Source organism: Zootoca vivipara, chromosome 13, assembly GCF_965207765.1.
Source record: "Zootoca vivipara chromosome 13, rZooViv2.hap1.1, whole genome shotgun sequence".
Taxonomy (NCBI): Eukaryota; Metazoa; Chordata; class Lepidosauria; order Squamata; family Lacertidae; genus Zootoca; species Zootoca vivipara.
The window spans coordinates 11005370-11149548 of NC_142596.1; the positions used below are offsets into that span (position 1 = coordinate 11005370).

Below are 144179 nucleotides of genomic sequence, written 5' to 3' on the forward strand. Positions count from 1 at the left end.
ACACAAAACACTGTTGCTGTATGATTTTCGTTTTTTATCTTATATTTTGGAAATGTACATCCAGTTCCCTCCCTTTAAATTGTTTTTTGGGGGGGCTAAAGTGGGGCGCTAAGCTATAGCTTGTTTAGCTTATATGTAAATCCGGCAATATAAATGATAATAATATTAATAATAAATAATAACAATAACAGCAGAAGCTGAGGGGGAACCTCAAGTCTCAGCCCTCCCTTAAGCGGAAAAGGCCGCCCGGCGGCGGGCAAGCCAACATAGCTGCCAAGTCATCCCTTTTTTAAAGGGATTTTCCCTTATGCTGAATAGGCTTCCTCGTGAGAAAAGGGAAAACTTGGCAGCTATGCAAGCCAACAAACGTGGCGCTCCTGCCGTGAGAGGCACCGGCACTTCCTCGCCCTCGGGCTCCACCTCTGCCCAGAGGCGCCGCCAGCGAGAGGAGCTGGGCTGAGGCAGCTCCGCCGCCCGCCTCCAGGCCTCGTTCCTTCGGCGGGACGGGCGGGAGCCCCTTCTCTTTCCTTCCCCTCAGCCTTCCGCCCGCGGGGCCACAAGCGACAAGCCAAATGGCGCTCAGCGACCTCTACACGCAGGTAAACGGGGGCGAGGGGGGGGGAGAAAAGCGGGAGGAATCGCGGCCGAGGCAGGTGCCGTTCCAAGCCCGCCCTCCACTGGGGGGCGCGAAGGGCAGCAGCAGCAGCGGGAGGGGATTTCTTTTAATGGCCGCGGAGCTTTGCGGGTTGGTTGGTTGCAAAGCCCCCGAGCGCCCCGCAGGAAGTATCCACCTGGGAACTGTAGTTTGCCCCTTCGAGGGAGCTACGGTTTCCACGAGACCCATAGCAAACGGCAGTTCTCTCCCCCAGCCCCCTCTTTCCCCGTCGCCATATGGAGGGGAGGGAAAGGCAGAAGAAGAAGCCCAGCCGCCGCCTCTGCCCGTATTGTGTGGGAAGGGAATGCGGGTCACGGGTCAGCCGGGGACGAGGGAATCCTGTTGTCTCGGTTTTCCCCGATGGGGGATCTGGTGCAGGTGAAGGGAGGGAGGCGGGAAAGCTGGAAGTAATCGTTGGTTGAAGAAGTCGGGCGGAAGGAGGAAGGGCTTCTCTCTCTCACACACGCGCGCACCGCGATCCTAAAGGCCATCCAAAAATATGGAACTACGAGGCGGTGCCGCAGCAGAAGCAAACCCCAAACGGAAGGGCCCCTGACGTGGTTGGATGGTTGCAATCCTGCGTGCGGTTTACTTGGGACTCTGCGCGCAGTTGTACTTGACAGCGCTGTATCTGCGCGAGTACTTGCGCGGATGCGGGGGAAGGGCCACTGAACTTAAGGGGATTAACTGCTAAGTAGCATGGATGTAGCCGGAGGGGGGCAGGAGGCAGCCCCCCCAAATCAATACAAATCTGAGGTCGCCCCCCCAACTAACAAAATTCCTAGGGGTAGTGAATGAAGAAGGCTGCAAACTCAAGTCAGCTGGCAAGGAGGGATGGATTATGGATCGGTTGGCTGGATTGGTTTTACTTTTATGCCGCTTTCACTGACCTGTGCCCTAAGCGGCATATTGCAAGCTTCGAAAATGTTAAAGCAGTGAACATCGGGAATACAAATATGCAAAATACAGAGCATGCCCAGTAAATTAAAAATGGGACTGTGAATGAGAGAGTGTTGGGAGTAATTAAGGTGTCTATAATATATTTGCTTGACTTGTGCACTGAGTGACTGAAGACTTCCTTGGTTTGATGGTAAACCATAATTTAGTTTAGAGACAGAAGCTTCTAATCTCTTGGTGTGTGTGGAGTACATGAGCTCAAAGAGCTTCATGCTTGTAAGATTAACCGTGGTGTCTAAAATGTAGCCAGTCCAAGATGTTTTGCTGCCTGACACAGAACATCAAATGCCCCCCCCCCATTCATCAGATCCATAGTACCCAAAACTAGTCACTGCATTTTGGTGCCTGAGGCAGAAAATACCACACACACATCTCCCTATGAGTAAAAAATGCAAAAATAAAAGACTTAACAATGTGCTACTCTTTCATGTTGCTCCTGAACATCATGAAATCCCTAATACGGTAGTATGGCGAGCCCTGGGAAGAGTAGGTAGAATAGAAGAAACCTAACCCTTTCTGCGGCCACTGATAAAACTAAGCAAATCCTGCCCTTCCCAGCCTGTTTTCTGTCAGCTGGGTGTTCCTTCAGTTTCAGAGACTTAACTGGTGGGGGAAAAAAAAAGATAGATGGCTCTCTCTTCTATTCCACATGGTTGCGGGTGGAGAGACACTTCTTATGGGCACTGGACCTGTTTGTTTACTTTCTCATAGGTATGTGGTGTTCTCTGGTTTCTCTTGCAACCATGCTTTTATGTGCCAGTGCAGGTCCAAATCTTGGGGGTTTTTTTATTCATTTGTTTTCCTGAGTGGCTCAAGAAAATTCTCCAGCATAGGAAGGAGGAGGTTGGGTGTAACTCAACAGGAAAGTAAACTCCATGTTTACTTGTAAGGCAGGGTTCACTGGCATGTAGATAGATGGCTCATTACATTTACCTATGGAGGTACCTGGAATAGACTTTCTAATGATTAGATCCAGTTAGAATATTTAGATATAAGAATCAGGTACAAAATGTGTATGTGTATGCGTACATATTTAACATGCAGGGAACACAAACACACACTCTCAGGTTGATTGCCCCACTCCAGAGGCTCCTGTGGACGGGGGGGGGGAGAATTCTTGCTTATTTCAGTGTTGGCCACAGGTAGGCAGCAACATTTTTGGCTGGCATAGCGCTGAGATGCTTGAGGAATTTGATCTTAGCAAATTCCAATACAGAATGCCTTGCTCTGTACCTCTTAAACCTCTAATTGGGCCTGCCAGACCAACGCTTTTGGCTTGTGAGACCATTTTGGCCAAGTCACACCCACCTGCCCTACACCTGATGGCTCAGCCAAAAGCGTGGCTAAACATACCCCAACTCCCTCAACTGTTTCTCATAAAACTTGGTTTCCAGATCCTTGATCATCTTGGTAGCCCTCCTCTGCACCTGTTCCAGTTTGTCAATATCCTTTTAAAATTGTGGCATCCAGAACTGGACACAATATTTTAGGTGTGGTCTGACCAAGGCAGAATAGAGCGGTACTATTACTTCCCTTGAATTCCCCGTATAAGAAGTCATGTTTCCCAAAACAATGAATTTGAGTCTGCACAGTTTTCCGGTTTTAGCAGCTGAATAAGTAGGGATATTTGAACTTAACAGGGCTATTTCTTGCACTGGAAATTGCAGCAACTGCATCCACAGATTTAGAAATAAACTGTTGTAAGTTTCTGTGTGCCTGGTCCAAGCAAGCTACATCTTCCAGTGACTTTAACAGAAGACCAGAAGACGTGTAACTCTCTTCTGTCTAAATAAATTGGACTAGAAGTGCTAAACTTTGACTAGATCATGCCCACAGTTAGTACTAGAAAAACAGCATTCTCTGAACTCCTTGCAAAAGGGCCATACCATTTTTGCACCTTTCTAACCTTTGCAGCTTTGGAGGATATTATCCTTTAGAACAGTGATGGGCAACCTTTTGAGCTTGGTGTGTCAAAATTCGCCAAAAAACCGAGCATAACTCGGGTGGTGTGTCACTTCAAGAAAAAACCCATAATTGTGCGATATTTATAGTTTAAATAACAAAAATGTATAATTGTAATATATAACTGTATTTAATAAACCCAAAACTAATTATTTAACCAAACCAAACCAAAAAACCCTTATTTATCACAAAGTGCCCAGAGTTGTTGAGCTTTTTATGGGGAGCTGCTAACCAAAGTTCTGGAGGATTTTTTGGTGCAAAAGTTGCTTTGCTTTTTGGGGGGAAAGAGAACAGAAATAAATGACGAATAATACATTCGCTGCAACTAACATGCAGCACCGACATAGTCTGCCAAAGCACCAAAAAACCCCAGCACAGAACGGGTTAAAAAACGAACGCTGTTACATCCAATCATAGTCTGCCAAAGCGCCAGAAAAACAGCACAGAAAGGGTTAAAAAACCAATCTCTGGCTACCAGCAACAACGGAGACAAGCTGTAGCGGAGACAAGCTGTAGGAGGAGTGGGAGAACAAATGGGGGGGATAACAACAACAGCATGAATGGGCCGATGGGGCACGTGCCAGCAGTGAGGGCTCTGCGTGTCATGTCTGACACGCGTGTCATAGGTTCACCATCACTGCTTTAGAAGCAAGGTTATTGATGTATTGACGTTTGAGTTTGGCTTTTTATGGGGACGGAGATATGCTATATCTGAATTGCTTGCTTGCATATTTTATTATATAGTGATGACAATATAAAGAAAAACTCAATAAAACTTGCTAGCCAAAAGAAAGAAAAAGAAAGAAAGAAGAAGTGCTACTTAATAAAGTGCATTGTTTTTGTTTTATTATTACAGTATAACAGAGTTTGGATTCCTGATCCCGAAGAAGTCTGGCAATCTGCTGAAATCACAAGAAACTATAGAAATGGAGAAGACCTACTTCATCTGCAGCTAGAAGATGGCACGGTGAGCGAAATATGCCATGTTACTAGCAGCACTATGGTGTACAATACTTGCATGCATGTTGACACATAAACGTTGACCTGCTGGATTTTCCATCTGGTCTCGCTTTGTGTCTGATAGACTCATCCTGGTTTTCACTCACATGCTAAGCTGGTGTCTGGGCTATATTACCTTCTACAGGTGGGACTTGAAAAGAGAAACGGGAGTGGGAATTGCTTATTTTTCCCATGTCCAGGACAGAAATCAATCCAGCAAATGTGACTAGCATATTCCGCTGTTACTTTCAGCCTGTAAATAGACCATGTTTTCCCCAACCCCAACCCCATTAAAATGAATGGAACAGCTTAATGGCCACTCAACCCTTCCCATGTGGGTAGCAGTTGCAGACCTTGCCTCTGTCCACCATCCACAGCAGCAAAGGCCCATGTGTTCTGCTGGCCATTAGGGAAATTCCCCAGCCGGCAGAATCAAGGCACGGGGATTCCCACCCAGGCACTGGCTTCAATCAGCGGGCCAATCAGAGGCCTTCCCGGCTGCGCAGTGCCTTGCCAGCTGGCAGGGCATTGGCTGCAGTCCATGTCTGGTCAGCTGGCAGCGCATAAAAGAGCAAATTAACTACATAATTAACTACATAAATTATGTAAGTTCCAACATTTCACCACAGTGCAAGACAAATAACATAGGTTTTGGCAGAAGATGAACTTCAGTGGACAATAAGCATTGCTGCATGTGAGGAAGACAGGGCAGAACAGAGAATGATGCCTGTGTACAGTACATCCTTAGGCTCATGTAACATGCTAGCTTTCTCTGTCTTCACCTCTCCCATTTACCATCAGGAATTGAAATATCCAGTTGATCCCAGAGCTTTACCTCCTTTGCGAAATCCAGACATACTTGTCGGTGAAAATGACCTCACAGCACTTAGCTATCTTCATGAGCCTGCCGTCCTACACAATCTGAAAGTTCGCTTTGTCGAGTCCAAGCTGATTTATACCTACAGCGGTAAGCGAACGTTCACACTTTCTCAGATACGAAGCATGTGTGGTCAACTCTTATTTCGATCTGGTGTTTTCTCCCCCCCCCCTTGCAGGGATCATTTTGGTTGCAATGAACCCCTACAAGCAGCTGCCGATATATGGAGAGGCCATTATCCATGCCTATAGTGGTCAGAATATGGGGGATATGGATCCACATATATTTGCTGTGGCAGAAGAAGCTTACAAACAAATGGCAAGGTAGAGTCTGGAGAGTTTGTAGTATGTTAACCTGTGGCCCTCCAGATGTTGTTGGACTCCAGCTCTCATCTTCCTAACCATTGACCATGCTAGCCAGGGCTGATGGAATCCAATAACATCTGGAGGACCTCAGGCCAGCCCCCCCCCTGCTTTAAAACCTCTGATTATAAACCTGTGGCTTCCGTTTGTAAAATGTTGCTACATGCCTGTCCCTTTCAAAAACTTTGGACCCATGTAGGTAAGTTTCTTAGAAATAAAATAATAATAATCAAACAAGGGGCTTCATTGATCCTGAAAAACTGTTCAGAGATTGCTGGGAATACTCTCTAAGCACCTACAAAGCTCCTGGAGGAATCAGGTGCCAACAGCGGGAAATGGCTTCATGCACCAGATCTTTGGAAATTAAAAATAATAATTTTATTTGATAATGCATTTTCTCCTCGCTTTAGGAACAACAAGAATCAATCTGTTATAGTCAGTGGAGAATCAGGAGCTGGGAAAACAGTTTCAGCTAAATATGCTATGCGATACTTTGCTACTGTAAGTAGATCTAGCAGCAACACGCAAGTAGAGGATAAAGTCCTGGCATCAAATCCAATAACAGAGGTAAATTATGTATGGCTCTGTAAGGGGATGAAATCACATATTTATTGAATCATCTCATTCTAACATACTGAGCACCTGCAGCAGAAATGATCGTATTTGACCTTCTTATTTTGAAAACCTATGGAATATCTAAAATAGTTATAGATAACACTTCTTTGGTATCCCAGATCTGGTTTGGTTGACTGAACTGCGCATGTTTGCTGTTTAATATGCACAGGTTATTCTCCTGTTGTCACACTTGATTTTCTTAAATGCCAAATGTTCACAAAGTTTATTTCCTATCTTAGTTGTTGCAGTAAAGCTTCCTCTTTGTAGGCGTGGATAAATAACAGTAGGCTACTGTGGAAAATGGAAAAAAAACCCAACCAGGACTGGGTGTAATGATTGCTGCACCAAAGCAGCAATCGTAAGAACACAAGAAGAGCCTGCTGGCTCAGGCCAACCAAATGAGTCAGTGTGGTGTAGTGGTTAGAGTGTTGGAATAGGGGCCTGGGAGACCAGGGTTCAAATCCCCACTCAGCTATGAAGCTCACTGGGAGGTCTTGGGCCAGTCATTTCCTCTTTGCGTAACCTACCTCACAGGGTTGTTGTGGGGATTAAGCTTGATCTCCTTGGTGAAAAAGGCAGGAGAGGAATGTTGCTGTATTGGCATTGCAAGCTAGCAAAATGGCGCTGGTGGTTGTAGACTCTAACCCAGTAGGTGAGGCACTTACCTGGCAAATATATAGGGTCCATAGGAAGTGGTTCTTCAGCTCATGCTTGCTCACATGCTTTCCTCCTATCTCCCACCTTTTACTGCTGGGAGAAGTGAACAGGAAGGTTTAATCTTGCAGGGACTGGAACTTATTCAAAACAGATTGAAAAAATTAAATCACTTCTGCCAAACATCTGAAATTAATCCATTTTTAAATGGATCTCCTTTGACTTTGATTCTCCATTTCATAGGCTGTTGGTAATGCTAAAACCACACGCAACGACAATAGTAGCCGCTTTGGAAAATACACAGAAATCAGTTTTGATAGGAGGTACCAGATCATTGGTGCAAATATGAGAACATACCTGCTTGAGAAATCCAGAGTTGTCTTCCAGGTTAGTAAGATTCGCCAGTGGAATTGCATTATATCTTTGCTAACAGATTGCCATCAAGGCAAGATGGATTCTGTTGTGGGCTAAGAAAGATGAATTCTGTTGTGGACTAAGAAAGATCCAGCTGCTCAGCCCCCCCCCCCTTTTTTTTAAATCTCTGAGGGTCTTGGTGGGAGCTGTTGCCTGGAATGACACCAGGGAAAGTACAAGGATGAGGGCTGGACATGCTGCGTAAATAATCCTGATTCTATATGGACATAATGTGCAGTTCCTGTTCCTGCAATAGTTTTAGGTGTCATTTTATTTTGTAAGCCGCTTGGAGAGCCACTTGCAGCTATAAAGCAAGATATAAGTACTCTAAATAAATAATGAATAAAATACAGATAATGGGTTGTATCCAATGCTAGATCTACTAAGAGAAAACTTGAAATTAATGAACCTAAAGATAGTCATGTTCATTAACGTTAATGGGTCTTCTTTGAACAGGACTGACATTGAATGCAGGCCAATGCTCCACATATTAATCTTCTCATTAGTATGTCCTGCCCCTTAGATCTTTGGGCTGGTATCCCCAAACTGTCCCAAATTCTGGAGCAGTGAATTCTTGTGCTCCTTAATTGCAGGGTTGTTTCAGATACAGGGTAAAAGTAAAGCTAACTTTTCAGGTAATTAAATAAGCTATTTCTGCAAGCTGATTTCCCAAAAAGGAGGTTAGAGGAAACTACTTCTGGGTTTCTGTGAGCAATTTTTCAATTACGGTAGTACTTCCTGGAGACATCATTATTATTACTTGCCAGCTCTTGTCAGTTTTTAACTTGAGGCAATTATGAGAGCAACAGTTTTGGCAAGCGGCATTCAGCACTGTCTGGTTTGGAGATGTGCACTCAGTAATAGGCTAAAACTGCTGCATTGAAATTTACAAGTTGCCACCATCTTTGGGATTTAATTTTCCTAGAGCTGTGATCTAGGTTCTGCAATCAGTCACGAGGGCTGGTGAGCTGTGCCCACTGAGGTGTGGCTTTCCTGATTCCCAGAATGAGAGGAAAAATCTTTCTCTGATATGACTCACAGAATCATAGAATTGTAGAGTTGGAAGGGACCACAATGGTCATCTAGTCCAACCCCCTGCAATGTAGGAATCTTTTGCCCAACATGGGGTAATGAACCCATGACCCGGAGATTAAGAGTCACTATTGTCATGTTAGTCAAGTGGCCAAGCAGGCCAGAAGCTGTGGCAGGTACGTCTCCTCCTACAAAATGAAGCATTTTTCTTTGTTTCTCGTTTTATCATCTTGTTTACTTTCATTGACAGTCGGAGAATGAAAGAAATTACCATATATTTTATCAGTTATGTGCATCTGCTCTGAGACCAGAATTTGAGCACCTTAAACTGGGTATGTCTTATTTCATATTTACATTGTTGTAGTTCACCACAGTTGTGTGTTTTTTTAAACAACCAAGCGGTATATACATTTTATTAAATAATTAAATAAATTAATCTTACTAAAGGGCTTTTGTTGCATGATTTGGTCACTGGTGGCCTATTCATAGAAGTCTCTCAACTTAATATCCAATATATAAGGTCAGTATGTTTTGCTTTTCGCCTGCAGCAAGCGCCGAAGAATTTAATTATACTAACATGGGTGGAAACGCTGTGATTGAGGGAGTGAATGACTATGCCAGCATGATGGAGACTCAGAAGACATTCACCCTGCTAGGTAGATAAACTTTGCCTTTAATAAAGTAGCAAAATTATAATGCTGGAAAATTCAATGGGATTGCCGTTCTGAAAATAGCTACTGATTAGATGTTATGACCATGTTCCTAATTTACTTCTTGAAATATGGCAACTGTATCATAGAGCAGAAGTACTTGTATTAACGTAGAGAGGGGGACATTTGCATGGGAAAGCGGCGCATCCCACTCCAAACAATTCACTCTTGAAAATCAAGAGTGCTAGCTTTTCTCCTGGCCCTCAAAACTAGGTAAACCTCCCTCTCCTGCTTGCTAGCTTCTTCCCTGGAAATGTTCTTCTATGTCCCTGCATTCACACTGAGAAACACAACTTGCAAAAGGATTCCAATTGATGCTGCCACTCCCTGCTTGACTTGGCAGTTGAGCTGACACTCCGCTGAGGAGTGGGAGCCAGAACTGGTGGTTTGAGAAGGATATTGAGAGTGTCCTTTGAGAGATAAAAAGGCAGCACCTGAGAGTGCTTTTTTCTGGACTCCGGTAGGCAGAGGAGGAGGGGTCAGGAGCCACAGCAGAGATATGCAGGCAATGAAATGAGTACTGTTTGGAAGCCAGGTAGAGAGATTTGGCAGAAAAGAAAAAGGAGGGAGAGGGAAATGAGGCAAGTTGCAATATGAATTTGGGCTGCCTCAGCAAGGGCGATGAGGAGGGGAAACAGGAAGAGTAATCGGACAGAAGGGTCTGGAGTTGTTATCTCTAGTGATAAGCCAGAGAGAGAGAAGGATGCCAAAGAAAGGAGAGGACACTGTACAAGGCAAGTCAGAGGCGTCAGAGGCAGAGATAGAGCTGACTCTTAGTTTGGGTTGTATAATAAACGTATGATTTCACCCTGATACTGTATAACTAGTTCTGAATTATACAGGACTTCAGCATAGCCCTATGCTAAAATGCAATGCCTGAAAGGGAGAGTTACTTCTAATTTATGTACTTTACCTTGCAACACCTAATGCCTCCATTTCTTCCTGTTCTTGGCTGTGTAATGTTGAATCGAGATTTATTTGTTTTCCTTTTAGGTTTGAAGGAAGATTTCCAGATGGACGTTTTTAAAATATTGGCAGCCATTCTGCACTTAGGCAATGTGCAAATAGCTCCTGTTGGTGATGAAAGATCTTCTGTTAGTGTAAGAATTGCCAGCAAAATATTTTGTGACTTATTTTCCCTTGGTGAACAATGGAAGAAGCCCTTGCCATGTTTTCCCATTTAGCTAGGGCACATGTGTTGGTTTTTTTAAAAGTAGTTTTTATTAAGTTTTACATTTTTATATTTAACACAATCATTTTTTATCACAAAAAGTATATATGAATCCCTATACCCCCACCCCCATGACTTCCCTCAACTTCCTCTTCTGGTTCTTTAAATATTTACTTCTCCTGCCTGGTTTATTCTACCTTAATTTTATAATCTTATCACTTTTGTACCATACTTTTTCATATTACATCTTGCCCTTGATTACTTCCCCATTATTACATCTTAACTTTCATGCTTGTTTTCTTAACTTTACTCAAACCCTGCTAGTGAGTCCACTTCTTTACAATATTTCTGTATATGCAACATATACGGTGGGGGACTCCCTGGTCCTGAATGAGATAACTGTGCCCTTGAAGGACCAGGTGCGCAGCCTGGGAGTCATTTTGGACTCACAGCTGTCCATGGAGGCACCGGTTAATTCTGTGTCCAGGGCGGCTGTCTACCAGCTCCATCTGGTACGCAGGCTGAGACCCTACCTGCCCGCAGACTGTCCTACCAGAGTGGTACATGCTCTAGTTATCTCCTGGAAACTGCAATTAATCCAGAATGCGGCAGCTAGACTGGTGACTGGGAGCGGCCGCTGAGACCACATAACACCGGTCCTAAGAGACCTACATTGGCTCCCAGTGCATTTCCGAGCACAATTCAAAGTGTTGGTGCTGACCTTTAAAGCCCTAAACGGCCTCGGTCCTGTATACCTGAAGGAGCGTCTCCACCCCCATTGTTCAGCCCGGACACTGAGATCCAGCGCCGACAGCCTTCTGGCGGTTCCCTCACTGCGAGAAGCAAAGCTACAGGGAACTAGGCAGAGGGCCTTTTTGGTAGTGGTGCCTGCCCTGTGGAAAGCCCTTCCATCGGAGGTCAGGGAGATGAACAACTACCTGACATTTAGAAAACACCTAAAGGCAGTCCTGTTTAGGGACGTTTTTTATCTGTGATATTTTAATGTATTTTGGTGTTTGTTGGAAGCCGCCCAGAGTGGCTGGGGAAACCCACCCAGATGGGCGGGGTAAAAATTATTATTATTATTAATAATAATAATAATAATAATACGGCAGGCATCCTCAAACTGCGGCCTGACCACTGGTCCTGTGAGCTAGGGATGATGGGAATTGTAGTCCCAAACATCTTGAGGGCCGGAGCTTGCCTATGCCTGATTTAGGCAGTGGAGGCTGGTCCATTAGGGCAAATGGGGCACTGACCCACAAACCTCAGCCAGTCCCCAGCTGCCTGTCTTCTTACCTTCAACCAGCCCAGGGTGTAGCACTGCTTGTCCACTTCTTCCACCTTAGTCTCAGTGCTGCCTTTATAGTATTTAGCAGGAAGGAGTATGGGGACTGTACTAGAATTAGATGACTCTGCCTGTTATTGGCTCTGGCTCCACCTAGTGGTGGCTTCCCTGTCTTCTGCCTTACCAAATCTCATTGTTGTTTAGTCGTTTAGTCGTGTCCGACTCTTCGTGACCCCATGAACCAAATCTCATTAGGCACCGGCAACCCCTGGGTTTAGATCTCTGATGTGGAAATTTCATTGCTAGCCTGTCCTCCTCCTCCCTGCCCCCCCCCCCCAGCTTGGATGTTGTCATATTCCTATTATTAAAGTACACAGCATTCTGAAGCTGACTACCTTATTATTGTAACCCTGGTTATTGATTATTGATTCCTTTCTTCTTTTTCAAAGCTGGATGACAAACATCTCCACATATTCTGTGACCTGCTGGATTTAGAAAGCGACAAAGTGGCACGGTGGCTGTGCCACAGAAAAATTGTCACCACCTCTGAAACTGTAGTGAAACCCATGACAAAACTCCAAGCCCTTAATGCCCGTGATGCTTTGGCAAAAAAGATTTATTCCCACCTTTTTGATTTCATTGTGGAACGAATTAACAAGGCATTGCAGTTTTCTGGCAAACAGCACACTTTTATTGGTGTTTTGGACATCTATGGGTAAGATGGTTATTTCTGAGAGAGAGAGAGAAACCACATTTATTTAATATTTTGCCTTATTTCAGCAATACAATCTTTTGTATAATGGAGGAATGAGATGCTAGAATACTTTGCTGGGAGGACCTATTGCTAACTGAAGTTATTGAGGCAGTATATAATTAAAATAGGCAATGGTGCACGATTTGCTAGCAAAAGCTCAGAAAAGTTTCTCCCCTAGTTCTCCAATGCTCAAACTGCCAGCTGAATCTCCTGGCATAGAAGCAGCAGATATTAGTCCCTCACAGGCCAAGGCTTCATCAAATAAAGATTAATAATTACATTTCCAACCATTTATTTCAGATTTGAAACTTTTGATATCAACAGCTTTGAACAGTTTTGCATCAATTATGCCAACGAAAAACTGCAGCAGCAATTTAACCTGGTATGATATATCTTATGGATATTAATAATTTGGATTCTTGAAAAACAACCTGTTTACTTTGTGAGTAACTTCTAGGAACTTGAAAATTTTGAAATTCTATTTCAGTTGTGCGTTACCTTCTTATAGCCAAGATGCAACATCTCAAATAAACGCATAGCATGTTTTCTGTTTCTGAACAGCTGTCATTATAGCGCAAGGTGGCCCAGCATGGTGCTCTTGAACTAACAGGAAGTTTCTACCTATATAATTCTCAGTGCATCTTTTCTAAGGGTTATTGTCTGCAATAAAGACACTTCCAACCAGTATGTGCGAGATTGGCTCATGCTGCCATGGTTATTGATTTCTTATTTGCATACTGTATTAACCTTATGAAGTATTTTTGTTCATTTGTTTTACTTCTAAAAAAACTATTATCTTTCTGAAGATAGCTTGGTAGCTCCTTCAACACAGGTATTATATGTTGTCAATAGCCAATGCTTGATAGCAACCTGTCTGCAGAGTTGTCTCCAGCTCCTGAACCAAACATGTTACATAGAGTCTATCCTCAAGTTTGCCTTTACTTGAACCAAGCTACCCTGATTTTGTTGTGACCGTATTTGGCAATGTCATTATTAGCATGTCTTTAAACTTGAACAAGAAGAATATATGAAAGAAAATATCCCATGGACGCTCATTGACTTTTATGACAACCAACCAGTCATTGATCTTATTGAAGCTAAAATGGGCATTTTAGAGCTTCTGGATGAAGAGTGCCTGGTAGGTTTTTATTCTGTTTTTATTTTTAATTTACTATACTCGGTATAGTTGCTGTAGACCTACATCTTTGCTTTATTTTCTTCTTTTCTCCTCTTTACGCTACATTTATGCAGCCATGTCGGCAAGACGTCTCATTAATGTAAGAAAGAGCTCAAATATTTCTTTTTAATAAGCCTTTTTATACTTGTGCTGGCATACTCTCAAGTAAAAGGCATACCCTCCAACATTTCTCTGATGAAAATACGGGTGTCCTATTCCATAATAATAATAATAATAATAATAATAATAATAATAATAATAATATTATTATTTATACCCTGCCTGGGTTGCCCCAGCCACTCTGGGTGGCATCCAACATATATAAAAACATAATTAAACATTAAAAAAAACTTCCCTATACAGTCGTAGCTTGAAAGTCGAACGGAATCCATTCCGGAAGTCCATTCGACTTCCAAAACGTTCGAAAACCAAAGCATGGCTTCTGATTGGCTGCAGGAAGATTCTGCAGCCAATCGGAAGCTGCGGAAGCCCCCATCGGACGTTTGGCTTCCAAAATAGTTTGCACACTGGAACAGTTACTTCTGAGTTGGCAACGTTCGGGAGCCAAAACGTTCGGGAACTAAGCTGTTCGACTTCCAAGGTACGACTGTACGGTGCTGCCTTCTGATGTCTTCTAAGCATTGTGTATTTATTTATCTCCTTGGCCCAGGGGTCGCATAACTCCATACCCTCCAACATTTCTCTGATGAAAATATAGATGTCCTAAGAAAAAGCAGGACATTCTGGGATCAAATTAGAAACCAGGATGGCTTCTGTAAATCCAGGACTGCCCTTGGAAAATAGGGGCACTTGGAGGGTCTATATAAGGCCATGTCAGGGCCAGAAGTTTTGAAGTGAATCGAGAAAATGGCAGGCAACTCAGGAAGTGTGCAGGGGTGGGTAGTCTCAGGGTTCAGTCTGTACCTGAGGTTGCTTACATTGAGAAGCCAAGCCAGCCAACTGTCACAGGTTTTGTAGGACAATGCGAAATCCTCCGACCCCTGCTGAGCTGATAAGCTGACCATTTGCAGCAGTGGAGCTTAGCGCCCTCCTCTGGGAAACTACCACAGTAGTTCAGAGAGTAAGATGCTTGGGTGCTGCTGCTACTGGGGCACCCAGTTTGAAACCACTTTTGCCTTGCCAAACAGCAGCCCCGGTAATTGAATAATTGGCTAAAGTTATTTCGCACATCGCGTTTCAATTTTTTTTACAGTTACCTCAAGGAACTGATGAAAATTGGCTCCTTAAGTTATATAACAATTTTGGAAACAAGAATCCACTCTTTGAAGAGCCAAGAATGTCAAACTCTTCTTTTATAATCCAGCACTTTGCTGATAAGGTAAGGCATTCCTCTTGCCAAGGTGTTGTTGCAACCTTCTCATATATGGATATAATGTTTGTTTGTTTTTGTTTTTATAAAAAGATCTTTATTTCAATTCTTTAAAACATTACAAAATATAACAAAACATAACAAAAACGAAGAATTTGCAAAATATAAAGAAATTGAAAAGACATATATGGATATAATGTTTATAGTGTAAAATATCCTCTATAATCTAATGAATGTGTTTGCCTATTTGACATTAAGTATATAGCAAACATTCTGGAAAATGAAGCTGTTTGCTTCAGTTACCTCCTGATTTACAAAGACAAAACAGTTGACAAAATGAATTATAGATGAAAATGTGGATTCAGTGCTCCCCAGCCTGTAACCATGTTTAAGATAACAGGAATGTGCTATTATGGGATTATGTTCAGACTCCCTCCTCCCTTCACCTGGAAGCAGGTTTTGATGTTATTTCTGCAAATTCTAACCCTGGTTAATGCTAATCAGGGCCTGCTTCTAACCCAGGATTTTAAACCTGTGTTTGAAGCAACATTAATGAATATGTAAACGATGATGATACAGATGAAAATATATCTTGCTATTTTGCTTTGCATATAGCTGGCTCAAAAACAGTTTAGTATTGATTTCTCAGCTATGTAATGCCTCCTGATTATATCAAATAGGTTTGAATTCACTTCCCTATACTGTAAACTGGCGTGTGAACTTCAGATGAAGGGTAGTATATAAAAATAATAAAATAAAATAAAATAAAAAACAGATCCAAGTACAGTGGTACCTCGGTTTATGAACACAATTGGTTCCGGAAGTCTGTTCATAAACTGAAGTGTTCATAAACTGAAGCAAACTTTCCCATTGAAAGTAATGGAAAGTGGATTAATCCGTCCCAGACAGTCCGCGGAGTACTTAAACTGAAGCGTTCATAAACTGAAGCAAACTTTCCCATTGAAAGTAATGGAAAGTGGATTAATCCGTTCCAGACGGGTCCGCGGAGTACTTAAACTGAAATGTTCATAAACTGAAGCATGGGTGTAATTGGTTCCGGAAGTCTGTTCATAAACTGAAGCGTTCATAAACTGAAGCGAACTTTCCCATTGAAAGTAATGGAAAATGAATTAATCCGTTCCAGATGGGTCCGCGGCATTCATAAACCGAAAATTCATAAACCGAGGTGTTCATAAACCGAGGTTCCACTGTATTCATAGTGGGTGAATGCGCTGCTATGTCAGGAACTTGGAATTGCTGGATCTGGCGATATTGCAACTTTCGTGGATGAAAATGGTCGGCAGCCAGAGGCAACTTCCTAAGTCTTAGTTTCTGTTAATGAAGCTATGGATGTGGCCTTTTATCAGCTTGGGAACTGAAAAAAGTATGTTGTTTGACTTTGTATAGCTTTACATGTTTCTTAGCAATTGTTGATTTCACCTTTCTCACACAGGTGGAGTATAAAAGTGATGGATTTTTGGAAAAAAATAGAGACACGGTATATGAAGTATTAATTGAAATCTTACGAAGCAGCAAGGTTTGTAAATAACCTATTATATTCCTTCATACTAATGAAACTTGTACCTCTGCTGTCATATAGTATTTAAAAAGATGCTCTCATCTATTATTACATTCTTGAACTAGATAAAATGGCAGCCTAGATGCTAGTTCTTGTTTCTGTTTAGATATTCTTTCTAAACATGTTTTCTATTTATAGTCACCTTTCCTGTTAGTAACAAATGAATATATTATAACCATCACATGTAACTGTTGTTTCTTTTTAGTTTCGACTATGTGCAAACTTTTTTCAAGACAGTCCAGCACCTGTTTCCCCATTCAGCTCGGTGATCAAAGTTAAGTCTGCAAAAACAGTGATCAAGCCACCTAATAAGCAGTTCCGTACAACAGTTGGCAATAAGGTATTTTTAGATTCCTCTTAATGGATGATGAGCTTTTAGTACTTTTATACAGGCAGCAACCCTTTTGCGCGGGGGTTCCGTTCCTGGTCCCTGTATGTGTTGGCAGAACACGCATGAGCCCACTCTGCCCTGTTACACCCCTGTTCCCTCAGCCCCCCCCCCGTTCTGCTCTCTTCCAGGTCCAAAAGGTGGTTGCACATCAATGGGACATGCCTGTGCAGTGGTACCTTGGTTCTCAAACTTAATCTGTTCCGGAAGTCTGTTCCAAAACCAAAGAGTTCCAAAACCAAGGCGTGCTTTCCCATAGAAAGTAATGCAAAACGGATTAATTGGTTCCAGACTTTTAAAAACAACCCCTAAAACAGCAATTTAACATGAATTTTACTATCTAATGAGACCATTGAGCCATAAAATGAAAGCAATAATCAATGTACTGCACTAGAAAATAAATAATACAGTATAGTAGATGATAATTAAAATTAATTTTTTTTTCTTACCTGCACTGATGATAGTCATTGTTTGGATGGGGGGCTTTTATCCATTTCCGCAGTCACACAATCAATCAGTAGCTGTAAAGCCTCAAAAACAAAAACACAAAATAAAAAGCAAAAACAAAAGTGCCAAACTTAATCCATTCCGGAAGTCTGTTTGACTTCCAAAATGTTCAAAAACCAAGGCGCAGCTTCCGATTAGTGCAGGCACCCCGGAAACAACAGCCGACATCCACATCAGATGTTCAGCTTCCGAAAAACGTTCAAAAACCGGAACACTTACTTTTGGGTTTTCAGCATTTGGGAATCAAGGCGTTTGGGAACCAAGGTACCACTGTATTCCATCTTTCTTTCAAGAAGCTGAAGGCAGTATACATGGCACTGGGATAGGCTTAAGCAAGAGGGAGAGATCAAGGGGATGGTAGAAAGAATACAACAATGTGTCCCCCCCCCCCACCTTTTCAATCAAGTTTACCAATTCTTTCTTGGTTTGTAAATATTCAGTGGTGGCATGCTCTCAGAGTTGTGTGTTATATATTTTTGTCTGTCAGAATGCCCCTTCACAAGTTAGTACAGTGTTACCTTGGTCTAATAACAGTCCGGTTTAAGAACGATTCGGTTTACAAACTCCGCAAAACCGGAAGTAGTGTTCCAGTTTGCAAACTTTACCTTGGTCTACAAACGGAAGCTGAACGGTGGAAGGGCACTGGCAGCAGGAGGCCTCATTAGGGAAAGCACGCTTCGGTTTAAGGACGGTTTTGGTTTAAGAACAGACTTCCGGAGTGGATTAAGTTTGTAAACTGAGGTACCACTGTATTGCTTTGTTGTTTCGTTCTGAAGGTTAAAGCAGTCAATGTGTTGTTTTAATATTTTCTAGTTTCGTACTTCCTTATATTTACTAATGGAGACACTTAATGCAACCACACCTCACTATGTGCGATGCATCAAGCCAAATGATCAGAAGCTAGCGTTTGAGTGAGTATATTTATTCAATTGAAATGTACTCTTTCCTTTAACAGAGAAGCGTTTCATTGTTACACTGAAGATGGACAGTGTTCTGCATGCCAGTTGTTTATTAGGCAAAATCCCTCCTTTTTTAATTGTTGCAAGTGGTATGGATAGGAAATCTACCGTACTTTACTTTCCATAAAATTTCAGGTTTACTTTTCATAACTTACCCCTTGCTGGAATGGGGCTTTAAAAAATAATTATTACCACATTATGACATAGAAACTTCACTTTAAAATAACCCACCATGATATATATAGAAATAAAGGACTTAATCATTCATAAAAATGGCAGAAAATAACTGTTTTATTTGACTCCCATAGGTTTGATTCTAAAAGAGTGGTTCAGCAATTGCGAGCTTGTGGTGTTTTAGAAACAATTCGGATTAGTGCCCAAAGTTACCCATCTAGGTATGTAACAATCGCTGCGGGTTTCAGTGATTTTGATTTATATCAGTTTAATTCACTAGTCCACCTGCTATTTTTATTTTATAGGTGGACTTACATTGAGTTTTACAGCCGGTACAGAATTCTCATTACTCAGCACGAACTCTCTCTAACTGACAAGAAACAAATTTGCAAGATAGTTTTACAGCGGCTCATTCAGGTCAGAGATTTTGTAACAATCAGTTATCCAAGGTGACAGGCTTCCATTCATATTTAATCACACAGAATTCATTTGTCATCTGTAAATGAAAACACATTCTTGATCTCAATATTGTATTGTTCCTACATGACGGCTAGAATTAAACATTTGTCTCATGTTGCAATAGATTTGAAATATGTTTTAACAAAGCCTTTTTTTGTTTCTCCCAGGATCCAACCCAATACCAGTTTGGTAGAACAAAAATTTTCTTCAGAGCAGGGCAAGTTGCTTATCTGGAAAAATTACGGTCAGATAAGTTGAGGCAAGCATGTATTGTGATTCAGAAGAATACCCGAGGTTGGCTGCAGCGGAAGAAATTCCTCCATATCAGACAAGCAGCAGTTATAATACAGCAGTACTTCCGAGGACAGCGAACTGTACGGTAATTTCAGGGACTAACCTAGTCAGGGGTTTAAAGACCAACTAAGTTTTTATTTTTTATTTTATTTTTTGTATGAGCTTTCGTGTGCATGCACACTTCGTCAGATACACTGAAAAAGAAGTCACCAGACCCTTATATATATATACAGAGGGTGGTGGGTGTGGGTGGGAATGGGTGATGGGCTGATGGGAGTGGTAAACCTGGAGATGGCTGTTAACGACTGCTGATGACTGCAATTAGTCCTGGGGGGGGAGCAAGGGCTGAGGCGCTAAAGACAGCTTGATCATGCATAATGAGATAAGAATCCGATGTCTTTATTCATCCCAGGTGGCTCCATGGTTTTAAGCTTGTAGGTGCTACTGAAGGAATTTTTTTATTTTTATTTTGCTTCGACTCAGACCAACACGGCTACCTACCTGTAACTAGTCAGGGGTTTGTTTAATTTTTTTGCTGAAGAATGTAAATATGTGGAAGGACTGGGATAATGCCTGGGATTCATGTCCATCTATTTGTAGGAGAAGTCCTCATTTTCATATCTACAGATATGAAATCTAACAGAATGCTTCTAGAATACCGTAGGTTTCAGATGCATTCAGCTAGCTCAAAAAGGGTGCCTTGGCATCTTCTACATGGGAAGTGGGAACCGCTGTCCTGTTGGTGTGCTGAAGCAATAAGAATAATTTATTATTTATACCCCGCCCATCTGGCTGGGTTTCCCCAGCTACTCTGGGCGGTGCCCAACAGAATGTAAATAATAATAATAATAATAATAATAATAATAATAATAATAATAAAGTGATAAAACATCAAATATTAAAAATTCCCTAAACAGGGCTGCCTTCAGATATCTTCTAAAAGTCAGATAGTTGTTTATTTCCTTTCCATCTGATGGGCGGGTGTTCCACAGGGTGGGCACTACTACTGAGAAGGCCCTCTGCCTGGTTCCATGTAGCTTCACTTCTCACATTGAAGGAACCGCCAGGAGGCCCTCAGAGCTGGACCTCATTGTCCCGGCTGGATGATGGGGGTGGAGACGCTCCTTCAGGTATACTGGGCCAAGGCTGTTTAGGGCTTTAAAGGTCAGCACCAACACTTTGAATTGTGCTCAGAAACGTACTGGGGGCCAATGTAGGTCTTTCAGGACCAGTGTTATATGGTCTTGGTGGCCACTCCCAGTCACCAGTCTAGCTGCTGCATTCTGGGTTAGTTGTAGTTTCCGGGTCACCTTCAAAGGTAGCCCCACATAGAGGACATTGCAGTAGTCCAAGTGGGAGATAACTAGAGCATGCACCACTCTGGCGAGACAGTCTGCAGGCAGGTAGGGTCTCAGCCGGTGTACCAGATGGAGCTGGTAGACAGTTGCCCTAGACACAGAATTGACCCGTGCCTCCATGGACAGCTGTGAGTCCCAATGTTTGGTACTAGCAATGTTTCTCTAGGCCCACATGATCAACTGGTATAGTCATGGGGGCCAGTGTGTTTTCCAGACAGTAATTTGGGAGCCAGCCGTGTGTTTCATTGCAGAATCTGGCTCTGCAGTGAACTTGCTGCTATCCAGTAGCACCTTACTCCACCTAGTTGTGGAGCAGATTGAAGGAGTGCCCATCCTCAGGCCGGAGGGTTGGTCCTGAGGTTCTTTCAAGGGGGTGGAGCCTGGATGAAGCAGTCTGGAGACAGAGGAGTAAATGTCCTCAGTCTGCTCCCAACCTTGTTGCTCAGCTATCCATGGCCTTGCCGCTTTCCCCATGGTTTCCATCATTGACCCTAATGGTCTGACTCCATATAACACAGCTTCCTCTGTTCCTATGAAATCCTCCTGCAAAAGACTTTTCCTTTGCTACCAGGCTTGAGTTCAAGCCTGAGATACAACAGTACAATCTCCTTTAGCAGGTACAGATCAGGATGCGAAAGAGGAATCGGGAACACACTATGTGTGCTTTACAGACAATATTTGTCACCATAGGCTGCAAAGAAAAGGGCCCTAAACTTTTGGCTGCAAAGGAAGATTCAGTAGCACATTCCAGTGAGTTTCCAGTTCTTCTTCCTGTAAGCTGTGGCTTGAAGTTTTGACCAAAATGACCTGACAAGCCTGATTAAGCCCCCAAGCTGGATATCCCTCATTTCTGGTCTAGAACCATGAGGGCCAATTGGTGGTAAGTGGGTTGGATTCTGTCCCTGAAGGAGTTTTTATGTGGCCTCCTGTGACTCTACCATACATCTCATGCTGTGGTAAAAGGTTTGTCAACTGTTTCAGTCCAAAAAATTCTTTTTAAAGTGTTTTCAGGTAGTGAGAAATTGAGATATTCTACACTTTAAAGGAAGATCACCTTTGGGTTTTGCAGCTACATTTGCGCAATTCCATAGGCTCTCTCTGTGTGCACTGCCAAACTGGGGACGTGTGTGGTGCTTTTTCAGGCTCAGGGGAAGGTGTCTGTGAAGGCCCAAGATCCTAGGAGGTTCTGGGAGGTTCCTTTGGGAGTTCTTAGCCAACTGCCTCAGGCTTAATGGTCTCCCCATCTTCCACTGACGCAGCTCCAGCTCCTCATCTGGTGTCCCCACAGCCTCAGTCCCTGTGTCCAGATCACTGCTGAATACAGGGGTCATGACAATTGGTCCCTGAACTGTAGCTCGGTGTTGGCCACACTGATTGACAGTGGCTCATCAAGATTTTAGAAAGGAGGCATCGGGGATTGAACCTGTGACCTTCTTGTATGCTCTTACCAGTGTGTAGCTCCTACCACCAAGCAATGACACAAATACTAAGGGTGATTTAATTTCTCTTCAGACAAGCTATAACTGCAAGAGCCTTGAAAGAAGCATGGGCAGCTATCATCATCCAGAAGTACTGCCGGGGATATCTAGTACGTAGGCTTTGCCATCTTATCCGTGTGGCTGTTTTGACAATCCAAGCTTTTACTCGAGGCTTTCTGGCAAGGAGGAAATACAGAAAGGTACAAATAATTCACCAAATAATCTGAATATTAGTTTCCTGTTCAGTGAAGAAATAAATATCTATGTCTGATAGGGCTGCGTCTTTTATAACATGTATATTTCTTGAATTATTGGTGCAGAATTGCAGTATGAAGCCTTTCCTCAGCTTCACCGCCGTGAATTCTCAGTACTTTTATGTGTTGGTCAGAGAAACTCCAACACAAGTAACCAAATTAGCATGCTATACCGTGATGGCTAAGAGCGTTAGCTGTGAACCAGGAAGTCCCCAGTTCAAATTGCACCTCCCATAGAAAACAATGGTCTCCCCAACTCAGCCTCCCAGTTAGCATATGGGAATAATAGTAAATAATAGTAATATTGACCTACATTCTAATTATAGAGCTTTTGTAAGAATTACCAAGATAATGTATGTCGAAGCACTTTGAACCTCATGGAACCCTGTATAACAGTGCCATAATTAATATGCATAGCCTTCTTTATGGGGTGTGTGTGTGATGAACTAGTGAGCCAGAGTTCTACTACAGTGACACATGGTCTGTGCTTTTACACCACCATGTGCCATGTGAGAAGCAGGTGAGGAAGTAGCAGTTTGGAATTCTAAGCTGTGTTTGGCCAGTAGGGTTGTGGCATCTTCGTTGTTCACCGTACAGAGGCTGCTTGAGGATTTCGTACATTCGTACATTCTGGTTATACAGTGGTACTGTGGTAGTCGAACGCCTTAGTTGTCTAACAAATTGGCTCCCGAATGTCACAAACCCAGAAGTGAGTGTTCCGGTTTGCAAACGTTTTTGGAAGTCGAACGTCCAATGCGGCTTCCGAAGCTCCTGCAGCCAATCGGAAGCCACGTGTTGGTTTTTGAACCGTTTCGTGAGATGAACGGACTCCTGGAAAGGATTAAATTCAAGAACCAGGGTATGACTGTATCTGCTTGACTACACTTTGCTGAAGTCTTCAGTGCATATTTGTCAAGTGATAAGAAATTCCCTGAGCAATTTTTAAACTACTAGCCGGTCTCTCTAATTTCTTATAAAGATGGTTGAAGAACAGAAGGCTGTGGTACTCCAAAAATATGCTCGAGCCTGGCTTGCTAGACGCAGATTCCAGAGCATTCGCCGTTTTGTATTGAACATCCAACTTTCATATAGGGTACAGCGGCTGCAGAAAAAACTAGAAGACCAGGTAATTAAAAGTGTTTATTAAAGTTTTGCATAAATTTCATGTGCATTTTAATCAAATAAAAAGTTTCATCACCTAAACTACCAATTGATGATTGATCCTGTGGGCAGAATATTTCATTCTTTTAATTTGGCCACCCCTATCCATTGTGACCATCTTCTGATGCTCTGTTCTGGGTGCCCCCTACCATCAGAGGTTAGGCAGGGGGCAATGGGGGGCAAGGCCTTTTAGGTGATAGTTACCTGCCCTACAAATATTCATATATTCTGCCAATAATATCGCCATCTTGGTGTCTAATGAAAATAGCTTTATTTGCCAGACCATTTGATTGCTGGTGTGTGTCTTTTGGTTGTTGTTTTTTGTTGTTGTTGTTTTGCTGCTTCTGTCTGTTTTAAGGACATTCCTTGAGGACATTCCTGTCATTTTTTTGGGTGGGGGGTAGATCTTTTGGATTTCAATTTTGAATGGGGCATGTTTATTTTACCAGTGGTAAAACAAAGCAACTACTCTAGGGCTGTATCTAGTGTAAGAGCTATCCTGCTTGAAGATTGCAGGATCCCTTGTTTTCCATTGCACATCAATTTCTGCCAGCACAACAAGTGTACCGCTAAGTGACTTTAACTTAACTTACCTCTGCTAAGTTGCTTACAGCCCTGTAATACTTTGCCTCCTCCAATGCTGATTTTATATTTATTTTAGAATAAGGAGAATAATGTTCTGTTGGAAAGATTGACCACTCTAGCCTCAAATCACTCCAGTGGTATAGAAACAATTCAGAAGCTTCAGTTGGATCTTGAAAAATTAACTGCGCAAAAGAAAATGTCGGAAGAAAAAGAGATGAAGCATAGAGAAGACTACAAACAGGTTACTCTTTATGGGGCTTAGAGTGGTTGTGTTTGCATGTAATGCTAAATCAGAGCTGTGGAACCTTCTGCCTGTGGGCCAAATCTGGTCTACAAGGTTGTTTTCCCAAAGCACAACCACCTGCACCTAACGCCTTAAGTTTGCTAGGGAGAACTTGATCGTGTAGCCAATCCCTACAAAAAGCAGTTTTTGCTGATGCTATGCTTGGTGCTTGGGAAGCACTGAGCACAGTGTTTGCAAAGCACTTTGTGCAGCACTTCCTCAATGCCCAGCAGCCAGCTGGTTGTCAGGTGTTTAGGAACTGTTATGTAAAGCGCTTTGCATGCCCTGTGCTCAGTGCTTCCCAAGCTCCAAGCCAGGCTACCTCAACCTCGGCCCTCCAGATGTTTTGAGACTACAGTTCCCATCATCCCTTACCACTGGTCCTGCTAGCTACGGATCATGGGAGTTGTAGGCCAAAAACATCTGGAGGGCTAAGGTTGAGGAAGCCTGCTCCAAGCATAGGGCTGGCAAAGAGTATGAACCACAAACTGTGCTAGCTTCAAATGAGCCACCTTCAACCAATTAGTTAATGAATGTTAAACACCTGGTTTAACTAGAGTTTGTGGTCGGCCACAAGTTTTGATTCATTCACAATATCATGCTGAGATTAAGGGAAAGTGAAACTAAATGCTGCTGAACTCCTCTCAGCTGCGTGGGGGAAAGAAAGGGTATGAAAGTCTAAATTTGCTCAGGGTTGCTCCAGCTTGAACCATAGATTCATAGAGTTGGAACAGAACCAGAGGATCATCTCGTCCAACCCCTTGCAATGCAGGAGTTAGGGTTGCCAGGCTCAATAGAGGACAGACTTCTGTGCCTTTAATTGCTCTGTTCTCCTTTGAGTCTGGAAACCTTAAAGAGAAACCAGCAGACCCTTTGCTTGGAAATTAAACAAAGGGTCTGCTAGTTTCTCTTTAAGATTTCCAGACTCAAAAGAGAACAGCACAGAAGTCCTGTCCTCTATTGAGTCTGGCAACCCTAGCAGGATTACAGGTAGGTAGCCGTGTTGGTCTGGATCGAAGTAAAATAAAAAAATTCCTTCAGTAGCACCTTAAAGACCAACTAAGTTTTTATTTTGGTATGAGCTTTCGTGTGCATGCACACTTCTTCAGATACAGTGAAATGGAAGTTTCCAGGCACTTATGTAGAGAAGGGGTGGGGAGGGGTGGGGATGGGGAGGGGGGATCACTCAGAAGGGTGGTGGAAATGGGTGATTGACTGACTGATAGCTGTTGATGACCGCAAACGACTGCAAATGGTTTTGCATGAAAAAGCAAGGGTTGAGATGGCTGAAGATCGCTTATCATGTATAATGAGATAAGAACCCGATATCTCTGTTCAAACCAGGTCCCTCCATGGTTTTGAGCTTGGTGATAAGTTGCAATTCAGCAACTTCTCTTTCCAGTCTATTTCTGAAATTCTTTTGTAGTAAGACAGCTACTTTGAGATCTTGTATAGAATGTCCTGGGAGATTGAAGTGTTCTCCTACTGGTTTTTCTGTCTTCTGGTTCCTGATGTCAGATTTATGTCCATTTATCCTTTGGCGTAGGGTTTGGCCTGTTTGTCCAATATAGAGAGCTGAAGGGCACTGTTGGCATTTGATGGCATACACAATGTTAGAGGATGAGCAATTAAATAGTCCTGAGATGGTATGTTGGATGTTGTTGGGGCCAGTAATGGTGTTGTCTGGGTGTATGTGGCAGCAAAGTTGGCATCTGGGTTTATTGCAGGCTCTGGTACCAGTGTCCATGTTAAGTCTGGTGGTTGTATTATTGTGGGTGAGGAGTTGTTTAAGATTGGGTGGCTGTCTGTAGGCAATGAAAGGTCTTCCTCCCAGAGCTTGAGAAAGGGAGCGGTCATTGTCCAGGAGAGGCTGTAGATCTCTGATGATGCGTTGTACTGTTTTAGCTTGGGAGCTGTATGTGATGACTAGTGGTGTTCTGTTATTTTCTTTTTTGGGTCTGTCTTGCAGCAGGTTCTCTCTAGGTATCCGTCTGGCTCTGTTGATCTGTTGTTTAACTTCATCAGGTGGATATTTTAGTTCTAAAAAGGTTTGCTGTAGATCTCTTAGGTGAGATTCTCTGTCTGTAGAGTTGGAACAGATGCGGTTGTAACGTAAGGCCTGGCTGTATACGATGGATTGTTTGGTATGTTTGGGATGGTAGCTAGAAGCATGTAGATATGTTTGTCGGTCAGTTGGTTTTCTGTATAAGGTGGTGTCTATACGTCCATCCTGTATTTTTATAGTAGTGTCCAAAAAATGTATTTCTTGCATAGATTGGTTCATTGTTAGGTTGATGGTGGGGTGAAAGTCATTGAATGTCTGGTGGAAGGTTTCCAGGGTCTGTTGTCCATGTGTCCAGATAATAAAAATATCGTCAATGTATCGCAGGTACAGGAGAGGTTTGAGTGGGTAGGAGTTAAGGAAACGTTGTTCTAAATCTGCCATGAAGATGTTGGCATACTGTGGGGCCATGCGGGTGCCCATGGCTGTGCCGCTGATCTGGAGGAACAGGTCATCACCAAATTTGAAGTGGTTGTGGGTAAGGACAAAGTGGCAGAGTTTGGTAGCAAAGTCCGCTGTGGTTTTATCTGAAATGGTGTTCCTTATGGCTTGTAAACCATCATTGTGTGGGATGTTGGTATATAGAGATTCCACATCCATAGTGGCTAGTATAGTATTGTTAGGAAGATTGTTCAAATATTGTATTTTCCTCAGAAAATCTGTGGTGTCACGTACATAGCTGGGAGCACTGATAGCATATGGTTTCAGAACAGAGTCCATATAGCCGGAAACACCCACTGTAATGGTGCCAATACCTGAGATGATGGGGCGTCCTGGGTTTCCTGGTTTGTGTATTTTGGGTAGAAGATAGAAAGTTCCTGGCCGAGGTTCCGCTGGAAACACACCAGCGGAACCTCGGCCAGGAACTTTCTATCTTCTACCCAAAATACACAAACCAGGAAACCCAGGACGCCCCATCATCTCAGGTATTGGCACCATTACAGTGGGTGTTTCCGGCTATATGGACTCTGTTCTGAAACCATATGCTATCAGTGCTCCCAGCTATGTACGTGACACCACAGATTTTCTGAGGAAAATACAATATTTGAACAATCTTCCTAACAATACTATACTAGCCACTATGGATGTGGAATCTCTATATACCAACATCCCACACAATGATGGTTTACAAGCCATAAGGAACACCATTTCAGATAAAACCACAGCGGACTTTGCTACCAAACTCTGCCACTTTGTCCTTACCCACAACCACTTCAAATTTGGTGATGACCTGTTCCTCCAGATCAGCGGCACAGCCATGGGCACCCGCATGGCCCCACAGTATGCCAACATCTTCATGGCAGATTTAGAACAACGTTTCCTTAACTCCTACCCACTCAAACCTCTCCTGTACCTGCGATACATTGACGATATTTTTATTATCTGGACACATGGACAACAGACCCTGGAAACCTTCCACCAGACATTCAATGACTTTCACCCCACCATCAACCTAACAATGAACCAATCTATGCAAGAAATACATTTTTTGGACACTACTATAAAAATACAGGATGGACGTATAGACACCACCTTATACAGAAAACCAACTGACCGACAAACATATCTACATGCTTCTAGCTACCATCCCAAACATACCAAACAATCCATCGTATACAGCCAGGCCTTACGTTACAACCGCATCTGTTCCAACTCTACAGACAGAGAATCTCACCTAAGAGATCTACAGCAAACCTTTTTAGAACTAAAATATCCACCTGATGAAGTTAAACAACAGATCAACAGAGCCAGACGGATACCTAGAGAGAACCTGCTGCAAGACAGACCCAAAAAAGAAAATAACAGAACACCACTAGTCATCACATACAGCTCCCAAGCTAAAACAGTACAACGCATCATCAGAGATCTACAGCCTCTCCTGGACAATGACCGCTCCCTTTCTCAAGCTCTGGGAGGAAGACCTTTCATTGCCTACAGACAGCCACCCAATCTTAAACAACTCCTCACCCACAATAATACAACCACCAGACTTAACATGGACACTGGTACCAGAGCCTGCAATAAACCCAGATGCCAACTTTGCTGCCACATACACCCAGACAACACCATTACTGGCCCCAACAACATCCAACATACCATCTCAGGACTATTTAATTGCTCATCCTCTAACATTGTGTATGCCATCAAATGCCAACAGTGCCCTTCAGCTCTCTATATTGGACAAACAGGCCAAACCCTACGCCAAAGGATAAATGGACATAAATCTGACATCAGGAACCAGAAGACAGAAAAACCAGTAGGAGAACACTTCAATCTCCCAGGACATTCTATACAAGATCTCAAAGTAGCTGTCTTACTACAAAAGAATTTCAGAAATAGACTGGAAAGAGAAGTTGCTGAATTGCAACTTATCACCAAGCTCAAAACCATGGAGGGACCTGGTTTGAACAGAGATATCGGGTTCTTATCTCATTATACATGATAAGCGATCTTCAGCCATCTCAACCCTTGCTTTTTCATGCAAAACCATTTGCAGTCGTTTGCGGTCATCAACAGCTATCAGTCAGTCAATCACCCATTTCCACCACCCTTCTGAGTGATCCCCCCTCCCCATCCCCACCCCTCCCCACCCCTTCTCTACATAAGTGCCTGGAAACTTCCATTTCACTGTATCTGAAGAAGTGTGCATGCACACGAAAGCTCATACCAAAATAAAAACTTAGTTGGTCTTTAAGGTGCTACTGAAGGAATTTTTTTATTTAACCCTAGCAGGAGTACACAGCTGTCCCATATGGGGATCGAACCTGAAACCTTGGTGTTATCAGCACCATGCTCCTGCAGGAAGTTTAGCGCTACACGTGAACTTCACCAGTAAAGTAGCATCTCAAGAATTACTGTGACAACAAGCAGGGCTGGGGTTTGGAATGATGGTGTGCTTTGGAGTAATCATGCATTAACTGAAATCCGTGAGGTCTCTAAAGGATAGGGTATGTGTTTTTTAACACCTTTTGTCCTGCCGTCACCTTTGCCTTGCAGAATGTGTCAAAACTTGAAAACCATAATTTAGAGCTGCAGGAGCAGAAGAAGCAACTAGAAAAGGAACTTAAAGAGAAGGATGAGGAAATGAAAGGTGAAGTGATTCAGATCACATCCATTAATTTCGTTAGCTTCATTGTGGCAAGCAGAAAAGGAACACTAAAATATTGCCCCTGAGGAAGGCATGCTGTCACTTTCATGTTTTCAATTCAACTGGGTTCTGCTCCTTTTGGAACATTTCTTGTGCCTCAGATTTGTGGTGCGTCTTCCAACCGATGAACCAGAGGGACAAAGAGTGACCTTCCATTGATGAACAAAATGTGGCAAGAGGGCAGTAGAATTTGCTGTGCCCCCAAATAAACACTGGTGCATTGAATCCTGCCCAACTAATTAATAATAATAGCCAGCCATTACAGACTTGGACTGTGGTCACAATCCACCACAGAGTTCTCTTGAGCAAGCCTATTGAAAGGAATGGGAGCTATACAATATAATTTCCAGATAGACTGTACCCCATGATATTATACTACCTTTTAGGGCTTTGTGCCAAAGTTGCTGGCAGATACACCAGTCAAGATCCTCAGGATCTGGATGTTTATTTCACTTATCATTTGCAATATGGTGCCTAACCTGAAAATTAAGTTTACAGTAAGCAGCATTTTGGCTTCTCAAACCTTGCATGACATCTGTCCTATCATGTTGATTTCCGTGCAAAATTATTTACAGTTAGAACTCTCTAAAATTTTGCTTATTAGTCTCTAACTTGTGTGTGTGTTTTATGATGATTTTATGGTTTTATTTTGCATACATTTTTTTTAAAAAAACAAACATCTCTCTGCAGAGAAAATGGATGACCTGACAAGACAGCTCTTCGCCGACGTTCAGAAAGGAGAAAGGCAGCGGATGTATGAAATGTTAACTTGTGACTTTAAAGTGCCGTTTTCTTATATTTCTGATTTTGCTTGAGCTGTAAAGGAATTAAGTATTTATTCATTTATAAACCCATATAATAAACAGATGGCTGTATTCAGCTAAGTTCTAATCAGAGTTGGCCTACTGAAATTACTGGATCTAAATTAGCCCATTAATTTCAGTGTATTTGCTCTTGAACCTGACAAGGGATATAACCCAAAGAATCTAGATGACTTGGATCCTAATGGAAGCTTTTGCAAGGTGTTTTCCTATGCTCTGGGTCCCTGGAAAAGCATCTCTAAAAGAGCTGGGGACTCCCTTAACTAGGGTCGAATGGGGTGTTGCTGGCAGAGGGTTGAATCACTAATAATAATAATAATAATAATAATAATAATAATAATTTATTTGTACTCCTCCCATCTGGCTGGGTTTCCCCAGCCACTCTGGGCAGCTCCCAACAGAATATTAAAAACACGACAAAACATCAACCATTAAAAACTTCCCTAAACAGGGCTGCCTTCAGATGTCTTCTAAAAGTCACATAGTTGTTTATATTTCCTTGACATCTGATGGGAGGGGGTTCCACAGGGCGGCCGCCACTACCGAGAAGGCCCTCTGCCTGGTCCCTGTAACTTCGCTTCTCGCAGTGAGGGAACCGCCAGAAGGCCCTCGGAGCTGGACCTCAGTGTCCGGGCTGAACGATGGGGGGTGGAGATGCTCCTTCAGGTATACTGGGCCAAGGCTGTTTAGGGCTTTAAAGGTCAGCACCAACACTTGGAATTGTACTCAGAAACGTACTGGGGGCCATCGTAGGTCTTTCAGGACCGGTGTTACATGGTCTCGGTGGCCACTCCCAGTCACCAGTCTTGCTGCCTCATTCTGGATTAGTTGTAGTTTCTGGGTCACCTTCAAAGGTAGCCCCACGTAGAGCACATTGCAGTAGTCCAAGTGGGAGACAACTAGAGCATGCACCACTCTGGTGAGACCGTCTGCAGGCAGGTAGGGTTTATAGATGGTACATCTACCTAATTTTGGAATATTCCATTCCCTACCTGCATTGCATCCCATGGTATTCAGGAAGGGTTCCCATGTTATTCAATAAGCTATTTGGGAGGCAGGGGAGTTGGGAAGGTTTATGGCTAGGCTGTGGATATGTGTATGCACCTCTTTCTGTATGCCATGTCGTCTCTGTGTATTTGATTGCATAAAACAACTGACTTGTCTCTTTATTCATATGCTGTTATTTATAATATATATCCTGGCAATTTGTTTGTACTTAGAGATATGTGGCCTTTTCTGTTGTTGTTGTTGTTGTTAATCTTCGCAGGATGCTTGAGAAGAACTTCCAGAGCCAGAAAGAAGACTATGAAGAGAAGATGGAGTCACTCAAGGCAGAAATAAAGTTTCTCAAAGATGAAAATGATCAGCTGCAAAAGAAAGCCAGGGAAAAACAGCAAATTGAAGAAGGCTTAAAAATGGAAGTAGAAGAACTTTCAAACCAAGCAAAGGTATGGTAACAGACCAGTATTAATTGAACACTCATGTGTTTGCGGGGGGGGGGTCTTTCCTACATAGAGAATGACATTTTTGCTGAGCTAAGCTACGGTTTGACTTATGGTTGTATCCGAACCTGGGCTCTTGGTTTGTTTTGCTCCAGACAAACCACAAGCTGTAGTCAATTTTGTTCTTGGCTTATCAATCATTTTTCTTGTGAATTTGTTGTTTAGTCGTTTAGTCGTGTCCGACTCTTCGTGACCCCATGGACCATAGCACGCCAGGCACTCCTGTCTTTCACTGCCTCCCGCAGTTTGGTCAAACTCATGTTCGTAGCTTTGAGAACACTGTCCAACCATCTTGTCCTCTGTCGTCCCCTTCTCCTAGTGCCCTCAATCTTTCCCAACATCAGGGTCTTTTCCAAGGATTCTTCTCTTCTCATGAGGTGGCCAAAGTATTGGAGCCTCAGCTTCACGATCTGTCCTTCCAGGGAGCACTCAGGGCTGATTTCCTTAAGAATGGAGAGGTTTGATCTTCTTGCAGTCCATGGGACTCTCAAGAGTCTCCTCCAGCACCATAATTCAAAAGCATCAATTCTTCGGCGATCAGCCTGCTTTATGGTCCAGCTCTCACTTCCATACATCACTACTGGGGAAACCATAGCTTTAACTATACAGACCTTTGTCGGCAAGGTGATGTCTCTGCTTTTTAAGATGCTGTCTAGGTTTGTCATTGCTTTTCTCCCAAGAAGCAGGCGTCTTTTAATTTCGTGACTGCTGTCACCATCTGCAGTGATCAAGGAGCCCAAGAAAGTAAAATCTCTCACTGCCTCCATTTCTTCCCCTTCTATTTGCCAGGAGGTGATGGGACCAGTGGCCATGATCTTGGTTTTTTTGATGTTGAGCTTCAGACCATATTTTGCGCTCTCCTCTTTCACCCTCATTAAAAGGTTCTTTAATTCCTCCTCGCTTTCTGCCATCAAGGTTGTGTCATCTGCATATCTGAGGTTGTTGATATTTCTTCCGGCAATCTTAATTCCGGCTTGGGATTCATCTAGTCCAGCCTTTCGCATGATGAATTCTGCATATAAGTTAAATAAGCAGGGAGACAATATACAACCTTGTCGTACTCCTTTCCCAATTTTGAACCAATCAGTTGTTCCATATCCAGTTCTAACCGTAGCTTCTTGTCCCACATAGAGATTTCTCAGGAGACAGATGAGGTGATCAGGCACTCCCATTTCTTTAAGAACTTGCCAAAGTTTGCTGTGGTCGACACAGTCAAAGGCTTTTGCATAGTCAATGAAGCAGAAGTAGACGTTTTTCTGGAACTCTCTAGCTTTCTCCATAATCCAGCGCATGTTTGCTATTTGGTCTCTGGTTCCTCTGCCCTTTCGAAATCCAGCTTGCGCTTCTGGGAGTTCTCGGTCCACATACTGCCTAAGCCTGCCTTGTAGAATTTTAAGCATAACCTTGCTAGCGTGTGAAATGAGCGCAATTGTGCGGTAGTTGGAGCATTCTTTGGCACTGCCCTTCTTTGGAATTGGGATGTAGACTGATCTTCTCCAATCCTCTGGCCATTGCTGAGTTTTCCAAACTTGCTGGCATATTGGGTGTAGCACCTTAACAGCATCATCTTTTAAAATTTTAAATAGTTCAGCTGGAATATCATCACTTCCACTGGCCTTGTTATTAGCAGTGCTTTCTAAGGCCCATTTGACTTCACTCTCCAAGATGTCTGGCTCAAGGTCAGCAACCACACTACCTGGGGTGTACGAGACCTCCATATCTTTCTGGTATAATTCCTCTGTGTATTCCTGCCACCTCTTCTTGATGTCTTCTGCTTCTGTTAGGTCCTTACCACTTTTGTCCTTGATTATGGTAATCTTTGTACGAAATGTTCCTTTCATATCTCCAATTTTCTTGAACAGATCTCTGGTTTTCCCCATTCTATTGTTTTCCTCTATTTCTTTGCATTGCTCATTTAAGAAGACCCCCTTGTCTCTCCTTGCTGTTTTTTTGAAATCTGCATTCAGTTTCCTGTATCTTTCCCTATCTCCCTTGCATTTTGCTTGCCTCCTCTCCTCCGCTATTTGTAAGGCCTCGTTGGACAGCCATTTTGCTTTCTTGCATTTCCTTTTCCTTGGGATGGTTTTCGTTGCTGCCTCCTGTATAATGTTACGAGCCTCCACCAATAGTTCTTCAGGCACTCTGTCCACCAAATCTAAATCCTTAAACCTGTTCCTCACTTCCACTGTGTATTCATAAGGGATTTGATTCAGATTGTATCTTACTGGCCCAGTGGTTTTTCCTACTTTCTTCAGTTTAAGCTGGAATTTTGCTATAAGAAGCTGATGATCTGAGTTACAGTCAGCTCCAGGTCTTGTTTTTGCTGACTGTATAGAGCTTCTCCATCTTTGGCTGCAGAGAATATAATCAATCTGATTTCGATGCTGCCCATTTGGTGATATCCATGTGTAGAGTCGTCTCTTGTGTTGTTGGAAGAGAGTGTTTGTGATGACCAGCTTGTTCTCTTGACAGAACTCTATTAGCCTTTGCCCTGCTTCATTTTGAACTCCAAGGCCAAACTTGCCAGTTGTTCCTTTTATCTCTTGATTCCCTACTTTAGCATTCCAATCCCCTGTAATGAGAAGAACATCCTTCTTTGGTGTCATTTCTAGAAGGTGTTGTAGGTCTTCATAGAATTGGTCAATTTCACTTTCTTCAGCACCGGTAGTTGGTGCATAAACTTGGATTACCGTGATGTTAAAAGGTCTGCCTTGGATTCGTATCGAGATCATTCTGTCATTTTTGAGATTGCATCCCATTACAGCTTTTGCCACTCTTTTGTTGACTATGAGGGCCACTCCATTTCTACTACAGGATTCTTGCCCACAGTAGTAGATATGATAGTCACCCGAACTGAATTCGCCCATTCCCTTCCATTTTAGTTCACTGATGCCCAGGATGTACCTGCTGGTTTATCACTTAGCCATGATTTGACTGTGCAAACTGGGTCATAGATGTCAATTAGGCATGCTCTAGACTGCAGCCTTGTCTTATTTCTGTCATTTACTTTGCCCCATTGGATTGTGCCTCATTTTGTAAATGTTTAATGAACTTAGACAATCCCTGAACTGCATAAAGAAATTGAACTGATTCAGACTCAGAAATTGGATGTGGAGAAGCAACTACAGTGCCAAAAGCGTGAAATGAGAGGTAATCTGAAAACATTTCTCATTCAAATGGGTTAAATATATGGGAGATCCATGGGCCTGATTCATGCATTCTTCCATTTATTCAAGTTTAGACACTGGCTGTTCCTTAATATGAAGCAGGCTTAGAGACTCCCCCCTCTCCTTTGTTACCTTTAAAGGGAGATCTAGCTTTAAATCCTTATTTTCTTTGGTGAAAACTGATACTTTTCAATGCTGTTTTCGGCATCTCTTTAAGAGTGGGAAACAAGCCGAGTCCTTTTGTGGTACCTGTCATCTTTTTGACACAGATCATGTCTTGAGTGGCTGCCAGGCCATCAGAACAGAGTTAGTTTGGTTCTGCATCAGTTTAAACCTATTGATGCTGCAAAATGAGTTCTTGCAGTGAAATGGTAAATACAGTCTATACAACCTCTCTGCTGAAGTGGAATCTCAGTGTTCATATTACTTTTTATTTATTCCTAGACAAGTTGTCAGACATTACAATGCAACTCCGTGAGAGCTATGACTTCGCAGATGTTAGGAGCAGGTACAGATATAGTCTACATGGGCTTTGAAATTTCTTTTCCTAAATCACATGCTTGCCTGAGATTATTCCTTCCATTTTTGCTTCGTAACAGATTGTCCACTGAAGATCTGGAGCATTTAAATGAAGATGGGGAGCTTTGGTTTGCTTATGAAGGTCTGAAAAAAGCCACAAGGTTAGCTTTATTACCTGTTGTTTGCAAATGGTTTTGATTTGAAGGTGCCCCCCAGTCCAGAAAACAAGCTCAGCCTGTATTCTTGCACTATTAAATCGTCTGGCACCCAGGTAAGGACTCCCAATTTAGTAATTGAAATTCAACTAATTCAAGTATTTAGTAATTCAAAATATTTAGTCATCTCTCACATCTGCTAACTCTAGGATTATGGATGCCTTTGCACCCACAAACTCTGGGGCCCAAACGTGTAACACTATAAATATAGAGGGCTCGAACTTCTGTTTCTAAAGAGTCATAACATTAAGACTTGGAAAGTAATCTTTCCTTGAACTTGGTGAGCTGCTGGTTAGAGTAGACCAGGGGTCAGCAAACTTTTTCAGCAGGGGGCCGGTCGACTGTCCCTCAGACCTTGTGGGGGGCCGGACTATATTTTGAAAAAAAAACATGAACGAATTCTTATGCCCCACAAATAACCCAGAGATGCATTTTAAATAAAAGCAGGGCCGGCTCTAGGGGTAGGCTGGGTGGCGTGGGGGCAGTGGAGCGATCTCCGCGCCATGGCGCCCAACATGCTTGAGACGGCCCTGAATAAAAGGACACATTCTACTCATGTAAAAACATGCTGATTCCTGGACTGTCCGCGGGCCGGATTTAGAAGGCGATTGGGCCACATCCGGCCCCCGGGGCCTTAGTTTGGGGACCCCTGGAGTAGACAGTACCAGTGTAGATATACTAATGGCCTCCTGAGAGGTACTTGGCAGAAGGCACTTTCATGTGCTGTTCATGCAGGTAAAAGGTAAAGGACCCCTGGATGGATAAGTCCAGTCAAAGGCAACTATGGGGTTGTGGCGCTCATCTCGCTTTCAGGCCGAGGGAGCAGGCGTTTGTCCACAGACAGCTTTCCGGGTCATGTGGCCAGCAGGACTAAACCGCTTCTGGCACAACAGGACACAGTGACGGAAACCAGAGCGCATGGAAATGCCGTTTACCTTCCCGCCAAAGCAGTTCCTATTTATCTACTCGCACTGGCATGCTTTTGAACTGCTAGGTTGGCAGGAGCTGGGACAGAGCAACGGGAGCTCACCCCGTCATGGGGATTCAAACCACCAACCTTCTGATCGACAAGCCCAAGAGGCTCAGTGGTTTAGACCACAGTGCCACCCGTGTCCCTGCTGTTCATGCAATGGTGTTCTGATGGTAGAAAAGGGGGGGGGATACAAAGTTTATTGTAGTCCTGTTTTGTGATATATGTTCAAAAATGACTTTTATTTATCACCAAAATGACTTAGTTTGAAACATTTCATTTCAACAGTTCACATGTAAATAGACTGGATTCACTGTTTTATCTCACCTTCCCACTTTTTAAGATAGTGTATATTCAGCCTACGTACATTAGGGTTTTGGTGCAATTGTCTTGTCTTAAACCCTTTCCAACCAACTGACCTTTGAGGAAAATAAAAAAGGGGGGGCGGGAGAAAAGGGGTCATTTCATATTGAGAAACCACCCGAATGGTGCCTAATGCAGCTTTAGAGAATGTAATTTAAATTTCAGCATTTTTAGCCAGATCAAGTTTTTTTTCTAATAGTATAGCATTTTAAACTTTTTTGTAGTATGGTTGCTGATGTTCCTTCTGTCTATGTGAATTGCAGTGAATGTGCTTTATTTTTTTATGTTACATGGTTCTTGGTCTTAACAGGATCTTGTGTCAAGGATCTTGTACTGTTTATTTTATTGTTTATGTGTTTCCATTCTCTCAACAGAGTATTGGAAAGCCATTTCCAGTCTCAGAAAGAGAACTATGAAAGGGAGATAGATGGTCTCAATTCTAAAACGGAACATCTTAGTCAAGAAATAAACCATTTGCAGAAACTGTTCAGGGAGGAAAATGACCTCAATGACAGTATCCGGCTCCAAGTTACCCGACTAACCTCGGAAAATATGGTGAGGACTGAATATTATTGAACTTAAAAACATATTCTAGTAGCAAGCTTCTGAATATAAATAGCGATCCTGTTAAGCAAAAGCAGCTACTGCGGAACATAATTATGAAGAATCCATCCTCAATGGAGATACAAATTGCACATAAGCAAAGAATTGTAGAGTTGGAAGGGATCCTGAGGATCATCTAGTCCAGTGTTTCTCAACCTTTTTTGGGCCACGGCACACTTGTTCCGTGCAAAAAATCATGAGGCACACCACCATTAAAAAAGTTAAAAAATTTAACTCTGTGCCGCCCTATATTATAATTATGACTGTAAGAAACACTTGCCAAATATTGCTTTCCGGTGGGTTAGCATTGTCTATTGGCGGCCGCCAGGCTCGTTTGCACTGAGCTTTGGGAAAGAGGAGGATAAATGTTGCTTTCCGGCGGGTCAGTGTAGTGTATTGGCGGCCGCCAGGCACGTGACAATGCAAATCGCCCTTCTCGTCGCCGCACGTCGCCGCACACCAGCCAGCGTCTCGCGGCACACTAGTGTGCCGCGGAACAGCGGTTGAGAAACACTGATCTAGTCCAACCCCCTGCAATGCAGGAATATTCAGCTGTACCATATGGGGATTGAACCTGCAACCTTGGCATTATCAGCACCAGGCTCTAACCAACAGCTATCCAGGCATTTGCAGCCTGGGACCAGAGAAGAAAATAAATATTCAAAAAACTATTCAAAAAAATTAAGCCGAATGTGCCTATTTGATCTTGGTCTTATCACCTTTTATTTCCTTTTGGGTCCAAGTAATTCAACAATACTGTTTATTTGTCCAACAGAGACCACTGAGCAACTAATAAGCTATAGTCCTGTCTCAAAGGTTTTGTTTGAACTGACACACATCTATTGCAGAGGAGATAAGCAATATAAGTCATGCTATCTTTTGTCTGAATGAGGGCATAGGTAGGTGCTTGTAGGTTTAACCTCATAGGAGACTGATCAACAACAGATGAGGAGGAAAATAAGAGACCCACAGAGCCACTGACCCAAACTGGAAAGGATTGTTCGAGCTTCATAGGATCCCTTTGATAGCTCTGTCAGTGTGAATCTTTTAATCTCAGGGTTCTGCATTTGTTGGGCAAGAGATTCCTGCATTGCAGCAGGTTGAACTAGATGACCCTTGTGGGTCCCTTCCAACTCTTAGAATTCTGTGATTCTATGAAAAGACCATAACAGGGATTTGAATCTAACAGAGATCAAAATCTAGGTTTCTGCAGGCTTTGTAGTAGAAGCAGCAGCCTCTAAGGACATCTGTTGATTGCTCAGAAAGTTTGTCAGATGACCTAAGAAGTATTCCTAGTCTTTGAAGTTGCAGCCAGCCAATTAAAACACAAGCATATAAGGAGCTTCCTCTGGACAGGAGGCTGCAGTTGTCCCAGTCAGATGAGTTCTGGAGTAAATGGGAGGGTATTCCTTGCTAATGCTTATAGAATTCCACAGTTCCTGACTTGCAGCGTTGATGCAAAATGTGAGTAGCTTCACTTTAATGTTTCCCCCTTTCTCTGAAGATGATCCCAGATCTTAAGCAGCAGATTGCCGAGCTTCAGAAGCAGAAGACGGATCTTGAAAACCGTCTTCAAGAAGAAGCTGCAAAGAATAAAGGTAATTTTTTCAACAAGGAGTCATTCCATTTTCAATTTGATAAAGATAGCAACAGGATTCCCCTCCTCCTTTATGGTCTATAGTGCAGCTCACTATAATTACTTATCTCTATAGTGAATTCATTAATTGCATAGATTATGTCAGAATTGTACGCTGAAACATCCCATAAATCTTAAATGCATTATTGCTTTGGGTGGAGGGGCTGCTGCTATTGAAATGGCCAAAGAATGATAGGACATAAGTATCCATTATGGTTTTTTTTTGAATTCTGTAAGTTTTTTATGTTTAATTATTTAATTATTAATTCTATTTCCTTTTTCTGAGGTGTTTTGTATTGTTTATTATAACTCTTGCAATGCAATCATACTATTTATTTCATATATTTAATGGAAATTTGTGGAAATGGTTGTGGCTTCCAGCTAATTTTAAGAATGTTTTACAATCTAGCTTTCACTTTTAGCATTGCTTCACCAACTGATTTCTGTCTGACATGTTCTGTTGGGATCATGTTCTCTCTGCCCCTAAATAGGGGGAAACTCTGTTATAAAACTGGACTTTTAGATGGATTGTGTATTTTATAGTGCAACGTTGTATACCAGAACATGGATAATCTTACTGTAGTAAACCCTATAAATCCCAGTGTAGGTTGGTTTAGTAAAATTATTTTTATTGTTATTATTAAAGAGAAAATGGAAGAAAGGGCAGATCTGCTGCATCGTAACCAGGAAAAAGAAGGAACACAAATCAGGTAATCATAAAAAGCCTCTGAAAAATGTTGTTGTTGTTGTTTAGTCGTTTAGTCGTGTCCGACTCTTCATGACCCCATGGACCATAGCACGCCAGGCACTCCTGTCTTGCACTGCCTCCCGCAGTTTGGTCAAACTCATGTTCGTAGCTTTGAGAACACTGTCCAACCATCTTGTCCTCTGTCGTCCCCTTCTCCTAGTGCCCTCAATCTTTCCCAACATCAGGGTCTTTTCCAAGGATTCTTCTCTTCTCATGAGGTGGCCAAAGTATTGGAGCCTCAGCTTCACGATCTGTCCTTCCAGGGAGCACTCAGGGCTGATTTCCTTAAGAATGGATAGGTTTGATCTTCTTGCAGTCCATGGGACTCTCAACAGTCTCCTCCAGCACCATAATTCAAAAGCATCAATTCTTCGGTGATCAGCCTTCTTTATGGTCCAGCTCTCACTTCCATACATCACTACTGGGAAAACCATAGCTTTAACTATACGGACCTTTGTCGGCAAGGTGATGTCTCTGCTTTTTAAGATGCTGTCTAGGTTTGTCATTGCTTTTCTCCCAAGAATTAGGCGTCTTTTAATTTCGTGACTGCTGTCACCATCTGCAGTGATCAAGGAGCCCAAGAAAGTAAAATCCCTCACTGCCTCCATTTCTTCCCCTTCTATTTGCCAGGAGGTGATGGGACCAGTGGCCATGATCTTGGTTTTTTTGATGTTGAGCTTCAGACCATATTTTGCGCTCTGCTCTTTCACCCTCATTAAAAGGTTCTTTAATTCCTCCTCGCTTTCTGCCATCAAGGTTGTGTCATCTGCATATCTGAGGTTGTTGATATTTCTTCCGGCAATCTTAATTCCGGCTTGGGATTCATCTAGTCCAGCCTTTCGCATAATGAATTCTGCATCTGAAAAATGTTAGACATCGTTTATTTGAGTATTTACCGGTAATTTCACAGAAAAGGAGGGAAAGCTCCAAAATCAATACAGTATATTGGTTTTTAATAAGAAACTGAAACTGCTACATTTCCGAAAAGATTGCCAACCTTTGAAACAGCCCATATAGCTGTCCCCCTAACTCAGGGGTCAGCAAACTTTTTCAGCAGGGGGCTGGTCCACTGTCCCTCAGACCTTGTGGGGGGCCGGACTATATTTTGAAGAAAAAAAATGAACAAATTCCTAATGCCCCACAAATAACCCAGAGATGCATTTTAAATAAAAGGACACATTCTAGTTGTGTAAAAACACCAGGCAGACCCCACAAATAACCCAGAGATGCATTTTAAATAAAAGGACCCATTCTACTCATGTAAAAACATGCTGATTCCCAGACCGTCCGCGGGCCGGATTTAGAAGGCGATTGGGCCGCATCCGGCCCCCGGGCCTTAGTTTGGGGACCCCTGCCTTAACTGCTTTTTGATTTGCAGCAGTTAGAAAAGTGACCAGGAGCATTTTTTAGTTCCATGCCATGGAAACCTTCAAACCTTCAATTGCCAATTTCTACAGAGGAGTCCCCTTTTAAAGGGAGACGGGCAGGCCAAACTGGTTTAATTTCTGACCAGTCGGCAGTTCTAGCTTCCAGGTAGGCTGAAGACAAAGTGCAGGTGAACTTCAAGTGAACAGAAGGTCGGACTTGTAAGCCATGAGAACATCCGCTTTGAGGGTTGTTGCCACCTGGTTGCCTGCACCCACATTCACTATAAAATGGACTCAAATGCCTCAGTGGAAAACTCATGTGGCAGAAGAGTCCGACAGCACATGCTTTCATCCTAGGACCTAGGTGATCACCTGTTCAAGTCACCCACCCTCACTTAGCTTAATATGGATGACTGATATGCAAACCTGAGAATGGAACATGGGTTCATTTATTGTGCCTTCTAGGTTATCATCCTGGGCCACAAATGACCTCACCCTTCCTACAATACAGGGCTGCCTATGATCATTCAGGCCAGTAACCTCACACAACTGCTCCCTTCCTCCTCTCAGGGGACTGTGATGTGTGGCCTCTGGGCTGTCATTTACTCTTAGGTTTTTGTAGCTGTTGTCTTCATGCAAACTCTGTTTCTGATTGTGCATGGTCATGAATGGAAAATGAGGTGGAAACCAGAGGAGGGGAGGGAAGTTAAGTCGCACGCATGTCTTTGCCCATGCGTGGATCCAAGAGCAGAGCTCACAACATGGTTGACTCAGCATGCTAACCTGAAACTGCCCATTCATGATAAGTGAACCAGTGTTCCATTTTATGGCAGCACTTTGTTTTTATGCACAGGGAAAGAATTGATACATTTTAATGCCTTTTTAGAGTATTGCACGTTCAAAATGAAATACGCACGAAGGAAAAAGAAAGGCTGATAGCCACATCTGACGAGCTCTATGATCATATGGAGAAGCAACACGAAGGAGAGAATGAAACCAAGAACAAAATGTGGCAAGATATGGCATATCTTACTACAGAAAATACGGTGAGGAAGGAAAACACTCCTGGTAACTGACTATTTTAAGCCTATGCATGCTTACTTTGAAGTAAGTCCCACTGAATTCAATGCAACTTCCTCTCAAGTAAGTGTGATTGGGATCATAGCCTTATTTCCTTAAAATCACAAGGAGTTTCAACCCTTTGTGATATGTTGTACAAAGGGGCGAAACCAATTTGAGATTATAGATTAAAATGAGTTTTAAAAGTGGGATGAGAACATGCATCCCTTGGCTCTTTTTATCAGAAGAAGTGTGCATGCACACGAAAGCTCATACCAATGGCAAACTTCGCTTGCTTTCTAAGGTGCTACTGGAATGAATTTTTTTTACTCTTTTTCATAGTTTTTCACGAATGTAGCTAGTTGGGATGCCAGCTATATGCTGAGCTCATTCCAAAGCTCTCTTTCTTCTGCAACTCTTATTATACAAAGACACCTTGCCTAGGAAAAGAGTTGTGTGAGCCCACAGATTGTGAACTGCAGTTTAGTGTTGATTTCCCCCCTAACAATTTTAAATTTTAAAGCATTAAAAAAAATAATTTTATAAGTTACATGAGGCTAAGACATTCAGGTTCTGCAAAGGCAAGCAAGGCAACAACAGCCTGGTCTGTTGGGCTTGCCGATCGGAAGGTCGGCGGTTTGAATCCCCGCAATGGGGTGAGCTCCCATTGCTCTGTCCCAGCTCCTCCCAAGTAGTGCAAGTAGATTAATAAGTACCGCTGCGGCGGGAAGGTAAACAGCATTTCCATGCACTCTGGTTTCCGTCAGGGTGTCCCATTGCGCCAGAAGCAGTTTAGTCCTGCTGGCCACATTACCCGGAAAGCTGTCTGTGGACAAATGCTGGCTCCCTCGGCCTGAAAGCAAGATGAGCGCCACAACCCCATAGTCGCCTTTGACTGGATTTAACCGTCCAGGGGTCCTTTACCTTTTTTTTAACCTGCTGGGGATGATGGGCGGAGAGTGCTATTGTGCTCATGTTCTCATGGGCTTGTCATAAGCATCTGGTTAGTCACTGTGAACACAGAATGCTAGACTAGACAGGCCTTTGATCTGATCCAGTTGGGCTTTTCTTATGTTCTTCTCGTGTTTTTATCAAACAAGGCAAGGTCCAGGTTCCATGTAAAGCAGTGATAAGGCAACTCCAACACTGTGGAGACATCTGGGGTCAGTCCAGATGTTTCTTCTGAATATGTGCCCTCATCCTCCAAAGTTGGGGAGTTGTGACAATGACAGCAGTGTCTACTAAGAAGTATTCATTTACAACAGTGGTTCCCAACTGGTGGCCTGTGGAACCCACCCAGGGGGTCTGTGGCACCATTCGCATAACAAAAACTACCAGAGAGATATTTAAATTTTCAGATGTGGTGGGTCTGTGACTTGGCTTTTGAAAAGCAGGGGGTCCACAGGACTTAGGTAATTGGGAGCCAATGAATTACAGCATTGCTCAGAATCTCATTTTTTTTGTTTGTTTGTTGTTTCTCCAGTGTAAGTAACAATGTCATTTTCCTATCATGCCTATGTAATAAACCTGAATTTTGTCCTGCATAGAAGCATAGAATCATAGAATTGTAGACTGGGAAGGGACCCGAAGGATCATTTAGTAAAAAAACCCTCTGCAATGCAGGAATATGCAGCTGTCCCAAATGCATGTAGGGATGCATTTGGTATGTAAAGAAGTCAATATACTATATTGAGCAGAACACCTTTTTTAAAAAGCAGATCATTTTTTCTCAACTTTATTGGACGCTGTAGGATCTAGAAGAGGAGATGGATAAGAAGGACAGAATAATAAAGAAACTTGAGGATCAGATCAAGACCCTTAGAAAGTCTATAGAAACAGGTGAGGGCACTAAATATATTCTTTAAAACTGTTTGAAAGCATTCTTCTTCGGAAACTACATGGAAGATGAGACCAACATTATGGTAATAATTATGAGAGAGTTCATAGGGTCAAATTCATCATGCAGTGCTGCTTGTCCACTGAAATCCTGCTGCAAAAGACTGCTATAGAATACTAGAAGCATGGGGCTAAGACATTGGTGGCTAACCTTTTGGGGGGTATGTTTATCTTTGGTGAATGGGGGTGCGGGGGACACGGCTTTTGTAGGTGTGGCCAAAAGTGGGTACCTTTCTCTCCCTCCCTCCTTCCCTCTCTCTCCCCCCCCCACATACACCTCCCCTCCCAAGCCATCAAATGATTGATCTGAAAACTGATGCACTGACCAAAACCAACATGTTTATGTGTGATCCTAGTTGGTAGTGGTGGTTGATTTTTATTTTGCACTTTTCAGCAACTCTGTTCCAAAGCTTAACAGGCCATGACTGCTGCAGAAAGCCTGTTCATTTGTATTAAATAATTTGTCACACACAGTGATTTGTGTCATGGAACATTCTTTCCAACCTTCTAATGCCACTGTAGGATTTTTCTGAAAGTAAATATATATATTAATGTTTAATAGCCCATGAAGAACCCGTGTTGTCCATGCCAAAAGAATACATTGGAATGTTGCAGTACAGAAAGGAAGACGAAGGAAAAATTGTTCATAACCTGATCCTTGGTACTTCCATAACACTTTCAATTTCAGCTAAGTATACTCATAAGCAATGCCAAATAGTTGTTGCTGGAAGTTTTGGAGTTGTGGCCAATATTAATGTTTTTTCTCCTTCTTTCCTATCTTATCTGTTTTCCTAAAAGCTCTATGATACTTCTGTTTTAGAACAGCTGTGGAAAAAAATGTGTGTGATATATTTGTGTTTTCTGTAACTTTCATAAACTGTTCACTCTTGAGGCTAAACACTTGGAAGACTCCAGGGTCATGAGTTTGGTTTTTTTCTTCTCAGATCTACCATTACTGTAAGTCGCTATCTCTGAAATACATCTATCTTGAAGTTAAAACTGGTGTCACCTCTGCCGAAATCTTTCCCTCTCATTGTGTTTTCACCTTTTCTTCCTCAAATGGCCTTCACAAACCAGGCCCAAATCTACCAGGTCTGTGTTTAATATATTCTGCTCTGCCTTTCTAGGGACTCTGTAACTACTGTGTCCCATCCACAATTTCCTCCTCTTCCCTCTATTCTATTGTTTCCCCAAACATTTATAACATCACAGAATGTCCTCTGCATGCTTCCCTTCTATTTTTTGTTGGGCAGTTTGGGTTTCATTTATACCTTGTGGAAACAACTGCAATATTTCACTTCTTTGCAGTTCACTTCCCATTCATTTTCGGTCTGTAAATCTCCCCAGTAATCCATGTTAATATTTATATGAGCTTCCACTATCACAGTTACTCACCTTAAAGCTTTTTTTGTGGTATGTTTTCAGGCAAGCTAAATACATAGCTGCTTTAAGACAACTTTGCTACCGTCTCGAAGGACTTGCACATTGCTAATATCTGTAGCTACTCATTCAGCCCTAACCAGTTTCTCTGTGTTTTTTATAATGTGATTATCCAAAGTAAGTTGTTATCAAGAGACATAGATTGCAAAATGAAAGCAAGTAGCTTGTGCTAATTTTCTTATTTCTCCGTCCTTTGTGCGTATTTTTAATTGTGGAGATCCAAAATAATACGATTCAGGAACAGGTTGAGATTTTGGGGGGAAGAAATAAATTTGGTTACAATTTCATTTCTTTTGAAAAGAATGGCTAACCTATAGAATTTATTTAGTGCTCACTGAATAATCAACACCATTTGATTCTTGGTTTCATGCAGAACTGAAGCCCCGTGGAGTGGTGGTAAATATGATACCAGGGCTTCCAGCTCACATCCTCTTCATGTGTGTGAGATATGCAGATTATATGAACGATGACGGCATGCTGAAATCCTTCATGAATATGTCAATCAATAGTATCAAACAAGTAATTAAGGTAGGAACATTTTACATGCAGTCTGCTTTCTTTTTGTACAGTTCATAGCCCAACAGAATGTTTTGCAGCTATAGGTTGACTAACGGATCGATTCGCATGCCATGACTGCTTACCAGAGAAATTATGCTATTCAAATTGGTCATTCACTTTTCTTTCTTGCTTTTAGATAATTCCATTAAGTAGAACTCAATAAATATCTACCTGTAAATTACATAGTACCATATAGTGTCACAAATATAAAGCATATGATCGAAAGGAGTCATTGCATGGCTGCAAAACATTAAGTCATAGCTGTCTTTATTGACGCCTAGTGTAGATTTTAAGCCTAGATTTACAGGACTAGTGCATTCAGAGCTTTGATTATGGCAGTGATGGGCAACCTTTTGAGCTTGGTGTGTCAAAATTCGCCAAAAGCCGAGCATAGAAGTAGTAGACCTACTTCTGAGTATCAGTAATTGCATGTGTAAAAGTTAATTAAGTTATGCACAATTCTGAAGTTGTGTATTAGGACAGCAATCCCAGGCAAATGGATGGAAAAGGCTGATTTCCTTGTGAAGTGGCCGCCTGGGGGTGGGATAAGCCATTAGGAGTTCAAAGGGGCTAGGTGTGAAGACTAAACTTTCAAGTAATTTCCTTGAGGTAATGAGTCATTTCGCACATCATAGGAGTGATCTTCCTCTGGGTACAAAAGACCAGAGCTTCGGTTAGGGGGGAATCTTTTAGAGTTGGGGCTGCTGTGATGTAACCAGGAAGCTTTGGGGTTAGGGTAAGCTGAATGGGCCCTGCAGAGCCAGAGATAGCTTGCAGAGAAAGGGATGCTGCAGAGGCAAAGCAGCATATGATGCTCTTACTATGAAATAGGCTGGTGTGTTTTGGGATGCTGCTGCTATGAGCCCCTCCAAAACTAGACTCAGGCTATTTATTTTATTTTTATTTTTATTTTTTTAGGTATGAATGATCTTTTTAATCACTGTGCAACTGTGGCTATTTAAATCATGCTATTTAAATACTGCTTTCAGAAACTATGAGTCTTGTTTTCTTTGCCCAATATACCAAACATCAAGTATGTTCCAAGAAGCCTAAGTATATGTGGTATTGTACTGGTCTGCATAATTCCGTGATTTTGCTTTTATATGCTAGCTTATTGGTTGGGAAAGAAGTGTTACTTGCTTAGAATTTTGCCATAATATGATGCCATGGTGGTTAGCTATCAGATATTTTTCCAAATAATATTGGCTCAGGCTATTTATGTATATAAATAAACCATATATGTAATAAAGAGACTAACCTCCACCGTGCATAATTTTCTGTATTCTCATGCAACTGCTTGCGAAGATTGAGCTGGTGTGGGTAAATATATGAAATATAAATTAAGCAAACACAGTGTCTTAATGTTTAGGAACATGTTGAAGACTTTGAGATGTTGTCCTTCTGGCTTTCAAATACATGCCATTTTCTTAACTGTCTGAAACAGTACAGTGGAGAAGAGGTAAGAATAATTTAATGCTCCCTATAAAATAGTTGAACATCGCAATACAGTTCATGATAATAAAAAAAAAAGGTCAAGTATCACCCATTGGAACCAAATTTCACCAGAAGACCTAGAAACCACATCCTTGTAGCCTTGTGAATCCATACCTGAAAGGTTTGGGCCTAGCCTGAGATAGCTCTTGTGTCCTGCACATTGTGAACATGACCTTTCTCTTGTCAAGATCCACCATGGGTTGGACAACAGGTCTTGGAATTAAGAGTTATTCTTTGCAAAACAAAGCTGCTGTCTTCCATTAAAATTGTTGCATGTATACTTATTAACAGAGTGCATGAATAGTCTTTTGCTCTTCTGAATATATGTTTGTTTTTGTACTACTCTAGTTAATATGCAGAAGTATAAAACCTGCATTATACTTATGGTCTTAACTGGCATATGTTTATACATCTGATTTCCAGGAATTTATGAAGCACAATACTCCACAACAAAATAGGAACAATCTGAAACACTTTGACCTCTTGGAATACAGACAGGTTCTTAGTGATCTAGCCATTCGTATTTATCATCAGTTTATCATAGTAATGGAGAACAATATTCAGCCAATGATAGGTAAGAAATAAATGCTGATAGCAGCACACATTCTAAGCTATTTCTAAACCTTGTGCATGGCTAAAAAGATATAGGAATGAATTATTAGTATTTTCTTGTTTCTTTATGCATGTCTGAAAAGCCTATTTACATGTATTCGTGGCTGAAATCTTATGTACATTTCCCTGGGAGTAAGCACCACTGAACACAGTGAGGCTTCTGAATAGAGGTGCATAGGATCCATCAAGGCTAAAAACTAGCTGATTCCTCCAATCCTAACTATCAGTTGAACCACTGTGATATTGAATTTTCAGGCACTCTCTAGTTGTGCTGCCGGGGGAAACATCCAGCAATCAAATGATGCAAAAACTGCAACTTGTTTTAAAGAGAAACCTGTGGTGGTATGATAGCAGCCTCTGCCAGCAGGCATGGAAAAGACCTTCTGCTATTTGCATAGCTAGCTCTTTCTCCCAAACCTAGGGGAGTTTTCCTTCTCTCCACCCGCGTCCCGCCATTCCAAGCATACTAGGGCCCCAAACCACCATTCAAACCCTCAAACAGTAGTGTTCAGTGCATGATGCAGGAATGAGGTCAGACACTGCCTCTGTGAGACACTGACCACCCCCAAAAGAGAGTGCTAAAGTCAATATCATGAACTCTATTGTCAGGATTCAAGAAACCATCATTTTTTTTCTTTCTGCTTTAATTGCTTAAATACAAATAAAAGTGTGGTGCAAAGGGTCAGTGCATCCGACTGTTATAACCAGAAGGTTGGTAGTGTGAGCCCACCCAGGGATGGATATGGGCAGGATTCCTGCATTGCTGGTCGTTGGACTAGATGACCCTCGTGGTCCCAACTCTACAATTCTATGAATATATATTACACAGATGAGTAAGAAAATGGACTTTGAATACACACACACACATATCAATATCAATATCAATATATAGCAAACTAGATGCCATATAGAGGAGGGAGAAAGGTTGTTTTCTGCTGCTCCAAAGAAGCGGGCACGGAGCAATGGATTCAAACTACAAGAAAGAAGATTCCACCTAAACATTAGGAAGAACTTCCTGACAGTAAGAGTTGTTCGGCAGTGGAATTTGCTGCCAAGGAGTGTGGTGGAGTCTCCTCCTTTGGAGGTCTTTAAGCAGAGGCTTGACAGCCATCTGTCAGGAACGCTTTGGTGGTGTTTCCTGCTTGGCAGGGGGTTGGACTGGATGGCCTTTCTCTGGAGCAGCAGAAAACCACCTTTCTACCTCCTCTATATGGCATCTAAATTGCTATATATTGATATTGATGTGTGTGTGTGTGTGTGTGTGTGTGTGTGTGTGTGTGTGTGTGTATTCAAAGTCTCTTCCAACTCTATGATTCTATGATCTTTTTGTTTTGTATAATAAAAGATTGCTACAAATATATGCATTTAGCAGATTAAACAGCATAAATGCAAAGAAAATTATTCCTAAACTTATTCAGTTTATTTCTCCCACAATGTCATTCCAGTCTCTCTCTCTCTCTCTCTCGTGTGTGTGTGTGTGTGTGTGTGTGTGTGTGTGTGTGTGTAATATATACACCAGTCAAAAGATTGCATTATCAGTTTGTATGAATGCAGGTGCAGTTCTGTGAATAATGCAGTTTGAGAAGAGACATTCTGAATCTGCTTCAAGGACTGCCTTGCTGGATTTCTTAGCATTTGTGTTTTTGTAATAACCTCAGTGTTCACTGAATAATGGAAATCTTAAAATGTAGCCCATCCAGATGCCCTTCTTTATTGCATTACTGCAATAATAAGTAAGCTGATATTTAAAACCTTTAAACAGCATGACTGCTTTCCAGAGCCAAATAGCAGTGATAAAGGAACTTCATTTAGTTTTATTTTTTATTTTTTGCTTGCTTGCTGTGTTATCTTTTCCAGTGCCGGGAATGCTGGAGTATGAAAGCCTTCAGGGGATTTCTGGCTTAAAACCGACTGGATTCCGCAAGCGCTCCTCCAGCATAGACGACACAGATGCCTACACCATGACCTCCATCCTGCAACAGCTCAGCTATTTTTATACCACAATGTGTCAGAATGGCTTGGACTCAGAGCTTCTGAAGCAGGCCGTGAAGCAGCTTTTCTTTCTGATTGGAGCAGTTACCCTTAACAGTCTATTCCTTCGCAAGGATATGTGCTCTTGTCGAAAGGGGATGCAGATAAGGTTAATAATAAGAATAAAAAGATTAAGAATAACAATAAGAATAGAACATGTCAGTTAAGAAGAGCAAAATCTCCAAGGTAATGTTATAGAAACCAAAATACAATTAAAAATCAAATGGCATAAAGCATATCTGCAGATCGGAAAAAGCAGCAGAAACCTACAGGATAAACAAAATTTAGGTTGCAGTCCTATAGCCACTAACTCTGGGACTGAATGCCTTGAACTCAATGGGGCTTACAGTACTCCTGCATAAATACATAGAATACACTTTTAAAATAATAGCATTTCAGTACAGATTTAGAAGAGCCAGGGCACTCAAAAAAATAATTGTACGGTGGCTAAAAGTCAGCAGGGAGACCACAGTATGTATTATATTGTCCATCACTGATTCCCCCCCCCTTTTGGGAATATTATTGCATTAAAAAACTTACCTCTTGATAAAGTCTTGCACAGTGTATAGGGCATGCATGATCATAAAGAAACATTTTGAAAAGAACTTTCCAAATTTTAAGAAACGGGTGGGGGGGGGAAGCAATCTAAAATGGGAAAAATCATGTTGTTTTATAAATGGAATATTTTTACATTGCATGGCATACAAAGTATGCCAGACATTTTACTCTGCCATAGCACATTTCTCTGGGGCAGCAACTTGTGTTACTTGTTGTCAGGGGGTTGTTGCGGCTACTCTCGAGTAAAGACGCTCCAGTCCGCACTGTCTTTAAGAGTTTTATTGAGCATACTATTTACAGTGCAGAGATAGCAGAAAACATGACCACCTAGTCACTTTCAGCACTCGGCAATGGCTTTCGTCTGCTTCGGGGCCAGCATAAAAGCCTGGGCACCCCGAAACGCCACCCCCTAGCCCTACGTGTGGGCGCGCGCCTCAATTCAGGCACCGGAAGGAGAGGTCTCACCTCTTGCTGGCTGGGGCGGCGCCTGGGCTCCAGCGTCTCGCAGAGCCCCTCATCCGCTGTCCCTCGACCAGAGCGGTGCCAAGGCTCGGACACATCACTGAGCCCTCCCTCCATTCCGCTCCATTCCTCATTCCTGACTTGCTGCTCGTGCTATCATTGGGCGAAGTGCTGGTCAGGATGGCGGGGGGGGGGAGGCTCCCTGTAGGGAGTCCTCCTGACACTTGTGTTACCAGCTTCTGAACAAAAGGAAGTTTAAACAAAATTATCTTTTCCTTCCCTAGGTGTAATATCAGCTATCTCGAAGAGTGGCTTAAGCAGAAGAATCTGCACAGCAGCTCTGCCAAGGAGACGTTGGAACCTCTTTCCCAAGCAGCTTGGCTCCTTCAGGTTAAGAAGACCACAGATGAGGATGCCAAGGAGATTTTTGAACGCTGCACATCCCTCACTGCTGTGCAGGTACCTAAACCTAGGGTCTTCCTCCCTTGCTTGGTAGATTCCTAAAGTATCAGTTTATGAAACTTCCCTGGCCATACAGTTTTATTTGAAACCCGGCAAGCATTGTGCAAGAGAGCACAGCACTTCGCTTCAGTTGGGCATGCATGCACAGTTGTGGTGAGATGCTTTTAAAGTGCAAGTCATTTCATTAAAATTGCTTTTTTACCAGTTCCTTTTCTCTGTCTTTCCTCCACCTTTTTTCTGGATTTTCTTTTTTTGTAATTGAAAATTTCCTATGCAGTCGTTGTCTGCATTTTCTGTGTCCCCATATTATTCCTTGGATTATAACAGGGTTTCTTTCTTTCTTTCTTTTTGCTCACTTGCCAATTCGCTATGTCAGCCCCTTCTGACACCTCCCTTTCCCCTTGATGTTTTTCCATTCTGCTGCCCTGGGTGGGTGGGGGTAACCTCAATACATATTTCAGTTATGACAGTAGAATCATTACAATTTTTACTTGTATCGGAAGTATTCATGAATTTGTTTAAATCATCCCTACAGATAGTAAAAATCCTCAACTCCTACACACCCATAGATGATTTTGAGAAAAGGGTGACTCCATCATTCGTTCGTAAAGTGCAGGTATGATTATTAAATCACAATCTCATTCAGAAGACATGTGCTTTCTTTTTTTTAAAAAAAGAAACCCTGTACATGTTGGCAGCTTTAGCTCTTGTTACTTAAAGCTTTTCCCTCTTTATTCTAATTCCAGGCTATGCTGAACAACAGAGAGAATTCTCCGCTGTTGATGCTAGATACGAAATATCTCTTTCAAGTGACATTTCCTTTCACCCCTTCGCCGCATGCTCTGGAAACGATACAGATCCCCAGCAGTTTCAAGCTTGGCTTTCTCACTAGAATATAACATATACAGTGGTACCTCGGAAGTCGATCGGAATCCATCCTGGACCTGCATTGGCTCCCAGTACATTTTCGAGCACAATTCAAAGTGTTGGTGCTGACCTTTAAAGCCCTAAATGGCCTCGGTCCAGTATACCTGAAGGAGCGTCTCCACCCCCATCGTTCCACCCGGACACTGAGGTCCAGCTCCGAGGACCTTCTGCCAGTTCCCTCGCTGTGAGAAGCTAAGTTACAGGGAACCAGGCAGAGGGCCTTCTCGGTAGTGGCACCCACCCTGTGGAACACCCTCCCACCAGATGTCAAAAAGAAAACTAACTACCAGACTTTCAGAGGGCATCTGAAGGCAGCCCTGTTTAGGGAAGCTTTTAATCTTTAAGAAATTAGTGTATTCTAATATTTCTGTTGGAAGCCGCCCAGAGTGGCTGGGGAAACCCAGCCAGATGGGCGGGGTATAAATAATATAATTATTATTATTATTATTATTACAAAACGTTTGGAAACCAAGGCGCAGCTTCCAATTGGAATTGGAAGCCGCGGAAGTCACGTCGAACATTCAGGTTCCAAAGAACGTTCACAAACCGGAACACTCACTTCCTGGTTTGCTGCGTTCAGGAGCCAAAACGGTCGACTCGCAAGGCGTTTGGGATCCAAGGTACGACTGTAAACTAAAAAAGAATCAATCTCTTGAACGATAAATGAACATAACTCATCTATGCGCTTCCTCAATCACTGTGAAGTAGTGTTTCTTAGAAGATAAATTTTTGAAAGACAATTGGAAATTGGGGTGTAAGAAATGGATTGCTGCATGTTCTATGGCCCATCCAAATGTCTTTAATATTATTCCCTTTTGTAGATTGGACCTTGTAGCTTACAGGTGCACAGCACCGGGTTCCAGTCATGTTGAAGGGACTGGGGCCATGTACTACTAAATAACTTTCTATAATGAAGGACTAACAAGACAATTCTTTGTAATATTTTACTGTGATACAGTATTTGTAACACTGTAAATTTACATGCCTGTATATGTATGTTTTATGGGAGCATTCATCTTGGTTATTTAATAAGTATGCATATAAATGATAAGACGAAATAGATGACGGTTATACCATGATTTTTATTGTGTCAGATTATTGTCACATATCTGGGTTCACACTCAAACTACTCAGGTAAGGGAGGAAAGCTTGCTAAGATGCATTCATTTGTTGCAAAAACAAATCCAAAACAGGCATCATATTCCCAGATGAATGTCACGGGCGTTTCCATACTAATCATTTTCTCTGCTACTGACACAGTTCACTAACACATTTATTCTGAAGAATCCAGATGTCATTTCTACCAAGCTGTTGCATTCTTACTTTTCCACTGTCAAGGTTGTCATCGTTGTCATTATATAAAATTTTTTATTTTTTATTATTTAAGTGCTACTGGTATGTTGTGGCGATTTTTGGAGCTTAATACTCCTTTCAGATGTGAGCTCTAGCAACACAATAGTCTCAAGGATGGTGCTTCATCTCACATTGGTCCTTACCTGACCATCCCTTTGGTTCACCTCTTCTAAGATCTGTTCCCTCTGCAGTGGAAGTCCTGAAGATAAAACTGCAGTGAGATCTGCTAGAGTTTCTAGATATTATTTAGAAGATGTACAAGCCCATTTAAAATGCATTATATAGCAGCTTGTTTACAGTCTGTCACCCCCAGATCACGTGGAGTTCTTTTCCTCCTCCTCGCTTCTAACTGACTCCAAGGACCTACCCCGGTTAGGCTCTCCTACTCATGAGTAGGACCTTGGTAAAGACACATGCCTGACTGGCATGTTCTCTCCCTTCTGGTCAATCGTTCAGGAGCTTCAAAAGCTTTTGCCAGCTCGAACATCACAGTGACTAATGCCACGAAGCATTAGCACACTTAGGGATCCGCAGAATTTGCGCAGTTGCATAACAGACCTCAGCATTTTGGCTAATTACATTTATTTACATATAATACACTCGGAGCACTGCAACATGGCTCCCTCTCTCTCTAGCATCAGACAGCAAAGAGAAAGAACAAAGGACAATAGTCCCACTTCAGGACAAACATCCTGTCTTCGTCACTTCCCACTGTGGAATGAAAACATACACCATCATGTGATAAACAACAATCCCATGACAGCAGACACGGGGAATGAATCTCCAACACCCTCAGCCCACTGTCATTCAAAGTTGAAACTAAACCTGCTCACTAGGTAAAGGTAAAGGGACCCCTGACAATTAAGTCCAGTCACAAATGACTCTGGGGTTGCGGCGCTCATTTCGCTTTGCAGGCCAAGGGGGCCGGCGTTTGTCCGCTTCTGCACAGACAGTTTTTTCCAGGTCATGTGGCCAGCATGACTAGGCTGCTTCTGGCAAAACCAGAGCAGCACACGGAAATGCCATTTACCTTCCTGCTGGAGCAGTACCTATTTATCTACTTGCACTTCATGCTTTTGAACTGCTAGGTTAGCAGGAGCTGCGACCGAACAACGGGAGCTCACCCTGTTGTAGGGATTCGAACCGCCAACCTTCCGATCGGCAAGCCCAAGCGACACAGTGGTTTAACCCACAGCACCACTAGCATCCCCCAAAGAATAAGCCCCTCTTCCCCTTGCCTGGCAACCTTGCCCTCTGATGGTTTCCTTGATGGTCCATCACCGGCCTTTGTCCTCTGCCAGTGGCCCAGCCAGCTGGCTCTGAGCTGGCTTGATTTGTTAGCATAACAAAATCCAAGGGGTTTCCATGTTTGAAGAATTTGAATCAAACTTTGGTTAATTCTAACTTTTACCAAATCTAGGAATTTTGAGGAGGATCTGGCACCCAGGAATTTAGGGGAATCTGGCCCCCCACAAACCCATCACAGTATGTAAGGGGTGAGACGATCTTTCAGCTATCCTGTTCCCAAGCTGCGGTGGATTTATACCCCCAAACCAGCACCTTAATCTTAGGCTGCTAGCTAATTGGCAGCCAATGTTGGTAGAAGAGAGAGGCTGTCCATGTTCCTGCTTTATGATGAGCTGGGGTTCGTAGAGCCAGAAGATGCTCCAGGTCCTCTCTGCTGTAAGATGAAAACATTCAAAGCATTGGGGGTTTGCTGAGAGTTCCTCTTCTTCTTTGTCGATCACTCGTAGCCAAAAAAGATTGTCTTCCATGAACACGGTTTTAACAGTGAGTCCATAAGGGACTGTGGAGGCCAGTTCTGGATCCACACGTCCTTCCACAGTGGGGACAAAGGTTTCCGGGCGGGAGTTAATCACTGTGAGGGTTTACCAAGCGTGCCTTCCTCTTAGCACATTTCTCCCTTTCGTCCTGAGTTTGAGTGTCTTCAAAACCCATGACATATTTGGTAAAGGCTGTTTTCTAATTGGAGCACTCTCAGCCCAGTGTTTCCCAGTTGTCGGTGTTTAGAGGGACCCAGGTGGCGCTGTGGTTAAACCACTGAGCCTAGGGCTTGCTGATCAGAAGGTCGGCGGTTCGAATCCCTGTGACGGGGTGAGCTCCCGTTGCTTGGTCCCAGCTCCTGCCAACCTAGCAGTTCGAAAGCACGTCAAAATGCAAGTAGATAAATAGGAACCGCTACAGCGGGAAGGTAAACGGCGTTTCCATGTGCTGCTCTTGTTTGCCAGAAGCGGCTTTGTCATGCTGGCCACATGACCTGGAAGCTATATGCCGGCTCCCTCGGCCAATAATGCGAGATGAACGTGCAACCCCAGAGTTGGTCACGACTGGACCTAATGGTCAGGGGTCCCTTTACCTTTACCTTTACCTATACTACATTTTTAAAATATTTGCCTCGAGAGAGTCTTTAAACCTCTTTTGTTGACCAGTATTACGGTACACTTTCCATTTTAAGTTCAGAATAGAGTAGTTGCTTTGGAAGACAGTAATCAGGCATCCGCACAACATGACCAGTCCAACAAAGTTGAAGAATCATCACTTCAACACACCTGATTAAAGAAGCATGAGGTTGATTCTTCCAAAGTGCTTCCTGTCTGTTTCATGTACACAGTGATGTCAGTTGCTTAAGAGAGCCCTCAGTTTACGAGTCTGTTTCTATGTGATTTCAAGAGCTGTGATTGTGCAGCACAATCTATTTTTATTGGTATCAAAAACTTCTACGGAGATACCAATACACCACCCTGTTCATCAGATGACCAACCACAGCAAGTGAAAGTTTATTGAATCACTCTACGCTGTTACAAACCAAACTATTACTAGGTTAGCTTTGGTTCTGTACATTGGTTTCTGGGATGGCCTTATCCAGATACTTTAGGGGGGAGGATCCACAGAGTTCTTGAAAATGCAGAATACTCCTCTGACTTACTTAAGAACAATGTTTATACTACTTTACTATCACTAAAAAACTTTTTAACTTGGTGGTCGTCTGAGGGTAGATTTCATTGGGATGCTAAAAGACTTCGCTCACAAGTAATGTGCACAATAACTCCCGTTTTCTAAGCCCTGGCCTATAAAATAGATAGCATTGTAGAACAGATTAAAAGACACAGGCTAGATAAGTATGACTGCTGGGCTCATTTTAAGGAATAATTTGCCCCCTGCTTTGATGCTTTTTGATCGGTTAATGGCTGACAGGAACCTGAATGCAATACAGATGGATTCAAAATGGCTCCCACTTTGATGCAAAGGCCTCGCTCAGGGGCCTTTTTGATTGATATCGGTAAGCATGTTTCATACAGAATAAAGCATGTAAAGCCCTGGAACCATGACTTTAAAAAGGGCACAATTTGACTGATGTGTAAAATTGGTATCCTGGGATTTTCTCTTGCACCCATGAGAGTTTTCCACTGAGAACAATCGTTGGTCTCTGGCACGTAAACCAGCAATGTGGAAGGTGCTACAATCCAAAAGTGCAGGCTTGTGTCTTAATACCCTCTAAGGAGATTACCTCAGCATTAAGCTTGTCCCTCTGTGATTCAACCTGCACAGAAGATTATTCCTTTGAAGTGTCTGGAAGGGAAAAGGTTCTTGCTCTGGAGAAAATAAGGTAAGCAGTATGATGATATTTTGACTTGGAAGTCTCAAACCCCAAGCAATATAGCTAATTTTTATAGCAGATCAAAATACAGCGCTCTTTGGTTTGTTTGTTTGTTTGTTTGTTTGTTTGTTTTTACCCTGCCCTTTAGGGCGAGCTCTTGCTAGGTGGCTTTTAATAGAAATGTAAAAAGTAAAGCAACTTTGAAATGGTTACAATAACAGTAGATGGACTGAGGAACGACCTCTTGCTTTTCCATAGTATTTATATATTCCATATATTCTGAGGTTCTTTGTGCCTACCCTTCTTTTGCCGTCGTCCCCAGCACACTTCTTTCCTTGTCCCTCAAGGGCTGCATTCATTTAATGTACACCCCCCCCAATAAGATTTATAGGAACTGTAGTTTACTACAGAGAACTACAATTCCCAGCATCCTTAACAAAATATTGTTCCCAGTACTGTTTGTGTGGGGAGGTTTTACAGTCAGCGCTTCACAATCTAGAGTATTGCCGGAGCCTTTACTGATGGAATCCAAGGAAGGAAGGAAGGAAGGAAGGAAGGAAGGAAGGAAGGAAGGAAGGAACAGAAAAAAGGAGGAGATATATTACAAAAAAAAAAACAAAGAAGTTGGCAATAGTGGAGAAAAAATACCTCAGCTGCACGATCACAATGTCTTCTAATTAACATCCTTCTTCCACATCTCAGCACTGTACATTTAGCACATTTAGCACAGTAGTCCACCAATTTAAGCAGCCGCTGCTTCCCCAAAGGAATCCCGGGAGCTGCAGTTTGTTAAGGATGCTGAAAGTCAGATTTTTTAAAATTAATCTTATAAGACTACTTTTTAACCCAGGAAAATCTTCTCAAAAGTCAGGGGTCGTCTTATATGCCGGGTCGTATTTCTTATACGGCAAGTATATCCCAAACTCTATATTTTAACTGGAAAGGTTGGGGGTCGTCTTATATGCCCAGTCGTCTTATACGCCGGAATATACGGTACTCATTTAAACAATGTTAAATCAATGACTTCCCTTCTTATTCTTCCATGGTTCAGTATGCATACCATAAACCACAGCATATTTTACTATTTTACTATTGAATATTCCATTGTTACATCCATCAAAACTTATTTACACTGTTGAATTTATCTTAATGCTACCAGCACTTTTAAATGTACACAATTTTCACCCATATATTCAATAAACATTTCCCAATCTTCTTTAAACGTATGTTCTCCTTGTTCTGTTATTCTATATGTTAAATCTGCAAGCTGCGCATATTCCATCAGTTTAAGTTGCCATTCTTCTTTTGTTTTCCATTCTTGGGCTAACAAAACACAGGGCGCAGTAGCGGCATACATAAATAACCTTTTTTGACACCTGGGAATTTCCGTTTGATTTATTCCCCCCCCCCACAAAAAAATAAGCACCTTGGGGTCAGGTGGACCAAAAGGAGGGACATTCCAGGATCCAGTCAGAAGGCAAGATGTCCCACCTAAATCAGGGTGGTTGAGCAGTATGCAAGGGTGCTGGGAATTGTAGTTCTGTGAGGAGTAAATCAAAGTTCCCAGGAGTCTTTGGGGTGGGGGAAGCCCTGTGCTTTAAATGTGTGTTGTGTACAAACGTGGGCTTTCGTGCCTCATTCTCAAGCACCGACCTGTTCCACACACCCCTCTTGTCCCTTTCAGTTCCAACTCCCAGCAAAGATGTGTGACCAGACCTTTTTGGCCAATGTGTTTGGCCCATGCGACAATTGTTCCAAAGACAGAGCCCTCCGGGAGATATACCGCAAATCAGAAAAACTCAGCTATTGCTCGCTATGTGTGGAAATGGTATGTGGTTATTTCTATTTCACTGGGTTTTTTAAATGGTCTTCAACAAACCTCTGCTGCGTACTGGTTTGCAGGGGAAATGTGTGGGTGCGGGGAGGAAGTGGTACAACATTGGGTTAAAAAAAATAGGAATGGGGGAAAATATATAAGATAAACTGTAAATTTATTGGATAGAGCATATGTTTCCTTGGGACTCAGTCCCACTGGAATTTTCCAAGCAGACATACGGTATGCAGTTATGAATTTATGAATTGCTTCCCGCAACGGAATGTCCCAAAGTGCTTTACAAAAATAAAATGCAATGACAATGAGTAAACAAACAAACATAAACCTAATAAAAACAAATCAGAGTATCGCTTCAAGAGGGATATTGCAGAGTTGGAAAAGTTTCAGGAAAGAGCAATCAAAACGATTAAGGGGATGGCATGGAGCTACTCTATGAGGAAAGGTTGCAACATTTGGGATTTTTTTAGTTTAGAGAAAAGGCAAGTAAGAAGTGACATTATAGACATTTATAAAATTATGCATGGCATTGAGAAAGTAGATAGAGAAAAGCCTCCGCCCCTCCCCTCCCCTTGAGCTCGAGCTCATGGACATTCAGTGAAGCTGAATGTTAGAAGATTCAGGGCAGATAAAGAAATTACTGCTTTATGTAGCAGGTAAACAATGGAACTCACTCCCACTGGAAGCAGCGGTGGCCACCAAGTTGATTTGCTTTACAAAGAGATTTAGAGATTAATGCCTATTCATGGTTGCTAGCCATGATGTCTATGCTCTTGTCTCAGGTAGAAATGATTCTGAATGTATCAGCTTCTGGGTGCCACAGGAGAGGAAAAGGGCTTTGCTCAGGTCCTACTTGCTGGTTTCCCACGGACATCAGGACAACCAATGGGAGAACAGGATGCTGGACTAAATGGGCCATTGGCCTCATCCAGCAGAGCTCTTCTTAAGTTCTTAAGACTCCACACAAGGCAGCCTCCTGTGTATTGCCCTGAGAACATATTTATTTCCTCTCCATTCAGGAATCATAGATCTGTAGAGTTGGATGGGACCCTGAGGGTCATCTAGTCCAATCCCCTGCAATGCAGGAATATACAGGTGGCCCATATGGAGATTCGAACCCGAGACTTTGATGTTATCAGCACCAAGCTCTAACAGAGATGATTTTATTTTTTTGTGAAGAGGTGAGACTGGGGATGCATTCTCCTTGCCTGCCTCAGCATTTGCCCTCCTTCTCTAGACTAGCTCAGTCGGTTGGAGCATGGCGTCAATAATGCCAAGGTTTCAGGTTCGATCCCCACATGGGAGAGCTGAATATTCCTGCAATGCAGGGGATTGGACTAGATCAGTGGTTCCCGACCTTTTTTTGGCCATGCCCCACCTAAGCATCTCTAAAACCCTGATGCCCCCCCCCCACTTGTGACATATAATTCTTATTATTCAAAAAGTGAACTATTTACATGGAGGAAGCCTAAAAGGTCAATAACTGTTAAGAACTCATTCTTGAATTGCCCCCCTTAAAAATCAAATTGCCACCCTGTGGACTAGATGATCCCTTCGAGGTCCTAAGCTACTGAAGGTAATGGGGCCCTTTATATGTCCAGCTGTCCTTTGTCAACAACAAATTGTCACTGTTTTTTGTGTTGAAAATATGCTATATGGTAATTTATGGACCTAATAGGTATCTAAAGCCATTTGCACATAACAAAATATGTATTTTGTCAAAGTAATTATTGAAGTGAAATACAATTAAGAAGTATATTGGGGGGGCAAGAGAGTGGGGCACTAAGCTATAGCTTGTTTAGCTTATATGTAAATCCGTCACTGGATTCCATGCATAGGAGCCAGCTCCTAGGCACCAAAGGGCCTTGGGCCCCTGGTAAAATATTTGAAGGTGCCAGCCCCCCCCCCCCAAGTTAATGGACAGTGGCATTCAAATGGTGGGCATGTGCTGCACCATATGAGCAATTATGCGAGCTGAGACTTTAGGGGGGGGGCAGGTATGTCCCAGCCGGCATTATTGCTCATATGATGCGCAAACCAACCAAGTTCCCACGCACCCCGGTCCTTTCCCGCTTAATGTGCCGGGAGAAGATGCCTCCATCCGGCCCGGCCCTGCCTAGCCAGAGTGGGACAAGCGTCCGCCTTGCCTCCGGCGCTCCAATCAGCGTCGAGGAGGGCGGGGCCTCCCTCTTCCCTGCTCTCTGGGCGGATCCGGAGCTGTTGCTGCTGCTGCTCCTCCCTCCTCCCTCCTTACTGTCTCTTTCCCCCTCTCCTCCTGCAAAGATGGCAACCGAGGGGCTGAAGGAGAACGAGACCCTGGCGTCTCTGAAGAACGAGGCCGAGAGCCTCAAGGGCAAGCTGGAGGAGGAGAGGGCCAAGCTGCACGACGTGGAGCGTGAGTCTGGGCCCGAGAAGGGGGTTGCGGGGGGGGGCGCTTAGCTGCCTGGAGGCTGTCCTCCATCCCAAGCAGAGATGGCAGAAAGCGGTGGGAGGAGAGAGAGAGAGAGAGAGAGAGAGAGATGGGGGCAGGCAAGCAGATGCTGCGCATCATATGAGCAATTCTGGGGGTGGAGGTGGCCCAAGGATTCTGGGGGGTGGGTGGGTTGCTGGGCTTGTTTGATGAGAGATCGGGGGTGGGGAGCCGGGGAGCCTGCCTTCCCCTCCCTCCGCATCCATCTCTTCCACCTGCCCCTCCCCGTGTTGTGGTTCTTCCGAGAGTGGCGTGGCTGCAAGAAAATCGGCACACCATCCAGCAGCGTCGACAGCTAGCTGCTGCGTTTGAATCTGGAAGCCTGAAAATAAAAGTGGGGCGGGAGCAAGGGCAGAGTCGTGGTATTTCAATCTATTTATTTATCGAGGCAGGAGGAATGGAATATCCCTGTCGTCGTTGGATGCATGATCCTCAGAAGCAGATATGTGTTTATTCGTGGGGTGGGGGTGCTTGGTGAGATGTAAACATGCCAGGGAATGCAAGAGGCGGCTGTGGACGCAAGAATGAGCCTAATGCTCGATTCCCGTAATAATGGTTGCCAGATCCAGGCCGAGGGAGACCATTTAAGGCGACCCAATGAAAAACAGGGGCAGGGGCAAGCCGCAGGGCACCTGTCTTTTATTTAACAGTTGCATTAAAAAAAAGAAGGAAGAAAATCCACTCAATTTTTCCTCTGTTGTCTTAAATTCCTGCCTGATCAAATCCATCTGCTGCTGTCTGCAAACATTGCAAACAGGATGGTAGGGTGACTTCCTGACAAGGAGAGGATTCCCCGAGCCTTGCTTGTTTCTAGAGCTCTTTAGAGCAGCCCTTCGCCAACCCATTAGCTGTGATGCCTGGGGGCCGATGGGTGCTACAGGCCAAAACATCTGGAGGGCGACGGGTTGGCAAAGGCTGCTTTACAGGGCTAGAAGATGGAGGGGGAGTTGCTATTTGGGAAGGCAGAGAAACTTTTAAGTTGGCTGAGAAGAATAACAGCATTCAGAGCTGTGCTTTGGGAACCTGCAGCCCTCCAGATGTTGCTAAATCACAACTCCCACAATCCATGGCTCTATGGGAGCCATGCTGGCTGGAGCTGATGGGAGTTGTAGTCTGGCATCTGTAGGGTCACAGGATCACCATCCCTGCCATCTGTTTTTTAGATTTGCGTGGGGAGGCCAGCACAACACTCACAGGTGTGTTTGCACCTGCAAGAGCCTTCTGAGTCCCATTCCCCTCATCCCACCTGCTGAAATTTGGTTTGAAAGCAGCTTCTCCCTTACTCAGCAGTAATCCACCTGCCCCCAGATCCTACCAACACCAAAATTCATTCAATAATAAACCTTGTATTGTAGACAATATAATACTTTTTTCAAACCTAATTGCATGTTTGGAACATAACCAAAAGACTCAACAACAAAAAGAGAGAGACATTGCATGTTCCTTTGTATTTCTTGAAAATCAGAAAGAAAGAAAGAAAGAAAAAGAGAAAGAAAAAGACCCAATTGCTACTGGTGCTATGTCCCTCTCATGTTGCAATTAGACTTGAAATAGCAATTGGCCTATTGGAGCCAACGAAATACTTTTTTTCCAAGTCTGACTGATTGTTATGGGGTGAGGTGGAGTTTGATCTTCCTAGAAATTGCAGCTGGAGGGAAAAGGCTATTTCTCTCCACCCCCCTTGCTTTTCCACTCTTCTGTAAGATTACCTCCTGCTTGCTGCGCATGCCCAATGAGGCTTGCAGGGTGGGGACACCCAAATTACATTTTTAAGTGTCATTTGTGGGAAGGGGGGGGGGAAGAGGGAGACTGCATGTTTGTTTGCATGGGATCCAGAACAGTTTCCCCCCTGTTTGCAAATGGCCCCCAAAATTAGGGTAAACATGGTGACCAACTCATTCCTGCTTTCGGACTTTCTGGGGGCATCTGTTCAGCCTCTGTGGAAACAGGACGCTGTTCTTAGGTCCTTGAAGTGTCAACATAAAGATTCAGTCCTATTGAGTCCAATGGGCTATACTCCCAAGTAAGTGTGTATAGGGCTGCAGCATCAAGTATTTTAATACTTTGTTGTTGTTCAGATGAAATGAACGCTTTATTTCCCCCCCCCTTTTTAATTGTTTTTTTTACAAAGTAATAATCATACATAAATAAGAATAAAAATGTGCACCCCAGCCCCAAGACCATTCCATTGTAACTATCCAACCTTCCAAAATTTCAACACCTCTTGCGATGGTTTGACCCCTTTCCGTTTTAACAGTACAAATTCTACAAACACCCTCCATATCTCCTCAAAATAATTTCTCCTGCATATTCACCATCTTACCTCAATGGCACATGTTAATTTATCATCAATAGCTATATCCCACACCTTTTTATACCATTCTTCCATTTTATATTCTGCTTGCCCCTTCCACTTCCTAACTATCATAATTCGTGCAGCTCTCAATAAATTTGTGAGCATGAAATGAATGCTTTAAACATACTTTCCTGTTAACCATTATTTCTTTATTTAATCAGTTTAGAGGTTGGTTAATACACCAAAAAATCCCCCCCAAACAAACAACCCCTCCAAAGTTGTTTACCAAGCAAACAACAACAACTCATTAAAATCAAGGCTAGAATCCAATAAAGCAAAAGTGCTGTCAATAAATGTGTCATGATGCTGGATCCCACAGAGGAAAGGCAGGAAGGCCAGGTCAGGAGATGCAGAACCATGGAGAGCGTCAAGTGAGCAACTCTTAGAGATTATTTCCGCTTACCTTTTGTCCTGATCTTTCCAGGCACAAGTCTGAGTGTGGTTTTTTTTGGGGGGGGGGTTATGCCCCAAAGCTTTCCCTGCAAAAAACCTGCTTTTTAGCTCTCAATTGGAACAAACGTCAATTCTGGTTTCCAGCATGTTGCGGTTTGTTCCGATTGAGCTTTAAAGAGCAGGTTTTCGTGGGAAAAGCTCTGGGGCAAGAAGAAAAAGGCTCAGTGTCTGAGATTTAAAGTGTGGACTTTGCCTGGAAAGGTAAGTGTGGATAAGCCCTTGGGCACCTGCGCTGAGACTCCCTTTTCCAAGCTCTGCCCCCTTGTGGATAACTAGAGCCTTAAAGCTTCACCTTCTGACCTGAAGCATGGACAGTAGTGAGGGATGATGGGAATTGTAGTCCTATAACATCTAGGAAGCCACAAGCTCCCTACTCCCTACCAGAAAATCAGCTTGCAAGAAAAATAGTTGCCCGGGTTTCTCCTAAACTTCAGAGATTTAGAACATATCTGTACTGGCTAACAATTTGCTTCTGGGCCAGGTTCAAAGTGTGACTATTAACAACTTGGGACCAGTTTGTCTATCCCCACATGTGCCCACTCAACTGCTTCAAACGACAGAATTGGCACTGCTGCAGGTGCCACATAATACCTGTTCTGCTGTTGCAAGAGCCCCATCATATAATGAAGCAGCACCTATACACTTCAGAATTCCATGCCCATTGAGCTCAAGCAGGTGTACTCTTTTAGGCTCCCGCTAATAACATCCTTCTTCAGGCAAGCCTACCCAGATGCTCATAAAGTTGAGGCAATTTGTTTTAGTATTCAAACTTTTGCTTGTTTTAAATATGGTTGTGTGTATATATATATATATATATATACACACATGTGTGTGTGTGTGTGTGTGTGTGTGTATCACAATTTTATTGTTTTATCTTTTTGTAAACCATTTCGATTTTTTTTAACCATCATTTATAAATTCTGTGAAATAAAGGAAATAGGAAATAACTGTTAGACCCTCAGATCCGAATCCCAGGATTTAAATGGAAGACATTTTTCTTCCTGCAGGCATTACCAGCTGCAAAGGTGTGCCTTCGCCACCAGTGTCTATTTTATATTGTTCTATTTTTTAAAATGGATCATTTCTTAGTGCTTTTAACTGGTCTTTTGCTTTTTTTCCCCTTGCACATCACCTTGAGATGATTGTGTAGAAGTTAATAACAAAACAGGTATAGGAGTCACTAGATCAGTGTTTCTCAACCTTTTTTGGGCCACGGCACACTTGTTCCGTGAAAACAATCACGAGGCACACCACCATTAAAAAAGTTAAAAAATTTAACTCTGTGCCGCCCTATATTATAATTATGACTGTAAGAAACACTTGCCAAATATTGCTTTCCGGCGGGTCAGTGTTGCGTATTGGTGGCCGCCAGGCTCGTTTGCACTGAGCTTTGGGAAAGAGGAGGAGAAATATTGCTTTCCGGCGGGTTAGTGCTGAATATTGGCGGCCGCCAGGCACGTGACAATGCAAATCGCCCTTCTCGTCGCCGCACGTCGCGGCACACCAGCCAGCGTCTCGCGGCACACTAGTGTGCCACGGAACAGCGGTTGAGAAACGCTGCACTAGATAGGGGGGTCACTAAATGCTACTTGGGAGTCACTGAATATGGGGTTCTAATAGGTTCTAGGGATTTATTTTGTAGTTAGAAAATTGTTCGACAGTGGTTGTCGGCTGTGGCTTTTGCTATGCAGGGATGTTCTCAGTTTTGCCTCTGAAAAGAGGATCTTTCCTTCTTTCAGGGAGATGCAACTGAGTGCTTTCCTTTTAAAGGCTGATGACTGAAAGGCTAATAAATCAATGAGTAACTTTAAAAAGAGAGAGGAATGGGTTTTTTGAGCTGCAGCCAAATAAGTCATACACAAAACATTGCCCATCATTACTGGGTCCAGGAGTCCTGTCCAAAAATAAAATAAAATGACAACCTCGCCAGTGCAGGAAATAACAGTTGGTGCCCAAACAGTATTTGGGACCATTGTGTTCCATCAGTGGAAAGCAGAGGCCTGCCTTGAACTTTAGGCATGCACACTTTGCTAAAGTTGTAAGCCAGAGGTCTGTGCTGCAACTTCAAATTCTGTAGTGAAAGGGGGAGATGAAGCAGCCACAGCTGTCTCCCACATGGAAGCCCCTCTTCTCCAAGTCTTTTTACCTGCCCTATCACACTCCAGGGGACGCGGGTGGCGCTGTGGGTTAAACCACAGAGCCTAGGGCTTGCCGATCAGAAGGTCAGCGGTTCGAATCCCCGCGACGGGGTGAGCTCCCATTGCTCAGTCCCAACTCCTGCCAACCTAGCAGTTCGAAAGCACGTCAAAGTGCGAGTAGATACAGTGGTACCTCTACTTACGAATTTGATGCGTTCCGAACGCACATTCGTAAGTCGAAAAAAATTGTAAGTCGAATCCCATAGGAATGCATTGAAATTCGTAAGTAGGAAAAATCCTATCTAAACCGCATCCAAGATGGCGGACAGAGCTCCATTCGTAAGTAGAAACATTCGTAAGTAATTTGTAAGTAGAGGTACCACTGTATATAGGTACCACTACAGCGGAAAGGTAAACAGCGTTTCTGTGTGCTGCTCTGGTTCACCAGAAGCGGCTTTGTCATGGTGGCCACATGACCTGGAAGCTGTACGCCAGCTCCCTCGGCCAATAACGTCAGATGAGCACCGCAACCCCAGAGTCGGTCATGACTGGACCTAATGGTCAGGGGTCCCTTTACCTTTTACCTATCACACTCCAGATCCAGTGGAGAGCAAGTGGGTCACAGTTGTTTCATTGCCCGCCATGCAAATCTCTGGGTTGCAACCCAGCAAGCCCAAAGCCTACAGTGGAAGCAGGCAGGGATCTGGCCTCTTCGCGGCTAATTCCAGACCCTTCCCTGAATCTTCAGCTTTCACACAAAAACAAAACAAAAATGCCCACTGTGATAAGAAGCTCATGGGGTGACCTCTCTCAGCCCAGCCTACCACACAGGGCTGTTGTGAGAAGGAAATGTGCGGGTGAGAGAGGGAATGAAACTGTATACCACTCAGGGCTTCTTGGAGAAAGGACTAAACAAACCTTTAGATAAATAAAACTGTGTTTTCTTCTGAAGATATAAGAAAAAATGGGTGAACTATTAATTAGAAATCAACTTACATCTTCCACTGGGATAATTTAATTTCAGGGGGTCACCTCAGAGTAGAACTTGGTTGAGTACAACCATAGGCCTTTATTTCTCAGTTTTATGAAATTACCTTTTTTAAAAACAAAGGTTATTTTATTTGTATGGATGGACGAAACCATCAATTTTAGTTTCTCTCCATTTCTCATTTTCCCAGTCTTCAGATCAGCTGTACACATTTCTGTCTGCAATTTGTGGCATTTATATATTTTTTAAATTCTTATGAAAACTCATCAGCATTTTAAGGTGAATTTCTCTTGGCGGCTACATTTTTGGAAGCCATTCCCCCTAATGCACTTGTGTATACTTTGCATGGCAAAACTAGGAGAAATGTGAATTTCGAAGAGTGCGTTTCACTTCACATATTGGTTTGAGAAATACAAATTGGATAGTTTCTTCTTAAAATGCAAACAAAAAGGGATTTCTCCCCATCTCTTATTAGTATGCCATAAAAGCATTTCTGTTTCAGGCTCTGCAACAATTCCATACCCCAGAGGCCCCTTGGCCACAACAGTTAAGGCTTCAGGCCTGTTGACAACCTTTTACTTAACATGGGACCATCATCTTGGATCTTTGCATCAATTGCCAAAGCACACAGTGACTCTCTGTCTTGAATTCCCTGCAGTTCATCAGGTGGCGGAGCGTGTGGAAGCTTTGGGTCAGTTTGTGATGAAGACAAGAAGGACACTGAAAGGCCATGGCAATAAAGTCCTCTGCATGGACTGGTGCAAAGATAAAAGAAGAATTGTCAGCTCTTCCCAGGTAAAGAGAGATGATGTCATTGTCTTGAGGGCTTGTTCCTATGCTGAGGAACTATCTAACGGGAAAGAAAATGTCTTACTTAGTCTTTAACATTTGACGAGATTGTGTGTTTATTTAAAAATGTAGGGCATTGCCTTCTTCCAGATACTTATTCTACAGAGTTGTCTGCACTAACCAGTAATAGCTTGCCATCATCTGAGGCAATGTTTAACTCTTTCATAACTTCCACTAGTTTTCATGACATTTAGAGTGCTTTGGACTATATAAATAGTGCCTCAAACCAGCAAGTTAATATTTGATTACCTGGGTCCTTATTTGTTGGACATATAAACATCCCATTCTGTTCTCCATCGACTCTAATTTAACTTCTCTTGGCGTTATCTTCCTACTTATTTCCCTGAAGACAGAGACAGGGGTTTCAGACATTTTGCAGAGGCCAAAGGCTATAATAATGGCAGTTAAAAAGCCTGTTTTGTACCCTACTTTATTTATCAAAATACTTATATACTGTTTTTGCACTCTGTGCACAAAAGCAAATGTACAAAATTCAGAATAAAACAGCAACCAATAGGTCAACAGTTTGGAAGTTGAAAATAGCCAGATGGTAAGGACGGCCAGCAAAGACCTCAACAAAATCATCATGTTTTCAACAAATGCTGAAATGGCATGAATGCAAATGTTTGCCTCAATTCAGAGGACGTGATGCACTTACTTTTCAAAACTCTTCTTTTTTTCTAATTTGACTTTCAACAATTCTGTTTCATTTCACTGAGCCTTATAAAAAAAACACCTTAAGAAATCGATGATACCCAGCTTTCTTTCATGCCAGCTAACAACCCTTCTTGACTAATTGCTCTGAGACAATTTTGTAAACACAGGCCGCACCTTCTTGCTTGTTCCTGGAACTGTTGGGCTTGTATTTTGAATGTGGTGTCATGGTGTCGCAGCATCACACAAGGTACATGAAGGTATCGTGAAGACAAAATTCAGAGCAGGGACAAAGTTTCCTGCTCTCTTCCTGAATTGGTTAACACTTTTGCATCTGTTTCCTCAGCTAAAAATAATCAAAAGGGAGAAGTTTTTTTCTCTGAGCAAAGGTTTTCATGAAAGGTCCCCACCCAACGGAAGTGGTGGAGAGATGTGTGATTGATAGCATTTCCAGGCTGAAGTATAGCACCATTTTCCCAGGCTGACTTCAGTTGTGAGTCTAGTTTAGCATAGGGCCTTGGTGGTAGCCAGCCAAGAGCCTGGTTTCAAATAGATTGAGGGTAACCACTGCTGTGTCCTCCAGTTGTTTTGGATTCTTCTGACCATTAACCTTGCTGGCTGGGGCCGATGGGAGTTGGAAGTCCCACAAAATCCGGAGGGCAAAATGTGGGCTACCCATACTTTAGGCCTAGAAGACCTGATGTTGCATTTGAAGGGATTGTTACCACCAGTTTCATCCCTCCTGCGCAAACCTTTCAATTTTAGGCTAGAGAGGAAAATGGAACATGAACAGAGCAGTAAGACTTCAAAATATACCTCCTTGTTTTAGAAACTTATAATCCCTCTTTGCTTTTCATAGGATGGGAAGGTGATTGTTTGGGATGCCTTCACTACCAATAAGGTAAGTTTCTTCTGTTTCTGATTTCCCTGGATGTGTTCGATGAATGTGGCCGGGGGGGGGGGGGGCAATAGGAGGTTCTTTGTCCCTTTGTCTTCCATTCCATGTTGAATACCTGTAAATTCTGGTTGGCCTTGGTGGTAGCCAGCCAGTTTGGGGATATATTTTTTAAAATAAGTCGTTTCATTTCAATGTGAAGCTGAGCCAAGTGTCAGACAAACATTTCCATTCTGCTAGGGTCCAAAGGTCTAATGGAACAAGGCCTGTTGCCGATATGTTTCTCTCGTGTTACAAATGTCACTCACTTGTAGTCATTTCCCATCTTTTAAAATCAGTATAAGAGAATCCTGCTTTACTATCATTTAGTGATATAGTAAGGATTTGCAAATTGACCCATAAGATGCAAGAGATGATTTGTGTTTCAGGAACATGCGGTGACGATGCCTTGCACCTGGGTAATGGCATGCGCTTATGCCCCTTCAGGATGTGCCATTGCTTGTGGGTAAGTGGGAGACACTTGATTAAAGCCATTTTTTCATTGTCGCACTGAGCCAAGGGAGGTGTTTCCTTCCCTCCAATATTCTTTAAAGCACCTGAGACGGCGTGGGCTTTTTCAGTAAAGCTTTTGGCCAACTCAATAACTTTGATGCTGACTTAGGTTGTGTATATTTTGATGACAGCTGGATTTGTTTTATTGTGTTTAGTTTGTGTGTTGTTAGCTGCTTTGAGATTCTTTGGAAGATAAGGCAGGAGAAAATTGTTTTCATAAATAAAGAATAGATTGCCTTAATAAGTAAATAAAATAACTGAATTCCTCCCTTAGACCAGGAGAAAGCAAATCTTCTGTGGAAGTGTAGGGAGATCTTCACAGTATAATGGACTGGCTTTTATGTGCTTATTAGTGGTATGTACCCAGGGCTCCTTGGAAATTCTAAGAAACCAAAAAAAAAAATCGCTGCTGCAGTTTCAAAAGGTTCGGTCCAGCATCTTTATTCAAAATGGCTTCCAGTCATATTTAAAGATAGATGAAAATCTGCTCCTTGATCTTGGGAAACACGATGAAAAATTAGTTTACGAAATCTTCAGAGGTGCCCAAATGCAAGCAAACAGACAAAAAACACACAACCAAACCTTTCCCACGTGTGTCCAAAAAAGCAGCTTTTGATAAAAATAATAATATAAAATCAATCTCACTAGAAAGCGTCAGTTAGAAAATGTTTTAGAAATTACCAAGAAGAAGAAGAAGAAGAAGCAAGAATTCAAAAGTAGCATTTTGGTAGTGAGAGAAATCCACAGATCACAGTAAGTCTGGGGAGATCATGGTTTTACTGACTCCTTAAGTTCTTCTAAAGGAGTGGAACTGGCAGATCTGTCTAGGGTCGGAAGGGAACGCCACAGGGACAGGTGCCACTGCAGAGAGAGAGAGCTCTGTTTCTTGCAGGCTCACTTCAGATAGAAGTATCACCTGAATATGTCTGTCGGCAGGGGGATGAATTAACCCTTTAAGGCAAGGGTGGGGAATTTGTGACCTTCCAGATAGTGCATCGGACAAATAGGGTAAAAAAAATGCTCCTACCGTAGTCATCTTGTAGGGAGTGGGTTTTTCTTCTCTTCAGACTTCCCTTCCACCTCCTCAAGCCTTGGTTTAGGCCACATGTTCTCATTATTCCTTTTTTCCAGCTCCACTGCCTCCTTAGGCAGTAGCCAGTGAATGGGAACAAGACCTTTCCCTGTGGGTCTGAGCTCCCCAGGAGAACAGCAAAATGGAAACTGGACAGCAAAAGCAAAACTTGCCAACAGTTAATGCATATGCAACCCATGCTTAAGTGCTAATTTTTTTCTTACCATTTTTTTAAAACTAGGGGTTTGGACAACAAGTGCTCTGTGTATCCACTGGCATTTGAAAAAAATGAGAATATGGCGGCCAAGAAGAAATCAGTTGCCATGCACACCAATTACCTGTCGGCTTGCAGCTTCACAAATTCGGATATGCAGGCAAGTACACTCCAGTGTTAGAATCATAGTTGTAGAGTTAGAAGGGACCCCCAAGGGTCCTCTAGTCTAAGCCCCTGCAATGCAGGACTCTCAACATGCAGTCCTTCATCCAATTGGAAACCATACTGGACCCTGCTTAGCTTTGCAAATGCTGGTTGCAGACAGCTGAGTACAGATTTATAGTGACATACCTGGGCATGGGAAATGGTGCAAGGTTTTATTTTGCTCCCAGGGAGCTGTGTTGTATCCTCCCTGCCTTCACTCTTGTGTTGACTTCCTTTCCCTCCTCACCGTGTGATTTCCAAATAAAGGAACTGGTTAGTTGACATAACCAGGATCTGAACCTGAGTTCAGTTTGCTGAGCTTAGGCTTGAGAGGAAACCGCGGTTTATTAAAAAAACCAAAGTGGAAGCTTTCGATCTTATCTATTTCCCTTGCATACGAAGAAAGAGGAAGAAGGGGGTCCGTGAGAGTCTGAAATAGTTCATGTTGAAGAAGACAGACCAGCAGCCTGACCAGCGATCAGGCAATGGGAATTATAGTCCCAACATTGACTGTCTCTTCTATTGGCCCTGGATCTGGCAAACATGACATTATTTATTCATTTGTAGGAATTTTGAGACAGCTCAGCATATAAAATACCAGGGTGGAGTAGACTTGTAAGATTTCAAAATAAAATACAAAAGCACAGTAAAGCATCTTCAGGAGTAAGCACAATGCGGCTGAATCACACTACAGGGAAAGACTTCGTGAATAAGGAAGTTTTAAGCAAGCGCCTAAAGATCGCAGGGTAGAGCAGTGGTTCCCAAACGCCCCCTGCCCCACAGGCTACTTGAAAATTGCTGGTGGGTTGCTTAATTGTTTTTCTGCCTGTTGTATGAATTGTAATGCACTGTGCTGGGTGCGATGCGCTTTTTAATTGTATTTTGATTGCTTCTTCTGTTGATATAATGTATTACAATCTGAATATGCACAAAATTCAGATCGTAGTACAATAAAATACGATATAAGAAATAAACAAATAAAAATGCAATTGAAAATCAAAGTTAATAGTTAATGCGATGGATGTGCCTCCTGTGTTAAACTTTGCTGCTGTTTCTCTCTGCCCCTTTCAAGGCTTAATAAGGCATTTAAAAAAGTAACACGGAAGTAAGAGGCATTTGTTCTTTCTCATTGCCATCATTAAAAGCAATATTACCAAGATTAAATTTATTAATTCTGTCATCCTATTAACTTTATGAGACATAATGAAACACAGATCCCATCAGGGCCGGCCCATCCATGAGGCAAGGTGACTGCCTCAGGTGGCAGTATCCATGGGGGCAGCAGATCCCAATGTCAGTTTTTCTCTCTCCACCTCCCATGTTTGCTCCTGATGTAGATCTCCCCTCACCCTTTCTTCCCTGACAGGGAGAGGGTGCTATTTTGGGGTCTGTCTGGGGTGCAAAGATGTCTTGGACCGGTTCTGGGATCACCTGAATGAAATTTGCAGGCTGCTGGAGGTCCGTGGACCACAGTTTGGGAACCCCTTCTGTAGAAGCTTGGGGGATATCCAAAAGGAGAGAATTCCACAAAAGCCCTGCTCCAGGTCCCTCAGTGTGGACTGGAACCACGGTGCAAGGAGTGGGGATTTAATCCTTTCCTTCCTAACCAAGACCACTGCTCTCCCATGCTGCCTTTAGCAATTGCATGGTTAAAAAAAAGAGATCCTCAAATGTATGTGTAGCTTGAAGGCAGGTCCTGGCTTTGGGAAGGTTGAAGCCCGCTGTCCTAAATGGTTGATAACGTCCTAGGAAGCTACATGAAATTCTCTCCCCCCCAACCCCCCCCCGGTAATCTCAAAGTGAAAATCCAGGTTTTAAAAACAGGAAAAAATTGATTTCTAAAAAGAAAAAAGGAGCTTCAGCGTCATAGCCACAGAAAGGTAGAGCTTGTGGTGGCAGAACCTTCTCAAGGATATATTTTTATAAATAATAATCCAGAGGTTTTCAACCTTTTTGAGTCCATGGCTCCCTTGACTAACTACATTCTTTCTGCAGCACCCATGTGGGGTTCAGGAGCCCAGTTACGTCACCCCTTGCCTGCGGAGCTGGCAGCCTCTCACCTTTTTTCGAACACCCTCCTTTGTGGAGTGTTTCCTCAGCCTCCTTTGGGCTGCCGTCCTTGGTCTCTGAGCTGCCACTCCTCGCCCCAAAGAGGAGTGCCTCCCAGAGGCACCATTCATTCACCTGCGGAGCTTATAGCCGGGGCTGCTACAATAAACAGCTGCGCAAGCGTTTGGGAGGCAGAAACGCGAGAGGGCATCAGAGGAGGGAAGGAAGGAAAGAGGGACAGAGGCCAGTGTTGGCCGCAGCACCCCTGACCATCATTCAAGGCACCCTAGGGTGCCATGGCACCCTGGCTGAAAACCACTGCCTTAATTCAAAGCTCCCATCAGAGCAATGGCCATTCTAGGGACATTCTGAGAGAAACAGTGAAACATAGTGGCCACTAGGGGGCTTATGTGAGTCAGTTTTGCCCTTCTGAACCAATTTTACTCTTCCTGCTCTGCCCAGGTTGATGGGGGATCCACTTCCTTTTACCCCTGGTTCCCCTCTCACAAATTGCAAGGCGCACTTTCCCATTTCGAAGCTCCAATCGCAGCTCTATGTTTTGTTTTATTTCTGCTAGTTTTCCACTACAACTTTTCCTGGCCCTTTGCGTATACCCTTAGGTTTGGCATTGCCGTAAAAATTTCAAGTTGCAGGCTTTATTTTATTTTATTTTTATTTCATTTACGATTTTTAATTTTATACATTTCAATAATTTTATAATCATTTTAACATTTCAAAACTTGGCTTCCTTCCCCCTCTTTCTGCGGTTCCTTAAATTTATTTTTAAATGTTTTCTCATATCCAAATTAACGTTTTGCTCATTTATTCATCTGCTTTAAATATATATTCTTATAAAACTGCAGGTTATTACAATAATCCTGCCAATGCTCTTATCTGTTTACAGTTTATTTGTAAATATTCCATAAACCATTTCCATTCTTTCATAAAAGGTTTGTTATCTGGATTTCTTTTCTGGTAAGTTTGGCAATTTCTGCATATTCCATAAGTTTTTGTATCCATTCTTCTTTTGCTGGGAAGATTTCTTCTTTCCATTTTTGGGCAAGTAACATTCCTGCTGCTGTAGTGGCATACATGAATAAATTTCTATACAGTTTTTGGAGTGGAGTCCTGTCCCCATAATACCCAAAAGTTGCAGGCTTTAGTGTCACACAGGTAAGCAGGGAAGACAGCACCACAAGTCTGCATCTCAGTCTAATTTGGGCTCTGTGTTTGCTGTGATTACACCAGACACCTGCCTTTTAAGGCTACAATTTAAGCACCACAGGTGGATCTGTGACTCCAGTTTCTGTGGCAACAGACACCCCTCATCACCTCAGGTTTGTTACTGGAAGCCTCAGAATGGAAAATAATAGCTTACCCTCAGCTTCCCACATCCCAGAATAGCAGCAGCTGGAGCTTAAACAGCTGTTGAAGAGAAAGACATGAGCCTGTTCTTGATTTTGCAGCGAAAAACCACTAAAATAGCACCTCACATATTCTTATATATTGCGTGGGGGTGGGGGTGGGAGTCCATATTTAGGCAGACACCCGTTATAAAACGGAAGAGAGATTTATTTACTTTATTTAATAAATTATATCCTGTACCCTTACAGAGTGGCAACCAATTAATAACTGCCGATATACATGATGGTGGCAGTTTCTTATGTAAACGCTTCAGTTTCTTATGTATTGCACTGTGTTGCAGTACAATTTAAACTCGATGGAAATCAAGATAAGAAAGATAGAATAGATAAGAAAGGAAAGCTGCCATCAAAATGGCAATTAAAAACATATAGCAGGCACGTCCAACAGGTAGATAGATCACTGGATGTCTGTGGTAGATCACCGGTAGATCACTGGCCCTCCCAAGAAACTCAACAAGTTTGGCTCCCCCTCAAACAGTTCAACATTTAAATTGCCCTGCACCCCCCCCAAAATGGGGCTTTCATCCCTAAAAAAGCTCAACAACCTTGACCTCAACCCCCCAAAACAGGGCTTTCCTTCCTAAAAAAGCTCAACAACTTTGACCTGAACCCCCCAAAAGGGGGTAGATCACTGCCAGTCTTTAACTCTGTGAGTAGATCACAGTCTCTTTGGAGTTGGCCACCCCTGACATATAGTATCTAGCAGTGTGCATTACGATTTGTACAGCCGGCAGAAGATCATTGTCTGCCAAGACCCTCAGCAATTTTCAAGTGGTCTATGGACGGGGCAGTTTGGGAGACACTGGTTTAGGGCATGCTGTGGAACATGATTAATTCCCTGTGCTGTGGCTTATAGAAGGTTATTGCAACTGAAATCAAGAGGAATAAAACCATCTTTCCCAAGCCATTCCTGCTTGACTTGTTTGCTACGCAGTGTCTCTTTCAGTACCCTGCCAATACGCTTGCCAGTACCCTTGATTGCCCAGGCAGAGGGGATATATTTTCATTTCAGCCCCAAAACCATCCCAGTGTTTGTTTACAAGGCTGTTCAAGCAGCAGGGACAGCCCCCCCCCCTTTAAAGGAGAGAAACAGTTTTGAAATGCAACCACAAGGGGGCAATTACAGACCCAGTCTAAGGATCCTGAGTTTTGCTAAGCTGCTGACAGTGCGGGGATTATCAAACTGAAAGGCAAAATAGATGTTCAGTAAATCTGTAGCCCTCATCGTTTCTCCCCCCCCCCACCCTTTGCTGGTTAAAAGGGGGAGATAGTAGCCAAATAAATATTTTTATCTGAGTGTCGTACTGGGCATTTCCATGGTAATGAGTTATTTGGAAGCAAACATTTTGAAAACAAAAGAGGGTAAATTTTCAGCTGATAACCTCAGCATCGCCTTTTAAAGCCACAAAATATATTTTTTTTATTAAAAGTGTGAATACCAGAAACTCCTATTTCGCCTTGAAAGAATACCAGGCCTTCCAGAATCACACAGACATTTTCCATGTGTGAAATTAGAGCAATCCCATATTCTTTCCTCCTCGTACCACTTTTTTCCGCATCTCCCATGTTCTTAGATTGTAAATTATTTGGAGCAGGTTTGCTTTCTGTGAAGCAGAGTTAGAGGAATTGATCTGGGTTCCCCAACACCATGCCTACTTGTCAAGGGCCTGATATCAGGTGACAATTCCCCCAACCCCCTTGGTAGCATCGCAAGCTCCACTAACAAGAGAAAGTTCAATCTAAGTTAGGTTTGAAGTTACCATCTACCAGTTGTTAGGAGGTGAGCCTAGGCCTGTTTCCTAAAGAGATGGCTGGGCAACCAATCCAGTGTTTTTCAAAGCTGTGGCATGCTCCAGCTGTTAAATACTTTTTGTATAATTTTTTCATGCTATTAAAAAAAAGAAAAGAAACAAAGACCATTAAAGAACAACAACTACCTTTTTAACTAAGGTACCTTTTTAACTATGGTAGTTTTAAAAACTAAGGGATGCGGGTGGCACTGTGGTCTAAACCACTGAGCCTAGGGCTTGCCGATCAGAAGGTCAGCGGTTCGAATCCCCACGACAGGGCTCCCGTTGTTCGGTCCCTGCTCCTTCCAACCTAGCAGTTCAAAAGTAGATAAATAGGTACCGCTCCGGTGGGAAGGTAAATGCCGTTTCCCTGCGCTGCTCTGGTTTCGCCAGAAACGGCTTAGTCATGCTGGCCACAGGACCCGGAAAAACTATCTGCGGACAAAGGCTGGCTCCCTCGGCCTATAGAGTGAGATGAGCGGCGCAACCCCAAAGTCGTCTGTGACTGGACCTAACAGTCAGGGGTACCTTTACCTTTTTAAAAAGGAAAAGAGGAAAATTGTAGTGGTATCAATGGTGCCACACGCCTTAGTCATGGCACCCCCTACTGGTGGCTCCCACCCCACCAGCTGAAGACCAGACTTTTAACACAAACTGTGAGTCAAATGGATGAGAATAGAAAAGGAAACGACTCAGGTGTACGCATGCTTTAAACGTGAAACAAAGAATCCAACTTTAACATGAATCAGTGGAGACAAATCTTTGACAAATCGTGTCTTTCTTTTTAATAACAGTTGTTTTTCCTTTGTTTTCCCCTTCTCCCCTAAGATCTTGACTGCTAGTGGAGATGGCACCTGTGCACTCTGGGACGTGGAAAGCGGTCAGCTTCTGCAGAGTTTTCATGGCCATGGAGCAGATGTCTTGTGCTTGGATCTTGCTCCTTCAGAGACAGGGAACACGTTTGTGTCAGGGGTAAAAGCAGATTTATCTTTATGCAGGATGGAGGGGAGGGAATTGCAGGGGGAGACATGAAGCAAATAAAAATCTCTCCAAGTGGAAGAGAGTACTTTGTAATATTTTGCTAAGTGCCCTTTCTCCCGATTAAAGCAGGCATTGCTGTTGTATCCCCAGGTGCACTAATGCAGAATGCTGCAAGCATTCAATTAGGAATGCCTGTCGAGCTGGGTTCCTCTTACCCTATGCTTTTTGAATGAGATTCAGAAGAATGTAGCCCTTCTCATGGCTTACTGAAAGTAGGACTGTGTTGCCCGTTAATCCTAGGAGCTGTCTGTGCTGCTTGTCGCAATCAAATGTTACTTCTTTTATAGAAACTTTTATCTACCACGTTTCAGCCCCCATAAAGGCACGCAAGGAAAACACAATCCTGATACAATCAAAATTTAAGAACAGTAAAACCACTCTTAACAACACACAGAATTAGAACCTCAAAACTGGCACTGTCAGGAATGTCAACATTTGGTAAAAACCCAGGAAAAGGCTGGTGAAATGGAGAACCTTTTGACTGTCCACCAAAAACCTGCCAATGAAAGGAGCCAGTCAAACCCCAGATTTCAACCACCGGGGTGTTTCATGTACCCCAGCTGCAGCTCCTTTGGCAGCCCAGCAGGGTTTCCAAGGATGGCTGTGGTTGATGGGCATTTCTTCAAACATCCTAGTCCCAAGCTATTGAGGACTCGTCTTGAATTGGGCCCCAAAACAAATGGGAAGCTAGTGCAGATGGGACAGGATCATAGCTGTCAACTTTTTCCTTTTTTAAGGGAAATTCCCTTATTCCGAATAGGATTCCTCACGAGAAAAGGGAAAAGTTGACAGCTATGGACAGGATTGGCATAATATGATTCAAAAAGAAGATGCCCCAAAGCGTTACATCTGCTGCATTTTGCACCAACTTCTGTTTCGGAATGCTCTCCAATAGCAGCCCCACACAGAATGCATTGCAGTAGACTAATCTATAGGTGAACAGGGTCCATATAACTTGTGACTAGATCCACCTTCTTCAGGGTGGCACAACTCGAGCCCCAGACGAAGCTGGGCAAATGCGCAAATTCAGAGCAGGTTATACGTCCTCCCCAAATCGGTTTGTCTGGATTAAGCCTTTGGTTAGCACATACCCAGTCCATCTCTGCACTCAGATAATCTCTGCACCTCCTTTGTATAGTAACTGAAAAGGAAAGATGCCAGCATATTAATGGCACTCAGTTAAAAAACTGAGGTTAGTGGATTGGGTGGGGGCACAGGCAGTGATGATGGCATCTTCTCGTCCCAGCTTCCTCCAGAAGAAAATTGCCCTCTGCACAATTCTCGCAGAGGAAACCTCCAGTGTTTCTTCTCTTCCAAAGCTCAACAGCAAGTGTGGATCCTTATGTACCCAAAACAGTCCCACCCAGGCACAACATGGAAATATCATCAGGCTCGAATGAACCCTAAGATTTGCAGAAGTATAAACAGTCCTCAGCGGGGAAAGCAGAGGAGGGAATGAAACTTCAAGAACTGCCCAGTGCGTTCTGAGCATGCTCCATTGCTGTGGAATGCTTGCTGATTGTTGGCAGGTTAAACTGAGGCCTGTAGGATGGGTTCTCCACCAGTGATTTAGAAAAATAGCAGAGATGGGGTGGTGAAACAAGCCTGTGGGGAGGGGTATAACAAAGCAGTTCTTCTTGTTGGAATAGTTTGATATTTGGCATAAAACAGGTCTGAAAGCAGCTCAGCACTTTGTGGAATGCCCTTGGAATGTGGAAGGAAGCCAGCGCCATATTGATCTTCATATTCTAGTGGCAAAAATTGCAGAAGTAGGAAAACTATTCACAGAACCATCCCCACGGTTTAAAAATATACTTTATTGATTTGTTGTTGTTTTTAAAAAAGCAAGCATAACAAAATGAGAGAAAGCAAAGAATAAAAAATGCAAATCATAAAGGGACAAAGGACAAAAGGACAAAGATACAGTGCAGCTTCAAGGGGACAATAAAGTATTAACTAATACAAAGTTTCCTTTTACAAATAATAAATAAAAGTATTCTCTATCTGTGAGGATATAACTGAATCTTTATTGACTTTTGTTTTTTAGGGGTGTGATAAAAAATCCATGGTTTGGGACATGAGGACTGGCCAGTGCATCCAATCATTTGAAACCCACGAATCGGATATCAATAGCGTCAGGTCAGTAGGTGCTGTTACTGCACATTCATGTGATTGCATCCCAAAATGGTTCTGTCGTGCTGAGTAGCAAAATACCTGTAAGGATAACGTACAAGGGGGAAAGTGGGAGGGTCAGCTTTCCTCTCCGCCTATCAAAGCTACCACCGTCTCTAGCCAATGAAAGAACAGCACTGGCCCTGCGGAACAAACCTTTGCTTGCCCAATAGCAGGGGTAGCCTGGTGGGCGGAAGGCCCCTGCTACAGTGACCTCGTGGGCAGAGCCATTCCTATCCCTTTGTCACAATCCTGCATGACCAAGAGAAAATTCAAAGAGAGCTGGCTTTTGATTAAAGGATTGTTGCATTTTGCAGGCCTTGGCAATTAATTAATTACATGGCAGATTAAAACTCTTTCTCGGCATTCCCTAGTTTGCACCTCTGTACTTTTGAAGTCATAGACTTTGCTTTAAATGTACTTGTTTTCCAGTCCAGCTGTCTCCTCAAAATGTTTTCTTACGAGCCACACGGAGTTGTTTTATTTATGTAGCAGGAATTAATGTACAGTGGTACCTCTACTTACGAATAACTCTACTTACGAATGTTTCTACTTACGAATGGAGCTCCGTCTGCCATCTTGGATGCGGTTTAGATAGGATTTTTTCTACTTACGAATTTTTAGATAGGGTTGCTTCTACTTACAAATTTTTTCTCCCAATGCATTCCTATGGGATTCGACTTACAATTTTTTTCGACTTACAAATGTGTGTTCAGAACGCATTAAATTCGTAAGTAGAGGTACCACTGTAAAGTGGAACATGGGAAGCTACCTTACACAGAGTCAGCACCAGACAGGCAGTTGCTCTCCAGGGGTTCAAGCAGGAAATACAGAACTAGTACATCACCACATTGCATCATGACATTGACTATATTTTACTAGCAAGCTTGTCATAATTATGGTTTATAGGAGTACTCATCACTTATAAAATTATCATGGCTTACCAGATCCACTATCATATGAGCAGAGGATTTTCTGTAAAGAAAACCCTATCTTAATATTAGCAATTTCCCTTTTTATAGCGTTTTATAAAAGTAAGGTACAGGGCATTTTTCTATTGCCCCTCTTTTCATTTTCATTTTCTATTGCCTCTCTTTTTCATTTACAGGCTTGATTACAATTAATGCAATGATTTGCAATCATTTTGATTGAACTTGCACAAGTGAAATAATTTTGCATCAGATAATGTAAATAGATAAATACTAACAATGGCTATTTTTTTTAAAAAAAAAAACCTAATTATTGTATGCTTTCTGGTATGTGTTTTTTGGGGAGAAAATGAGATGTTACATTTTTCTTTGCTTGAAAAGACTGTGGGTTCTGGCTCAAAAATTCTGGTTTTGCTTATGTGAAGTGCCAGAGCTTGCTGTCCAGCATTGGCTGTTTCTCTTTACCAAAATTAGAAGAAACAGTTTGAAACTTTATTCATTATGCAGAAATGAAAGCTATTTGCATTGGGGTGGAGGGGTGTTACAGGTGTCTGAGCTGACCTGGCACCTGCTTTGAGACCATCTACAATTGCATGTGCCAGGTGGGCAGAGAAATCCATTTCATAAATTTTGGGGCCATGATCTTTTACCTGTAAGATAACTGCAGAAAGTGATAATTCAGTGACCTAATTCTCAAGTCTTGATCATTTAAACTGCGGCAGTTCCACCCCAACCCCAACCTATCCCGGTGAACTCTAGGGGAGGGGGGTGGGTGGGCAAATTTTGGTGTTGCTATTTTCTGCTTTTAGATGTTGGATTACCACTGCTGCCTCGTTTACCTCTATGTGTTCCTTTACTTACCTGCTACTGGATATCTTTAACATTCATGGATGCAGCATATAGAAAACAAATAAAAGCTGGGGACATAATATCTTTAATTCCTATATTTCTAACGCAACACGCTTTCTGTTCTCTGCATAGGTACTACCCAAGTGGAGATGCCTTTGCCTCTGGCTCAGATGATGCCACAGTACGTTGCCCTATTTCATTTTTGAAAGCCTGGCCATTTCCTTAAGTGAGGGCTGGGGGCATGATCCTCAAATCACCCTGGCCATTCAGTATTTTATTATGGCTTGTTTATTTTGTACATTCTTTGCTCACCTAATACTTGGGGGTCTCCAGATGAGTTGCAACCCTTTAAAAATGTACAAATGCGCTCTTTGTACCCTGCAAAGAGGATGTTGTGTCTAGGAAGCGTATGATGGAACAATAAGGCGCCCATCTGTAGGTGTGGCAACCTGAACTAGCTGCAAGCGCAAGGCTGATGCATAATTCAGCCCACTGGCTTTTTTCCTTAGGGAGAAGTGACCATTGTGATTGCAGGCATAAAGAGTTAAAACTGGGTCACCTGAAGATATATTGTTGGACACCAAGGGCGTCTTCCACAGTGATTTATTTTAACGACACTTAGAATATTTTGGTTTGGCAAGGTTCAAATCAGCCGCAAAACCTTTAACCTGGAGGCTTTCCCCAGAGTGTTTGTCGTGCCATATGGATGCATAGCTAATCACAGGTCTACAGAATGGGTATAATGCAGGTCTACGCAAGACAGGTTTCTTACACCATGTGAAGGTATGAATGCATGTTCTATAGCATAGCTATCTGTCGTATTGCATAGCACAGCACGGCCCATTCGCTCAGCAGCCTGGCAAGTGTGAAAGGGCCTGCTATGTGGCACAAAAGTGGTTCCTAATGCTCAGAAGAGCGCATGGGGGGGGGGTTAGAAGAATGGAGGGGGAGGGGGGGAGAAGAAACTTGGCATTGCTTTGCAGCTGATTTAGATTTCCGCCAAGGCCTATTCTAAGCGCTCAGTAGGGGGCTACAAATATATCCGCATCTCATTTGAACCTCACTGCAGTCCGGGGATGTAGCTGAGCGGAGAGAAATCTGCCCAAGACCACCCAGTGCGTTTTCTGGCTGAGCAGAGAGCTAAAATTTTGTCTTCCAAAGCAACAGTTACTTGTCTTAACATCATGGCAGGCCAGATATTGTGTCTTCCCCCAACGCCCACAGGCTTAAACAGGTTGGACATCCCCTGTAATGATGTCAGGTGATTGACAGGTGGGCTGGACCAGCTACTGGTCCAAGTATGCCTTCATGGGTGTGGTGGGAGAGAGAGCTTTGTCCTGTTAGGTATCTATCAATCTTATAAAAAATCAGCTTGTGTGTATTAGCCTTTGCTTGAGCACAGATACTGTTTCTCCTTTCTTTCCAGTGTCGTTTATATGACCTGCGGGCAGACAGAGAAGTGGCCATTTATTCCAAAGAGAGCATCATCTTTGGGGCATCCAGTGTGGACTTTTCCCTTAGTGGTGAGACATGAATTCTGACACACTTTTCTTTGGGGGGCAGGCGGGAAAAGCTGTGCTATATTCTCTTTTCAATGTGGCTTCGATTGTTGTCACAGCTACAGAACCGAGGGCACTTGCGGACTGTGGCTATTCTGCGGGTGGGATTAATTCGCACACTGGCAAATTCAGGTTGCTCAATTATAGTTAGTTGGGAGCTCTTGCGCAGCAAACCCACTTCTCCAAAATATCAAATTTATTGCAATAAGGAAAGTAGAAAGTCTGACATAACACTTGCTTTGATGCATCTGCAGACAAATCAGGATGGGTGCTCATTGAATAGCCAGCGTTGTCTAATCTCCCTGCAGATATATTCAGGAAGGATGCTCAATGAACAGGTTGTCTTGAAGTCCCCTTAGCTGGTGAAAGAAACTTGTAAAACTGCTGAATCGTTGCAGGCCCTGCAGTCTTCAAGTGGCTGCTCTTGAGCTTTGGTTTTGAAGCTAAGGCTGGTAGCTCACCTTTCATGAAAACAGTTCTTTGACTCCACTGCATACTTTTGGGAGGGTGTTGCTTTAACTGCTGTATCCACCTTGGCTTAGGAAAATTGGTTATAGCTTGAGCTGCAACATTTAGTTGGGCTGGTTGATTCTTTAGAAAAAGGCTCAATCTAAAAACAACAGCAACGCTCTGGGTGTCTCCAATTAGTTGGGCATCGTCTTATTAAAATATATATTGTTGCTATGAGGACACTTTCTGGAATTAGCGTGGCTTTTCTAAATATGTCGACATTAGCTCAAACCTTGAGAAACTATGTGCAATGTCGTGCAGCAGGCAACTTGCTACTTGTTTTCTAACAACACAACAAGTGTAGTTGCGCAACATGCACTTTGAGTGATGAAGGGCAATTGCACATGCCAGCAATTTTTCACACCATCTGCTGCTGGTGAGCTGTGTGAGCAAGGCATACTCTCTTTTTTCCACAGAACATCCGGGGAGCCCATTGCTATTTGTGTTCCACTTCCTTGTTCTGTTATGCAAAAGCTCATTTCCTTTCTTGGAAGAGGAAGAAATGTTTTGCACGCTTGTCGTGTGGACACCATCTTGGGTCTTGCTAGTGAAGGAGGAGACTCCCATCTGCTGTGCGGCAGGGCCCAGCCCAGGGTGTAATAATAATAATAATTTATTTATTTATTATTTATACACAGCCCATCTGGCTGGGTTTCCCCAACCACTCTGGGCGGCTTCCAACAAAATATTAAAATATAATAGTGCATCAAACATTAAAAGTTTCCCTAAACAGGGCTGCCTTCAGATGTCTTCTAAAAGTCTGGTAGTTGTTTTTCTCTTTGACCTCTGGTGGGGGGGGGCATTCCACAGGGCAGGTGCCACCTCTGCTGGTTCCCTGTAACTTGGCTTCTTGCAGCGAAGGAACTGCCAGAAGGCCCTTGGCACTGGACCTCAGTGTCTGGGCGGAACAATGGGGGTGGAGAAGCTCCTTCAGGTATACTGGACCGAGGCCATTTAGGGCTTTAAAGGTCAGCACCAACACTTTGAATTGTGACCAGAAACGTACTGGGGGCCAATGTAGGTCTTTCAAGACGAGTGTTAATGTGGTCTCGGCGGCTGCTCCCAGTCACCCGTCTAAAGTGCCGCATTCTGGATTAGTTGTAATTTCCGGATCACCTTCAAAGGTAGCCCCACGTAGAGCGCATTGCAGTAGTCCAAGCGAGAGATAACTAGAGCATGCACTACTCTGGCGAGACAGTCCGCAGGCAGATAGGGTCTCAGCCTGCATACCAGATGGAGCTGATAAACAGCTGCCCTGGATACACAATTAACCTGCGCCTCCATGGACAGCTGTGAGTCCAAAATGACTCCCAGGCTGCGCACTTGGTCCTTCAAGGGCACAGTTAGGACCCATTCAGGACCAGGGAATCCTCCACACCTGCCTGCCTCCTGTCTCCCAAAAACAGTACTTTGTCTTATCAGGATTCAACCTCAATCTGTTAGCCGCCATCCATCCTCCAACCGCCTCCAGGCACTCACACAGGACCTTCACTGCCTTCACTGGTTCTGATTTGAGAGAGAGGTAGAGCTGGGTATCATCTGCATACTGATGAACACCCAGCCCAAGGCAGGACGGAACAAGTTTCATGGTGGATGGGTTCAGGCTGGGTTTGAAGTTGCTGCGGCAAGGAACAAACTGAAGTGGAGCCCTCAGAGTAGCAGAAGTGCAGCCTAATAGTAGTAGTAGTAGTAGTAGTAATAATAATAATAATTTTATTTATTTATTTATTTATTTTATACCCTGCCCATCTGGCTGTGTTTCCCCAGCGACTCTGGGCAGCTCCCAACAGAATATTAAAAACACAATAAAAAAATCAAACATTAAAACAGGGCTGCCTTCAGATTTCTTCTAAAAGTCAGATAGTTGCTTATTTCCTTGACATCTGATGGGAGGGGGTTCCACAGGGCGGGTGCCACTACCAAGAAGCCCCTCTGCCTGGTTCCCTTTAACCTCACTTCTCGCAGGGAGGGAACCACCAGAAGGCCCTCAGAGCTGGACCTCAGGGCTGAATGATGGGGGTGGAGACCCACCTTCAGGTATACTGCGCTGAGGCTGTTTAGGGCTTTAAAGGTCAGCACCATCTTTGCTACAAGGGACCCAGGTGGCGCTGTGGGTTAAACCACAGAGTCTAGGGCTTCCTGATCAGAAGGTCGGCGGTTCGAATCCCTGCAACGGGGTGAGCTCCTGTTGCTCGGTTCCAGCTCCTGCCCACCTACGGTAGCAGTTCGAAAGCACATCAAAGTGCAAGTAGATAAATAGGGACCGCTCCGGCGGGAAGGTAAACGGCATTTCCGTGTGCTGCTCCGGTTCGCCAGAAGCAGCTTTGTCATGCTGGCCACATGACCTGGAAGCTGTCTGTGGACAAACGCCGGCTCCCTTGGCCTATAGAGCGAGATGAGCGCCGCAACCCCAGAGTCGGACACGACTGGACCTGACGGTCAGGGGCCCCTTTACCTTTACCTTACCATCTTTGCTACAAGATGCTGCTTAGGAGCCTCAGGTCTTCCTAAGTCTCCTGCAGCTGAGTCCTCCCAGGTCAGACGATGGCAGTGCTGCATTCTCAGCACATTCATCTGAGAGCATTTTGGTCTTGGGCCCTGCACGCCTTCCCCTTCTGCTTGCCCTTGCCCTTTCCCCCTTTCCTTGCCCTTGCCCTCATCCCCTGAAGTTGAGGAGTCTGGCTGCACAGTTGTGAGACTGTCATTTCCTTGATGTTCCTTTGCCTATTCCCCATCAGTGATTGTTTGAAAAGGAAGGCAGATGTGTCAAAGGGCAGCAGCTGGGCCCTTTCCTTCCTCAGAAATGGGTGGAGAAGGAAGACTCCGCAACCCTTGAAATCGTGACTTGGCAACTCTGTTCAATTCCTAATTTTAGTTACTGCTTTTTTTAACACACACAAAATGTTATTACGACAATTTCTAATACAAAGCTCAGCAGCCTGAATTCATCAATCAATATACAAATGCTGTATAATTTTTTAAAAACAAAAACTTCCCACGTTATTCAGTGTAAACTCACCTGACCAGTACTCTTACTTTATAAAAATAACTACAGTTCAAAAAAAGAAGGAGGGAGGGGTCACTAAAACCAAGTCTATTTCACATACAACTGGACCTCAAATATTTACAAATCTACACCACTCCCCACCCAATATGATACCCATTTTTAGTCCCTGCTTTATGTGGGAACAGTAGTTTCTGTCCCCAGTGGTTTGCATATGGAAGTCTGGTTTTGTTTTGCCTCTTTTTCTTTTAATTTTTTAAAATATACATAGCAATTTATCAACAACAAAAAGAAAAAATGGGGGAAAGGAAAGAGGAAAAGGAAACAACACCTCACATTATTGGTACATTAACCATCAAACATCCATCTCATTTTAAATATCTAAGTTGATACACCATTCAAATGCATAGCTTCCAAGTTCTCCCTTTTTTTAAGGGAAATTCCCTTATGCTGAATAGGCTTCCTCACGAGAAAAGGGAAAACTTGGCAGCTATGTTCAAATGTCCTGAACAGATATCTGGATGAAGCTTTAAGAAGCTTTAAGAAATACCTTCAAATGTAGCAGGGGCAGCTAAAAGTCCTCAGACCATTGCATAGTAGATGGTCAGTGTGTTTTGTGACTGCCTTTGAATCTGTTTTTAATTGTGTTTACTGTTATACCGGTAATTCTTTTCACCACCCGTATCCTTGCTTGCACACCACATTAAGCCATAAACCAGGTTCACTAGCCATAATCACAAGTGATTTGTGCCCACTTTATTCCTCCCCAGAAAACAAACCATGATACATGGCTTTGCATTGTATCTAAACCAGGGCTTGTAGTTCATTTTGTTCCAACAAACCTCTTTCTGTAGCCACAGTTTGATCTGGGCTTATCGATTGCTAGAGCAAAATGAAACCATGGGGGGTCATGGTTAGATCTAAGAGGAGTAAAGCATAATTCAGCTGGTCCTCAGGATGTCTGTGTATTTGTGGATGGAGGCAGAAGATGGCGCATCCTTTACGTCAAATGTTCATATTGACTTTCAGTTGTATGCTAATTGCTTATTTTCTTGCATAGGCTGCATTTGAATTCTATGGCTTGCAATAAAATGCAATATATAAGACACAAAAGAAGCCATAAAAATACATGCAGGTGCACAGTGAATTTCAGTTGCTACGCAACAAGCAGAAAAATCATTAAGTGGTCCAGAAAAGAAAGAAAAAGTTGGGGAACCACTGGCTGACCCAGATGTGCAGATTCGTCTATGTGCTTCCTTGGAAACATTATTTGCTAAAAATCAGGGTACAGTGGTACCTCGGTTTTCTATCGTAATACATTCCGGAAGTCCGTTCGAGTTCTGAAATGTTTGAAAACTGAAAGTGGAAGCCTCAAAATGGAAGCCTCAATACGGAAAAGTCAAAACGGAAGCCGCGTTTCCTGTTCGACTTCTGAGGCGCATTCGAAAACCGAGGCATTTACTTCCGGGTTTTCGGCTTTCGAGTTCTGAAACGTTTGACTATGGAGGCGTTTGGAAAGCGAGGTACCACTGTATATAAGCCCTGGAAATGTCGTTGTTCATGTAATGCCACCATTCTTTATTAATTCCTTCTGCAGGCCGCTTACTATTTGCTGGCTACAATGATTACACCATAAACGTGTGGGATGTTCTGAAAGGGGCTCGTGTTTCTATCCTGTTTGGCCATGAGAATCGAGTTAGCACTTTGAGGGTTTCGCCTGACGGGACGGCCTTCTGCTCAGGATCCTGGGATCACACTCTAAGGGTAAGGGCTCTTTGTTCTTCCGAAACCTCCCTCTTTCCCCAAAATCAGCATCTCCTATGATTAATCAGAAATAGTATTATTAATGAAAATGCATTTATAGCCAGCTTCGTAGTGTAAAGTCGTTGAATCAGAGAACAAGAGAAATACAGGTTTTGAAAACCCTCTAAAAAAATTTATTCAGCTATATAATTGTTCCATAAATAACTTCGTCACACCTCTGGGAAATCCTTCTTAAACAAAAATGTCTTTGGCAAGCACCTAAACACTGTAACATTAGTCACCTGCCTCAATTGTTGCTGGTAATCAATTGCAGGGAGCCGGAGTTTGCAATGCTAGAAGCCCAGTTTCTAAGAAGCTTCTATGTGCAGACACTACGGAATGTTTTCTAATAGATCCAGAGATTAATAATAATAACAATAATAACAATAATAACAATAATAATAATAATAATAATAATAATTTATTTGTACCCCTCCCATCTGGCTGGGTTTCCCCAGCCACTCTGGGCAGCTTCTAACAAACATTTAAAATACATTAAAATGTCACGCATTAAAAACTTCCCTGAACAGGGCTGCCTTCAGGTGTCTTCTAAATGTCAGGTAGTTATTTATCTCTTTGACATCTGATGGGAGGGGGGTGTTCCACAGGGTAGGTGCCACTACCGAGAAGGCCCTCTGCCTGGTTCCCTGTAGCTTTGCTTCTCGCAGTGAGGGAACCGCCAGAAGGCCCTTGGCGTTGGAGCTCAGTTTCCGGGCAGAACGATGGGGGTGGAGACGCTCCTTTAAATTAATAATGATAAAAACCAGACTCCCACGAGAGGTGGTAGACTCTCCTCTGTTGGAGGCTGCTGTGAACCTTTGGCCTTTGGGTGATGCTAAACTACAACTCCCATCATCCCTGGCCATTGGCCATGCTTGCTGGGGCTGATGGGAATTATATTTCGGTCATATCTGGAAGGCCAAAGTTTTCCCAACAACAGCATCCTTAAGTGGATATATGAATGAACCTAAGAGAAGCATTGCCGTTCCCGTTGTTACATAAGCAGGTTGTTTTAGAAAACCCCAAGCAACCTTTTTTTGATGCTCATCATCATTTGACTTCTCTCTCTCTCTCTCTCTAGATCTGGGCTTAACCCCCAGTGCTGTTGGCAGATACGTGTTAAAATTGTAATGAGATGGGGGGGAAATGAACACCTCGGATCGGAAAAAGGAAAAGCTACAATAACGAAAGGAAATGCAACAGAGTGATAATTGAAAGATTGAATGCGACATTGTCAGTGTTTTATCATGTTGTTGCCCAGACACACTCACTATTGGTTAGAAAAGGTAATATACTTTTATCATACAGTGGGGGGTGGGGTGGGGAATCTATGTGTGGCATAATAATAATAAGAAGCAGCTGTTTTTACTTCTGTTTTTGAAACTACCTTTTTTTAAAAAAAGAAATGGTTTAATAATTCTCCGAGACAGACCTCTGTCAAAATAACTGTTGGAACAGAATCTAGTATTTCATGACACATTATGTATCTAGCACTTGCGTGTAATTGCATTTCTTCCTGAAGTCAACTTGGAAAGAAAACCAGAGTATCTGAGGGTTCATTCTCTTGTTCCATGGAAGCCACTAAGGAGAAAATATGAAGGATTGCCCTTCCTCTCCCTGTCCTTCTGTGTTTTCCATAATAGGAAGATCTCACACCAGTGTGGTATGTCGAACTAGGACTGGGAAGACCCAGGCCCAAATCCCCTGGCCAGGAATCTCTGGGTGAGCTATGGCCATACAATATCTTTCAATCTACCCTACCTGACAGAGGAGTTGTGAAAATAAAATGGGAGAGTGTTATTGTGATGTGAGAAGAGTGCATGGGCAGGTCCTGATATGAAACAACCTGCCCTCATTCATATAAGACATGGGTAGCTAAACTAAGGCCCAGGGGCCGGATCCGGCCCAATCGCCTTCTAAATCCAGCCTAAATCTGCGCACGGTCCGAGAAACAGCGTGTTTTTACATGTGTAGAATGTGTCCTTTTATTTAAAATGCATCTCTGGGTTATTTGTGGGGCATAGGAATTCGTTCATCCCCCCCCCCAAAAAAATAGCCCGGCCCCCCACAAGGTCTGAGGGACAGTGGACCGGCCCCCTGCTGAAAAAGGGATGAGGAACCTGTGGCCCTCCAGGTGTGGCTGGACTACAACCTCCATCATCCTGATCATTGCCTATGCTGGCTGGGCCTGATGGGATTTGGAATCCAGCAGTGTCTAGAGCAAGGTTTCCCAAACTTGGGTCTCCAGCTGTTTTCGGACTACAGTTCCCATCATCCCTGACCACTGTTCCTGCTAGCTAGGGCATAGCTGCCAAGTATCCCGTTTTCACCAGGAAACCCCCTTTTTTCCTACTGCTTCCCGGCGGTCTCCCGTATAGGTTTTTATCCCGTTATTCTCCCTTAAATTGGCTTCTGCCGGCGGCCATTTTTCTGGTGCCGCTTTGCCCTTCAATGGGCACCAGAAAATGCCTGCGCCGGAAGTCGCTTCTACGCGTATCCGGAAACGCGTAGACGCAACTTCCGGTGGCGCTTTGCCCTTCTATGGGCACCAGTAAATGGCGGCGGCGGAAGTCGCGTTTCCGGTCATGCGTAGAAGCGACTTTTCTGGTGCCCATAGAAGGGCAAAGCGCCACCGGACGTTGCGTCTATGCAACGTCCGGTGTTGCGGGCTGCCGATCCCGGATTTTTCCATCCAGGACTTGGCAGGTATGAGCTAGGGATGATGGGATTTGTTGTCCAACAACAGCTTGAGACTCAAGTTTGGGAAACACTGGTCTAGAGTCTCACAGGAGACCCATCCCTGCTCCAAACCATTGTGGAGAAGAAGCACACTTTGTCACCCTTCCAGAACTCTCAGCTTATATGGAGCAACTGAATGAGCCCCGACTCTTGAAACATTCCTTGGTTGCATACTGAAGCTTGGTTGTGAAGCTTTTTTAAAAAGAAAAACACTATTGCAATTCAGACTAATTTAAAAATCAATGGTTTTTTTTAGGCCATTTGTTTCTGTTGGGTGTGGATTGCACTCAGTATCAGCTGGTTGTTACTAAAAAGGTAATAAAATTGGGGCAGATCCTTCATAAACTTACACCGAATGCAGATGTACCATTTCCCCAATCTCTTTCACCATGGTTGAGGAATTGGAAAACGATACTTTGACACTACACTTTACTGCTTTGCTCAACTCAGTTTAAAAATAAAGTAAGTTTGCATTTAAGTTAGCTATTTCCAGGATCCAGTCCTACCAAGCCACAAAATTTCCTGTTGAAGATCATGGGTGTTATATAAAAGTGTATTTTTTTGTAAGAAGAATCCTTTCAGTCTCTTTTTTAACTGTTTATAGATGCAGCAATATAATCTTTGTGTTCTGAACTGCAACAACTTTTAAGCGTGCAGCAAAATTGAAATGAAAAATAGTTTTAATGTATATGCTTGTGAAATGCTAGTCATTTGTTTCCTTGGAAAGTTTGCATTATGTAACTGGAGGGATTTTATGTTAATTATAAAAATGCTAAATGCTAGGTACTCACTAAATCCATTTATGAGTTGACGGCACTGGAGTCATTGGCAAATAGTTATTGGAGAAATGTACTGTAAGCTTTTACACAACACGTGGATATGAATGATTGATTGGCAAACAAAATTCCCTAAAGGGTAAGCACACCAACCTAGTTAGAACTTGAGCACCCTACCTGGTCATTAGAGTGGTTGTATTTGGACATTGTGGCCTTCCAGGTGTTGGACTACAACTCCTAACATCCCTGACTGGGCTTGATGTGAGTTGCAGCCCCAAAACATTTTCGGGGGCCACAAGCTTCCCATCCCTACACACCATGAACAAGTCTGACCTCTTGACACCCCCTTCCCCACCCTCTTCCCTTGCAGAACTTTGATGAACACTTAGCTATAGTTAATTTTAGCATGTGTGCTTCAGAAACTATGGTTTGACATTGAGCTTATTTGAAACTAGATATGAAGCTTGGTATGAACCACAGTTTGCTGCTCCCAAAAAACAACAACACACAATTAGCTACAGCTGACTAGATACAAAAGCTCCCAAACTCCCATCTTCTAGCCATGCACACAAGTTCCTAAGGAGGCTAGACTTATCCGCATCATGCTAAACTACAGTTCATTGTGAATGTGGTCTTTTGTAAAAGGGACTGGTGAATTAAGGTTACTATCTTATTTATGAACAGAAACTTTGTACATAAAACACAGAGAATGGGGCACAGATTAGTGGCAAAGTGCAGAGTAGCATCTCCAAGAAGGATTGGGAAAGATGGCTGTCTAAAATACTGGAGAGCCAGACAGTTTACGCTCCTCTAACCTAGGTGGACCAATGCTTAGACTCTATGTAAGACAGTTTTCTATGTCCTAGATGGGAAAAATCAACAAATGAGTATTTCTCAGTCTGGCATCTTTCCATGCTGAAAAAGCAACCCCAGTTGTGAGCAGGGAAAAAGCAGGTTGCATGCCATTACTTTCCTGCTGGAGGCAGGGAGAAAGAAGAAGACTCCACTTTCGCTTCTTCCAACTCAGCTGATAAAAGCAGCATGGGAACCTGGTGCCTCTATGAGCTGAAAATACAAGCAGAGAAGTACACTAGTCAAATGCCTCTGCAGTTAGTAATGTCATAAATGCTAGCCAATTGGTGCCCCCCACAACTGGCTTTTTCCTAGTTCAAGATTAACCAGGCTGCAGGTTTTTATTTTATTTTTTAAAAAACTGATTTTATTTTTTTCAGAACTCACCCTGGAAGTGGAAAAAGTTATGTTTGCACTGAATGCAGTGAGGGCAGTTCTAAGGCAGCACCAAAGCTCTCCAAATGCTAGCTCTTTGTAAGGGATACTGTCTAATAATATAGAAAGTGTAAATTATATTGCTTCAGTCCAGATTTAAATTATTGAGCTTTTGGTAGCTAGTAGTTCAGCCCACAATCTGAAATTCACTAATAGGGCATTGTTTTTTGTTTTTTAAAATATATATACATATATATATATTTAAATATGAAAAAGGGAGATGTAAATATACTTATACTAGATATGAAGGTTTCTAGCTGCATAAGCAAATATGTAGTGTAGCTGGTATTTTGTTGTTCCATGGGAACATACTGAGTCTTTTGCAGACCTTGACAAATCACTTCCCATGGTTTTGGTTTGGAAAATGGATTTCTGTGCTTATGCCTGTAACAAATCAGAATGCACTATAAAAAAACTGTAAATGTTAAGAGTTCATTGTGCAATAACTAAGTTGACACACTGCACACTTTGATTAGGCAGTATTTATTGATGATATATTTTGAGTTTTGAATGGAATATATTGTGTTGATAGTTATGAATGGCCTCAGTATAATAAATTGTATTTTACATATTGAGAATCTTTGGCTCTTTGATTGTTTCTGAATGCTTTTTGATGATGCAACCGCTTGTTTATTTTGCCATGTGTTCTCAGTATGAAGACTTTTTTTTTTAATCTTGTGCAACACAAGCCTATGCACGCCTTACAAAAGGAAGTCCAGGTTCAGTGGGGCTTACTGCCAGATACCTTGGTATAGGATTGCAGTATTGCCTTAGTCTAGACTAAGATTGTGTACATCCTATATTTTTAAAGCACATCCCCCTCCAAATAATTCTGGGCACTGTAGTTCATTAAAGGTTTCTGGGAATTCTGTGAGGGCTAAACTACAGTGCCCAGGATTATTTGTGGCAAAGAAAATGTTTCAAATGTGTTTTGAAGATACATTGTGCACAGAGAAAGTGAAATGCAACGTTATTTGGCTACAATTGTATATACACTTACATGAGAGTAAATGTCATTGAATTCACTGAAACTTTGCTCTGAGGAATTCACTCTCAGCCAGTTAAACAGTTTAAAACATTTTGTTTCTAATGAATCAGTCACCGTATAATTCATCTTAAAATCATGCTCATACAAGTATAATACATGCTCATATGAGTATAAAAGCTGCAGACGGCAAGCACCATCTTCAGCGAGACATTCCTTGCTTTGTGAAACGGTTGCTTGATGTGACTTGTACATGTATTATCTGGGGGGGGGGGGGGAGAATATTTGCCACTACAGTGGTGCCTTGGTTCTCAAACAGCTTATTGAGAACAAATTAGCTGCAAAATGCTGAAAACCCAGAAGTGTTCCAGTTTTCAAAGGTTTTTCAGAAGTCAAAACATCTGATGTGACTTCTGCTTGTGTGCAGGAAGCTCCTGCAGCCAACCAGAAGCCGTGCCTTGGTTTCCGAAAGGTTTCGGGAGTCGAATGGACTTCCGGAACGGATTAAGTTTGAGAACCAAGGTACCACTGTACTGGATTGGATCCACATGAAGCTAGATGCACATAAGTCTCCCTGAAATCAAAGGCCTAGGGTTCAATCCCCAGGAGCTCCAGGCCCTTGGGAGTCCTTGTTCTTCAGCTAGGCATTGTTGGAAGCACAACAGGGACCATTCAGTAAAGGTATAGGTACCCCGACCGTTAGGTCCAGTCGTGGACGACTCTGGGGTTGCGTGCTCATCTCGCTCTATAGGCCGAGGGAGCCGGTGTTTGTCCACATACAGCTTCCGGGTCATCTGGCCAGCATGACTAAGTCGCTTCTGGTGAACCAGAGCAGCGCACGGAAACGCCGTTTACCTTCCCCACCGGAGCAGTACCTATTTATCTACTTGCACTTTGACGTGTTTTCAAACTGCTAGGTGGGCAGGAGCTGGGACCGAACAACAGGAACTCACCTCATTGCGGGGATTCAAACCGCCGACCTTCCAATATCGGCAAGCCCTAGCTCAGTGGTTTAGACCACAGCGCCGCCCATGTCCCATTCAGTTAGTAACCATGGGTTAATTGGCATGATCCTTGCTGAGGTAGCACAGGTTCTTATTGTCTGTGTAGTTCTGAGGAGCTTTTCTGCTGCATGTTAGTCGTATGTGTCTCTACTATGGACTAGGCCTGAGCTACTAAGAAAGACAAAACTTCCATGTTTATTTCTCTCATTACGTACTGATTTTGTTCAGTAAAGGATTATTGGTTTCTTTTCTTTCTGAACACTGTTTAAATCAGGCTTCCTCACCCTTGGCCCTCCAGATGTTTTGAGGCCACAGTTCCCATCATCCCTTACCACTGGTCCTGCTAGCTAGGGATCATAGGAGTTGTAGGCCTAAAACACATGGAGGGCCGAGGTTGAGGAGGCCTGGTTTAAATGATTCTGCTTACAGGCACTCCTGGCATCTAGCAGCTGGATGAGCCTGCACCCTTGGACTTGGTGGCTGCTTGGTATCCATCTCCAACTTCATGAAGGAGCAGTCTATTGTCTTGATGGAGAGGTTGGGTTGCCAGGACTCCATGTCTGCCTCACAGTCCCTTGACAGAGTCGTCTCCTCAGGGATGTTTGCCTTGGGGACCTCCTAGTCTTCCACTAAAGATGGACCCAGTCCCAGATTTACAGAAGCCATCCTCGGTTCTGATTTGATCCCAGAATGTCCCACTTTTCCTTGGGCTGTTCCTATTTTAATCTGAGAAATATTGGAGGGTGTGATAGGATGCCCCTATTTTCATTGGATAAATTTTGGAGGGTATGGAGTTATGCGACTCCCCAAGCCGAGGAGATGAGTACAAGGAGATACTGTATAACCCTTAGGCGACATCTTAAGGTAGCCCTGTATAGGAAAGTTTTTAAATGTTTAATGTTCTATTTTGTTATTGTTTAGTCATTTAGTCATGTCCGACTCTTCGTGACCCCATGGACCATAGCATGCCAGGCACTCCTGTCCTCCACTGCCTCCCGCAGTTTGGTCAAACTCATGTTGGTAGCTTCAAGAACACTGTCCAACCATCTCATCCTCTGTCGTCCCCTTCTCCTTGTGCCCTCAATCTTTCCCAACATCAGGGTCTTTTCCAGGGAGTCTTCTCTTCTCATGAGGTGGCCAAAGTATTGGAGCCTCAGCTTCAGGATCTGTCCTTCCAGTGAGCACTCAGGGCTGATTTCCTTCAGAATGGATAGGTTTGATATTTTCCGTTCCAGCATGAAAAGGGGCGGTGAGGCAGGGGAGGGGGAGGGGAAGGTTAGAGAAAGAGATGTCGGGACTCGTTCCTTGACGACCGTCTCCATGTTCTGAGGCCCTTCTACCGGTAGTCACCTGGGCCGAGGGCAGCTCCATGATAAGGCGCCAGCGGCCATGGCGGATGGAGACGGCCTCATTTCAGTGGACTACGAAGTGTTCGGGAAAGTCCAAGGCGTGTTTTTCCGCAAAAACACACAGACTGAAGGAAAGAAATTGGGTGTCGTTGGCTGGGTGCAGAATACTGACTACGGCACTGTGCAAGGCCAAATCCAAGGTCCTACTTTCAAGGTGCGACAACTTCAAGAATGGCTTCAGAAGACCGGAAGCCCCAAGTCCCGCATTGACAGAGCTGAATTCCGCAATGAGAAGAAGATTGCTCGTTTAGAGCATAGTGACTTTTGCATTGTCAAATACCGTGTTTCCCCTTTTTTAAGACACCGTCTTATAACTTTTTTCCCTCAAAAAAACACACAGTGGCTTATTTTCAGGGGGTGTCTTTTTTTTTTAAAAAAAGTGCTGGTACAACTGGGACCCACTGGCTCAGGATGCTCGGTGCTCTCTTCTGCACATTGCTGGGCGCGTTGTTGGCGCTGCCAGTTCCGAGCGCCTGCAGGGTGGGGTGGGGGTGGCAGTGCTTTAAACCCCCAACCCTGTAGAAAGCAATGGAAGTTATGGACCGTAACAATCCTTAAGAGGCGCAGGTCTTAAAAAACCCCTGGTATCACCCTTGAAGCACAGCCTTCCAAAGTCAGGGGGGAAGAGGTCTGTTTAGACAAAGGAAAGGATCGGGGTGATTCTGTGCCCTGGGACCCACAGAACTACTTTAAAAATCCCAACCTGGGGTGGGGGGTCAAATAGTGAAGCCCCATAGCCCTGTAGCAACAGAAGGCACATTCTGAAGCACCCGAGCTGTTCGGTTCCATAAAAAATCCAGGAATTGTAAAATTAACAACAATAATGGGGGGGGGCACTCTATCCAAAGAGTTAAGAAGGAATGGGAAAGTGTTGAGTTATATATGGAAAAATATGGAAAGGAAAGTTAGTTAAAGATAAAAAATAAATAATTATCGCAAGGGGAAAAATAACATCATAAAGGGTAATAATATTAAATATAAAATAGACAACACAACAGAAAAAGCAAGTATATGACTAAATGAGATCGCACAGGAGTGAGGGAAGTGGGGAGAGAGGGAGGGGGGTAAGGAATGGAAGGAGACAATGGTTGGAGGAGGGTATAGGGGGATGAATTAAAGGAAAATTAAGACTGAGAAGCGCATGGTTTTTGTTTTTTAAAGATGCAAAGGCTTGCAATCAGCCAAAGTATAGAGCCCAACTTCCAAGAGACTGCGATCTACTTGCGGATTTATAAACTGGAGGTGATCTACCCCCGTTTTATTGGTGTTCAGGTCAGAGTTGTTTTTAGAGAGAGGAAATATCCCATTTTTGAGGTTAAAGTAAAAGTTCCTGACCTTTTTTTTATAATGAGGAAATGCTGCTAAAACTCTGTTCTTCATTCCACGAAGGGGAGAGGGGGCGGGGCCGGGTGCTCAAAGACAAAAGAAATGGAAAAGGAGATAGCGATCAACTCCAGCCTCGCATTCATGCAGCCGTCGGGAGAGGCAGGGGCTGCAGCCGAGTGCTGCTTCACAAACAAACGGGGGAAAGTGCTTAGAACCCAGAGAATCCAGCTGAAAAACACGAAGCAGCAACAGCAATTGCACACACACCATCCCAAGCCAGCACAGTAACCAAGTCCCAAAAGCAAGAAAGGACTCAGCAAACACTGCTGCGGCCGGCGTTGCTGCTGCTGACTCGGGGAGCTCAGTGATCTCTTCCGCACAGCGCCTATCACTATGGCTTATTTTCGGGGTACGGTTTATATTTCTCAAATGCTTAGAAATGCTGCTATGGCTTATTTTATGACTACGCCTTAAAAAGGGGGAAACACGGTAATAGTTTAGTTTTTATATTAATTGTTTATGTGCAGATTTATTCACTTTTAACTATATATTTAAATTATTTTTTTACATTGTGATTACATTGGTTACACTGAATGTTCTAAGAACGTGATGTGTTAAGAGTTGTTAATAAAGTGTATGCTTAAAAAAAAAAAAAAAAGAATGGATAGGTTTGATCTTCTTGCAGTCCATGGGACTCTCAAGAGTCTCCTCCAGCACCATAATTCAAAAGCATCACTTCTTCAGCGATCAGCCTTCTTTATGGTCCAGCTCTCACTTCCATACATCACTACTGGGAAAACCATAGCTTTAACTATACGGACCTTTGTCGGCAAGGTGATGTCTCTGCTTTTTAAGATGCTGTCTAGGTTTGTCATTGCTTTTCTCCCAAGAAGCAGGTGTCTTTTATGTTCTATTATGTTTTTTTATAAATGTTGGAAGCTGCCCAGAATGGCTGGGGCAACCCAGTCAGACGGGGTGGGGGTGGGGAATAAAAATAAAAATAAGACATTCCTATTTTCACTGGAGAAATGTTGGAGGGTATGCTAAAGATGATTCCTCCATGGCAGAAGAGGGTTGAACAACAATAAATATTCCGTTGATCACAAAGAGGACTACAACTTAGGTCATGAATAACTTTCTCAAGAACAGAGGAAAGAGTGGTGAAGAAAACAAAACTATTTCAGCTGATATCAAAGTTAAGTAATTTCTTGGGAAACGGAAACTAACTCCCTGCTAGTTGGAAACCTGGAAACTCCCAATCCTGAAGGCAGTGTTTCTTTTCATTTCAGTGCCAAGGCATGTCAGTAACAACACTAAGCAAGGGGAAGTCCATCCACATGGAGGTGGAACCAGCTGTTAGCACTGGCAAGGTGTCCCTGTTGGAGTGGGAAAGCATTAGACCTCTGGGTGTTGGTGAACTGCAACTCCCATAAGCCATTGCAAGCATGGCCAAAGGCCAGGGATGATGGGAGTAGCAGTTCAGCAACATCCAGAGGACCATATTCACTTCTTGGCAACCTTCAAGGGGCAGGGGGCACATGCAAGTGGGTTGCAGGGTCAGAGGAAAAATTGGGTGGAGCAGTTACTGCAAATTACACATTTGAACAGTGTCAGAAGCTAGAGTCAGGCATAGGTCAGCAATAAAATAATAAAGCACCCAACTCTTCATTCAAAGGAACAAAACAGCTCAGTCCTTGTTGTGAACCACCCTATAAATCATGGCATGGTGTAATAGGTTGTGTGTTGTAATTCATGTGAGGTTGTACTTACCTAATTTTGAAGGAACAGATGATTGTCATTATGTCCTCATATGCAAAACCACAGAATTCAAAGAGGGTGTGTTGTTGTTGTTGTTGTTATTCCCTGGCCACCCACGGTTGTGAGGCCAAGCTGGCACTCCTGGCTCGGAGATCTGCAGCATCTGCCTACATGCTATTGGGTCTGATTCAAGTTGTTGTTTGTTAGTATAAAAAGCCTCAACAGCTTGGGAATAGCTGAAAGATCACCTCATTCCATATGTGCATATTTTACTACTAAGATCTGGAGAACTGGCATTTAAAAAGTGTTAGACAATGTGCTTCCTGCACTTTAAAGAAATCAATCCTTAAGTGCAGCAGCAGCCACTATTCGGAACTCCCTGCCCATTGATATTAGGCAGGCAAAATTACTATATTGTTTTGGTGCCTGCTAAAAACTTTTTTTTGTTCCTGCAAGCCTACCCAAGCAATCTTGATACTTTGTTTTAATGATATTTTGTGTGTGTGTGTGTGTGTGTGTGTGTGTGTGTGTGTGTGTGTCGGGGTGTGTGTGTGCATGTTATACAATATAACAGAGTGTCAGAAACTTAGATACAATGTAGAGGTCCAATAAAAATGCAAAAGAATATCAAAACCATGTACAAAATAAAGTCAAAATATTAAACAAAATATTGAAACAATATATAAAATAAAAATACAGTATAAAGGAATCTCAAAATTTAACAAAGTTAAATACAATACAAAAGAGAACAATATGCCTAGCAAAACTCCAAGGTACAAAATATTAATGTTACTATTATAATAGCAACACTTAAAAATTGTAACCAATCACTTTATGAAACCATGATTATCTTGTTCTTATGTTACATTTACATGCTGCAGCAGCAGCTGGAATTATTCAGACAAAGGAGATTAATGAGTTAAGAAGGCAGGTTATTTAGGTCAAGACAATACAGTATACTGTATTGATGGCCATCACCTGATTCCAGCACTCTTAAAACCCATCTGCACTGTAAATTTAAAGCAGTCTCATACCACTTCAAACAGTCATAGCTCTTCCTAAAAAATCTTGGGGACTGTAGTTTGTTTAGGTTGCTAAGAGTTGTCAGGAGACCCGTTTCCTCCTGCCCACAGCTTGTTGTTGTTGTTTAGTCGTTTAGTCGTGTCCGACTCTTCGTGACCCCATGGACCATAGCACGCCAGGCACTCCTGTCTTCCACTGCCTCCCGCAGTTTGGTCAAACTCATGTTCGTAGCTTCGAGAACACTGTCCAACCATCTTGTCCTCTGTCGTCCCCTTCTCCTAGTGCCCTCAATCTTTCCCAACATCAGGGTCTTTTCCAAGACCCTGCCCACAGCTACCGTTCCCAAAGTGGTTTAACCACCCATCCCTCTTCCCAGGGAACTCTGGAAATTGTAGGTCCGTGAAGGGAATGGGGGGTCTCCCAGCAACTCTCAACACCCTAAACAAACTACAGTCCCCAGAATTCTTTGGGGGGGGGAAGCTTCAAATGCATAGTTCAGATGAGGACTTTAATCTGCTCATTGTAGGTGTTGCAGTAACTTAATGTATTAGTTTAGAATATGCAAACATTCTCTGTTATGAGAAAAATAACAGCCCTAAAGAGGAGGAAAGAACATGCTTTTATTTTCAGACGTGGCCCAAATGTCACTGGAAACATCATACTAAAAGACTGGAGAGAAGACCTCTTCTAAGAGGGTGCTTGCCACCTGCAGCTTTTATAAACATCTGTAAAAGTTGTGTATTAAAAGAACCCAGTGAATTGATTAATTGGAAACATCTTTTTACTGGATCCTACCTTCCCTAATCACTGCAACGCAACTCACTGTGTGACCTTGGGCCAGCCACCATCTCTTAGCCTAACTATGCAGGCCAACTTGAATTCCTTGGAAGATGAAAGTGGTCTATAAATTTAACAAATGCAAGAAATAAGAGCCAGTATGGTGTAATGGTTTGAGCATTGGGCTGGGACCTGGGAGACCAGGGTTCGAATCCCCACTCGGCCATGAAGCTCACTGGATGACCTTTGGCCAGTCACTGCCTCTTAGAATGACCTACCTCACAGGGTTGTTGTGAAGATGAAATGGGCAGGAGAACCATGAACACCACCTTGAGATCCTGGGAAGCTAAAGGTGACATATAATTGAAACTAACGAACAAACGACACCCCACCCCCAGTAGTTGAGGTACCAAATATCAGACGCATCCATCCTGGCCCTGAGGCATGGGTGTAGCGAGGGGGGGCGGGGGGGGCAGTTGCCCCCCATCAAGTAAAACAGTAGAAATACTTAACTGACCAATCACGTCGGTTCTGAGCAGCCTAACCAAGTCCTGCCCCCCCCCCCCCAAAAAAATCCAGGCTACGCCCATGCCCTGAAAATGTGGCGTTTCAAGGACAGCTCCTCGGCATCCCTTGCTCTTGGCGGAACTGGGTCCCACCGCACTGCAAGCAAGACCGGCGGCAGGTCTACTCAGAAGTAAACGCCCCCAGATGAAGAGAATTAGGCACATGCTCCCAGGTACTTGCGCGCCCATCCCCAAGACCCCCAGTTGACTGGATGGGGCTTGCTCGCTTGTAAGCGCCCCCTCGCCCGGTCCAGGCGCCGCGATGGGGAACCTTGAAGGCGTTTTCCGGCTGCCTCCTCCTCCTCCCCGTCCCCTTTGACTGCTGTTCTCTGCCTCGCCTCGGAGCAGAGAGGAGGCGCTCCGCCCCTCGCGCCAGCCCTGCTGGGGAAACGAGAGACGGGGCGGAGCCGGCGCGCCGTGAAGCCGGCCGGGGACGCGTGGGCGGCTTCTTAGTCCGCCGAGGCGCCGGCACTGGGCCCCGTCGCTCTTGCGCGCTCGCCTCATCCGCCGCCTCATCCGCGCCAGCCGAGGGGGCCGCCATGCCGGGCGCGCTGCGCGAGGAGACGGTGCAGCTGATGGCCGACTACTTGCAGCACCGGCTCGGCGGCGCCGCGCTGCCGCCCAGCCGCACGGCCGAGACGCTGCGCCGGGTGGCCGACGAGCTGGAGAGCCGCGAGCGGCCGTTCTTCCGCAGCGCCTGCACGGCGGCCGCCTTGCCGCAGGAGCCGGGCGAGGCGGCCGCGCTGCTGGGCCGGGTGGCGGCGCAGATGGAAGCCGAGGGCGGCCTCAACTGGGGCCGGGTGGTGGCGCTGGTCGTGTTCGCCGGCAACTTGGCGGCGGCGCTGGCCGAGCGCGGCACTCGCGACGAGACGGCCGCTCTGGCGGAGGCGCTGGCCGCCTACTTGGCTGGGGAGAAGCGAGAGTGGCTGGAGGCGCACGGCGGCTGGGTAAGCGCGCGGCAGCGGCGGACGGGTAAAAGGGGGCGGCCAGCCGGGCGGGAGGGAGGGCAGGCGCGATCCCCTTCCCCACCCCGCCCCACGAGCGGCCTGCTCCCCCTCCCGCTCCTCCTGCGACATCAATGGCGCCCCCTCCCCATCTTCACCATTATTTTAGGGAATCTCCCGCTTTCGCCGCCGGCTGCAGAACGGACCGAGCCTTTTCTCGGCTCGCGCAGTAATGGCTGCGCTTCCGTCCCCGATCTGGCCTTGGCCGCTTTCCCTTTGCCCACCCTCCCTCCTTGGTCCCAGTGCCTGCAGCGCTGTGGGGTGGGAGGGCGAGGAAGATGAATCGGGTTCCCTCCCTCCCCCCTATTGTTGCGCGCTACCGAGCGCAAAGGAGCGCGCAACCGTAGAAAGCCGTAGCGTTTCTTTGGGTACCCTTTTCTCTTCCGGAGGTTTGGGGGGCGGCGGGAGTTGCGGGGGGCGCTGTGCACGCCTTATTGTGCTTCTGCAATCTCTCCCGCTGCGCCCCGCTTCCTGTAGCAGAGGCGGCCCGATGCCCACCTCCCATTCTGCAGGGCCCACCGCCCGCCCGCCCCTTCCCAGTCCTGGACGCGGACTCCTCGCTGGGAATGACCTTGGCACGCGCGCTTCGCCAGCTGACTTCTCGCTCTGGCGCTTTCATACGCACACTACCTTCCCTCCGTTTCCCTCCCCCCGCCCCACCATCGTCTCCCAAAAATCTTAGGCTTTTCTTTCCTATAGGGTGGCGAGCAGCGCCTCCTTTTGCTTCCTTCTCCCCATAACCCCAGTACAGACCACAAGGGGAGCAGCAACATACAGGAGAAGGAGAGGAGGGGGGGCGAGAGAAAGAGGAATGACTGCTAGGGAGGCCTGGATAATTTTTTTCCCATATAAGGGAAGCAGAAGGCTGTGACAAACCGTGAGAAAGAGCTTTGATCGGGCGTCTGTTCTCATTTCCTCTCTTCCCCGTCCCCCTTTTCCATTCCATATTGTGGTCTTTGTCCCTCTTAAATTAGGCTGCTTTGGTGTATCTTGGTCTTGCAGCAACCAAATGGGTGCCCTTGCTCAGAAACGATGCTCCATTTTGAGGTTTTGCTTCTGGGGCAACTGCATGGCATATGCCCAGATGGCTGGCAATTTGCTGGGCGCTCACATAGAGACCCAGGTGGCGCTGTGGTTAAACCACTGAGCCTAGGGCTTGCTGATCAGAAGGTCGGCGGTTCGAATCCCTGTGACGGGGTGAGCTCCCGTTGCTTGGTCCCTGCTCCTGCCAACCTAGCAGTTCGAAAGCACGTCAAAATGCAAGTAGATAAATAGGAACCGCTCCAGCGGGAAGGTAAACGGCGTTTCCATGTGCTGCTCTGGTTTGCCAGAAGCGGCTTTGTCATGCTGGCCACATGACCTGGAAGCTATACGCCGGCTCCCTCGGCCAATAATGCGAGATGAGCGCGCAACCCCAGAGTCGGTCACGACTGGACCTAATGGTCAGGGGTCCCTTTACCTTTACCACATAGAGAGAGCTCAGGTTCTGCCCTTGAAATCAGTTGTACAACCAAATGTATGGGTTTGACCTTAACACTTGGTTGGGCGTCTTCAGAACTTGGGTGGATACTTTCAGAAGGACCTGGGTGGCAGGAAGACTTGAACTGAGGAGGAAGGTGGGAGATCAAGGTGCCCTGCAAAAGCTTGGCCTGTGTCACCTCTCTTCATTTTTGTTTTGCTTTGCTTTACGTTCTGCTAAACATGAGCTTTTGAAACTCACAACAGCGCATAGCTGTTTTCCCAAAGAAGCAAGCAGAATCTGCATAGATGCATGGGATTCAGTCAGCTCCATATTAGAAGGTGTTGGGAGTCCAGGCTGCTTGGCTGCTAGCAATCTAATGATGGAAGGCAGTAAAAACTTTGCTCTGAGGGTCTTCCACTGGCACAGTTTCTGCACTGTGTTTGTACTCTGATCTATCGATCTGAAAACAGCAGTGCAAAGCCCCATGCTCTGTTCTCCTCTATCTGGACATGGTCTGGAGCAACAAGGTAGCTGCGTCCTTCAGCAAAGGCTGCTCCTGCAAATGTGCGTTGGTGCACCAGACATGGTGATCTCACCTGTCTGCACTGCAGATAGGGCCCCTGGGGTGGGTGGATTTACTGGCTTCTACATACATGTGGGGCATCCACCATTCTGCATATCTTCTTGCTGGGTGTCCTCAAGAGGTGGACACCTAGTCTTAAAAAACAAGAGCACCCACCCAGTGGTAACTTTAAAGGTGACTCTGGATGAGAGCTATGGCTTGCCTACAGATTTTTTAGCTCAGCAGCAGGTGCAGTGCAGCTGGCTTGCATTAATTTCCTTCCCGCTGTTAATTTAGCCATGTTGTTCAAAGCAAGAGCCATGCCCCACAGGAAGTGTGGATGCCCTGGGGTCAAATGGTGGGTGGATCTTAGCCCTTCTTCCTTAGCAAAGGAACGTTACGGTTATCTCTTGCTCAGTGCATTCAGTTATATAATCATTACGACCAGCTGCAAGGAAGTTCCCTTTGGCTGGCCAAAGTGGTTTTTCCAAAAGAAGGCAGTATAGGAACATGGAGAGCTGCCGCATTCTGAGTCAGGCCATTGGTCCACCTGCCTCAATATTGTCTACACACTGACCGGCAACAGCTCTCCAGGGATTTGGGCAGGAGTCCCATTTCCCTTCCCAACCTGGGGGTTGAACTTGAAACCTTCTCCCTGCAAAGCACATGCTCTACCGCTGAGGTATAGTCCTTCACCAAATAAAGGTGTAGCTTGATTTCTTAGCATGGGTAGGTGTGTTCTCCTATAACAGAGTGGGGAACCTCCGGCCTGGGAGATCAGACATGGCCCTCCAGGCCTCTCTGTTTGGTCCTTGGGACTTTCCTCCAGGCCACATCACTCACAAGCCCTGCTTCAAACCTTCCTTGATTGTGTTTGCCTGCCTTGTCCTTGAACGCTGATCATGCTGCTTATGTGTCTGGAAGGTCAGATAAGAGAGCTGTTATGTCCCGAAACTAGCCTGTTGTGCAAAGAAATTTGCCTTCATTGCTCTGCCCACACTTGACACTGACCTGCAGCCCCAGGAAGGTTGCAGAGAAGGGTGCAGGCTTTGGGGATGTATCTTTGCAAGGGAAGACTGGGAAAGGTCTGAGCCACCTCTTCTTCATCCCAAATGAAGCTCAAATGAAGACTGCCCCCTTGAAGACTGGGCTAGAAAGAGTGTGGCTGGTACCCTGTTTATTTGATTTATTTCATAAAATTTATACACTGCTTGATTGTAAAAAGGACAACAACCCTCAAAGCAGTTTACAAAAGATAAAAACAACCCTGTTTTAAAACATACAAAAGTTAAAATACTAAAACAGATTAAAATTGCTCACCTTTCTAAGCATCTGGGTAGGCTTATCAAAACAGAAATGTTTTTAGCAAGCACAGAAAACAGTACAGTGAAAGCACCACCTTGATCTCTAGGCAGGGAGTTCCAAAGTTGTAGGCGCTGCTAAACTATTGAGTTTTACTACAAATGTGGAACGGGTATTTCATGGCACCTGTACACCAGGAAACATCTTGCATGTTGCCAATGTGCTTGAGATCATAGAAAACTGAACTGGCATCTCTGAGTTCTACAAAATGGGTTCTTGTAATACTGATGGGAGCTATCACTGTTTTGCCCAAACCTTGATTTCAGTGTTAGAAATATAAGCTAGGCACCAAATGTCTCCTTAAACCAGGGTTACAGTTGCCAAAATGGACTGCCTGGTTGCCGATTTGAGGCCAGGTGGCTTGAAAGTTGTATTTTTCAAGACAACTTTTTGGTTCCTGAAATTTATTGATTGTTCAAATAAATTAAAATGGATAAAATTCTACAGGATGTGTTGCAAGTGTGTGAAAGCAGTCAAGATCCAAGTATCCCCAGGCATGCACCTCCAGGTGGTGGAGACGTCAGTCCCTATCCTGGCGCCCAAACATCTTTACTTGGTCACAAGCAGCTGATAGTCAGCTGTAAAATGCGCCTGGAAAATTTCAAACGCTGCTTGACTGATGAAAGTTCTATGTAGCTGATCTTGTGTACATATATATAAGATGCTAAGATATTCAGGAGTCTGGCCATTTGGGGTTTAAAATACTAGCACGTTGGAAACTTTATCTGGAGCCAAGTGTGTCACCTGTGGCTAACATCTTGCAATCAACTTGGCTCCCTCTTGCTGCTGTTGCGCTTCAACAACTCCCATCAGCCCCAGCCATCTTGGCCAGTGGTAAGGGATGACTGGAGCCTAGTAGCAGCAGCAGCTGGAGGGCACAATGTTGGCTGCCCTGCTACGCAGAATAGGTGTTAGGAGCTCTACAACCAGTCATGTATGAACTGTATTCTGGACCAGCTGAAATGGCAGTGATGCGCTCAAGGACCAAACCAATGGCAAGTCACCTAGGTGTGGCTTGCAAGAGCCTAACTGTTGCACAGTTGGTCAAGGAAGCTTTGTTTTGTGCAAAGTGCTTTCTTGCTGTTGCCAAGTATAGAATGCTTGTATAAATACACTAGCCGGCAACAACCGGCTAGGACTGGGCGATATCAGCTTTTCAACATCGTGGTGTTTTGCCAGCCAAACATCGTGGTTTGGCGTTATACCGCGATGTTGAAGAAACAAAGGTGCATTGGCCTCTGCCCGCAAGACACCAGGTGAAACTGCCCCAGCTTTCAACTCAAGAGACCTGAGGTGGTTTCACTCAGGCACTCGCTGGCTGGGGCAGTGCAGCTTGTTTGCACCACTCAGCTGGGGGGAGGGAAGGTTCCCCCTCCCTAGCTGAGGCAGCCCCGGTGCTCTCGCCACTTGCAGGCGGAGCATCGGGGCTCCTTTAACTGCTCGCTGTAGGGAGCAGCAACCGCGCTCCCTTCAGCCGAGCAGTTTCGCAGAGTCCTCGCCCCGCCGGCGGCTTGTGGGAGCCAGCGCTGGGCTTGGGGGCTCCTTTAAAACTGTTCTACTGAAGCAAGGGCAGCTGCACACTCCTCAGTCCAGCAATTTAAAGATGAAGGAGGAACAAGCTGTATCGGCACCTCACAGCTTGTTTCTCCCTCTGCGCCATATGAGGGCAGAGTGGATTGGCGGTTTCACTCAGTGATATATCACAGGTGAAACCACCGCCTCTCCTAAGTCCCTCTGCTCTCGGCACCCGCTGGAGGAAAGAGTTCTTGATTCCCTTCAGTGGAGGCTGCTAGCAGAGGGTCTTGGGATCCGTGGCAGTTTTACCAGCAATATACTGCTGAGTGAAGCCGATATTGCGGTCTGCTCCTCATACCAGACCTGGGTGGATATATCGCCCAGGCCTACAACCGACTTAGCATGACTACTGGGTCTGGTCTCTTAACCTACCTCAAAGAGTTGTTGTAGGGATTAACTGAGGAGGCGTGGTGAGCCATGTACCGCTTGCAGGAAAAGGATGGGATATAAATGCAGTAAATAAGTTTATCTGCTTAGCTGTTTAAGAAAGCTGGAGATGCCAGCCAGATGGGGATCTCCCGAGATCACACGGTTGCAATTGGCACCTGGCTAATTTCTAACTGTGTCTGTGGCCCTGGGCTTATGAGATGTAAGCAAGTGTCTAGTTCTCCAAGGACAACCTTCCAACATGTGCCCTTTGGAAGCTTGGGGTTCTGGAGGTCCCATGTGCTATGCAATTCCTGGTCTTGATCCCGCGAGGAAAGGGTGAAGCTCGGTGGCAGAGCACCATTCTTGCACCCATCATCCATGGGGCAGCAGTCGGGGATGATGGGAGTGGTAGTTGAGCAACATCTGGGAACCCCAGGTTGAGAGGGGCTGGTGTAGGCAATACTGACCAAGGGGATGCCTCCGTATAAGGCATGTTTCTGTGGGTACCTGCATGGAACAGGGTTGAGGGGTGGGGCTTCAGGATGGAATTCCATTCTGTCTGAGAGTGCTAGGTGGGGCACCATAGGCAGCATGATGGGGAGCAATGAGATCATGGAGCCGCTGCTGTCCTTGGGGGTTGTGTTGGTGTGTCAGTTCTCCCATGCTACCTCCTGCCCGCTTTATTGAGGCAGGGGAGTCTTGCGCTTCGAGTGAACGTCTTAACATCTGGCGCTGGAGCTCCTGAGCCGAAGTAGGCCTGTGGTGATGTGGCCTTGCTCCCTGCCTTGCTGCCTAGCCCTGTAGTTTTCCTGCTGACACGTACGAAAGCCACGAAACTGAAAGACCACAATTGGAATACATTATTCCAAGTAAGCTGATGAAGGCAGAAGCAGCTGGCAGTTCTGTTTGGAAGTTCCCCAGTTGAAGAAGCACGGATTTTCTTCTTCTTCTGGGGCTCTTTTGGGAGAGGTGCAGCAGGACTAGCCAGTCATGCTGCCCCAGCTCTCATAAAAACCACAGGCCAAGCCTACGGCTGTTAAACTAGCTTATGGGAAGCTGCTTTGGATGCGAGTTTCTGTTGAGGCAGAGGAATGGCATTCCCCTGGGGCCCTGTTCAAAAGTTGTGTTTGTGCATCAGACCAGCACATAGGCAGGGTTGCGCCGTATGGCCACGCCCCTGAGGTTGCGTCCGCCAGCCAGCCTCCCCCTGCTGTCGGAACACAGGAAGCCTTCGTGTTCCATGACACACCCTTGGTCCATCTAGCTCAGTATTGGCTACACTGACTGGCAGCAGCTCTCCAGGGATTCAATTCAGGTGCCATGGATTGAACTTTCTGTGTGCAGGGCAAATGCTCTTATCACTTAGCTATGGTCCTTCCACATAGCAGGAGGCCTTCGAGCATCCCTGCGTGTGGGCGTGCAGGATGTGTGGCTGCCAGGGGATGGCACTGGTTGGCACATGCCGCTCAGTGCCACCTGCTCACATGTTGTCCTTGCTTGTGTGATACTGGCTCAAAGGGACTTGAGTCTTGGGCAAGGGTCAGCAAACTTTTTCAGCCATGGGCCAGTCCACTGTCCCTCAGATCATGTGGTGGGCCGGATTATATTTTTTGGGGGAAATGAACGAATTCCTATGCCCCACAAATAACCCAGAGATGCATTTTAAATAAAAGCACACATTCTACTCATGTGAAAACACCAGGCAGGCCCCACAAATAACCCAGAGATGCATTTTAAATAAAAGTATACATTCTAATGTAGAAACACACTGATTCCCGGACCATCCGCGGGCCGGATTGAGAATGTGATTGGGCCGCATCTGACCCACAGGCCTGAGGTTGCCCACCCCTGGTCTTGGGCGATGCAGGTTAAAGTGGGAGGTGGGGGTCATGGTGCAACAGCCAGCACAAGTATAAGCTTCTCCCAGTGCCAAACTCCATGCCTAGTGGAACCCCCCAAAGCAAGACCCGAGTGCAACTCTCTCCGGTTGCGATTCCCATCCTGCTGCCTCCAGCGGTGGAGGTGGGACAAAGCCAACGCAGTTGGCTGTCCCAGTGTCTCAGGCCTCTAGCTGCTTTGCTCTCCCTCCTTTCCCATGGATCTACCTGAAACGGGAGAGAACACTGCCAACAAAAGCCTTTGTTTGGTCTTGGATATAATCGGAATGAGAGAGAGGGAGGGAGAATATTTTAGATTCTTAAGTGCTTGGCGTCCTTCCAAGCCTTGTTACGACTAAAGAAGTTCAGCTTCCCACCCCCTCCTTGACAGGGGCTTGTTGTGAGCATGTTCAGGAATTCCTGAGTTAACATAACTTTTTATATAGCCTTGAGCAGAACTCCTCTCTTCTGAATGTAACCGAGGTCATCATGAATGGGTACGAAAATAAAGGAAGGAGAAACATCCCTTGCTAATCTGATGGGTCAGCAGTTATAAAGGACTGGCTTTCCTTATTGTTTTTCCCCCTGCCCCAAGCAGAAATGCCTCTTTCCTTATGTTAACTGTAAGGGGTTTCGGCTCTTTCTCCCCGCCCCCACACTTTTCAGTGTAGAGTTTCTTGCCTCTCTGAAGAATCTGGTGCTAACCATTGTTGAGTGGGTGAGGGTTTAAACCTCTGCCAGGAATGTTGAATAATCAACTTCAAAGCAAATATTTCCCACAGTTACTGCGGGTAAAGAATACTGTACAGAGAAACCTGCATTCAGTTCTCGGTTTTCAAGCAGGCCAAGTAAAAACTCCATTCAAAGCAGCTTCTTTTGCTGGATGAGGAATCGGCCCCACTTCACTTCCCACCAAAAGCACCTTTCCTTTGTAATCCTATTCTGCAGAGAACCAGTGCCCCAAAGCACCTACTTCACAAAGGAAGGCATAAAAGAATGTGTGGACAAAAGCTTCTTTTTTCTGTCCCCTGTGAAAGGTGTAACCGGATCCCATTTCCCGGCTATGCGCAAGGATCTGCTTTGAAGCTTGCAGATCCAGTCTGTGGCAGATGAGCTGTGGGAGGGACATGTGTTCCTAGTCACATGGTCAAAGCACGTGACTGTCTCACATGTGTTTGGAAACCACTGTGCCCAGCACTTTCCAGCACACACACAGCTGTGGTGCTCATGTGGCTTTTGCACATGATGCTCTCTCATCTCTGCGCTATACCTATAAAGCAGGTGTGTCCAACAGGTAGATCGTGACCTACCGGTAGATCACTGGATGTCTGTGGTAGATCACTGGCTCCCCCCAAAGAAGGTCAACAACTTTGGCTCCCTTTAAAAATCCTCAACATTTTAGCCCTTCAGCCCCCCAAAATAGGGCTTTCCTCCCACCTCAGAAAAGCACAACAACTCTTGACCTGAACCCCTAAAAAACGGAGCTTTCCTCCTCCCTAAAAAAGCTTAACAACTTTGACCTGAACCCCCCAAAAGGTGGTAGATCACTGCCAGTTTTTAACTCTGTGAGTAGTTCACAGTCTCTTCAGAGTTGGCCACCCCTGCTATAAAAGAAATAGTGTCAGTATTCAGAGTCTTGCGTGCCCTGCCCTGTTTTGTGTCCCACTGGTGCCACTTACTGCGGCAGTTCTGTAACGTTGATTCCCAACAACGCTGGCCTTGTTCCAGAAGATGGCAGGTGGGATGGGGTTGCCATTGATTGTGGCAGAAAAGCAAGGCTTTGTGTGGCTTCTCTTTGTGCGCTGGGCTTCCAGCGGCAGCCCAGTGTGCTTTCTTGGTTGTGACTCTTACACAGAAGCAAGGCTTTGAGGTCAGTGCTTTTCACCCTCAGAGGCTTAGGGGGAAAGTTGAAGAAAAAAGTACCTGCTAACTGACTGCTGGGTCCTGCTCCCATAAATTCATGCTAAAGGTTAGAAATCATAGAACTGTAGGGTTGGAAGGGACCCTGAGGATTATCTTGCCCAATGCAGGAATATGCAGTTGTCCCCATACAGGGATCGAACCTGCAACCTTGGCATTATCAGCACTATGCTCTAAGCAACTGAGCTAGGGATGAGAACAAATACAGAAGCCCAGACCAAGACACTGCTCTCATGTGGTTTTCAAATAAAATTGTTGGCTGTCGATCTCTTCTTGCCCTTAATGTCTTTTGGAACCTGCAGTTTCTCTTTTTAATCATAAAGCTCTTAAAAAAAAAAACACCACCACCCAAGGTCCAACTAATTGCCCTGCTGGTGATTCTTAAGCAGTTTGGGGCTGAGTTTTAGGGCAATAAAATGTGGAAGGGGGAATCTTGTTCCCAAAACTCATATCTTAAGTATCTGAATTTTTTTTATTCTGCTTTGGAAAACCCATTGTACGTCCAAGCAAGTAGGTGGCTGCCTTAATTGTGCCCTCTCCATAGAGGAACTGAGGGCCTGACTCCCCTTCTGTAGGCAGCCCACCTGAATGCTAATGACCCTACAGCAGCTGCTGGCGAGGAGCGTAAGCTGACGTCCAGTGGAAAATGCCCCCATTGTTTGCACAAATTAAAGTGTAAAGAACAAAGTTCCGGAAGAAATTAAGAGCATAACTTGTTTACATAGACATCTGCCAAATAGGAGTTCAAACATGACCATCTGGAGCCATATTACTGCTGTTCTTGATTATTCAGAAGAAGGATCTGGCCGTGCAGCTGCCAGTTCCTTTCTGTCAGGGGGCAGCACCGAACTGAGTGGCTCATGGGCCCTAAGCAGGGCTGGGTTAACTATTTCGGCTGTCAGAGCGGAAGGGTGTTAGCTCAATGGTAGAGCGTCTGTCTTGCATACAGAAGGCCCCAGGTTCAACCCTCTGTATCTCTAGGGAGGGGTGGGGGAGACTTCCCCCTCCAAAATCCTGGAGAGCCACTACTACCCTGTTCCCCCTATTTTAAGACGTAGTCATAAAATAAGCCATAGCAAGATTTTTAAGCATTCAAGGAATATAAGCCATACCCCGAAAATAAGACATAGTGATAGGCGCAGCAGCAATGCCAGCCACGGTAGGAGGAGGATGGAAAAAAATAAGACCTCCCCTGAAAATAAGCCATAGTGTTTTGTTTTGTTTTGAGGAAAAATAAATATAAGACGGTGTCTTTATTTTCAGAGAAACACGGTAGTCAGAGTTGATGATACTAAGCTAGAAGGACCAATGGTTTTGATTCGGTGTAAGGCAATGTTCCTTAGAAATTTTCATGCCCTCCGTTTACCAGCTGAGAGACAGGAGAAGAAAAGCACTTGAAGGAAATGAGTGCAGATTATCTCTAATTTGAGTACACTTGCTGACTTTAAGATAATTTGTTTTTGTTGCAGTATTTAGCCTCCAATTAGCCTCATGATCTTAATCTAGACCTGCGTCTAAGGCACATGAAATGGTGGTGTTTGAGAGCAGTGTTCGAAGTTTTGCACCTGACCCATCGACCACTTGTGACCAAATGGAAATACCCGACTGCCAGGATGGTACCTGACTTCTCCACCATCTGGAGGTGTATGCCTAAGGGATAATTGAAATCTTGATTTCACACATAGCAGCACATCCTGTAGAATTCTATCCTTGACGTTTTATCTGCACAATCAGAATGAATTTCAGGAACCAGAATGCATTTTCTGTGCAGCCTGAGCAGGAGCAGTGAAGAAAACGTTATAGTAAATTGTTGTGGCTTGTCTTTGCTTACCTCACCCCACTGCCCTGCTCACAGCTGTGATGAAGAACGTTATGAATGGCCAGGAATAAGCCAATATATATGTGGACTATCCCTGGTTAAGGTGATTTTTCTTTAAGTTCTCAGGTCTTAACCTCAAGGTTATCATCTGAACTAGCCACATATTTAACTGATAATCACAGTCAATCCATTATTTGAAAAATAATACTTATAGAGCAGGCACCCCCAAACTTCGGCCCTCCAGATGTTTTGGACTACAATTCCCATCATCCCTGACCACTGGTCCTGTTAGCTAGGGATCATGGGAGTTGTAGGCCAAAACATCTGGAGGGCCGCAGTTTGGGGATGCCTGCTTTAGAGCCATCGTCCCCCCCCCCCAAATGTCAACTAGACATTCCATGTTGGTGAATGTAACCTTGGCTTAAGGAGCCATGTGGCACCCAGCTTCTGTATCGACGAGTTTCTAGCACTGGTTTAGATACTGTTGATTGGCTCATTGCTTGTGCGTTTGCCGCCCTGGGTGCCTTTTAGGAGGAAGAGCGGGCTATAAAGTAAATAAAAAAATAAGATTTTGTTCTCTTCTTTCCTAGGATGGCTTCTATCACTTCTTCAACAAACATGGCTCGGATGCAGCTGACCAGAACAGTACCATAAGCAATGCTATAATGGCGGCGGCTGGCTTTGGCCTGGCTGGGTTGGCCTTCCTCCTGGCGGTGCGATAAAAGACTACATCAGTGGACTTGACTTACAGGAAGGAGGGGGAGGGGGAGAAACTCTCTTCTAACACTGCCAACATGCTGGTGAAGAGTCCATTCTATATTTCTATAACGGTTGGAAGACAGAAGCATATATATATATATATTTTTAACTATAAAGTCGGAGCAGAACATTGACAAGCACATAACATTCTAGCAGTACAAATGAGAAACGAATGCCGCTTAGATTTTTGAGTCCTGAGGTTGGGCATCTTCTTGGATCTTGGTGCGTGTGAGAGCCGCGGTTGCCCCACTTCATCCTGGCAACTGCTAAGCGCTGGATGTTATGCTAAATGTTAATGGTGGGCTTGCAATGGAACCCAAGTGAAGATGTGTTTGGATTTCTTCTTTGTGTGTTTGCGTGTATGTTGTGGGGCGCGGGGCGGGGCGGGGTGGGGAGATGTTGCCTTGTGAAATGTGAGCCAGTATTAACAAGAATGAGGAGCTTAACTCCACCTGTGCTGCAATGCAAACATTCTGAGGCCACTCATCAATATATAGCCGCCAGGTCCGTATTGCACAGAGCATTATAGCTTACGTGTTTTTGTTATAATGACATTAGTAGAAGTTACACTACAAGTAGGCGACAAGAATGTTGATACCAAAACAGTAAAGTCCGCAGAACCAGTTCTTAACTATTGGAATGCTTGTTTGTTTGTTTTTTAATTGGTCTAGTTGGAAGTCCATGTGAAGGCTGGGATTTCTGTGGATTTCCTGTCAAATCCATAAACTCCATATAACTTAATATATTTTTTGAAATATTTATCATTGTATAATACTGGTAGCTGGTTAACATCTATTTTTGTTAAATGCCTTTTTTTTTTTAGAAAACAAACAAAACGGAACAAGCTCTCCAAATTGCTTTTTTGGCTGTCCCTGTCGTCTACCTTGTTTAACAGTTCTAGTTTGGATATCTGTTATATTGCATATTGTAAAGAAATAGTCTTCGGAAGTGTTCGATGTCCTTTTCCTTTAGCTTGTACAGTTTTAATATGTGAATAAATATAACTGAATATTTTTATTTTAAATGAGCACCTGTCCTTGGCTTGACCTGACATTTCCATATATTGTTCCTGTTTCCATGGGCACAAAGCGCTTGTAAAACGATGCCTAGGAACCTGTCCTATATTGAATCGGAAGAGTTTGTCTACCTAGCCTATTATTGCCTACCCTGACGGGCAGCAGCTCTTTGGGGTTTCAGGCCAGGAGTTTTCCCCAGCCATACTGGGAGATGGCAGGGATTGAACCTGGGAACGTTTGCATGCAAAGCAGTGCCTTTGTGGGGAAAGAAAACGGTTCCTTGAGAAGTGAAAAGAAAAAAGAAAATGGTTCCTTGATTATTATTATTTTGATGGTTTTTGCTACAGATGGAGATAAAAATGGTGGTAGCTCACTAGTCATATTTTCTGCAAGCTGGGGTAAGGTTTGACAACTATCCTTCTGGATGCATGGCAGATTCTTTGTAGCTAACTTGTCTGCTTATGGAATGCCGGTTGCTGCCCTGGTACATCTTTGTCCAGAGACGACTCTAACGCTGAGGGTACATTTATTTATTAGCTTTCTGCCCCTCCAAGGAGCTCTGGGTGGCAGCACATATGGTTTTTACTCCTCCCTAACAACCCAGTGAAGTAGGTTAGGCTAAGACAGGCTTCCTCAACCTCAGGCATCCCCAAACTTCGGCCCTCCAGATGTTTTGGACTACAATTCCCATCTTCCCTGAACACTGGTCCTGCTAGCTAGGGATCCTGGGAGTTGTAGGCCAAAACATCTGGAGGGCCGCAGTTTGGGGATGCCTGCTCAACCTCAACCCTCCAGATGTTTTTGGCCTACAACTCCCATGATCCCTAGCTAGCAGGACCAGTGGTCAGGGATGATGGGAATTGTAGTCTCAAAAACATTTGGAGGGGCGAGGTTGAGGAAGCCTGGGATAAGAGATGGCGACTGGCCCATGGTCACCCAGAGGAACTTCATGACCGAGTGCGGATGTTGAAACCTGGTCTCCTGGGTCCTAGTCCAGTGTTTCCCAAACTTGGGTTTCCAGCTGGTTTTGGATCACAATTTCCATCATTCCAGACCACTGTTCCTGCTAGTTAGGGATGCTGGGAATTGTAGTCCAAAGCACATGGCGTCATGCACCTTCTTTTTCTTTGTGAAGAGCCTAACTTGGTAGATCAGGTACAGGTTGCAAGGTATGCATAGCAGGTTACAGTTGCCAAGTTGTGTAACCCAGGGCAGAGGGAAACAATGGAACACCTTCTGGAGATCATGCTGTGCCCTGGTTCCCAACAGCACCAACCAGCATGGTGAATAATCAGGGATGGTGGGAGTTGGAGTCCATCAGTATCTGGAAGTCAACACATTGCTTACCCCAACCTAGAGTTGGGCTTGGGGTGCTCCAAATTTTCTCTGTTTGCTGTGTACCAGTTAGAAAGGGAGGCCAGGTCAGTGGTACTAGGAGAAGCTATCATGCTTCTGCGAACATGGCATGACCTCTGGGTTGTGAAAATCCAGTCTGTGTATTGAGGGAGGAATGCAATGGTAGCCAAGGGATGTACCTGGAGATGATTCCACTGTTCAGCAGTGGAATTTGCTACCAAGGAGTGTGGTGGAGTCTCCTTCTTTGGAGGTTTTTAAGCAGAGGCTTGACAGGCATATGTCAAGAATGCTTTGATGGTGTTTCCTGCTCGGCAGGGGGTTGGACTGGATGGCCCTTGTGGTCTCTTCCAACTCTATGATTCTATGATTGCAGCTGCCCAAAGGCCATGCAGATCTCCAGCCACATTTATACAGTGCTTCTGAATGTTCAAAGCACTTTGCATACATTATGTTGGTGTAATCCTTCCCAACAACCCTGTAAGATTGATCGGTATCCCACATGGTGCAATGCTAAGCCACTGTGTCTCACTTGGACCCTTAAGGTTACCTACTGCATTCATGGTAGAGGTGAAATTTGAACCAAGGACTTGTGGAGTTGTAGCTTTCCCTCAACACCAACTGTTTTCACTGCACCTGTTGCCTTCTGTGAGTTTGTGTGCACAGCATTTGAGAGCTTGTAGCTTAGGAGCGTCCTGTGTCTTGATGGAGTTAAGAATTTAGACCGCTGGACTTTCAGCAGTTGCGTACAGTGAAACTGCCTAGGCTACATTGGTTCAAATTGCACAGCTTGACAGAAGAATGCATTTTTGAAAGAATGTTTGAAACCAGCTCATGCATCAATTTACCACTGCTGATGTATTAAAAAGTCCTTAACTAGGGGGTTGTGACGCTTCTGTTTATCCAACACCTGTGTTAAACTTTAAATGCAAAACAAGCTCGATGGGGACAGAAGTCCAGGTTAACCATATACTGGCTCATTAGTTGTGTATAGTTGTGACAATATCAAGAAAGAGAACTGCAAATGGCAAGATCTCTGCAGTAGTAATGTTTAAGAGGCAGTTTGCAAGGCACATACCACCTCGGGTTTATTTTAATTAGCCAAGGGTGCATGAAACGGAACAAGAAAATGATTAAAAAGTCCACGAGAGTACTCCAGTCCCTTTTATTTTCTGGTTTTGAATCATTACGTAGCATTCACACTATTTAATTTTCGCTTTCTGGTTTGTTAACAAGAAACTAGGAAGTCATAGCAAGTTCCTATAGTTCCAGGTACTATGGTTTTGCCTGGAAGAGCAGGGGCAGTGATAATGGGTTGGATCCAATCGCTTGCTGTCTGCAAATCTACAACACACAATACTTTAAAAAGTAGTAGTAGAGTCCTAGGTAAGACATGCCCCCCCACCCAGTTCTTCAGAATGTTTCCATTCTGCTCTGGATCTCGTATCATTTAGACTCATCGCAGCAACTCACACACTCAGAGCAGTTCCTGTGTTTAATTTAGCACGTCCTTGTATTTATTTTTGAGCAGAGGAGCCTCCTCCCATTGTAAACCTAGATTTGCAAGGAATAATGAAAGGAACTCCACACCCTTTTTCTTTTTTCTTTTTAAAGTAAGAAAGTATTGTCTGTTTCACAGTGATGCTAAGATAGCTAGCTCTCATGGGTGGTGCAGACACAAGAGGGCTTGTGACTTTCCTAACACAAGAGCAGGCAAGGTGTGGCGATGCTGAACATCCCTCACATGTGCTCCACTCTAGCTCAGAGGTAGGGCATCTGCCTTGCATGCCGAGAGTCCCAGGTTCGATCCCTGTTGTCTCCAAGTAGGACGGGAGAGTCCCTGCCGGAATTGACAATACTTAGCTAGCTAGACATATTGTCCGATTCAGTATAAAGCAGCTTCCTATGTACCATTAATTTTATGTGTTTGCTATGTGCATTAGTACCACAGCTTTAGCTGATTACTTGGATCCATTATTTGGGTTGGATCAAACGAAAAGGTATCTCTGATCAGGAAGTTCACCTTAGATTGTATTTTTTATATGAGTACATAGCCAGAGAGAAGTCGCTAGCACCAGCCTGAAAGAGGTGTTCAGTTTATGCACACGTTCAATGTGCATATGCGCATTGCGCTGGAACCTGGAAGTGCCCCAGAAACATCACAAAAGGGCTGGGGCAAGGGGGCAGAGGAACAGGGTGTTTGCAGGCTTTTTCAATGGTATTTCAAATCTACGTGATTTCACGTAAGCACACAGTGCCTTGGAACGTAAGCCCTGCGTAAATTGGGAGTTGCCTGTACTGGGAAGAATGCCTCTTTGATTTCAGGTTTTGCTTTATATTCCCCAGAGCTTTCAATGCTTTGGAAGCGGGGACTGGGTGGGGTGGGGTGTAATCCCCTTTGTTTTAGCATCGTCAACTTTGGGACTTTGCGCCTGATATCAGGCGATTGACAGGTGCCTGGCCCTGCCCACCTGCCAAGTTTGACCTCTGACGTCTATCCTGATAAGTAGTGCTTTTTTTCTTAAAAAAATGTTTAGGGGTACTCTCATTTTGAGTCAAGAAAACCACAATTTTATCGTTCAAATTGGGGGAAATAAATACAGTAAAAGGACAAAAGTACAAAGGTTCACAAAATCTTGTGTCCCACCCCAGAAAAAAGCACTGCTGATAAGGATCTGACCATGGAGTCAGAAAAGTTTCCCACCCCTGCTTTAGAAGGCTGGTGAATCAAATATAAACTCTTGAACAAATTCATAGGATTAATCTGTTTAAGATTTCTTTAAGTGGGTGGCAGCATTAATATTTATAGAAGGTTTTTCGGTCCTAACAGTTCCCAAGGCAGATTATAGTAAAAACAGCTTTGGGTTCACAGGACTAACCAGAAAAATGTTCCAAATGTGGTTGGACTACAACTCCCATGAGCCCCAGCCAGCATGGCCAGTGGTCAGGGATGATGTGAGGGGGTTCTATGTTACCCCTGCTGCTGCTGAAAACCAGCAAGAGTCTTTTCTGGCTTTTCCAGATGCAGCCTTTGCCCATTCTATGCTTTTTTAAAAATATATTTTAAGCCAAATACATATACATGAATGTGAACCGAGGCATTTGATCAATGCATATGCAGGTAATTATGTATTTATTTCAGAACTTCAACAAATGTTTACAACTTTCCCTTTCTGCGGCAGAAGCTGCAAGTAATCGCAGTTCAATTCGAACCACATCTGTAGGAGTGACTTGTAACATCTGGCCCTTGTTAGCGGTGCCAGCTAGTTCCCTTTTTGTGGAATGCAAGATCTTGCCATTTCGGAATAGCATTGGGCTTAACCCCTTCGGCTGAAGCCTCGGAGCCCAGTATCCTTAAACAATGTTTGGAGAAGAACCATGGCTCAGGGGCAAGAGCATCTGCTTTGCATACAGAGGGTCCCAGGTCCAGTTTCCAGGTAGGGCTGGAAGAAACACTCACCTGAAACCTTGGGAAATTGCTGCCAGCTAGGGCAAGCCAGGGACCCAGGTGACGCTGTGGTTAAACCACTGAGCCTAGGGCTTGCTGATCAGAAGGTCAGCGGTTCGAATCCCTGTGACGGGGTGAGCTCCCGTTGCTTGGTCCCAGCTCCTGCCAACCTAGCAGTTCGAAAGCACGCCAAAATGCAAGTAGATAAATAGGAACCGCTACAGCAGGAAGGTAAACGGCGTTTCCATGTGCTGCTCTGGTTTGCCAGAAGCGGCTTTGTCATGCTGGCCACATGACCTGGAAGCTATACGCCGGCTCCCTCGGCCAATAATGCGAGATGAGCACGCAACCCCAGAGTCGGTCATGACTGGACCTAATGGTCAGGGGTCCCTTTACCTTTACCTAGGGCAAGGCAGTATTGAGTTAGCTGGACTCTGTGCAAAGCAGCTTCCTATCTGTCAGGGCCAATCTGAACTTCCCGCTAGCTCTTGAAACCATGTTCCTACAAATGACACAACCTCCCCAATATTTGACAGACATAATTGAAATACGCCCAGATCCCAAAGTCCTGAGATGATTTGAGCTGTGAAGAGGGTGGTTGCCCTATTCACTTTCATGTCATGAGAAAAAAGCCTCCCAACTTTCAAAGGAAGCGTACAGTTCTTATTTGCATGCAGCTGTGTGTGGACATCAGAGCCTTTTGTTTTCTTTGTAAGCCTGGGAACGTGACAGTGAGGTCCCTGGGAAACATCTTCTCCGGGGCTGAATAGGCCTGGAAGACATATCAATATATCGCCCAATATATCGTACGAGGAGCAGACTGCGATGGCGGTTTCACTCCTGAGTCCCTCTGCTAGCGACTTCCTCCAGCGAGCGTTGCTAGCAGAGGGACTCAGGAGTGGTGGCAGTTTCGCCAGCGATATATTGCTGAGTGAAACCGCCATCCCGCTCTGCCCTCACACTGCGCAGAGGGAGAAAAAAAGCTGCATTGGCGAGGCACTGATACAACTTGGTCCTCCCTCTGCATCTTTAAACTGTTTGGCTGAGGAGTGTGCGGTTGCTGAGCAGTTAAAGGATCCCCCAGCCTGGCGCGGGCTGCCACACAAGCAGGAGGAGCTGCCAGGAATGAGGAGCCCACCCGCACCCTAGCTGAGCCATACAAACACTGCATTGAACCAAGCCCGCTAGGCACTGGGGTGAAACCGCCTCAGCTCCCGCGGTGAGAGCTGTGGCAATTTCACCCGGCGTCTCGCAGGCTGAGGTCAATGCAGCTTGTTTTTTCCCCAACACCGCATTATATCGCCAGACCGCAATGTTTAGCTCGTGATATACCGCGATGTTGAAAAGCCGATACCCTAGGCCAAGAGCTAAGAGAGCTTACATGCTTCTTAACATGCCTATGTCGTCACTTTCAAATTGCAGGGAGTTTCAGCATTTGCATTTTTTAAAAGGGCAAATTCTTAACGTGAAAATGTGCTCTGTCATGAAAGATGGAAGAATTTCCTTAAGTGGAAATCTTTTGGGGTTTAAAAATAATCGCAATTCCTTAACTCTCACGTGTGACCTCGAAGCAGTTGCTATCTAAACAGCTTTTCTATTCCTTGCCACAAAACAGCTCGCCACGCCCATTTTCACCCTTGATTTAAGGAATGCCACTGTTCCCCGCCCCCCCAATTATCATGCATACTGGACTGAAAACCTCACTTCAGCCGTATACACATAATCCTTAGGAGTATGCATATTTGGTACCTATTAACCAGCATCTGTTTTCTTGACGGACCGGTTATCAAAGCTCTCCGAATGTGTATCTTTTTTGCCGCGGTGCATTTTTGTGGGGGAACTTGGTGAACTGTGTGGTTTGGGTAGGTCAAAAGACTATGTGAAGCGAGAAACTTGAGCTGAAGCACTCTACCATCTGGTGAAAATTTGATCCACTGTTATATGTGGGCTTCCCGTAATCGCCGATGCCCCATTGTTGCTTATGTGCATTGTTGGGACGCTTTGAACTCGCACAAATTGCCACTGGAGAACTGCCCTGGATTTGCATTACCTCTCGGTAACAGGAACTGCCCTTCAGAAGCTCTTAACATAGCCCAGACTTAGCAGCTGAGGGGGTGCCTCTCTGTGTCTTTCCGTTTCTCAGCTGTCAGTCAGTGAAATGTAATAGTAGCTGCAAACCATATGAGCTTTGGAAAAATGGTAGAGACTTGATCATTATTACAGTTTCTAATGAATACAGCAGCTGCTGAGGACTCATCTAACTGATGCCAGCTGGTGTCACAAACCCAACGGCAGGCTGCTGACCCAGGACTGCTGGAGAAATTTGCAGGGGGGGCGGGGGGGGAGCTTTTTGGTTCAGAGAAAAGGCGAGTCAGAGACAGTGTGAAAGAAGGGTACAAAATTAGGTGTAGGGTGGAGAAAGGGGATGGAGGAGATGGGTTTTCTCCTCTCATAACACTAGAACTTGTGAACATCCAACAAACTGGCAGTTGGGAGTAATCAGGACAGTCAAAAAGAAGGACATCTTTTTGCAATCTTCATGCAGTGCCTAGTTGAACTATAGAATTTGCTCCCCCATAGGTGACAATAATGATGGCTGCCAGCTAGGGTGGCTTTAAAAGAGGATTAGACATTGGAGGTAGATTATTAAGGTAAAGGTAAAGGACCCCTGAACGGTTAAGTCCTATCAAAGGTGACTCTGGGATTGCGGTGCTCGTTTCGCTTTCAGGCCAAGGGTGCCAGCGTTTGTCCACAGACAGCTTTCTGGGTCATGCGACCAGCATGACTAAAGCGTTTCTGGCGCAACAGAACACCGTGACGGAAGCCAGAGCACACGGAAACGCTGTTTACCTTCCTGCCACGGTGGTATCTACCGTGTGTCTCCGAAAATAAGACACCGTCGTATATTTTTCCCCTCAAAAAAACACACTATGGCTTATTTTCAGGGGATGTCTTATTTTTTTTATTAAGTATGATACAATTTAATCTACACGGTTAAACTGCCTATCGCTATGGCTTATTTTCGGGGTATGGCTTATATTCCTTGAATGCTTAAAAATCCAGCTATGGCTTATTTTATGGCTATGTCTTATTTTTGGAGAAACAGGGTATCTACTTGCACTGGCATGCTTTCGAACTGCTAGGTCAGCCGGGGCTGGGACAGAGCAACACAAGCTGACTCCATCGTGGGGATTTGAACCGCCAACCTTCTGATTGGCAAGCCGAAGAGGCTCAGTGGTTTAGAGCACAGCACCACCCGCATTCCACCCGCGTAGACTATTAATGGCTACTAGCGAGGGTGGCTATACACTGCCTCCTTGGTTGGAGGTAGGCTGTTTCTGAGCAACAACAGCAATAAATAAATAAAAAAGCATTTGCTAGAAACCACAGGAGGGGAGAGTGCTGCTGTGTTCAAGTCCTGCTTGTGGGTTTGCCAGAGGCATCTGGTTGGCCACTGTGCGAACAGCGTGCAAGACAAGATGGGCCATGGGTTTGAAGAAACCGGCTTCTTTCTCATACTTACGTAGCTATGCTCAAGACGGCAGTGGTTGCTGCCCATTGGGACTGGTTGGGTGGAAGGCTGGGAGGCCAAGCCAATGACAGGCAGAATCAACTAATTTTAGTTTTGTCCCCATCCTCCTCCCCACTGCTGAGTTTGGCCAGAGTTTTCTGTCAATTTCTTCTTTCTTTTCAACAATGTTTGGTAGCCCTGGAAACAGCTGAACTATGGCCCTGCCATCCACACATGGCCTCTATTTTTTTCACATTCTGCAAATATACTACTTTTTTGGTACCGGAAAGTGAAATTAATAATGTTTTAAAATAAGCTATTTTTGCAGAGAAGAGCATTTATACAAATATAAGAAGAGCTTGACTGCTGGATCAGGCCAATGGCTCAGGCCAGCTCAGCATCCTGTTATCTTAGTGGCCGACCAGATGCCTGTGGGAAGCCAGCAATCTGGACACAAAGGCAACAGCACCCGCATCTCAAAGCGGCTAACATTCTCCTTTCCCTTCCTCCCCCACAACAAACACTCTGTGATGCGAGTGAGGCTGAGAGACTTCAGAGAAGTGTGACTAGCCCAAGGTCACCCAGCAGCTGCATGTGGAGGAGCGGGGACGCGAACCTGGTTCACCAGATTACCAGTCCACCGCTCTTAACCACTACACCAGTGTTTCCCAACCAGTGTGCCTCCAGATGTTTTGGGACTACAACTCCCATCATTCCTGACCACTGGTCTTGCTAGCTAGGGATGATGGGAGTTGTAGTCCCAAAACATCTGGAGGCACACTGGTTGGGAAACACTGCACTACACCATGCTAGCATAGAACAAATACCCATCAGGGTTAGTAGCCACAGGTAGCCATACCTTCCGTGAATTGACCAATTCTTCTTTTAAGCCATTCAAATGGGTAACCCCTGCCTGCAGCCTGAAATCCATGCAAAGTGTTTTTTAATTTTTTGTTTTGGCTGGAAAGAAAGAGCAAATGTTTAGTCAGATAAACCAGCAACGAGAACTTCATGCCACCCAAAAGTAAATCTTTCTTTGGCTGCTCAGGCTGGGTTGGACCATCTGGAGTGTTGCAGATGGGAAGACCATGACTGAATAATATCCGTCTGGAGGTTTACCCAGGAGGGCTTCCTTCTTATATTTTGTGAATTTCTTTTGGTTAGCCCTGTTTACAGCAACAGCAACCTTCCATTGTCTGCTGCTTCTAGTAGAGCTTCCACAGAGGATATGCGGTTTTATTTACTTTATTTATTTTATTTTATTTATTGGCAAGGGAAGCATTTCAAATTCCTAAAATCCTTCCAGCGCCAAATTTACAGCAAACATTGAAGGTGGGAGGGAGGGAAGAGGAGTCAGGATGGATAAAGAAAGTCCAAACATACACACACACACACACAAAAAAAACACACCATGTGATTTGCTGGCCTGTTTTGCATGGCATGCTAAGCCACACCTTACAACCAAGGCTGTACAAAGTGGTAAAGGTAAAGGTAAAGGTACCCCTGACTATTAGGTCCAGTCGTGACCGACTCTGGGGTTGCGTGCTCATCTCGCATTATTGGCCGAGGGAGCCGGCGTATAGCTTCCAGGTCATGTGGCCAGCATGACAAAGCCGCTTCTGGCAAACCAGAGCAGCACATGGAAACGCTGTTTACCTTCCCGCTGTAGTGGTCCCTATTTATCTACTTGCATTTTGACGTGCTTTCGAACTGCTCGGTTGGCAGTAGCTGGGACCAAGCAACGGGAGCTCACCCCGTCGCAGGGATTCGAACCGCTGACCTTCTGATCAGCAAGCCCTAGGCTCAGTGGTTTAACCACAGCGCCACGACGCTCCTTTAAAGGTGCTGTGCCAATAGGGAACTGGAGCCATGAAGGAAACACATTCAATCCTCATGCTGTTTGTGCCTGCTGCCCTTAAACATCCAACCTACTATTATTCCTGCCGGGGGAGCAAATCCACTGACCATTCTCTCCCCCCCCCCCACTAATTGGGGATTTAGGCTGGGAGCGTAACCATGTCTACTCACGAGATAAGCCCCATTCCATGGGACTTACACCCAGGTAAGTGGGGTTATGTCTTCAGTCTTCAGTCAGGAAAGTGCAGGGAAGACAATGTAAGTACCCCGCCTTGCCCAGTGCCACAGCCACAGCCCTTAGTGGCGCTGGAGATTTTAGAAAATGGAAGGATGGGGGTTTGATCATTAAATTCCCGTGTTGCATTTCTTTTGACCCTCATTCTCCATGCCTTCCGCTCTTTCCCCATAAGTCAGTCAGCGAGGGCCTGCTGTTTCCTGCCCTCTGGTAAGTGGCTTGCCTCTACGCTCTTGGTTCTGGACCTATAATCAACCAGCAAATTCATCCACGGTTGCTGAGCATCACAGATCCACCGCAGACTTCACTGCTGGCCACAGTGGAAGGAAGTCGGAAGCCACCAAATACTGCACATTCCATTGGTGAATTACTGGTCTGAGCACAAAACGCGGCTTTTTCTCTCCCACCAACCCCCCAGAGTTGATTTCTGTCTTCAATTATATGCTCCGTGTCTGCTCTCACTCAACCACCAGTGTTGCAATTCGGCTCCGGAATGTGCTCTCGCCCTCTAGGTTATGTGCAGACAAAACATTGCAGCTATGAGCCTGCAGGTTTTCCATTAGTTTAATCATCAAAAGAAATGCATTTTTCTTTCTAATGAAACCGGTGTGTGTGTGTGTGCTACACAGGAAGAGCTGCACATTACTGCAGGAGGCCAGGAAAAGGCAGCATTGGAAAGGTAGACTCCACAAAGAGAGTGCTGAAGCTGATTTGGACGATGAGATTATCTGCGTTACTTTATTGGTTTGGGGTCATATGTGGTTTGAGTGTTGGGACTCAGACAGGGGGGGGCAACTTGAAGAAAATATTGGGGGAGGGGCAGGTAAGGCCCACCCTGCACAACTGATCACAACATTTGAATGGCAATGCTCATCAACTTTGGAGGAGGGCAGCACCCTCAAATATTTTATGAAGGGACCTCAGCCCCTAGGAGTTGGCTCCTATGGACTCAGACCTGGGAGACCAGGCTTAAAATCCATGGAGCTCTCTGGGTGAACTTGCAGCAGTTCATAATTTTTGATCTCTTTGCCAAATTTAGTGATGTGTCCACTTTTGAGAGGAGCTGTGGACCAGATGTGAGTGGACTAGTATTGCAAAGAGAACTTGGGTGGTTTCAAATATATATCTATGTATTTATTAAATTTCCAAAATTTCCAAAATTAGCTTCAAATTAGATAATTAATTCGTAGATTGACTTGCCACCCACACCTCCACAGTGCTTTTTATTTAAACCCTTTTCTACTGCATTATATAACAGACTCTTATCTATTACATAAAACCCTCTGTAATACAATTATTTTATTGTTTTTCTTCTGCTGCTCATATCTTGAATCTGCCTGCTATAATGCTTTTTCAAATAGTCCAAAAAAGGCCTCTACTCTTCTAAGGACTTGGGGGGGGGGTAAGTTCCATTCACCTGGAAATCTCAATTCTAGCCACTAACAGGAGAAAGAAGACACTTTGATTTTTCTGTAGGACTCCAAGATCGACCAAGGCACCAATGGGCAGCAAACAAGGAGTGGAGTAATTGCATATTATGAATGGACTGCTTTAAAATAAATACAGTGGTACCTTGGTTTAAGTACACAATTGGTTCCAGAAGACTGTACTTAACCTGAAATGTACTTAACCTGAAGCGAACTTTCCCATTGAAAGTAATGGAAAGTGGATTAATCCATTCCAGACTGGTCTGCGGAGTACTTAAACTGATAATAATAATAATAATAATAATAATAATAATAATAATAATAATAATAATAATTATACCCTGCCCATCTAGCTGGGTTTCCCCAGCCACTCTGGGCTGTGTCCTACAGAAATATTAGAATACACTAAATTCTTAAAGATTAAAAGCTTCCCTAAACAGGGCTGCCTTCAGATGTCCTCTAAAAGCATAGCTGCCAAGTTATCCCTTTTTTACAGGGATTTTCCCTTATGCTGAATAGGCTTCCTCGCGAGAAAAGCGAAAACTTGGCAGCTATGTCTAAAAGTCTGGTAGTTATTTTTCTTTTTGACATCTAGTGGGAGGGCGTTCCTTGGAGGTCCTTGGAGTCAGTTAGAAGCGAGGAGGAAAAGAACTCCACGTGATCTGGGGGTGACAGACTGTAAACAAGCTGCTATATAATGCATTTTAAATGGGCTTGTACATCTTCTAAATAATATCTAGAAACTCTAGCAGATCTCACTGCAGTTTTATCTCCAGGACTTCCACTGCAGAAGGAACAGATCTTAGAAGAGGTGAGCCAAAGGGATGGTCAGGTAAGGACCAATGTGAGATGAAGCACCATCCTTGAGACTATTGTGTTGCTAGAGCTCACATCTGAAAGGAGTATATGCTAGACGCTCCAAAAATCTCCACAACATACCAGTAGCACTTAAATAATAAAAAATATTTTTTTTATATATAATGACAACGATGACAACCTTGACAGTGGAAAAGTAAGAATGCAACAGCTTGGTAGAAATGACATCTGGATTCTTCAGAATAAATGTGTTAGTGAACTGTGTCAGTAGCAGAGAAAATGATTACCGGTAGTATGGAAACGCCCGTGACATTCATCTGGGAATATGATGCCTGTTTTGGATTCGTTTTTGCAACAAATGAATGCATCTTAGCAAGCTTTCCTCCCTTACCTGAGTAGTTTGAGTGTGAACCCAGATATGTGACAATAATCTGACACAATAAAAATCATGGTATAACCGTCATCTATTTCGTCTTATCATTTATATGCATACTTATTAAATAACCAAGATGAATGCTCCCATAAAACATACATATACAGGCATGTAAATTTACAGTGTTACAAATACTGTATCACAGTAAAATATTACAAAGAATTGTCTTGTTAGTCCTTCATTATAGAAAGTTATTTAGTAGTACATGGCCCCAGTCCCTTCAACATGACTGGAACCCGGTGCTTTGCACCTGTAAGCTACAAGGTCCAATCTACAAAAGGGAATAATATTAAAGACATTTGGATGGGCCATAGAACATGCAGCAATCCATTTCTTACACCCCGATTTCCAAATGTTTTTCAAAAATTTATCTTCTAAGAAACACTGAATGTTCGACGTGACTTCCGCGGCTTCCGATTCCAATCGGAAGCTGCGCCTTGGTTTCCAAACGTTTTGTAATAATAATAATAATAATAATAATAATAATAATAATAATAATAATAATAATAATAATATATTATTTATACCCCACCCATCTGGCTGGGTTTCCCCAGCCACTCTGGGCGGCTTCCAACAGAAATATTAGAATACACTAATTTCTTAAAGATTAAAAGCTTCCCTAAACAGGGCTGCCTTCAGATGTCCTCTGAAAGTCTGGTAGTTAGTTTTCTTTTTGACATCTGGTGGGAGGGTGTTCCACAGGGTGGGTGCCACTACCGAGAAAGCCCTCTGCCTGGTTCCCTGTAACTTGGCTTCTCGCAGCGAGGGAACCACCAGAAGGCCATCGGCACTGGACCTCAGTGTCCGGGCAGAGCGATGGGGGTGGAGACGCTCCTTCAGGTATACAGGACCGAGGCCGTTTAGGGCTTTAAAGGTCAGCACCAACGCTTTGAATTGTGCTCGGAAACGTACTGGGAGCCAATGCAGGTCTTTCAAGACCGGTGTTATGTGGTCTCGGCGGCTGCTCCCAGTCACCAGTCTAGCTGCCGCATTCTGGATTAATTGTAGTTTCCAGGTCACCTTCAAAGGTATCCCCACAAAGAGCACATTGCAGTAGTCCAAGCGAGAGATAACTAGAACATGCAGCACTCTGGCGAGACAGTCTGCAGGCAGGTAGGGTCTCAGCCTGCGTACCAGATGGAGCTGATAAACAGCTGCCCTGGGCACAGAGTTGACCTGTGCCTCCATGGACAGCTGTGAGTCCAAAATGACTCCCAGGCTGCGCTCCTGGTCCTTCAGGGGCACAGTTACCCCATTCAGGACCAGGGAGTCCCCCACACCTGCCCGCCTCCTGTCCCCCACAAACAGTACTTCTGTCTTGTCAGGATTCAACCTCAATCTGTACTCAAACCGAAGCGTACTTAAACCAAGGTATGACTGTATTGGGCCTGTGGGTGGGTGGAGATCAGAATATATGAGCACCAATATTGGGGAGGGTGAAATTTGCTGTGAAGTTATGGACAAGTCTCAAACCTCTGGAAAAGGCTAGTTCCTTCTAAACGTTTGCATTTGCAGCCTGACCTTGTTATGGATCCAGATGTCATTATTGTTTTCCCTCTCTCAAAGCTTTATCCTGCTATCACCCATGTGATCCCTGTGGGTTTCCCTTTCCAGTTATTTCTTGCTTGTGAGTTCCTTGCTTACATGCTTTTTCTTTCTTTTTTAAAATACCTGGACCATATTTCAAAACCAGTGCAAGACTTCCTTTTTTTTTTTTTTTGCAGAGGTGGACAAATCTGTCCCGTCAAGATTAGAATGGATTCAAAAAATAGCTGAATATGCGGAATTAGGTAGCATGTCAGAAACGATAAAAAAATAAACCCAAACAGGTATTTATCTCAAAATGGGAAGTTTTTTTTAAATATACTTGAAAAATAATAATATTTAAGGTCATACGCAGCGTTTGAATAATTTCAGTAGCAGTGTTAAAAATGTGGTAAAACCAATGAATGGATTAATGGATATTGAAATTGAACAAAGCTCTTTATACAATGGCGGTGAACAATTAATACAAGAATCTGTAATAAGGAATAGACGGAAAGTCTGGTGCATAGAAAAAGACCACTTTTATTTTATGTATTTTATGTTTCTAAGGTTATTAGTCAATGTATTAATTCTCTTTTTTTCTTTGGTGGGGATGGAATTCTTTTTCTGTATGGTGTGTTAATGTGAACGGTAACAATAAAATTTATTTATTTTTAATAATAATATATTTTAAAAGATAACACAGGAAGCAGCCTGAGTCAGACCACTGGTCCAAGCAACTCAGTATTTCAGGCAAGGGCCTTTGCAACCCTACCTGGAGATGCCAAGGATCAAACCCCGGGCCTTCTGCATACAAAGCAAACACTCAGCCACTGGAATGTGGCCGCTGAGACCATATCACACCAGTCCTGAAAGACCTACATTGGCTCCCAGTACGTTTCTGAGCACAATTCAAAGCCTTGGTGCTGACCTTTAAAGCCCTAAATGGCCTTGGTGGTGTAGTGGTTAAGAGCGGTAGACTTGTAATCTGGGGAACCGGGTTCGCTTCTCCGCTCCTCCACATGCAGCTGCTGGGTGACCTTGGGCTAGTCACACTTCTTTGAAGTCTCTCAGCCTCACTCACCTCACAGAGTTCTTCTTCTTCTTGGTCCTGTATACCTGAAGGAGCGTCTTCACCCCCATCATTCTGCCCGGACACTGAGGTCCAGTACTGAGGGCTTTCTGGCGGTTCCCTCCCTGTGAGAAGTGAGGTTTCAGGGAACAGGCAGAGGGCCTTTTCAGTAGTGGCGCCTGCCCTGTGGAACACCCTCCCATCAGATGTCAAGGAAATGAACAACTATCTGACTTTTAGAAGACATCTGAAGGCAGCCCTGTTTAGGGAAGTTGTTTTACTGTGTTTGTAATATTCTGCTGGGAGCCACCCAGAGTGGCTGGGGAATAATAATAATAATAATAATAATAATAATAATAATAATAATAATTTACACATCCGTTTGCATTTTTTTTTTCAAAATTCCTCATGAAAAGCAGAATTTTAGTGCAAATTTCTCATAAAACACTTTTTTTAGTATGCAATTTTGCCTACTATGCACATTTCCCCCCCAAACCAATTTCCTCCTAATATATATTTGTTTTTGTATGCTATTTTTACTAATGCATCTTTATGCACATTTTACCCTAGAGAGGGAACTGCCAGAGAACTGCATTTCAAAACTTGGACAAGTGCACATTTTGAAGCTTTTGTGGGGCAACCCAGCCAGATGAGCAGCATATTAGTATTAGTATTATTAGTATTGTTTCCATTTGAATTTTGTTTAGGAAAATGTGAATCGGGGGGGGGGGGGTTGTCTTCAAATGTCTTGAAATGCAAACTGAATTAAATTCCCCTGCCAAATCCCTACAGGTTCAGATATATGCAAATGAAAAAGTTAAACAAATTCAGGTACTGTTTTATTTATTTTAAGAAAAAAAAGGTTATTTTCAAAATATAATACAAGCCTTATAAAGAATAAACAGGAGGATTGCTTCAAAGCCCTTCTCAGAATATCCCCTCCATCCAATTAGTCCAAGTTGCAAAGATAATATAGCTCATCCCCAGCCTAACAAATCCCTCTACAGAGTGTCATGCTTGGAGGTAATCTATTTTATTTTTAATAGCATGTGACGCACCCTGAATGTTCAGGCTAGATAGAAGCTGATGCACATGAATAAAGCAATTGATCGACATTTACCCATTGACCAAATGGCTGTATAAAGATTAGAATGGCGGCCTTTTGATCTGAGCTCTTGCCCGAGGGAAGTGGTGATCAATCTCCCCCTTTTCATTCCAAAAAGCCCTTTTATATATGTCTGAAAATGGTCAATATGTTTCTTTCCAAGTCTCTTCCCTCCAGGCTGAACATTTTCAGTATGTCTATAGGTCAATACACATTATTGAACAAATCTTAGTGTAAATGTACATAAGAATGAAAGCAAAAGTACTTTCATGTGTGCATCTTTGTCCCAACAGAACACTTTTTTTTTAAATTAAAGAAAAGCATCCCTTTCTCTGGATGGGCATATGAGTGAAAGGGGATTGGTTTTCTAAGATGGAATCTGTTGTAATAATAAAATATTCCTAAAAATCACCCAAATGCACACAAACAATAATTCAATGGCCCTCGCATTATATCTATGGGCGAAAGTCCTTGCATTTGGACATCCACCGTACTTGATAAAAATGCTATTAAATTGGTTGAATTATCTGGTTATTTGAGTGGAATCCTGTACCTGTCTACACAAAAGTATGGCCCATTGAGTTCAGCAGGGTTTAGTGTAAAGGAAATGAGTTTGGGTTTGGCGGTTTAAATGCAAGAAGCCTAGACTAATTTGAGTGGAATAAAGAACCAATGTAAAGAATGGTAAGGAGTAAAAAGCTGGATGCATCACCTGCCTCTCCAGAGTCGCAGGGCTTGTACAGGTAACCTGTTTATTGAGCATGCACCTTGATTTGCTTTGTGCAGAGCTCACACGGTATTTAGACTGTATCTGGCCTTTATTGCGCTTTTGTTCTGGTTTGTTTGTGGGGAGGTTATACGACAATGATTTGTTTGCTGGTGCTTATGCCTCATTCCACACTTTCTAGCGCACCTCCCTGTCACTTTCCTAACCGTAAAAAAGTGTGCTTCTGTTTTCCAAGTGGATTTTTTTGCACCAGATTGAGAGAACGCAAAACTTCCATTTCCTGGTATGTTCCTGAATCGCTTCTGTAAAATAATAACCATTTGCAAGTGCCATGAGAAAGAAAAGGCTTTAACAAACAAACAAACAAACAAACAAACAAACAAACAAACAAACACTGGTAGGTTTGGCTGCAGCCATTACATTCCACAGCTGGTTGCAAACACCAGGTGAACCAGCCCAGGTGAGATCGTGGATGTAACAACATAAAGAATGGAGATTAAATGGAAGACAAATGTGTAGAAATGTGTGCTGACTTGTGGTCCCCCGGTCACCACCAACCTTGCTGGGCTTCTCTTGTCCCCCTTTTTATTATAAAGCTTGCCAGGTTTTCTTTTCTCATATTATATACAATGCCAGTTTCTACTTGTGGTCTGGTAGCTCAAGGAGACCGGATGAATTCTGCTTTAGCTGTGTGGTTTCCCACAAGAATCAAAAAGAACAAATTGGAGCCTATGAAAAATGATAATCTCCCATTATGATTAAGTGAAGATTCAAAAGCCTAGGAAATAGGAATGTTTTGCCTTATGCCTAAAGGTAGACAATGTTGGAGCCATGTAGGTTTCCCTGGGGAGAGCATTCCATAATCAGGGGGCCACCATGGAAAAGACCCTTCCTCTTATTTTTTTTAAAAAATAATATTTTATTGATTTCCCCCCCCCAAAAATAACAGAACACTAAACACAATAAAAAGAAAAACAAGATAAAAAAGAAAAATACAAATACAAAAAGCAAACAAAAAAACAAAAACATATAAAACATTATATCTTATCTTCTCACATTGTATATTTGGGACCTCCTCGGGTTCCCGTTCCTGTGTTTCTTATTCACATTCCTAATTAGCAAATTCTATATCCAAATCTTAACCTTATAAAAACTCATTCCCCCCCCACTAAATAACCTCTTCACATATTCCACAGTTTTATTTATAACTTAATTTCTACTCTAAAATATTACTTTAGCATGTTTTTTTAAATAAAATTTAAAATCTTTCCATTCTTCTTCCATCGCTTCTTCTCCCTGGTTGCGGATTCGTCCGGTCATCTCAGCCAGTTCCATAAATTCCATCATCTTCATCTGCCAGACCCTTCCTCTTATTGTCACCCTTCACATCCCTTTTGAGTTTGACTTCTATGGGGAGTTTGCATGAAAGTCTAGACCAACTTGTTGAGCCTGATGGTGACCTTGTCTTTGACCTCCTTGGGCCTATGGAGGGATGCAGTGAGCCAGTAGGCAGTGCATTTCCCCACATCCCCTTATATGCTATTTGTACTGGTTTATATCCTTCTCATTTATCATACTTCATACCAGTTGTTTCCTTCCTGGAGGAGAGGCATTTTTTCCAAAAAAAGAGAGAGAGAGAAATCCATTGTAGTTGACATTTCAAGTTGACATTTAGGTGAAAGTTAAGAAGTCTTAACAGCAGTAACATCATGCCATTCAACAAAGCCAGGAACTTAATGGGAGGGAGGCTGTCATGGAAGGGCCTTTTAAAAAAAACCCCACACAAAACTTTATTTTACGCCAGAGTGATAGATTTTTAATTTCCTGGCTTGCTTGTTTTGCACCACACAGCATGAGACTCCCCATAGAAAGCTGACGCTGTTCCCTTTTAAGCTTCAATTACTTTGCAAAGTCAGGTCCAGCCCCACGCTGAAACACCTCCCTGCGAAAAGGCCTGGTGAATGTAATTAAGAGAAGATGCACAGCTGTTGGCAGCTGGAGGCGTTTGGAGTATTAGCTCATTACTGAAATCCAAACTTTGAAGAGGCGGCAAGCTCCCTCACAGAGCGATCTGAAATATAGCAGAGAGCTCCGGCTTGTTTTGAAAAGGCCCTCAGCAGCTGCGGTAGGTAGTCTTGCACACTGACATTTGTAGGGGCAATTCTCAATCTAAGAACAATTTCTTAACCTCAAATGCTGGCTTTGTTTCCCAGGCAGAGGGTGGCTGTTAGATGTCATGGACCAGTTGGACGCAGAGGAATGGTGGGAGGATCCAGTTGGGGAACCAGCAAGGGAAGAAGGCTCAGAGCCCAAAGAGTGGTGGTGAGGCAATGATGAGAGGAAGAAGACTGGGAAGAAGGGGTACCAGAAGCTGAAGGGATAGTAGGGCTTTGTTAGCAGGGAGAATCTGTGTCAGAGGAAAGTCTAGAATCAGAGGCAGACGCTGAAGCAGGAGCATGGGAGGAGGGCAGCCAAGAGGCAGAGATGAGTCAGGGTAGGTGTCTTCCCCTCCTGCTGTGAGAAGCTCCCCTCTCCCTTTGTCTCCCCAGAACCAGAAGAGGCATGAAAAGGAGAGGTTGGCTTGGAAAAAGCCCTAGAGAGGAGAGGAATTAGACGGCTGCAAGGAAGTAGGGGACTCTCTGTCTTGGCAACTGATTTTCACGGAGTTAGACTCACAGAGAATGAGCGGCCTAACACTCAGCCAAGACCAGGGGTCAGCAACCATTTTTCAGCCGTGGGCTGTTTGTTCCACCGTCCTTCAGACCATGTGGTGAGCTGGACTATATTTTGGGGGGAAATAATGAACAAAGTCCTATGCCCCACAAATAATCCAGAGATGCATTTTAAATAAAAGGACACACTCTACTCATGTAAAAACACGCCGATTCCCGGACCGTCCGTGGGCCGGATTGAGGAGGCGATTGGGCCGCATCCGGCCCACGGGCCTGAGGTTGCCTACTCCTGGCCAAGACTGTGGAGATCACATTTTTGCTAATAAAGAGTTAACTCCAACTCAGAACGGTGTGATTCACTGCCGGCCCGCTCTTTGACCTTAGAGAGGACAGGGGCATTCTGTCCAAGGCAGTTTCTTGAGATACCCTTGGGGCATTGTCCTATTGAACCACCTACCCAGTGGAGACTGGTCCTTTACGGCAAGTGGGGCACTGCCCCAATAACCTCAGTCAGTCCCCCCCCCCTGCCTGCCTTCTTATAGCCAGTCTAGGTATGGCACTGCCTGAATGCTTCTTCCTCTCAGTGTTCCTGTGAAGAATTCGACAGAGAGGAGAATGGGGTCAAAACTAGTGGTTTCTGCCAGCCATTGGCTCTGGCTTGCCTTACGGTTCAGCCTCCCTGCCTTGTGTCCTACCAATCCCAGCAAGCAGCAGCCACCGCTACTCCATATATTCCAATCCCCTTGTAGTGCTCACTGCCAACAAGCCCCTGCCGGGTATTGCTTGACGCAAAGGGGAATGAGGCATTAAGTCCTTTTTTCTCTCAAGTTCCAGCTTTGCGGGCTGCAAATGTGGATCATTTAGGTAGTTCACTTAGGTCAGAGGAAATGTCGTGGGCTCTCCTGGGAGCACCCCTCCCGTCAGCAGGGCCTGCAACTACCATGGCTGTATAACCAGCCGCAGAGGAAGCCACTCAGGCGCCTGGGGCAGCGTACCCAGGGGCAGGGCGAGCTGCCCACAGGGGCGGGGCAAGCCACCCATTGGGGCGGGGCACACCACGGGGCCTCCGGAGTCTGCCTGCCTCCTTCCACTCAGCCACCCTACAGCTGGGGGGGGGGGAGGTGGCGACGGGCGGACCGTTTGGGCAGCCACTGCGTCACTCCCAAGAGAGACACATGGCTCGGGTGCGCACTGCAGGTCCCATGGTGGGTGCCACCTGGCATTTTGTCACCCCCCTCAGTGGTGACGTCCGGGGCGGACCGCACCCACCGCAACCCCCTTCCTCCGCCCCGTGTATGACAAGCAAGGTCTCAAACCTTAATTTGTATTGAAGTAACATTTATATACTACCCTATGTCAATTAGGTCAAGGGGCTTTACACAAAGATTTAAAGCAAGGGAACTTTATGTCTGGGCCCAGTTCAAGGCACTCAGGTTAGTTGTGTGTGTGTGTGTGTGTGTGTGTGTGTGTGTGTGTGTGTGTTTGGTTTTACAAATTTGTTCACATTCACATTCATCCGTAGTAACAAACAAACATTCACAAGATTCTTCCGAATCTCAAGGCTTCCCTCGTCCCCTCTGTGGGTTCTTTCGAGGTAACTTTTAAACTGCATATTATAAATCCATTCAGTTTACTGTCCTCCATTGTATCCAAAATCTATGTATCATTGCAAGAGTTATTTAAAACCTGCTAAAGAGTTCAAGTGTTTACAGTGGTCTTTCAAATATAATAAAAGCTTGTCTCAATCTTTATTGAAGTTTTGATCCTTCTGGTTTCTGATTTCCCTGGTTAATCTTGCCATCTCTGCATAGTCCAATACAGTAGTTTTGTCTGCCAATCCACCCTGGTAGGTATCTTATCATCTTTCCAGCTCTGGGCAAGAAGCATTCTAGCATCCGTAGTAGCATACATAAACAGTATTTTCAATTCTTTTGGTGTATCTGCACCTACAATTCCTAACATAGTCACGTTAGTATTTAAAGCCCTAAATAACTCAGGCCACCAATATCTGAAGGACGACCTCTTTCCTTCACATAGGAGCCAAAACCTAGGGACTGAGGTCCTTTTGCTCCCCCAGTAAAATATTTGAGGGCGCCAGTCCCCCAAATTGATAAGCATTGCCATTGGTGGGTGCTTGATTATGCCAGGCAGCGCTTACCTGCTTCCCCAATATTTTATTCAAGTTGGTACCTCTGCCCCTCGGGTGACAGAGGGGGCCCTACTGGTTGTTCAACAACCCACAAAAGCATGGGGTGTTGGCAGAAGCCAATAAAAGGCCATTCTAAGATGGATCTCCCTCCCACAGAAGTGTGTCTGGCATCTTCAGCTTTCGGTGAGTGCTGTAGATGCACCTCTTTAGTCTGTCTTGTGACACTTGAGATATTTATTTTTAGGATCTACCTTATTTCTGTGATTATGAGTTGTCCAGTAAATGGACAAAGGGACAAGATTCACAAGATTCACAAAATGTTTAGGGGTATCGTACCTATGCATCCCTCCAGAAAAAAAGCACTAATAATAATAATAATAATAATAATAATAATAATAATAATAATAATACACATTGATTGGCAGTGGCTCTCCATGGACTCAGACAGTGGCTGTTCCTAGTCCTATCTGGAGTAGAGATGGACAAATTTGCCAATTTTGGTTCCTCTCAGTTTTCTACTCTTAAGATCAGTTCTTGACATTTCCACTTCAGTTTGCGATTTTTAAAAAAGTCCTAGTGACAATCCAGCAACATTTTAGAACAAATTACATACATTGTATGCAATGTTGCCTGAAATACTCATTTTTGCAAAGCAACTTCCCCTTACATAACACATTTTTATACGGTGTTTGCACTAATTGTATGCATTACAACACACTTTGGCACATAGACTCATAGATGCACATTACTTGGCTTGAGAACTGTGTTGCAAAATTCAGATATTTGCAAATTTTGAATCATGGCTGTGTTTCGGTCTGCATATTGTTTCGGAAAATGTGAGTTGGATTCACCTATGGATGCAAATGGATTGAACCTGGGACCTTGTGCATGCAAGCAAGGCAGATTCTCTTTCGCTAAGCTACAGCTTTTCTCTCTCCTGGTATGCCTTTCCTGGAATTGCTGCTGAAGCCCCACTGAAGTCAGTGGGAATTACTTCCAAGTAATAGGATTGTGCTGCAAAGTGCATAACTTTGGCTGGGTCATGCCAAACAGTTCCATTCACTTCTGAGTACAACTCTGGAGCTTTCACTCTGTTGTATGAAAGTGGCTTTATGTTATGCTGTCTTGTTAGCTTGCTAGCACGTTTATTTTTATCTGTCCCAAACACAAACATAATTCAGCTCCTTGGAGGTTGTTAACTAGCCACTAATCCATTGTGGAGGGACGCTTTTTGTAGACTTCCTGTCCACCTTCCAATTAACGTCAGCACTGCAAAGAAGCATGCTATTTTAATCTCAGGAATTTGTTTAGGATTTCACTTTTTATTTTGACTGTGCTAATCTTTTCCATCACAATGAACTTTACGGACAAGGCACAGCTCTTTATTTAAATCTATTCAACGAGAGCTCGCATGGAAAAATGGAAAGAGTTTAAAAATACCAAACACAATGGATAAAGGTGCCTGGGTAGAGGGAGAGTTAAAAGCTGTCCCTTGAATATTGTGCTCCTATATAAATGCAAAACAGAGAAGATTGTTCTTCCACCAAGGAAATGCTTTTGCTAAAGAAGACATGTACAGTCAAACCTCTGTTCCTGAACACCTCCATTATTGTACGTTTTGGCTCCTGAACACCAAAAACCTGGAAGTAAATGCTTCGGTTTTCAGACATTTTTTGGAAGACAAACATCCGATGCAGCTTCCGCTTGAGTGCAAGAAGCTCTTGCAACCAATCAGAAGCTGAACATTTTGGAAGCTGAACAGGCTTCTGGAATGGATTTTGTTTGACAGCCCAAGGGTTGACTGTATTGAAATTCCACTACTGTTTTTTTTCCCACTTCTGTTTGTGGGTATAGCTTCATCATTCATACTTAACAGATGAACACCTGGCTCATTAGATCTGCATTGTGTTTTTACATCAGATGACACACAATCAACCTACGCTGAAGATAACACAGAGTGATGATGTTAGTGATTGTCCTTGCTTATGGATGTCATCTGAATCTAAAAGACATGCTCTCTAGCAACAACCTATTTATTGAGCATTCAACCTGATTTGCTTGCACAAAGCTCACAAAATGGTTAGACTAAGGCCTCATTCACACCCTACATTTGAAACACTACGGCACCACTATGAACAGTCATGGCTTCCACCAAAGAATTCTGGGAGCTGTCGTTTGTTAAGAGCTACAGTTCCCAGAATTCCCTGGGAAGAGGGATTGATTGTTAAACCACTTTGGGTATTGTGGCTCTGTGATTGCCTAGAACGGGGTGCCCCCACCCCTGATTTCCAGTTTCGCTTGAAAGTTAAGGCCAAATGCTGTGTGAGTTCAGTCATGCACATAAACCAATGCGCTAACCCAACAACTTTTATTTTAGAGGAAATGCTGCTGCAGGCCGCAAGTCAGGCTCTTTCCCCATTCTGGATTGGGTCCCTGTACTGCTTTTGTGATTAACATCATACATTTAAAGCACATGGCTTCTCCCAAAGAATCCTAGGAGCTGTCGTTTGTTACGGTGCAGGTTATAGCTCTGTGCAGGGAAAACTACAGTTCTCAAATTTGGGACAGCAATGTGAATAAGGAAAAAAACCACCCAATCTAACAACCAACAGCACCTGATGGGAACTAGGTATGCCATACTTGCCATTAACAGCAAAAACAGCCACCACACACCAAACGCAGCCAGATGTGATGCAAATTCATAGACGACAAGGCTAGCAAGAGCTGCAAACTTAGATGGCTTTGCTCTGCCACTGCAGTCAGAGGCACTAATGCTTTGGATTATCAGTGGTTGGAAACTGTAGGAGGGGAGAGGTCTCTTAGCTCAGGCCTTGCTGGCAGGTTAGCCATTATGAGAAGAGGATGGGTCATCTCCTTATCCTGTAGGCGCTTCTTATGTTCTTATGACTCAGTATGAGGCAGCCTCCAGAGACACATCCTTAAGTTCATTTAGCATCATGCCTAGTTTGGCAGTAGGAGGGGACACACCAGAGCAGTGGAATCTCCCATCTTCTCCAGCACAGTTGTTCTTTGTCAGCTTACAGTGGGATTTCTAAAAGAGATTTGCAGGTATTGCAAACTGCCCCATTTCCACCACCGGTGGTTCTAAGCAAATGTGAGCAGGCGTTGCTCTCCCTTCTTGATGCCCATTCATATCCTTGGTTGACTTGGGCAGACACTGTGGCCAAAAGGTGCAGCGTGCAGGAAACTGAATAATGCTGTGGTTGTACCTTGTGCAAAAAGTCATTTTTGTAAAAATAGGGACCAGCTAAAAATATCTCCCTTATTTCATCTGGAAAAATACAGGTTTCACCAGAAGCATAAACAACACTGGCACGTAACAGAGAAGCTGGTTGCAAAACAGAGTTTAAAACTACACACACACACACACACACACGGATGACTTTTTTATAAAGCTGTAATGCATTTCAGCCTAGTAAATACAGTTTGATCCTACCGGTATGTCTGCTTCCTCAAAAATAATTCCCAATGAGTACAATAGTATTACTGTTTACTCTCATATAATAGTACTACAACCTTAAATTATTTGAATAGCTTTAAATCATCTCATGTTGTCTCCTTTTATGCAATCCATTCCTTTCCCACAGCAGCCAACCAGAAGCCTACGGAAAGCCAACATGGTACTTGCCTTGGAAAAATGCTTGGTCTGTTCTAATGTCACAGTCTGGGTTTTATTTAGGTCAGTGAAGCAACTAAGTCAACATGTTGTCCAAACCCAGAATTGCAGATGAGGTCTCTCCACCTTAACCACATATTATTTATTATTTTGTTTTATTTTGAGCATGATTTGTACCCTGCTTTTCGGCCAAATACGTCTCCCAGAGTGGCTTATGTACAAGCAGAACAAGGCAGTCCCTGTTCGCAGGTTTACGACCCCCAAAAACCAAAACACATAAGGGGACGGGGAGAGAAGACAAAAATAAAAAAGAAGTGTGCATGCACACGAAAGCTCATTCCAAACTAAAAACTTAGTTGGTCTTTAAGGTGCTGCTGGAAGGAATTTTTTTATTTTGTTTTGACTACGTCAGACCAACACGGCTACCTCTTGTAATAAAAAACTGAGGCACCAATTTCTAAACAGTTGTTCCTATCTTGACCAGCTGGCACAGTTCAGGGGCAGGAGGTGCATGATGGAGCTGAGCTTCCATAGAACCATAGAATTTTAGAGTTGGAAGGGACCCCAGGGATCATCTAGTCCAACCCTCTGCACATAGCTGCCAAGTTCTCCCTCTTTTAAGGGAAATTCTCTTATGCTGAATAGGCTTCCTCGTGAGAAAAGGGAAAACTTGGCAGCTATGCCTCTGCAATGCAGGAATATGCAGCGGTCCCATATGGGGATCAAACCTGCAGCCTTGGTGAAGTGTAGGTGGGTTCCCACGAGGCAAGACACACTGATAACAGCAAGAACTTTTATTGAACTAACAGAACTGGACAACAGGGGCAAAGCAACTGCTTATATACATTTCTGAAGGCCTGGGCCACTCCCACTCCCAATGTGATTGGCCGTCTAAACTTCCAAGCTGCGAATCATGACTCAGAGTTTAAGGGCCAGTGGCAGAGGCCCAAATCCTGAAATGTTCTGTGATTGGATATCATGTACTGAATCAGAACACAGGGGCT

At 44.0% G+C, this 144179-nt stretch overlaps 3 protein-coding genes and 1 pseudogene across 4 annotated transcripts; all 4 read left to right on the forward strand.

The window, feature by feature from the left end:
• The first annotated feature begins 361 nt into the window (after positions 1–361).
• MYO5C (myosin VC) lies at positions 362–54135 on the forward strand. Its single transcript, XM_035131388.3, has 41 exons — positions 362–599; positions 4431–4541; positions 5375–5540; positions 5629–5773; positions 6223–6379; positions 7325–7468; positions 8778–8859; positions 9076–9183; positions 10231–10337; positions 12146–12411; positions 12751–12832; positions 13448–13588; positions 14841–14966; positions 16411–16494; positions 16742–16876; positions 18245–18342; positions 18699–18785; positions 18870–18981; positions 19191–19402; positions 22188–22353; positions 23387–23533; positions 24230–24394; positions 29496–29589; positions 30337–30400; positions 31735–31915; positions 35026–35119; positions 35581–35644; positions 35736–35816; positions 37578–37758; positions 39311–39404; positions 40089–40152; positions 42444–42603; positions 44368–44455; positions 45075–45173; positions 46326–46480; positions 47880–47969; positions 48428–48578; positions 50474–50756; positions 51952–52126; positions 52665–52745; positions 52876–54135. Exons 1-41 carry the CDS (start codon positions 573–575, stop codon positions 53026–53028), a joined length of 5220 nt encoding a protein of 1739 aa, XP_034987279.3. The 5' UTR covers positions 362–572; the 3' UTR covers positions 53029–54135.
• A 7899-nt stretch (positions 54136–62034) lies between these two features.
• On the forward strand, positions 62035–93261 carry GNB5 (G protein subunit beta 5). The gene is made up of 11 exons (XM_035131989.3): positions 62035–62254; positions 68923–69059; positions 70627–70668; positions 71091–71167; positions 72528–72660; positions 78796–78939; positions 81056–81147; positions 83091–83139; positions 84385–84481; positions 89629–89795; positions 90916–93261. Exons 1-11 carry the CDS (start codon positions 62143–62145, stop codon positions 90925–90927), a joined length of 1062 nt encoding a protein of 353 aa, XP_034987880.1. The 5' UTR covers positions 62035–62142; the 3' UTR covers positions 90928–93261.
• A 4743-nt stretch (positions 93262–98004) lies between these two features.
• Positions 98005–99418, forward strand: LOC132593178 (acylphosphatase-1 pseudogene; annotated as a pseudogene). Its single transcript, XR_015946811.1, has one exon. The product of XR_015946811.1 is annotated as an acylphosphatase-1 pseudogene (transcript).
• A 4415-nt stretch (positions 99419–103833) lies between these two features.
• BCL2L10 (BCL2 like 10) lies at positions 103834–117217 on the forward strand. Its single transcript, XM_035131814.3, has 2 exons — positions 103834–104431; positions 116025–117217. The coding sequence occupies exons 1-2, from the start codon at positions 104024–104026 to the stop codon at positions 116154–116156; spliced, it is 540 nt and encodes a 179-aa protein (XP_034987705.1). The 5' UTR covers positions 103834–104023; the 3' UTR covers positions 116157–117217.
• Positions 117218–144179: the final 26962 nt, after the last annotated feature.

Bases quoted from the DNA above. Each gene is read 5' to 3' on its own strand.
- MYO5C (XM_035131388.3), top strand. From the start codon at position 573: ATGGCGCTCAGCGACCTCTACACGCAG. The intron at 14,967-16,410 runs GTAAGGCATTCC...TTTCTCACACAG, and splicing joins TCCAGCACTTTGCTGATAAG to GTGGAGTATAAAAGTGATGG. The intron at 42,604-44,367 runs GTGAGGAAGGAA...TGGACGCTGTAG, and splicing joins ATCTTACTACAGAAAATACG to GATCTAGAAGAGGAGATGGA.
- GNB5 (XM_035131989.3), top strand. From the start codon at position 62,143: ATGGCAACCGAGGGGCTGAAGGAGAACGAGACCCTGGCGTCTCTGAAG. The intron at 69,060-70,626 runs GTAAAGAGAGAT...TGCTTTTCATAG, and splicing joins GAATTGTCAGCTCTTCCCAG to GATGGGAAGGTGATTGTTTG. The intron at 81,148-83,090 runs GTCAGTAGGTGC...TTCTCTGCATAG, and splicing joins TCGGATATCAATAGCGTCAG to GTACTACCCAAGTGGAGATG.
- BCL2L10 (XM_035131814.3), top strand. From the start codon at position 104,024: ATGCCGGGCGCGCTGCGCGAGGAGACGGTGCAGCTGATGGCCGACTAC. The intron at 104,432-116,024 runs GTAAGCGCGCGG...CTTCTTTCCTAG, and splicing joins TGGAGGCGCACGGCGGCTGG to GATGGCTTCTATCACTTCTT.